At 41.8% G+C, this 132,990-nt stretch overlaps 6 protein-coding genes across 11 annotated transcripts; 4 read left to right on the top strand and 2 right to left on the bottom strand.

Moving 5' to 3' along the window:
- Positions 1–2,094: 2,094 nt before the first annotated feature.
- Positions 2,095–17,236, top strand: slc7a5 (solute carrier family 7 member 5). The gene is made up of 10 exons (XM_028408293.1): positions 2,095–3,019; positions 4,572–4,697; positions 11,796–11,901; positions 12,145–12,189; positions 12,283–12,406; positions 12,899–13,002; positions 13,096–13,192; positions 13,281–13,430; positions 14,647–14,824; positions 14,927–17,236. The coding sequence occupies exons 1-10, from the start codon at positions 2,428–2,430 to the stop codon at positions 14,980–14,982; spliced, it is 1,578 nt and encodes a 525-aa protein (XP_028264094.1). The 5' UTR covers positions 2,095–2,427; the 3' UTR covers positions 14,983–17,236.
- Positions 17,237–25,630: 8,394 nt separating this feature from the next.
- klhdc4 (kelch domain containing 4) lies at positions 25,631–30,996 on the top strand. 2 transcript variants are annotated; one of them, XM_028408291.1, is made up of 13 exons: positions 25,631–25,834; positions 26,055–26,146; positions 26,686–26,764; positions 26,854–26,952; positions 27,705–27,841; positions 27,941–28,033; positions 28,124–28,286; positions 28,370–28,448; positions 28,544–28,752; positions 29,113–29,341; positions 29,428–29,616; positions 29,815–29,934; positions 30,102–30,996. In XM_028408291.1, exons 1-13 carry the CDS (start codon positions 25,736–25,738, stop codon positions 30,272–30,274), a joined length of 1,761 nt encoding a protein of 586 aa, XP_028264092.1. In that variant the 5' UTR covers positions 25,631–25,735; the 3' UTR covers positions 30,275–30,996. The 2 variants fall into 2 exon arrangements, with proteins under 2 accessions (XP_028264092.1, XP_028264091.1); XM_028408290.1 differs by having other exon boundaries at positions 30,096–30,996.
- Positions 30,997–37,801: 6,805 nt separating this feature from the next.
- On the top strand, positions 37,802–70,322 carry jph3b (junctophilin 3b). Of its 2 annotated transcripts, XM_028408281.1 has the most exons (6): positions 37,802–38,183; positions 47,725–48,211; positions 49,987–50,352; positions 61,525–61,649; positions 62,751–63,733; positions 70,242–70,322. In XM_028408281.1, the coding sequence occupies exons 1-6, from the start codon at positions 37,802–37,804 to the stop codon at positions 70,320–70,322; spliced, it is 2,424 nt and encodes an 807-aa protein (XP_028264082.1). The 2 variants fall into 2 exon arrangements, with proteins under 2 accessions (XP_028264082.1, XP_028264083.1); XM_028408282.1 differs by lacking the exons at positions 61,525–61,649; positions 62,751–63,733; positions 70,242–70,322 and having other exon boundaries at positions 47,725–47,907; positions 47,962–48,211; positions 49,987–50,356.
- Positions 70,323–77,117: 6,795 nt separating this feature from the next.
- zcchc14 (zinc finger, CCHC domain containing 14) lies at positions 77,118–97,317 on the top strand. 4 transcript variants are annotated; one of them, XM_028408274.1, is made up of 15 exons: positions 77,118–77,225; positions 77,354–78,295; positions 79,688–79,864; positions 86,622–86,841; positions 89,565–89,632; positions 89,723–89,794; positions 90,418–90,485; positions 91,161–91,342; positions 92,163–92,199; positions 92,419–92,893; positions 92,979–93,076; positions 94,080–94,168; positions 94,271–94,423; positions 94,509–95,747; positions 95,867–97,317. In XM_028408274.1, exons 2-15 carry the CDS (start codon positions 77,801–77,803, stop codon positions 95,920–95,922), a joined length of 3,429 nt encoding a protein of 1,142 aa, XP_028264075.1. In that variant the 5' UTR covers positions 77,118–77,225; positions 77,354–77,800; the 3' UTR covers positions 95,923–97,317. The 4 variants fall into 4 exon arrangements, with proteins under 4 accessions (XP_028264075.1, XP_028264078.1, XP_028264077.1 ...); XM_028408276.1 differs by having other exon boundaries at positions 77,120–78,295; positions 86,622–86,832; XM_028408275.1 differs by having other exon boundaries at positions 77,120–78,295; positions 86,622–86,832; positions 89,562–89,632.
- Positions 97,318–97,700: 383 nt separating this feature from the next.
- map1lc3b (microtubule-associated protein 1 light chain 3 beta) lies at positions 97,701–103,652 on the bottom strand. Its single transcript, XM_028408321.1, has 4 exons — positions 103,393–103,652; positions 101,054–101,109; positions 99,425–99,531; positions 97,701–99,222 (listed from the first exon to the last, which is right to left on the bottom strand). The coding sequence occupies exons 1-4, from the start codon at positions 103,430–103,432 to the stop codon at positions 99,045–99,047; spliced, it is 381 nt and encodes a 126-aa protein (XP_028264122.1). The 5' UTR covers positions 103,433–103,652; the 3' UTR covers positions 97,701–99,044.
- A 6,926-nt stretch (positions 103,653–110,578) lies between these two features.
- Positions 110,579–120,117, bottom strand: det1 (DET1 partner of COP1 E3 ubiquitin ligase). The gene is made up of 9 exons (XM_028408292.1): positions 119,857–120,117; positions 119,169–119,510; positions 118,789–119,055; positions 118,501–118,713; positions 117,532–117,755; positions 113,633–113,762; positions 112,970–113,160; positions 112,000–112,191; positions 110,579–111,396 (listed from the first exon to the last, which is right to left on the bottom strand). The coding sequence occupies exons 2-9, from the start codon at positions 119,415–119,417 to the stop codon at positions 111,207–111,209; spliced, it is 1,656 nt and encodes a 551-aa protein (XP_028264093.1). The 5' UTR covers positions 119,418–119,510; positions 119,857–120,117; the 3' UTR covers positions 110,579–111,206.
- Positions 120,118–132,990: the final 12,873 nt, after the last annotated feature.

The following is a 132,990-nucleotide window of genomic DNA, read 5'->3' as shown; positions in this document are numbered from 1 at the left end:
TTCTCTGCTTGTTGGGAATGCTTGTAGATCAACAAGTCAGACAGTCCCTACAGCTCTCTGTATAGGCACAGATATAAACAGGAACATACAATGAGCGGCCCATTGAACTCTCAGCCAGCAGCTCTTTCTCCTCATCTTTCTCCCGCTTCACTCACCTCCTCAGCCTCTCTGATGTGTTTGTTTGGTGTTTTTAGAGACAAAGGGGCTTCCATCCATGTGATTCCTGTTTGGATTAGAATTCAGTCCAAACTGGATCATTGGGGACTGTTGTCTCACACAGGGTGGACTGATATCTACTAATTCCTGACAACATTTCTACATGTTCCTTAAAGGAAAGACACTAGTAGCATGTAGTGATAAAAGATGATTGGATAACAGCCTCCCACCGTGACCAGAAATGCCTCTACCCTTGTTCCCATGTCTCTTGGGGGCCTGTGGGAGACATAGATTAAGGTGAGCTGAGACAGAGGTCCTGCATTCTTCAGGTTTTTGTGTATACAGACGGAGATGGATATAAAAACACACCTTGAGGCCAGATTTGGCCAATAAGTCGTGTCCACCTTGTCCGAATACAGGAAATTGTCTGTCTGTGGCCTGCCTGCCTGATCTCTTTGCATGTATCTTATACACATGGTAAATTTTTGTCTCAAACGGTGATTTGTTTTAGACCGGTGTGGCTCCAGCCTATCTGACTGCTCTAATAACACCACAAAGCCAGTTGCAAGTATCAGATTTAAAAGTTGTCAGGCGAAGTGCAACACCTTCCCCTGAAGTTTATCACTTTACTCTCAGATGAAAACTCTGATGTCACAGTGCAGTCGGACTTGTTTGTGTTTGACAAGTAATGTTGCACATTCCACTCTTAGATCACATGTGTCAGTGTCTCACTGGAAATTTTAAACATCATGTCCTTTTAAACACACACCAGTATGAGGGAAGACTGAACTGTTCTCCATACTTCCAGTAAAATGGATAGCTACATTCAGGTTGCTTAGGTAATCCTTTACAACATTCCTTTTTTAATTGATATGAACATTAACTCACATTTAAGAATGAACCCAATGTGAATTTAGTAGATACAGGTCAAAAGTCAAATAGCTGTCTCAATTTAGGAGCTGCATCCAGCCCTGAGCTCTTTTTTGTTGCTGCTTCTGTTGCTTATACAGCTGCTGCTGATGTTTACATTTAAAACTTTTCACCAAGTCTGCAGCTGCAGTACTTTGTTGGAATAAAATCCCATCATCACCGGTATGTGATGAATCTCAGGATTTGCTGCAAAGAATCCTTCCGACTGGTTTTTAAAATTCTTTCTTTATTTACATGACACATTTGAGCGAACCTGCACAGCTTGATGGAATTTGGCACTGATTCTCCAATTGGACTCAAACATGAGCTGATCAGAGGCAGCCTTAGCTCACTTGGGTTGCACATAAACTGAGGCTCATTGCAGCAGCCTGGATCTGAATCCCCCTCTCACTACCCATAATGCTTCCTGTCATGAATAAAAGGCAAGATATCTTTTAAAAATCTACTGATTTGATTGACAGCCATACCTCAAAAATTACATTCTAATTATGACAAAATGTATATAATTATGATGCATTTTGTGTCTAAATAGATACATTTAAAGTGACTCATGTGATTTTGTACTAAAAGACCACCACAGACCTGGTCTGACAACTTTATTTTTATCATTATGTTAAAGTTAACATGTGCAAATTACTAATTTGGAGTACTTCAGTATGAAAATCAAATGATATTTTATTTTCAATATTTTGCATGTTCAATCTGCCATAGATATAGGGCAGCTGCAGGCTAAAACTTTGCATACTTTTTTTTAAGTGAGGCTGCACTGACTGACTGACTGAAAGTGTTCTTTACATTGCTTTGGAGAAGTGTAAATGCTTGAGTCACCTCCCCTCTTTAAGATTGCATCATCATAAAAACCAGTCCAGCTGGTTTGTCTACAATATCTGTTGGCACACTGTTCAATTCTTCCTACTATAGTCCAGTAGAGCTGATATTTCCATGTTGTTATACGCATGATTGTGTGTACATGTCTGTAGGGATATAATAGGCAGGGAGCTGTAGAATGTGGGGGTGTAGTGGAGCAGTACCGAACATCCGCCGCTAGAGGGTGCTGAGGTCAAATTGGATACGGGTATTAACAGGGGTTGGCCTTGACGGAGGAGGGCCATCATGTCAGTGTTAACACTTTCTTTCATGACTGAACTGCCAGAGTAGAGAAACACGCCACTCTTGACTCATACAACACACTCCGCGGACTCCGCGTGGCTGAACCCGGCCTGAGCATCACACCTCACCGGATAAGGAAAGGAGCGTCACACCGGCGACAGGCGGAGAGAGCCGGGAAGCTTTGTGTCCCCCGAGCTAGGAAGAAAAAAAGAGGAAACAACTCTGCTAACGATGTCGGGGGTAAAGAAGAGAAACTCCAACTCGTCGGCTGACAGGGAGGAGGACAAGCAGGTAACAGAGAGGATGCTGTCCCCGGGCAGCAGCGGGGAGAAAGGGGGAGCCCTCCCGGGTGGTGCAACTGGAGACACCAAGAGTCCCAACAACGCCGTCGCAGGAGAGGGAGAGGAAGACGGGGTCGTCCTGAAGAGGACCATCACCCTGATGAACGGCGTGGCCATCATCGTGGGCACCATTATCGGTTCGGGCATCTTCGTTACACCGACCGGCGTGGTGAGGGAAGCAGGCTCTGTAGGTCTGTCCTTGATAGTGTGGGCAGTGTGCGGGGTCTTCTCCACGGTGGGAGCCCTCTGCTACGCTGAGCTGGGGACCACCATCACCAAGTCCGGCGGTGACTATGCGTACATCCTGGAGGTGTACGGCTCCCTGCTGGCTTTCCTCAAACTCTGGATCGAGCTGCTCATCATCCGGCCGTCCTCTCAGTACATCGTCGCTTACGTCTTCGCCACATACCTCCTGAAGCCACTGTTCCCGGTGTGCCCGGTGCCGGAAACAGGGGCCAAGCTGGTGGCCTGCCTCTGCATCCGTGAGTATCAGAACCGCGCTGGCCGGAAGGGAAGGGATGATGCAATGTTATGGTGTGGTTCTCCAGGATGGATGTAGTGGATCTTAAAGTGAGAACACCTGTGCGACTGGAGGGACACGCGAGGCAGTAACACACACACTCACACCGGCACAATGTTACTTAGGGACCACGTGCGATGCTACCATTTTACACACGCGCGCAAATAAATGCGCGCTCCCTCACAGGTAGTGGTGAAAAATGCAGAGTTATTACATCAGCTCCGGTGATGGGAGGATGCTCAGGAGAATATTGTTTTACAAATTGTTTAACTCATTAAATTTTATTTGTAATCACGTTTTAAAACGATTGTAAATGTATATTTATTTATGTACAGCAACATTGACCTATTAATTCATTTTCACGTGCGTATATTGATATATTGGGCTGAGAAATTAGCATATTATAAGTTTGGAAGCCTGTTTAATTACTGCAGAAATTAACTGATATTTTTTAAGTTATTTATTTCAACAAACACATGCTCTCTTTAGTGCCTTGTTGGAGTCTTAACAAGATTAACTCTGGATTATTAGCTGCTTTAGCTTGTTAGCGCCAGTCTCTACTCCTACATGACCAACACATGCCCCTCACACACCCGACCTCTGCCTGAGTACATGCTTACACACATGACATGCATGTGCATAAGCCTGTGTGTGTGTCAGTTAGTAACTCCGGTGTCTAATCTTTAGAATGACTGAAGGCTAAATCCTGACTGAGACCACATAGAAGTATGGTGTGTATGTGTGTGTGTGTGTGTGTGTGTGTGTGTATTTCACTGCATGCCTGTGTGCTCTCTGTGGGGCTCCACTAACACATAAACATCCATAACTGATTTAAAATATCTTGGTGTGGGTTATTGTTCCATGTGACCTGTTTGTGGGAATGTGCATGTCTGCTCACTTATGTGTGTGCACACAACTAATAAAGTGTGTGTGTGTGAATGCATGAGAACATTTGGATACCAAAAGTGTGTTTAGTCCTCTACTGTACTCCGGCTCTCTCTCCTTTGTTATGGTCTCTAACACAGAGCCTCATTGTGCTGTCTCGTCTTTCTGTTGTACATCTGACCTGATTTAGGAGCTTTGAAGGCCTTTTTTTTACCCACTTTAATCACTATTAATGGGGTTCTGGGTGAGGCTTAATAACTTAATAACTCTGTGTGTGCATGAGGAGATGGGTTCCAGCACTGTGCACATGCTTTTTATACTTTTAAGAGACAGAATGCAATGCTGGAAAGGACTTAAGAATGTGTTTATTCTCCTTCAGTAGGCATGGTGTCATAAGAAACACACACACACACACACACAAACAGAGTGAACATCTTCACTTTGCAGTGGGTGTAATGTAACTTGCTGCAGTGAAAGCCAGTTTTGTCACTTCTGGTTCACTAAGCTGAATAGCCATGGCTCTCATGGGTTTGGTGGTAGTGAACATATCAAAGGATGCTGTCACTTGATGTCTCTCTCTCTCTCTCTCTCTCTTGTCTTAATTGTTGTCTCTCTCTCCCCCTGCACAGTCTTGTTGACCTTTGTGAACTGCTACAGCGTGAAGGCGGCCACCAGAGTGCAGGACTTCTTTGCTGCAGCCAAGCTTCTCGCACTTGGACTCATCATCATCATTGGCTTTGTCAAGATTGGTCAAGGTACCCCAGCACAATTACACCTACAGTACACACACTCTAATACACGGCAAACGGCACAGACACACTTCTCTTTTGTTTAAGTCACGTCCCATTCACAGTAAATGACCTGTAGGGTTTACACATCAAAGATTTCACAGAAAAAAAATATTTCAGTGTATGTTTCAATTAAAAATGCAAAAATAAACATTTTGCAATAAAAACATTCTTTAAAAATCAAATAATTTTGCTCTCCTCAATGCACCTGGTATACTGTGAATGACCCACTCGCAACCAGGAGTCACATCAAAGAAATTTCGGCGACTTTATGCCAACCTCCTGCAGTTTATATGCCAAGTTGCTGCTGCTTGGGGCTCCTACAATTTCATATTAAAACTCTTTAGTGTCTCTGGAGTTTGTTCATGCAGATGAAGTTTAAATACAAATTTAAAAAAAATAAAATTGCAGCTGCTCTCAAAATATTTGCAGCCACCACAGAATCGACTAGGAAAAAAGAGTTTTGATGGCACACTCTGTGACAGGAAGTGGTTTCTCTCACTCCTTCTCATCTCTTACTTAAACAGCCCCATTTTCTGATGTGGAATGAGAATATTTTGCAGATCTATACCCACTAACAATACCTTTTTGTGTTCATGGGTCTTTGAAAATTAAATAATGAGACATAATTGTGTAATTTATGCGGCTACAATAACAGGGACTCAATTCTATGTTATCTTACTCCCTGTCACCCCAAGTTAAATAGCTTCTGTCTGATCCAATCAACACTTCATAGTGCATATGAAGTTGTGATGCTTCTTGGAATCAGGCCTAAACCTCATTAGGCCCACAGGATGTTGTGGAGTGCAGCCAGGGATGGGAGGACAGTACAGAGAAACCACACAGTGGCACTTAAGTGTGCTATGCATTTTCCTCATTTGGAGGTCTGGTCATTAGCTGCAGGAGTCTGAGACACACAAAGACTCACACAGCCTGTTTGCACAAGCTACAACTCGTGCCTCATCATTAAAGGCCTGGCAGAGACACACAGGAAATAAGTTCACAGAGGGTTCACTGAGTTCATGTCACAGAAAGTAAACTACTGGAGGCTTCAGTCCTAAATATCAGTTGACCTAATACCTGCTTCCTTTTCAATGATGAAAAAGCCTTCCAATAGGTGATTGTAGGCTTTTCTCCCCGCTGCTGCCTGTGTGTGTCTGTTGCCAAGCCTGCTGTGGACTTATGGCTGCCTCACTTCCTGTCTGCAGTGAGGCAGTCACTGCTCACCTCCTCGGAGTGGCAGAAGCAAGATTAGATCAGAAGAAGCAAAGGATGGAATACCAAAAAGCCTGAGCCGGTGTGATGTTAGTGTTTCTATGGTTACCTGTCTGCTCTCTCCAGCTGTGTGTTTCATCTGTCTGAAGCCTAAATATGACCTATGACCCTTTGACCTCACAGCTAACATTAACTTTAGTAGTGCTGTAAGATGGATCTTTAAAATTTAGCAGTTTAACTAGAATTAAAGCTGCAAGCAGCATTGCGGGCCCTCACGCACCTTGTGATCCACGGGGCTATTGCTGTCTTCTCTTTTATGCTCTTGTCTCCCATACTCTCCTGTCCTATGCTCTCTTTTCCTCTCATTTGCAGAGATGTACAACAAACACATGTTTACAACCAAACTTTCCTGCTACCAGTAGGTGGCGCTATGACCGTATCATCCTATTAGCATATATGTCAGACTCGGGTCCATAGCAGTAGTGTAAGATTTTGTCCACATTGCATAAAGTATATGGGTAGTACTGCATAAAATACAGCGAGTTCCTTTGTAATGGCGAATGGTCAACTTTGAGGCCACGCCCCCACCACACGGTAATACTTTTGAAAGAGTTTTGGAATGCGTCTATTCCCTATGGTGTCCTGAGTGGACACAATGAATTTCAGCTCAATGGGATGAAGTATGCAAGCGTGAAAAGTTTTATAGCAGGGTCAGAAATCGCCAAAATGGTAGACTTCCTGTTGGGTTTGGAGGGGGGGTCCAAGAGACTTTTTTGTGCGTCTTGGGGTGATACACATGTGTGCTAATTTTCATGATCCTGCGTCAAACTGGCCAGCAGGGCTACGCGTTAGGGCAAAAAATACAGGGAGTTCCTTTGTAATGGCGAATGGTCAACTTTGTTTGGTCAACTCTGATCATACATGTGACATGTGACACAGAAGTTATAGCGACTTCCTGTTTTCTGTAAAATCGCCAAACTTTGAGGCCACGCCCCGGCCACACCGTCAGACTTTTGTAAGAGTTTTGGAATGCGTCTATTCCCTATGCAGTGAGTTTCAGCTCAATTGGATGAAGTATGCGAGGCATGAAAAGTTTTGTAGCAGGGTCACAAATCGCCAAAAATGGCCACAAACTTTAAAATGGCGGACTTCCTGTTGGGTTTGGAGGGGGGTCCAAGAGACTTGAGGTGCATCTTGAGGTGATACACGTGTGCCAATTTTCATAATCCTGTGTCAAACCGACCAGAGGGGCTATGCGTTGGGGCGCTATAGAGCCATTTTCCTATGTGCATTTCAAAAGTCAGCAAATTTCAACATTTTTCGGGCGAATGAATTTTTCTACCTAGTTTGGTGAGTTTTGGGGCATGTTAAGGCCTCCAAAAATGTGATCAAAGAAGGGGGGGGGGTAATAATCCTAAGGGTTTCAATAGGGCTCTTGCACCATTTGGTGCTCGGGCCCTAAATATAACACCAACCTGACACATTTACATTAAACTACATCAAAAATCTCCTAATTTAAAACAATGAAGGGATCAAAGTATTAAATTGCCTAATACAATTTAGAAGTCATTTCTCTTCAAAGAACTCTTCAAAGATTGAAAATCTGCCCCTTTTCTTCGCTTACATTGCTCTGACAGCTTCAATCTGACATTAAGCAGAGCATTGGAAAGGACAGATTGCCTGTTTGCATGCAGGTCGGAGGTCACAGGCTTCAGATCACAACTTGTGAGCATTCAGGACCCCAACAGTGGGTGGATTTATTCAGGCAGGAAAGTGGGAGGTAGGAGAAAGGAAGGGTGGGGGGGACTTTGAGATGTCTGGTGTTTTTCTGTGTGTTTGGCTTTTTGTCCAAAGCCAGATTTAGGTCACTGAGATTTTTACAACCTCTACAAACCACTCTTTTCCTCTCTATTCTGGACATAAATTATAGAAAGCTTACAGATCAGCCATAAACTCACACAGTTTGTATCTGACTGCATTGTTGATAGTAAGTCAGTTATGGCTGACACACAGTGTATAATATATATATATATATATATATATATATATATATATATATATATATATATATATATGTGTGTGTGTGTGTGTGTATATGTGTATATTTATATATATATACACATATATACATATACACACACATATATATATATACATGTATATATATATATGTGTGTGTGTGTATATATATATACATGTATATATATATCTTGTTAGTGCAAACGTTTTGTCAAAAGGTTAATAGAAACATACAGTAAAAGCATGTGTTAAAATGTTGTTTTAAGCTTATATTTGATTATATTTTCTAAAAGAATATTTGATGCATTCAAGGATCACTGAACACTTCATCATATATCTTCTTTTTTAATATGATGAACAGTCACTGTCCAACCACCCACCAACTGATGGGTGGCCTTGGCCTTAGCACAGCACTGTAGTAGACTGATAAATAGATCTAGATAATTAGATGAGACTCACATGCTAATATACTGGAGTGACAGGTTACAGGTGTGCGCAGATAAAAGCAGATAGTGCTTCTGTTGTTCATTCCTGACGTGCTCGTAATCCACATGAGCTGAATGCCAGCTTCAGATCTCTAATACCTGTTTTGGTTTGTAACTGGAGCACACAAAGTTTTTCTACTCATTTGTAATTCTAGTCCTTTCCTAAGTGTCTTTTTTGATTTACTATTTAGTCGGATACTGTTCCTAAATCTTTTAACACCAGCCTTTGTCACTGCACTGTCTATAATAACTTCGCATTATGTAGACAAACACAAGGTGCGTGGCTGAGGAAATCCCTCCTGCTGTCATAGCTCTGCCTGGCTTCTGATTCGTTGTTAGGGCACACCTTGACTGATCAGTGCCTTATGCAAGAAGCAGCTTGATTTAACCATTCTCTGACTGTAGATTTAGATAACTGGATTAGGTGGTTGAAATAAATATAAAAGAGCTTCAATTCAGTGTAAACTGAATCTAACTGCTTAGTTTTATGTGATAAAGTAGGGACACACGCTCTCAAACTTTTTTGACGTGTACACCATGACACGTCTGTGTGCATTTGTGTTATTCAAGCTCAGTGGCTCATAAGGTCAGAGTCTTGCCAGTGTCTCGCATTAGAGACCAGTGTAATCTGATTAGCTCCAATAAAGCTGCCCGCACTGTTTGGAAGTGAAACACTCAGGTCTTCTCTCGGTCTGTCGAGTTTTATCTTGTCTGTAAGAAGAACTCTCTACCAGCCTTCTTAGTCCTTCTCTGCAAAACAAAGCGCATCTTTAAGCAAAGCAGTTTTCCACATCTGAGATGTGTGTGTGTGTGTGTGTGAGAGAGAGATGGAAAGGTGTGTGTTTGTGTAGTGGGAGGGATCCAGCTCTGAATCACATCTAAGCAAATAGATTCTAAACACACAAAGAGTGTCATTCATCTCTGTCTAGTGCTAATCAGAATTGTCTTAAAGTAGACGTAAACTGAGTCACTGCCAAGCAGCCACCGTAATAGCCTGAGATTCACTGTCAGTCTGACCTTAATCCACAGCAAGTTATAGGCACTCTTTTGGACCACTTCTGGTTGTGTCATTCAGATTTTAATGAAACAAGCTTGTTTTCTTTAGATAAGCAGATTGTTGTCATGGTTATGTCTATATAATACATGGAAAACAATGGGGAAATTTGACTCGTCACAGATGGTGCCCCTCCCCTAATGAAAGTTAAACCAATTACAAGAAAACGCTGTGAATGATCTTTTGGATGCACAAGAGGAAAAAGGCATTTCAGGCTGTATTTTGGGCCAAAGTCACCAAACATGTAAGCGGTTTGTGTCAGATTTGTCTGGTGACCGCAGAAAGGGCGCCTCCATCCCTTCTAATTAGGACACAGGCCCTCTATGTTTAAGTCCAATTAATTGGCCAGAGTTGTTGCCAAAATGGCTGCTCAAAGCTTGAGCCAGGTGCTGGTAGGTTAAGGTGGAGACACAGACATTTACATCGTTCAAATCAGTATTTCCATCTAATAAAGAAGTACATTGATTTATTTTTTAAAGTTTGCAGGCCTTCCTGTCTTTAGCAACTTCTAGCAGCCGCACTCAATGCCTCTGCTAAGCTTGTCATGCCTGGTAGGCTTCTAAAGGGAGTCAACCAGGGGGGACATCCACATCAGAAGCCTAACCCACCTTAACTGATTCCATTTTTACATATTTTTTTAACCATCTTTGCAGAATAAGTCCAGTCGATGAGGATAGATTCCTATTTACTGCATTACCAAACAAGTAAAACATTTCCCAACATGTTGAATGTTTTTTAAGGTGAGATCCAAGTAAGTACTTTTACTTTTGAAAGCTAAAGCTTCAGTTTAGACCCTAAATCCCAATACCAAGGAATTCAGTTCATTCCGTCTTTGTTGCCTTGTGTGCACGTGCCTTTTGTGCCATTGTGCATGCATTTTTCATTCCTGGTGTGTTTGTGTCTCACTTTCTCTGCCTGGCACCGATATCATGTGAACAACTGAACACAGCTTTGAGGGTTTCCTGACCAGTGAGGTGGAAGAAAAGACAGAAGAAGAAAGACAGCTGAGGGAAAAGCAAGATTTGTGCAAAAATACGGTCATAAAAAGCATCTGTCCTTCCTGAACCCGTCAAACCTGCTGTTACTCACCTTCCAATAATGGGAAAGATTAAATGCATGCCACCTCAGCTAAACATTGTTGACATTGCATCTTAAGTGTGACTCTGAATGCTGCAGATTTTTTCCAATCAAAAACAGAAAGAACACTAAAAAAATACCAGGATGTAAAGCAGATTTGATGGCAGTCTCACATCTGTTTGCTAATATTGATAGACAGATGACACAGTAATCAGTGTTTCCCACGCTGCACAGTGGCTTATGGCTAACTCTCCCAGTATCAACAGTGCCTGCGGGTGTTGGTTTAGCAACCGTCGTGGTGTCTGAGAATGCGTATGCATGTTGAGGGGAGCAGGAATGTGGCACACATCTAACTAACCCTGGGGGTCAAAGAAAAGAGGCCATGGTCATTGGCAAAGTTAAATAGGAGTGCTCTCCTGAATGCACGGATGATACAGGCACAGTGCTCAAAACTTATTAGAAATTTACAGCCTACAAAATATGTATTTTTTTTATTTCACCTATAAGAATGTCTCAAAAAATCTGTTTTTACCTTCGGTTTATAGTCTAAAAATATTATATAGCCTACATAATTTCCTCACCCCACTAGCAGGTTTAGAATTTTAGTTTTTAATTGTAAAATTTCCCCCCTACTCCTGACCATCTGATGGCCCCTGAATGCATCATGTGTCATAAAATATAAAGAAATACATAAAAATTAGTGGTTGTGCTAACAAGATACTGTAAAAAAATGAAAAAGAATTCTGCATTTCTTGAAGAAACTAAGAAGCCATGACAGATTCAGTTACAGCAGCAGTTACATGACATGTGGAGGCTGTAAAAACGTAGTTAATTATAGAATCAATAAACAAAAATTCTTCTTATTTGAAATAGTATATATTTTTTTCTTTTCCCTTTAACTCTATAACTGAGGTAAAGAATGCAATGTTAGCATTAGCATTAGCCAGTGCCACAATACACACATTGTGGAAATTACACTAACAAGTGAAAATGCTTTATTTGAAGGTGTTAATTTTTATTTTCTTTTAGTTTGTGTTGCCTCACAATCTGGGTCACTTGTTGACGTCTAAGCCGGTCTCAGCACCAATAATTCTACAGTCCTCCACTGATCCACATACTGAGACAGATTTAAGCTGAATCTCATGCCTCTTGCCCGCTTGTGGTTTTTTTGCTGTTTTGTTCCACGTTGTTTCAGATTTATTGTTTCCTCTTCAGGTGATACCGATGGACTTCTTCCAGAAAATTCCTTCGATGGGTCCAGTTATGATTTTGGCAGCATTGGCCTGGCGCTCTACAGCGGCCTGTTTGCCTATGGTGGCTGGTGAGTAAAATGATCAACCTGCCTGTGGCATTAGGTTACGAGCCACAGCGCTCCCTGTTCAATTTCCAGTTTCCCCAAGTTAAAATGTTAATCCTGCAGTTTTAAGGAAGGAGTAAATTGTCCGTTTGTATCAAGAAAAAAGGACTAGCCTTCTCTTCTCTTAGTCTCTAAAAACTAGAATGATCTTTTTAATTAAGTTATTTTTGCACAAACACTTATGAATTTTTACTCCATCTCTTCCAGGAACTACTTGAATTTTGTTACAGAGGAGATGATCGACCCATACAAGTGAGTTGGCATACGGATTTAAAAAATTCTACATTAAAGTTCTTCAGTTGTAATGTGTGTCATGACTCTTTTTTGGTTGTGTATCTTCCTCAGAAACCTCCCGCGAGCTATCATCATCTCCCTGCCCATCGTGACAGTGGTGTATGTTCTCACCAACCTGGCTTATTTTACCACACTCTCCCCCGACCAGATGCTCAACTCAGAGGCTGTGGCCGTGGTGAGCGAGCGCACTCTGAGCTTCGACACATTTTCTGCATTTTCTTAACTCTGTTTAACACATCTGCCGAGCTCTACCAAATCCTTTAGAACAACCGAATACTCACTGATTTGTTTTGTCACATCACTACTCTCACATGTAAGGCTTTCTAGTTGTGCTGATGAATGAAGATTTTCTTTTGTTTTTGCAAAATCCTTTACACCATGTATATTTTGCAGATTATTCATTAAGATACTGACAAAATTGGGATTTTTTTTTAACGGTGCATTTTCATTGAAAAAATCCAGTTAAAATAGTTCTTCTTGTTTCTAAAATAAACAGTGCAAATTTAAACAAAAAAAAACATTTCATTTTAAAAGGAGTTTCAGCATGTTCAGTCAGGTAGCATTAAGATGAGGATAAGAGCAAACTTATGAATACCTATTGCAGATATTTGTATTGAGTATATATATGAGTATGACCTTCTTCATAATGTGTGTGTACTTCCTGCAGGATTTTGGTAACTACTACCTGGGTCCCATGGCATGGATCATCCCAGTGTTTGTAGGTCTGTCCTGCTTTGGATCAGTCAATGGCTCACTGTTCACATCATCCAGGTAACACACACACACAGTGCAAAGACCCTAAAGATAACAGAAGCTGCATGAGCACCCAGGGGTCATTTCAGTCATTAAAATATGTCTCTGCAGGTTATTCTTCGTGGGTGCCCGGGAAGGTCACCTACCAAGTTTGCTGGCAATGATCCACCCCAGTCTTCTGACCCCGCTTCCCTCACTTATATTCACCGTACGTATACTAAATACACACTGATACACACAGAAGTGTTTGGTGGGTTTTGGAGTTAAAATCTGCCTCTCTCGCTTTCTCTCTGCAGTGTTTGATGACGCTACTCTATGCCTTCTCCAATGACATCTTCTCCGTCATCAATTTCTTCAGCTTCTTTAACTGGCTCTGCATTGCCATGGCAATCGTTGGAATGATGTGGCTCCGTTATAAGAAACCTGAGTTGGAGCGACCAATTAAGGTGTGTTTATTCACATACATAACCCAGCAACCCAGCATACAACCCACACAGCAATGGTGTCGGAAAGGGTGCAACTAAGCTTCAAGATTCTACAGAGAACATAAAATGTTTGTATAGATACTTGGCAATTTATAAAAAATTAGCTTTTTGGTTTTTAAGTATGTCGCTATGATAATCACAAACAGACAAGTAATTTTCTTGTCAAGGAAACATGCCTTTCAAATCTGCTGGTGGGTTTTGTGGCCCAGATGGTTAAAATGTTTCATGCTTTTATGGTGTTTTAGAACCTCAAGAGGAGGAGAAGGAATTTCATCTGAACTACTGAATCTGGATTAAATTATTAGAGAGGAGGAGGAGAATATCAGAGAATATAAAAGACGATTAAAACACAACAAGCAAGCCATCCTTCTTTGTCTTTGTCAATGTTGACTCCCACTCGAGTTAGCTTTGGCAGCAGGAATTGTTTCTGCTTTCTCTCGTACAACAGACAGAGATCCATTCAGGGCAGCTCAGCTGAATGGATACTGATCGCAGATTAAAGAACAGAAGAGAAGCTGGATGCTTGTCAACTGCTGTTGAGGCCTGGTGTGTGTGTGTGTTGTGTTGGGGACTTAGTGTGGGAATTTAAGGTCTTTAGGAGAGTAGGAGGATGGTCAGAGGAAATGAATGTGATGTCTTCTGAATTGATGGAAGCACAAATGTGAGTGCGTGGCAAACATAGAGGACCATTGTTGCACCGTGTGAGCATGTGAGTGTGTTTTTTTCGTGTGTCCCTTATTAGAGCCTGATGGCTGCTGTGGTTCCCCTGCTGGTACAGTGGATAGATCTATTGGTCCAGCCTGTGTGTGTGTATGTGTGTGGTGAGACAGTAGTGACACTGTCTCTCTCTTTCACTCTCCCACCCTATTTCTTCCTCCTTTCTTTGTCTGTCACATTCCTGCTGTTCAACAGATTTGTAGCAGAGCTGCCAGAGTTAGATTTATGAGTTCATCTTAACCACCTCAGCATCTCGTCTTCCAGCACATTTCAGCTGCTGGAGCTTCACTGAGGTTGGCTAATGGGGTCTCGCTGGCTCATAGTGTGATGGGGCTGTGGTTCTGTGTGCAGGCCAGTTACTGCTCCAGGCCAAGAAATAATGCTTAGTACGCCTCATCGCAAAACATGTCCTTTAATACATGGGGTTTCTGTTTTAACCCTCTTCGTCTCCTACTTGCAGATAAACATCCTGTTACCGGTGAGTTTTGTGCTGGCCTGCCTCTTCCTCATCGTTGTGTCCTTCTGGAAGACTCCAAAGGAATGTGCCATAGGCTTTGGCATCATCGCCACCGGACTGCCTGTCTACTTTACCGGCGTGTGGTGGAAGAACAAACCCAAGTGGATGCTGAACGGAATCTGTGAGTACAGCATTTCTGATTTCATTTTCTTCAAATTGCTGGGAGCGCTTGTTTCATTGTTGATGACTGTCTGTGTGTGTGTGTTTTTTTTTTTTGTTGCAGTCTCGTCCACTGCCTTCTGTCAGAAGATGATGGAGGTTGTGCCTCAGCAGTCCTAGAAGGTCTCACTTTGAATTTTAGCCAGTGGCCAATCAGATTGACCAACAGTGATCCCTGGGCTATGACGTCACAACTGATGAAGCTTGATCTCTGTTGACCCCTTCTACCCCTCTCTCTCTCTCTCGCTCTCTCTCTCTGTCTCTATCACACACACACACCTGTGTGCAGGATGTGTGTGAGGACCTGACTGATGAGGGCATCTGAAACTACATGTCCTTTTTTTCGCTTGTCTATTATATTACTGATATTTTTGTTGTTATTTGACTATTATTAGTCACTAGTATTTATAGTTTTTTCCATTTTTTTACTTTATGTTACTTGTTTTGGTTTTATTTCACTGGTTTTGTAGCTATGTTCTTGTAACACCTCCTCTTTCATCAAAAACCTGTTTTTGTTTTACAAGTTGTGCCTTATGTGGCAAATGCAGTTGGAACTGAGCTGCAGCAGTTGTTGACAGTGCTGTAAAACCTTAGAAAACAAGAGTTTACTTTACTTTCCTGTATTCTGGATATTGGGGTTGTAGCATGCAGGATTCATGATGTCTGATATTCATGAAGATTGGGTCTTGCAGTCATTACAAGTCTTTTTGTGGCTATCTGTGTGATGGACGGTGGTCGCTGTAATGCCCATGAACTCCCAGTGTCTGTGTGTTGATCTTTGCCCTGCTCACTAGTGTTTTTTCACTGCAGGAACTGGGGACAGACACAAGGCGTAATGAAGCCAGACCTCTTTGTCATTCCATTTCTTTGTCATGCCTCTGCTGGGTTGTTTTATTTTTTTATACTTCTATTTAGGTCCAGTTCTCTCTAGGAAGGACTGAGACCCACCCCTCTATTTTTTAGAGAGCAGTTCTCCCTCAGTTGCAGTAGCGGCAGTCCCTAAATCGGCCTGCTAGTTCCTACTGTTGATGATGTTTAGTTAAAAAAATAGTTGTTGAGCCCTGTCCTGCAGTTTTTCAGAATTACTTTTCCTACAGTAGGCGCTTTCTTCCTCCCTGAAAGATGTAAAGGTGCCTGCTGCTCTAAAGTGTCTTGTTGGTTCCTGCAGTGGAAAAACACAAAGTGTTGTATTTGTGACTGGTGTGGTTTTGAAGTTGTCTGTGCTGCTGTGGGTAGTGTGTGAGTGAATGTTAAAAGTTAAATGCAAGCCTTGGTGTATCTTGAGCATTTTACTGACTTTTTGTATTCCACGTCCTGTAGACCTGCTGCTAATGCAGATATATGAAATGAAATGAATATGCTTAATGTTTTTTTTCTGTCCAAAGTTGTCAGAGCAACAAAGCAACTGTTCCTATAAGTGTGTGCAGTCTACTGTTCAGTGAATTCTGTGCTTTTCATTGATCAGGGTGTCACACTGACAGATACCAGGGTGAGGAAGTATATTTCGGTGACTGAAAAGTGGGTCAAAATGTACTACTTTTGTCCAGTTGAATTTCTTTGGGTCAGTGATCACATGATCAATATGTTAGCATACTGAGCCTGGCTCACAGAGCACCACTACCCTGTGAGCGGTGGTGTTTACATGGTGTTACTGTAACAAAAAAGCAGTTCAAAGCAGAGTGACAGAAGCTAATCATACACTCATGTTTTAGTGAAGTGGATGTCTGTGTGTGTGTGTGTGTGGGGGGGGGGGGGGTGCTGTAGGACACAGGCAGGTAACATCTTTGTAAACTTCTCACTGTTATCCTCTCGGCGTATTTGTGTGATGGGGTGGATGCAGGCGGGGTAAAATGTTCAGAGGCCAACATGCTTCAGTGAGTGGAGGAAATGTTAAAGAGGAAGTCTTTCTTTCATGTGGTGGGTGTTAAAGTGCAGACCGAGCATGTTGTCAGATCTCACTATAAACTGCTAGGTATTTACTTTTCCTGTTTTTGTTTGGACTTTACACACAGCCACAGTTACAACAGCAAAAAAAATTAAAATAAATAAATGTCGATATTAATGTCGATGGTCCTCCTCGCAAAGGACCAAAAGAACATGTTGCTGTGGCAACCGTGCTATCTCCATTGAGACGGCACGGCTGCTGTGTAGCAGGAGGGGGCTAACGTGTAATGTTTTAAAGGTAGGACATTTCTAACACTCCAGCCATCGGTCGCTCAGAGCTGATGGGAAAACTAACCCAACTAGAACTGTAGAAAGTTTATTTATTTATTTTTTAGAAAACTTCAATGTTTATTGTGTATTAGTCCCTCAAATTTGTTTACAGGGCATTTTGTGGAAAGTGCTTTACAAATAAATCGTGAGTTTTTTTCCACTCTTGTGCATCGCATTTGATTTACATCACCTTTATTTATCTATTTATTATTATTTTAATTATTATTACTTTTTTTTATTTTTTGTTTTGTTTGTCCAATTAATATTTCATTTGACAAACTGAATCTCCTGTCAGCTTTTCAGTGCTCTTTTACGTCTTTTAAGTCCGCTTTGAGTTGATCAATTTTCCAGGGAATGGCTAAGGAGACTAAAATACAATTAGGAACAAAGCGTTTTTAGTCATCGGTGAAACAGGTACTGGTGTTAGAATCTGTCTTAGATCTCCTGTGTGGCTTCTTACATTCCAAAGAAGTGAATGTTAATCAGGGAATGTAAATTGGCTGTAGGTGTGTTGCGATAAATGGTTTATCCCTGTGAAGAACATGGCAACCTGTCCAGAGTGTACACCACCTCTCACCCATTGACACCTGGCATAGGCTCCATTAAAACAATGGGTGAATGGATGATTTGCCATAATACTGTACAAGTGTTCCATTCATATTTTGCCCTCATGAGGTCAAAAGAAATAAAGGCAGGATTTAGGATGAAGAGGGTGAATACTGGTTTTTCATCATTTATTCCTACATTGAATATTAAACTTTCTTTAGTAAAAGACGGAAGTTGCGACAGAAAGTCCTGTAGTTTTATATGTTTTATTGGAATTTATTGTCTAATGATTTAAATGGTGGTACAACCACCTGCAGCCAGGGCAGGGGGTCGAACCACAAACCTTCCTGTTAGACAACCACTCTACCACCTGAGCCACAGCCACCCTTATTAAAATTTCAACTTAAGCAATGCCTGGAATTCTCTTAACAACAATGGCACTGACATCAGTCTGTAACGGCAGACTGTGGAGGAACTACCTGTCACTCTGTTTGACAGGTGTGAAATGACCACGCGTATAAAGAGGAGTGTGTCGGGTATTTTCAATGAAAATGATCTGTGCTGCTGTCCTTGTAATAACAAGATGAGAAGACAGCATCATAGCAGGAATAAGGCTTGGTTACAAAGTAACACACAGCCATTCTACTGACTCAGTCTGTGTTGGAGCTTTTTAAAGTAAGTCCGCTTCCTCTGTTGATGTTACAAATGCTTACGTGCTAAGCATTACGTACTACACAATGTTCACCCTCTGTGTTTACAGTGCAGGCAGAAAATCAGCTTAAACTCAAAGTGCAGATAAGAAAGGCTCAGATTCCTTCTAACTTGAACTTGCTGTTGATGCTATAAAAACCAGAGTCAGTATCCTCTGGTGATAATGAATGAACCAGATTACATAATCCATCTAGATTTTGAAATAATTCAGTTTTAAACATGGCCATTGCATGGCTGAATTATTTGTGTGAGGCATACTTACTGATCACTGTGACAGTCAGTCTGCTTGGTGTTTTTTTTTCCTCTTTATTTACAGTCTGTGGGGATTAGACGGTCACATTTGGTTGTGACTGCACCACATGCTGTATATCTGCAAAGTGCTTCTTTTGTGCCCATTCTCTCACACAAAGAGAGAGAAGCGCTGATGCTCAGGTACTCCGGTCAAAGGTTTTCAAGTAGTCGGAAATTCCTGCATCCCACTTGTGCTCCCAGTAGTAGGCTGTGCCTGAATGGATTGTGGGAAGCCAGAGCCTTCGTGTGCGACAGTAGTCATTGTGGCAGGGACATTTCTCTGCAGACCTGACAGTGCTGTGAGAACAATGGCTACCTCTGTTTAGTCAAGTTCATTTTTAGATTTGTTCAAACAATTGTTGAGTCATTAACTTTAGTTTTTAAAATCCAGTTGTTTTTCACTGTGCTGCTTCAGTACTTTCTCTATGTATTTCTATTAGGAAATTAGGGTAATAAAATATAAACATTCCACATTTTTTAAAAAAGGCTTTTTGCTTATAACATCTACATGTTCATTGTTCCATATTTACATACAGCTTAAAAACTAATAGGGGAAAAATGTTTTATTTAGGTGTCAAATGGCAGGCTCTGAATAATCACATGGTTCTACTTTAGCAGTAAACAGACATTCATTTTGGGATGACTCTCTAAAGGTTAACATGACACACAGCTGATGAATGTTCATTAGAGACAAACAAGCTTCATCTGAGCAAGTATTCTGAGCATTCAGTGCAGCCAGGGGTGGAGGTGGGTGGCTGCTCAAAGGTCAGTTTGCACTCGCATGATAAAAGGTGAGCTATGAGGATGAGCCTAAAACCTAAAAGAAGTTCCATAGATTTTAGGAAGTTTGAGCATCTCTACAAAAGTTCATTTAATGGCTCTCTTTTAGCTTTCAGATGATCTTTGCAGACAAAGGCTAAAATGTTGCTCTACACGTTGCTCTTTAACCAATAATTAACTATGGTTAAATTAAAGTAAAATGCATATGTAAAGGTGTTTTTGTGATTTTGAATCAGGTTATTAACCCGAGGGCTTGTAGTGCTATATAAATAAAGATTGACTGATAAACACCTGTTTAAACAGACCTTTACAGGAAGTATGTAAGTAAACCGTGTTGCCCTGCTGACCACAGCTCAGACCAAAGCCAACATTGCATGATCCTGATGAATGTTGAGGTCTGAACAAGTACACATTATTTGCTTTAAATGATTCATCACTTCAGTCATTGTAAGCTGAAGGGGCTTGTGACCTCTTCTCAACAGTGCTCTGCATCACAGTGTGATGGAACTGGATTCATTAGAACAATTAAACTACTAAGTATACTGAGCAGCTGTGCACAGGTGTAGCCTGGAGAATGTAGACATACCTCCTACTGTTTTATAGCCTGGGCTCTTTAATCAGTGAAAACAAGGCTGTAAATTGCCTTAACAATGGTTTTGATGGCTCTGTTTGTAACATGAGAGCCTACCCCTAACCCCCAAAGCAGGGCCATAAGTTTTGTTCACATTCAAACACAAAAATTAAATTAAGTTTGTTTGTTCAAATATTTTTCTTATTAATTTAGGGCACCAGGGCTGAGCAAAGCCTTGATTGTCATGCTGTCACTCAAACACACCACACATTTTACTGCTGGATCTTTGTCTAACTCTCATAGTGTAAAAGACTACTACAAGGTCCAAAAAGCTGATAACAGCTTAACATTTATAGCTCTTTGTAAAATGTTGCTAAATCAATGAGTGGTGATAATAAATGATCCAATGTAGACCAATGTAGTAATGTAATGTAGCCCATATATCAAACCATCTTAACAGAATTTTAGGGTTTAAAATAAGCCTCTCTGTGATGTCTAATGAATTTTCAATAAAAGTTTGAAATAAATATCTGTACGCTAACATGTGCTGTACCTTTTTGTGTTTTTTTCCCACACTCTGCAACAACTGCAGATGAAGGCTTAGTGAGAGGAAACCACACTGAGCAGTGACCATGGTACAACAAACAGTCTGCACACACACGACAGGGACCTCTTACAGGTGTGAGCTCTGATTTTCACCTCCCTCTATAAACAGACTGGGACATCCACACAAATAAAGCAGGATACAGGGTGGGATCAAAGTGTGTTTGTCTTTCTCCATTGTTTGTGGGGTTTAAAGGGGGGCAGGGGGAAAAGATGTGAAGTACACAATCAATACATCCAGGTTTAAAAAAATGTTAATGTTTCTGCAATGTTAATGTCTGGTTGAGAGTCTATAGCAATCGAATGATCACAAAAAGATACAAAGCAAATCGTATAAGCTACAAATACGACAAATAGTAAGAGATGCAAACCAAAGGCCACACACAGTATGTGTGTGTTTTCTTACGTTTGAGGGTGAGGATTGGTTGCTTTGCTTTCGACAGCAGGATAATGAGATCTTTTCCATGATGCTTTAGTAAATCGTGTTCCAGTAGCAGCCATTTGATAAACATCTGTCGTCACAGTGGGGGTTAATTTCCGATCTATTTAGGTATCATCACATCACCTCTGTTTCCCTCCCTGCAGTGTCCGTCACGGCCAGACGTTCAGGCTATCAGGCGGCAGCATGATGCTAGAAGCAGTATTGACGCAACAAAGCTGAGTCATAACAGCATCTGTGTGTGTTTGTGTGACTGCATTCAGAGTGACACAGGTGCATCCAAACCATCTGTTCTTATGTGTCCATTAGAGATAAACAGCATTTGCTCAGAGAGGATGGTCGTGATCCTGGCTGGCTCACTGACCAGAACTTGAGAATCAAATTGAATGATTCTAAACCAAACGTGTTGTAAGGTATTCATTTTTTAATGTGGTATTTAATTATATATACTCAGACCACGGCATATTGATTCAAGATTACACAAACCATGCCAAAGCATACGTCCATCCATTTTCTTAATTTGCTTAGTCCTGGGTTAGAGGATCACACTGCAGACAATGAGGTTGAAAGGGCCCCGCTGGATTAGTAGCAGGAACCTATTCCTGTGACGCTACTCATCAAGTCATATCTGTTAAAATCCAAGAAGGTCAAACCAGGTTACGTCACATTAAGTCCAGTCAAAAAAGGGAATTTAGTTTCAGTTTAGATTCATCAGAGTTGGTGCCAGACACAGCTATCTACAGGCAAGAGGTGGGATACATCCTAGACAAACCACTCATGTTCACATCTACAGCCAATATCAACAGGTAAAGAGAACAGGGGAGAACGGCTCCAGCCACATTTGAACCAGGAAGCTTTTCTCTGTGAGGCATCAGGGCTAACCACTGCACCACCATGCCAGCAAGTCAGTTCAAGTCAAATTTAAAGTCGGTCAGGTTAAGATGAGATGAGCTTAAGTCAGCAGAATCAAGTTAAATAGGTTAAAATTACAATCAAACTGTCACACACAACCAGCAAAAAGACAAGTAAAAGTCAAAAGAGTCAAATCAACACTTTATTATTGGATTAAACTTCTGTGCTGTTTAAAATGTTCAGAAACTTCCAGAAGTATGGGTCATGTTTTCCCAAATCAGTGTAATTTTCTCTTCATGAGCTGTGGCAGAAAGACGTTCAGTTCAAAGTGATGTGGGAGTCTTACAGTACGCTGTTATTAACTCTCATACAGAGGTATAACCTGCACCTGCGGCTCCTCCACACAGAGCAGCCGTCCTGAGATGTGGGGATATTCACGGTGTGTTCAGCCCGTGTGCTGATCATCTGATCCCATCAGCATGTCTCATACACATGTTAGGCCCTGGGGCCTGGCAATGCATCCTGGGAACCAATAATGTCTCGGGGCCACAGTCTTATGTTCCCCCACATGACTCCAGTGAATAGCTAAGTGTAGAGGATTATGTTATGAATTGTAACTTGAATTTGTCTTTCATTAAAAGTTCTGTATCGGCACAAGCAGAAGAACTTGTGATGAAATGTGTGACTCCCGTGCAGTGGCCTGAGGTGGAGATGATCCAGATGCAGCTTGTTAGGCTCTGTGCTAACCTTTCCCTCTGCAGAGACTGTGCTCTCTGTCTCTTTACTATGTAAAGTGAACACACACAAACACAGGGGAAACATTATATCACACGAATATGAATGAAAATAAAATGTTGCTCACATTTTATTTGTCACGCACCCCCCGGTGCCTCAGAAAGGTTGGCGGTCAGGAGTTAGTGGTGGGCAGAGAAGTCATGTGCTTGTGTGTATTTGTAGTCAGCTGATATTAGCCTGTGTGTCTGTGTGCGGGAGTGAGCCTTTGTGTGTAGGCGATGGGAAGGAAAATGAATATCACAATATGCTGACAGATGGCTGAAAAAGATGTTTGTCGCTGCCTCTGGAAATCATTATATCTTTTTTAATCTATGAGAACTGATAACAAAATAATTAGCAATGATGGCGATAAGGGATGCAACTCCCATTTAACCAGAAAAGGCTGATCCATTTAAAGGAGTGGATATGAGACATCTAGAGAGCGCAATTATATTTTATCATCTGAAAAAAACATTCTCCAATATTTTTCATGCTTTAATAACCATATGCTGTTATCATTCTGTAACTTTTAAAGATGAAGCACAAGTTGTCTGAAAAGAAAAACACTGCTGCCCTCTTCTGGTCATTACATATACTGCTTTTTGCTTTACTGGTTACAAGTTTTTTTAGCTGCACTAAAATTACACTTCTCAAAACAATAAAGGGAAGACTTAAAGAACACAATGTGACTCCAAGTCAGTCACACTTCTGTGAAATCAGCCTGTCCAGTTAGGAAGCAACACTGATTGTGAATCAATTTCAGCTGCCGTTGTGCAAATGGAACAGACAACAGGTGGAAATGAGAGGCAATTATCAAGACAACCCCTATAAAGGAGAGAGTCTGCAGGTGCTGAACACAGACCATTTCTCTGTTCTTATCCTTTCTGCCTGATGTTTGATCACTTTTGCATTTTGTCAGTGCTCTCAGCCCTAGAGGTAGCATGAGGTGGTGTCTACAACCCACACAAGCTGCTCAGGTAGTGCAGCTCATCCAGGATGGCACATCAATGTGGGTTTGGTGGTGGGTCAGAACCTGCTTGTTCCCCAGACCTGAATCCAATCGAGCACATCTGGGACATCATGTCTCGTTCTGGGAGACGTTCCTGGGAGGAGATCCCTTAGGAGAACATCCGCCGCCTCATCAGGAGCATGCCCAGGTGTTGTAAGGAGGTCATGGGCACATGGAGGCCACACACACTAGTGAGCCTCATTTGGACTTGTCTCGAGGAATTTCCACTTAAGTTGGATCAGCCTGTAATGTGATTTTCTACTTTTATTTTGAGTATCGTTATTTACATTGATCATTTTTATGTGATTTTGTTCTCAACAAATTCCACTATGTAATAACTGAAGATCTTTATCTGGAATATTTCATTAATTAATAGAAGGTGGTTATTTTAGTGTTCCCTTTATTTTTAAGCAGTGTATGTTGGTTTGAATTCTTCTTTATACTAAAGATATATGTTGTGGGGTTGAGAGTAACGCAGTTTCAATTCTCTGTATGTGCAGCACATGACTTTGACTTCTTTACTTTCTTTTTATATTAAGCTGTTCTATTTAACACTATAGTGTGCCTCAGTGCTGCTGCATTGGAGGTTTAAAAGTCAACCAGATGCCATATTAGGGTGTCAAGACACTGTCATTAGTATCTGCTCATTAGTACCTGTCACTTTCTCACTGCAACATTCCACACACCTACTGAAGATAAACAGACGTGCATTTAAATATGTTAACTACTTGTTACTGTAACACATCTTACAGTTCAGGGAGTTTTTAGTTTAACCCTCATGCACTGTTCGGAACATTTTTGTCCTCTGAGAGAAATTTTTCTGTTTATTTTGGCCATAACTTTGTCAATATGTGAACAAATTGAATCATTTTTGCTCAACAAGCTTAATTTTAACATACATTTTGTTAATATGATTTTAAAATTTTTCATAGGTCAACAGTACACTGTGGGCAAATTTTACCCCCTTAAGTGTTGTTCGGGACAAAAACGTCCCCTAACTTTAACGGTTTTAAAAATATATCAGATAAATATTTTTTTGAAATTTTTTTGCATAGACCTTTAATTAACTTCAGTTCTAATCAACAGTAGTGAAAAAAATCATTTTTTGCATAACTGCAGAACTGAAGTTAATTAATTTTGTGTGTTTTTTTTCCAATTTTCAGCACCAGGAAAAAGGTTAAAGGGTTAAAATCCTGGGGAAAAGTGATTTTTTCACTACTGTTGATTAGAACTGAAGTTAATTAAAAGGTCTATGCAAAAAAATTTCAAAAAAATATTTATCTGATATATTTTTAAAACCGTTAAAGTTAGGGGACGTTTTTGTCCCGAACAACACATTAGGGAGAAAAAATGAAAATCCAGTGCTGTGCAAAAACTAATAATGCAATTAAGTCAATTTTTTACTGATGTTTGACATGACCAAGACTGTAATAAAGGTTAAACAGAATTCAGTCCACATTCACCTTTTCTATTAAAAATGAGCCATTTTGTGTGTTTTTTTCCAATTTTCAGCACCACCCCTTATAAAATTGGTGATTAAATTCACTACTGTTGATTAGAACTGAAGTTAATTAAAAGGTCTATGCAAAAAAAATTCAAAAAAATATTTATCTGATATATTTTTAAAACCGTTAAAGTTAGGGGACGTTTTTGTCCTGAACAACACATAAGGGTAGTGTTTGCGAACAGTCCATGAGGGTTAAACCCACCACAAGTTGTTGTTTTTTTCTTACTTAAACCACCTAGAGGATGTGAAAGGTGAAACTAAAGCACTGTTCACTGATTTTTGTATTACATCTTGATGGGAAAACTCATTTTTATACTTCTATTTGAACATTTATGTGATTTGGATTTAGTGTTTATCCAGGGTTCACGAATTCAACAAGTCCCTCCGAAGCGATAGAGGGCGCTACAGCAACCCACAGACGTGCTTTACGTCACGTTTGTTGCAGGAAGTAAATATCGCTTTTGAGAGGAAATGATCGAGATTCGGCATGAGTGTGTTTGGATTTTCATGTGGCATTATAATTGTTCGAATGAACTGTGAATTGTGATAAAAACTTATCCTAAAACTATAGCCGCCATGGGTAAAAAAGGCAAAAAAGAGAAAAAAGTAACGGGAGCTGAAAAGACCGCTTCCAAGATGGAGAAAAAGGTTTCAAAGAGGTCTAAACGAGAAGAGGTAACGCTGAATGTTTCGAACTAGCTGTTAATGGTTACATTTGTAGGGAAATTCAAACAGTATAACACACACAGTATGAAACAGTTTTGTTATCTAGTCTGTTTACTACTATCTAGCAAAGTAGTTTTAAATGCCCTAAATGTTAGTATACAGAAGAAAAATAAACTACTTTTTTAAAGTCCTTCTCACCTTTCAACACCTTCCTTCCTTCTCTCTACAGGAGGATTTGGAGGCTCTCATTGCTGAGTTTCAAAATCTGGATGCAAAGAAAACTCAGGTTGTAGAGTCATCATGTCCACCTCCATCACCAAGGTGAAAAACAATGCAAACACATAACACACATGTATTATCAGCATCAAACCAAGTCTTTAATAATTTGGAATAAGGTCAGCATCATCCAAAAGATGGATTACTGAATGCGTAATGGCCCTGGAAGCAGAAGGAGAAGAAGAAGAGAAGATATTCTGGAAAAGCTACACAACTTGACAAAAAATAGACACACACTTGATAAAACAGAAACTTGACCAAATAATTTGACAGGAGAAATAATCAGCTGCTACAGTTATAATGATAAAAATCTGCTAATAATTTTCTGTACTGTAGTGTTTTATAGCCATTAATTGGAAATTCCTAAATAGTTAACGGCACACTTTTAAATGCAACCAGAAAGTCTTGACGTCACTCACATCTTGAGTGTTTAGTTTTTATTTCAGTGTGGTGGTTGTACAGAGGCTAAAATGCCAGAAAATTGTTCAAATCCTTGTTTAAATATTTATGAACCTGACTGTATTTCTGTCAGAACTGATAAATCACAATTAATCCTGTCTGTCTCCTGTCTCTTTGCTTTTTAGATTGAGTGCAACTCTGTCTGCTCATCCTGAGAAAGATGAACTCATCCTGTTTGGAGGAGAATTCTTCAATGGAAAGAAGGTACAAAAAGCACAGATGATTGTGTCCCTCTTTTCTGAGTGGGTTTAATGTATAGATGCCAAATTTACAACCTGTTGTTTTGTTGGCAGACGTATCTGTACAATGATCTGTTTTTCTACAACATCAAGAAAAACACATGGGTTAAATCTGAGATTCCCAACCCTCCCCCGCCTCGCTGCGCTCACCAGGTACACCTCATCCCAAGAGGACTCCTTAGCTTCTGTTTGTCTGCTCATGGTGCAATTTCCTATTGTTTTTTTGTTGTTTTTTCAATTGAGAGTTTAGAATATAGAATAACATTTCCTTATTAACCAATTAAAAGTGACCAGTCATTTCAGCCACAAGGGGGCAGACTGCTGTAGCACAGGTCAGTTCAATTCAATTCAGTTTTATTTATATAGCGCATTTTACAATCAGAAATCAGAAACTCAAAGCGTGAGACCCAGAACCCGAAACCCCCTAAGAGCACTGTGGCAAGGAAAAACTCCCTTTAAGAGGAAGAAACCTTGAGCAGGACCCGTCAACTTAAGGGAGAACCAGTCCTGCTGCTAGTTGGCCGGGTAGAGGAGGAGGAGGAGGAGGAGGAGGAGGAGAAGAAGAGGGAGACAGGACAGAGAGGATGAGAGAGAGAGAGAGAGAGAGAGAGAGAGAGAGAGACAGCAAGATGAAACAGTGATTATATTATAATGGATATCTATATATATCTTCAGTCCATAAGTAGTAATAGTAATTTGATAGTAATCAAAGCAAAGATGAGCAGCAGGGGCTGGGTCAGGGGAAACTATTCAAACTTATCAGCAATGTCATCACAGTGCTTGGCCAGCTACAAAATAACAATTAAATCAGAGGACATCAAACCTCCTTATCATGCTCTGTGTATGCAGTGCTCTTCCTCCTCTCTGCCTCACTCCTCCTTCCCTCCCCTTTGCCTTCCTATCAGGCGGTGGTAGTTCCCCAGGGTGGGGGCCAGCTCTGGGTGTTTGGGGGAGAGTTTGCCTCTCCAAACGGGGAGCAGTTCTACCACTACAAGGACCTTTGGGTGCTGCACCTGGCTACACACACCTGGGAAAACATCAAGTATGTGCAGAGGCTCATTATAATAGATACAATAACAAATGGAAATTATGACTTAAGAGATTCGATTTGGGAATACAAGGACAATAACTGTTTACACAGGGCTGCTGGAGGTCCGTCAGGCCGCAGTGGCCACCGGATGGTTCTCAGCAAGAGGCAGCTTGTGGTGTTTGGAGGTTTCCATGAGAGCACCAGGTAAACGGAGCATCATCAATATGTATTTTATAGTGGTGATTGGAGGCTTTCAGCTCTTGATTGTCTTGCTTATCTTTTCTTGGCCTGCAGGGATTTTATTTACTACAATGACATCTACTCTTTCTCCCTGGACACCTTCTCTTGGTCGCGCCTTTTTTCATCAGGCTCCGCACCCTCTCCACGCTCTGCCTGTCATATGACCTCCACACCAGATGGCACTGGTGTCATAATCTATGGGGGATATTCTAAAGTGGTATGTGTGTGTGTGCAATGCCTACGCTTTATGGACAATATTTGTTATACACTGGGGCTTGACTGAAATATTTGTGTGTCTAGAGAGTCAAGAAAGATGTCGAAAAGGGGACCATCCACTCTGACATGTTTCTTCTAAAGCGAGAGGGTAAAGAGGGCCAAGGTATAGTCTAATTATTTAACTTAGTACAAGAGAAGTCACCTAGCATCTATGTCTCCTGGTACATTTTGTGTCTTGACAGTTTCTCTTTCTCGCAGAGAAGTGGTCCTGGTCCAGATTGAACCCTTCTGGTAGTAAACCCCCTCCACGTTCTGGATTCTCCCTGGCAGTGGGCCCAGCTGGGCGGGCAGTGTTGTTTGGTGGAGTTTGTGATGAGGAAGAAGAAGAGACACTCGAGGGTGATTTCTACAATGACATCTACCTGTATGATACAGTGAAGAACCGCTGGTTCCCCAGCGTGCTCAGGGTAAGCTGATTACAGCTGGAAAAAGGAACCCATAAATTGCAGTTTCCCGAATGTCCAAGAAGGTCACACCAAAAGCTTAAAAAAGCTTAACTTAATTAAAGTTAATCGCCATTAGCAAAACACACCATGGCTGTTTAATATATAGTGTAAAAGTGCACCTATATGCATGTACTGTAAAGCTTGAATAGTAGACATAAATGGTAAATGGTCTTTACATATGTAGCGCTTTTCAACATCCTGTTTCCCAGAGTCAGTCACAACGCCAAGGCATTTACCCAAAAACTTGTCCAAAGGACCAAACATTACAATAGTGGCTCTAACTGCTGACTGAGATTGTTAATTGTCTGTGTGGTTTTGCAGGGAAATAAGACAGAGAAGAAGAAACGACGGAGAGGGAAGAAGGGTGGAGCTGAGGCCGAGGGTGCAGAGAAGGAAGAGGGTGAGGAGGAGGCTGCACCTCAAGGACCCACTGAGGTCATCAAAGAGATTGTCACTGAGGATGGCACAGTGATGACCATCAAGGAAGTGATACCTAGTCCTCAGGAGCAAGAGGATGAGGAAGAGGAGGAGGAAGAGGAGGAAGATGATGGCAAGAGTCTTTAATTTATTGTTGTATTAATCAGGTTAACATTATTTTGCCTATTTCAGATTTAGATGTATTTTTCCCCCTATCAGGTTCAGCCTCAGCCCCTCAGGTGGAGCCTTGCCCGAGGTCCAGTGCCATGGCAACAGTGCGTCAGGGCAAGCTCTACCTGTATGGAGGGATGTTCGAGGTGGGCGACCGGCAGTTCACCCTGAATGACTTCTACTGCCTGGACCTGCACAAGATGGACCAGTGGGAGGTTCTGATTGAAATGGACCCCAGTGAGTGAGCCAGGCAAAAAGACGTTTAAACACGCAGAGACAAAAGCGGAGCTGAGATGTAATCTCTGTCAGCCCCACAGCAGCCACTGTGTGCTGATTTGTCATGTTTGAATATCCTCTGACGCAGGAAAGGAGAGCAGAGGAGATGCAAGAGAAGAGTATGAGGGTTCATTTGGATTTATTATTCTCTCCCCACAGAGACACAGGAGTGGCTGGAAGAGTCTGAGTCGGAGGGAGATGATAACGAGGAGGAGGTGGAGGTGAAAGGAGCAGAGGGGGAGGAAGAGGAATCTGAAGAGGAAAGTGAGGATGAGGAAGGTAAAGGGTTTGACACTTGTCTTGTACAGCATGTTTCAGTGATAATGAGCACAGGATCAAACATTAAACAGATGTGGTACACACATACAAACATCCCCACTCTCAGCAGTTTATCAAAGGGTTACTTAATAGGTCACCGACCTCTCTTTGTGTGTTCTTAGTTCCAGATGAAGAAGAGCACCCTCCAGTGCAGGAGGGGGAGACTGTGACAGACTACCAGATCCGCACAGAGCAGTATTGGATAGGACTTGCACGTGCCCACATGGGCCCTGATGCCAAGGACAAAAAGGTGGCTAAAGTTGGCCTCGCCATGGCTAAAGTCTTTTATGAAGACCAGTAGAGGGAACCGCAGTACTGTCTGAGTGACTGTGAGTGAGCTGAATGTTTGTGTATAAAACAACTGCTGCTTATGAAGCATCGGGAAATGACGTCAGAACTGTAATGCCAATAATTCAATTAACCTTCAAAACAGAAAACACTTCAACACACTTTCAATTTTCACATTTTAAATATGGATACTGCTATGCTACCTTTAAGGTGGTGTAAGGTTTATGAAGCTCTACATGTTCATTTACTTTCAATAAAACAACTGTATTCATTGAATTTATCAAGACACATCTAGTTTTCATCGGATTTTGTTTAGTTTTTTACTCATTGTCAAGTTGTAAAGTTGTTCCTATATTGGTAAACAGTAGCTCCAATTAAATTATCTAGCACACACACAGGTACTGTGTGGACACACATATTATCATCCATTTGGAGTTGTGCTCTACCTTTCATGAGTATAAGTCACATACTCACTTTTCCTGCTATAAACTCTTTAACAACTAAAGAGATCCACTAGATTTACAGTCCAGCCATGAGTTTTTGTGTTATACCTTAACACCAGTGGTCTACATTTTTTGGGATTATTTATCCTGTTCTTTGAATGAACTATCCAAGACATGCTTTAAGCAGATATCTTGTGATGGTCAGAACATGTTTTTGTCTGTAACGATCATAGACTAACAAAAAACAGCCAAACCCAGTAAATGTGATAATGACAACATATGACAATACAAATGATTTTGTTTGTTTCTTTCTCTTTATGCTTTGACTTTTATCTATATTCTATCTATAGCTATATATATAATAATGATGTGAGCTATAATTTAAGATAGGCCTGGTTATTACCTGGTGACTCAACAATGTGGCAATGGTTTGCTACTTTTGCCTTGCTTTCATTGTAGTGACTGTATTTGCATTTGAAGTTACAAATGCAGTAAATGAGGTGTTAGCATTTCATCTATCATTAACATACTGTCACTGTCACTCAAACTGTGTTCCTTAAAGCTCAGGTGCCAGTTGTCTTAGGCTGATTGTGTTTTTGATATCTCTGTTGCATCGAGCAGTGTCCATGCTGGATCATGTGTTTATGTATTGATGAAGATAAGATAAAACTTTATTAATCCCGAAGGAAATTCTTGTGCCAGAGGTATCATGTTACATTACATGCAGTTAAGTACAGAGTATCAGAGTATAAGTGTCACTATAATCCAAAAAATAAGATTACAGTACGCAGTATGAGCACAATATATGATACATGGATACAATATGGAGATGTAAGGTGCTAAGTAAACATAAATATAGACAAGTGGATGGAATGACAGTGATGCCTGACATGATTATCTAGCGCTTCTCCCTACAGAAAGGGGAGGAGTTATACAGTCTGATGGCCACTGGCAGGAAGGACCTCCTGTGGCGTTCTGTGCTGCTCCTCGTAGTCTCAGTCTACCACTGAATGTGCTCCTGCAGTAGTGCAGCAGTGTGTCGTGCAGGGGGTGAGAGGTGTTGTTACGAATACTGAGGAGTTTCCTCAGTATCCTCCTCTCCGTCACCTCCACCACAGACTCCAGCTCCACTCCCAATACCGAGCCAGCCTTCCTGATGAGCTTGTTGAGTCTGTTGGTGTCGGCCGTCTTCATCCTGCTGCCCCAGCACACTACAGCGTAGAAGATGACGCTGGAGACCACCGAGTGGTAAAACATCTGCAGCATGGTCTGGCAGACGTTAAAGGATTTGAGTCTCCTCAGTAGATACAGGCGACTCTGTCCCTTCCTGTATATTGCCTCTGCGTTTGTGGACCAGTCCAGTTTGTGGTCAATGTGGACACCCAGGTATTTGTAGCTGTCCACAATGTCCACGTTGGTACCCTTGATGCTGACCGGGTTAGGGAGTGTCTGGTGCTTCCTGAAGTCCACCACCAGCTCTCTTGTCTTTGTGACATTCAGCTGCAGGTGGTTCTGTCCGCACCACTCCACAAAGCTGTCCACCACACTCATATACTCCGCCTCCCGACCTCTGCTGGTACAGCCCACAATGGCAGAGTCATCCGAGAACTTCTGCAGGTGGCAGGACTGTGAGCAGTGTCTGAAGTCCGATGTATAGAGTGTGAACAGGAATGGAGACAGTACCGTGCCCTGGGGTGCCCCCGTGCTGCTCACTATCGTGTCCGAGACGGTGTTCCTCAGCCTCACAAATTGTGGTCGACCTGTAAGATAGTTAGTGATCCAGGTGACCAGTGGGGTCTCTACCTGCATGTCCAGGAGCTTCCTATTCAAAAGGGCAGGCTGCACGGTGTTAAACGCACTGGAAAAATCAAAGAACATGATTCTAACAGTGTTACCTGCCTCCTCCAAGTAGGTGTGTGCTCTGTGCAGCAGGTAGATGATGGCGTCCTCCACTCCAATACGGGGCTGGTAAGCAAACTGCAGGGGGTCCAGCGATGGTTCCACAACAGCACGCAGGTGTTTCAGGACCAGCCTCTCCAGAGACTTCATCACATGTGAAGTCAGAGCAACTGGTCTGTAGTCGCTGTGTGTGCTTGGATGTTTGGTCTTGGGCACAGGAACAAGGCATGTTGTCTTCCACAGGGCAGGGACAGTCATCAGGCTCAGACTCAGGGAGAAGATGTGCTGGAAGACCCCACACAGCTGTGTGGCGCAGTCCCTGAGTACTCTGGGGCTGAGTCCGTCCGGTCCTGCAGCTTTTCCCGGTCGTGCTAGGAATTGTTCCCCCTGGTGGATATGTTAGTTAGTGCAGCTGGCCACACAGGTGGAGAGCAGTGTTAGAAGCTCCATGACTGCTTTTGCAACATTGAAATATGTAGGAGAGGATGAAGAATTACAAGTTGGAATATCAAGGTGAATTTTTTTTTGTGTGGTCTTTTTCACCATCGATTTCTGTCTGCTAAACCTTTCTTTAAAAATATGATGGCTTGGTGTGCCCCCTGCAGATAGCATGTAGCAACACATTTGCTTTGTCTGACTTTTATTCCTCAAGCAGGAGGAGGACTAGAAGAGGGGAAAGAGAGGGGAAGGTGAGCTGAGCTAAACAACAGCATTAAGGAAACATCAAAAAAGGAGGGATGTGAGGAGGAGGTAGTGACAGTGTTTGTGGAAGATGGGATGAGAAGACAGCAGCAACAGCAGGGAAGGGGAGAGGAAAAGGAGCCATGGATGGAGGGAAGGAGGAGGAGGAGACGAGTGCACAATGTGTCAGGGAAGACATCAGTCACTGTGCGAGCACCAGCCTATCCCTCGGTGACCTATTTTATCCTCCATCAGCATGCTGAACGAGGGATGAGAAAAAGCTGATGAATAATAGAAGAGATGGATGAGAATGAGGCTGCCTTCCTCTCCCCTTTTTTTCTTTCCTCACAACCCCCTTTTTATAATTTTATCTGCGGGACAAAAAAAGATTTTATAAATAACTTAAGAGATTTTTTTGGGTTTGCTGCTAATGCGGGGGCACGCAGCGTGTGACCGTCAGAGGTACGTCAGCTGTGCGTGAAAGAAGAAACTTAGTGCAAGGGAAATACTAGAATATGGGAAAAGAGTATTTCTAGATTTTTGAGAACATTAAATCATAAAAAAAACATTTGCGATCAGACAAAAGCTCAAAGTTTTCAGAAGTAATACTGATGAAGTAAGCATGTGTTTTTAAGTTGGCAGGATAATATCGTTTTGAGTCCAAGACACACTGATGTAATTATTGACCACTAAGAGGAGCGCTCTCATTGATTGATTGCTTAGGGATGTCACACACTGTGCAAATGGAACAGATAGTGAATAACACAGTGAGCTACTGCCTCACGCAGAAAAGAAGCTTTCTTTTTTCTACTTTCGTTGTTGCATCCATTTTGTCCTGGAGTGTATGAGAGATTATTGATAAAGCCATATTTCACAACTCTCTTATACCATTCTATATGTGGTGGAGTCAGTGTCCGCCTTACTGTTGTTGTGTTATGCTAACATGCAGGACCAAGTAAGACCAAATATCTATCTATCGATCTATCAGCATCCTCATAGAGATATCTATTTAAGGAGAGATAGGACATTATGGACTGTACACACTGGTCAGTATTTGTGTAACCTTACTTAACTTTAAGTATATGTAATCTTATTCTAGCTTTCTCTGGTTTTTACAACATGTGACATAATGATGCAGTAACATTATCCGCAATTGAGTCAGTGGCTTCTTAGCTCTAATTGATTCACCTCAGATGATGTAAAGGATTTGCGAGAGCAGACATTTGTGTTGCAAACTTCACTTAATCCTAATCCCATTGTTGTGGTCAGGAAATCGCTCTAACCCTGTCTCCCTCCTCCACCCTCTCATTCACCTGCTCACTTCCTCTCTGTTTACCTCTTCTTCTCCTCCCCCCTCTCTTTACTACCAATGAGTTTAGAGGCCTAAACCTTAATCCACAGCCTCACAGTGATTTTATTATTGTAATCTGGGCGGGAATTGGCTTAGCTTTCCCAGACTCTGGCAGCCAGAAGGACAGCAAGGACAACAACGGCAACAGGACAGCTGCAGGGGGGAACTGAATGGGAAAAGGAGGACATAGAAAGACCTGTTAAGGAGACAGTAATCACGTGCAGGCTTCAAGGAGAAATCGGCAAGATTCTGTGACATATGCATCTTCACCTCATGAGCTGCCTGTGTTCCATTTAAAGTGGTTTGCCACTGTGTTATGTAACAAGTGATACAACAGCACAGATAAATGGAGCAAAGCCCCAGCTGTTGTAGATTTACAATCTACAGCCAAGAACACCTGCAAACTCATTCGAAGCTGCAGCTGTGTGATCAAACATGTCATCAGAACAGCCTTATTCTATGAATATTTTGTCTTTCAGCTCTTGCCAGTAAGTGAAAGCTGGGCCGTTTTTGTTTGTGGTTTGAGCTCTTGCTTTATGGCTCTCCTTTTATCTTTTCTTGATCTCCTCAGACATCTCCTTTTACTTAATTTTGTTTATTTTGCTGCTTCAGCCATGACAAAGTTCAAAAACTTTGCTTCCAACTCTGAAAAATAGGGTAGGGGAGGCAGCCGGATGTGATGTATGTTGTAAAGATGGAGAATTTTATAGTCCTTAAGCTCCTACCTGAACAGGTGATGTCTGACTGCTGTCAGCTGTAATCAGACAGACACACAGAGATTTAGTATTACATCTCATGGATTGGTGTCTGGAATTGGGATTTTTGGAGTCGAACCTAAGCACCATATTTACTTGGGTCTCCATCAATAGTATATCGGATGAATGGTTCTATAGAAAACACAGACTTACAGACTGATAAATTTGTATAGAGAGATTAGTCAGAGATCAATCTCAGCCTTCTACTCGATGACTTTGGACAGGTTTGGATTTGTAAAATGTTTGGATTAGACTATGTTGCTATATTGTCTTGAAACTGAAGGATTTTTTTTCTTTCTAGGGGACTTTTATGTGCTAGTTGTACCATGTAGCTTTGATAGCACTGCAATCCTTGTATGCTTCCTACTTTTTTCCAGCAGAGTATCAGCCCCGCTACTTAAGCCCTGCCTAAATCAAGGTCAGCTGTATGTTGGTCCACATTTATATAGGACTTCTTATTATCTGAGGTACTCAGTGCATTTACTCTACTTTGCATTTAACCTTAACCACATGCACATTCGCACACAAGTTGTGCAACCACGAGTATGGGTTGGCCATGTGATCCGTATGCAAACAGCTAATGACCTGTGACAGCACTCAAAGGCAGCTATTTCTTACATTAAGCCCTTAATATAATTATACCAGGTCATTTGAAACATACTTCCTGCACTGTTTGAGGGGAAAATTGTATATAGAGGCTAAAACTGTTTTTTGTAACATGGTTGTAATTTATATGGTTGACTGTCTTTTTGGTGTCACCCTCAAGTGGCTGTTGGAGGAATTGCAGTTTCTGAGACTTTGATTTTACTGCATCCGTAAACACATCAGGATGAGAAGCTACAGGTGAAGTTGGGGAAAAAAGATTGTTGTCTTTGCGTGTGTCTCTTTAAGAGCTGGAGCATGCTATTGAGCAGTGGAGGAGCGGGGGGTTGGTTGGCTGCAGTGGAACAGTCCTCTCTAATGTGCAGCTTTTCTGAGTGAGAGAGAGAGAGAGAGATACAGAGATCCAACCGTGAGAGAAAAGATTGTAAGACCAAGACAGCAGGCATGCAGGCGGGCTGTGCGTCAGCCGGTGCTCCATAGGGAAACATGAAGATGAGCAGGTGATGCTGAAGAGGACACAGCACATCATAACAGGATCATATAGATGGATGTTATTTCATCAAGCAGGCAACCTGAAGGCAACCCACGCAGAGGATAAACCACTTATGGACGCAGTGGATTAAAGACCTACGGACAGACTGAGAGAGACAAAGAGAGAGAGAGTGGGGGGGGGGATAGAAAAGGAAAAATTAATCAATTCAGTTGTTTATTTCATTGTCTGTGTACGCGCACTTTTTGTCAGAAAGAGTGTGTGTTTGTGTGCCTGCATATAGTGTGCGTGCAAAAGGTAGGAGACTGCATTGCTGTTCTTCAGCACCACAGGACAGAAAGAGGCAGCCTAGCAGATTACCTTCAGTGTTTTTTCACATTTCTTTCTGTTTTTCCCTCTCTCGATGCATGTGTGTGTCTTCTTGCTGTGCAGCAGAGCACAGCATGAGTGTGTGTGAAGGCTGAGAACAAGAAGATGGTGAAGCCTGAAGTGAACCACAGTCTGACTTTTTTTTTGTCTGATCACAAGGAGTAGACTTCAATTAAAAACAGTTTCTGAGTAGGAGAGTTTTTTCCTTTTTGTTTTTTTTTGTTTTCGTCAGGCACCATGTTACCTCTCCACTTGGGGCCTTGGTGCTGATCAGGGTGGCGTCTATGCTGGTGGCTTGGAGGTTTGAAGGGCTGCCACCTGGGAAACTTCTCAGCTCTGTACCCCAGAGAGGTAAAGGCATCATCAGGTAGGAGGTGGCAGAACGAGTGGGCCCCCGAGTGAAAAGCGAGGAGAGAGTAGAGAGAGGAGAGAGCTCAGCGTTTGTGTCGTAGACTGTGTAGGCAGGCCGATGGAGCCACCTGATGGTTTAAACTGCTGCTGAGAAACAATAATGGCAAGTCCAGGCCCACTCTCTATCTATCTCGCCTGCACGGGCCTCAGAAAAGCTCTGAAGTGCTAGCTAAAGCTATAAGGAACCAACCAAGAGGATGGTGTGAGCAGCTACCTTTCCCACCTTGCCAGGAGACCCCTGACACAGCCGTGAGGGGCCACATCTATTGTTCACCTCCTTCCTGCCTCCTTTTTTTGGCCGGTTCAAAACAGGTGGTGGCATTTCTTAGTTTGGGTGGGAGTTCTCTCCCTCTCCCCCTTACTCTCTCCTCTTCCTCCTCCTCCTCTTCCTCACCCCAGGCCTCTCCATCCTCCAGGTTCCACGTTGTTGATTGGTTCTAGCAGCAACCTGTCCTTCTTTTTTCTCCCGTCGTTTTCTTTTTCTTTTCTTTTTCTTTTTGTCGAGGCTTCAGGGGAATTGCCAAGACCTGTTTCATGCATGTCCACTGGCGGCAGGTTCAACTTTGACGATGGGGGGTCATACTGCGGTGGGTGGGAGGAGGGTAAGGCGCATGGCCACGGGATATGCACAGGACCCAAAGGCCAGGGCGAGTACTGCGGGTCCTGGGCCCACGGCTTCGAACTGCTGGGCGTCTACACATGGCCCAGTGGGAACACCTACCAGGGCACCTGGGCTCAGGGGAAGAGACACGGTGTGGGCATTGAAAATAAAGGCCGCTGGGTGTACAAGGGCGAGTGGACGCATGGCTTTAAAGGACGATACGGTGTGCGGGAGAGCACTGGGACAAGCGGGAAGTACGAGGGCACGTGGAACAACGGGTTGCAGGACGGATATGGAACAGAAACGTACTCGGACGGAGGTAAGAGCCGCACGGGCAGATGCGTTGTGGGTGTTTTGGGGATTGGTTTGTGTGTGACAGAAGGCATGTGAGGATGTGTGAACCAATTGAGTGATATTTGACTGTGGAAAAAAAGGAGGGTTGATAGGCTGATGACAGATGTACAGTAGGAGGAGTTTTTCGAGAGGTCTTCTTAGGTCACCCTTTCTTCTGCTGATCCTTGTTAGCACACACACATTCATGCAGCGACAGGAGGTTTTATCAAGACAACCTTTGAAAATTATTCTCCTTTTCTCTCTCTCTGTCTTTCTCCTCCTCTGGTTCTTTGCCAACATTCAACCCTTTACTTCAGCAGCATAAGGACACGTTGTGTGTTAGGAGGCCTTCAATTTAGGCCATGCAGTCTTAAGGGATGAGTTAAAGGTCGGAGGGACAGAGGAGGACAGCAACTCCTAAGTAACAAGTCCTTAAAAGTGTTTTAGGGAGCAGCTTGGTGTTGGAGACATAAAAATGATTTCACATCTACTGTGACCCTCCTTACACCAGGGTGAACTTTCAGATACTTTTTAACTCTAAATGAGATCTAGTGAATCATGGTCTTTGGTACTCCATGTAAAGCTGGTGGTTTACCATTGATTGTGAATGGGAATGACTATTTTGTTATTGTGTGCAAGTCACTTTGGGTTAATACATTAGTTTATGTTGTGATATTATCATGCATCACTAAAACACAGTGGTCATACACATACTAGTCGTTGTGTCACTTGTTTAAGGTTGCTAGGCAACAGCAGCAGTGGAAGATGCAAACAGGAAATGCTCATGCTGCCATGCTAAAAGTCACCAACGTGGCTACAAACACAGTCAAAGTATCTAATTATCTCATATATATATATATATATATATATATATATATATATATATATATATATATATATATATATATATATATCTTATATCACAGTATCTTATTGTGGAAACTCTCACATTAATCAACTTGTAATAATAATAAATATCATCATCATCATCATCATCATAAATAACAATAGGATCTGACAAATATGTTGCCAGAGTTGCCAGAGTTTATATACATACATATGAGCATACACAGGCAAAAAACGCATGGTGTGTGCACAGAGCTGACAGTAGCATACATGCAGCTAAAGCCTGGTTACATAACTCTACAACTAATCAGGCCGTTTTACAACGCCTCCACCACACACACACACAGTCCAGAGCAGCCCAATAAAATCCGCCGACCAGACTCATTTAAGGGGTTGATTCAGGACAGAGGAGAAGAAGCCCGCTTGATAGATAACCAGACAGATGGGATGGACGGAGGGACGGATGGAGGGACAAATAGAGGGAGGGAGGCATAGATGGATCAACAGATGTACAGACTGATGGATGAACACTTCAGATAAACGACTAACAGATAATGGAAAGATGGCTCACTGGATGGATGATTTTAATGATTATTATGAGAAATACTTTCTAATCAGGAGATTGTTACAGAAAGCCAAAAATGGATCTCCCAGAGAGGGATGTGTTGGAGAGTCACTGTAGCTCTGAGATGTATTTGAACCCACATACAGTGTAAATGCAGCAGAGATTGCCCTAGTTATGAGTGTTTATCTAGCTCCAACAGTACACAGTGTCCTTATTATAACAGCATGCATCTGGCCTTTATATAGATCGAGGCGGTAATGTAAAGGTTTGTAGAACTAAACTCTGTTAATAGAGAGAGTAACCTACAGAGCTGGGACAGAGTATAAAATGAGAAAAGGATTGTGTGCATTTGGATAACTTTGTTCAGTCTGTTTTTAACACTGTTATCAGTCAGCTTGACTTTATACTTTCTCGAAGCTGTGGCTAATAATACTCAAGAGCAAAGTTGGGAGAAGAACTAAGAAGCAGCATTGATGAAAACATACAGCAGCTAACAGCCTACACTTTGAAGTGGGCACACTCTTTTGCACTGTGTGACAAATGTAATTTGTATCACATTGTTTTGATTATCAACAATCCTCTCATGAATATATTTTCCCAATTTAGCTGGCAAGCCCTTTGATATTTTCCAGTAGTTATTTGCTGTGCAGCTGCCATGATGTTTCATCACACATCTTAGCTCTGTTTTATAATCCATACATTTCATCTGGTTTTCTATCTGGTTCTTTAGTATGTGGATGTTTGAATTCCACTCTGGATGGCAGCAACTTTTGTCTACTGCTGACATAAAAGGGGCTAAACAAAGAGCTAAAGGTAATCTGAGGATCAATCGCTGTTATATTATTATATCATATTAGGGAATAAACATGGTATCGGATTGGTGGATAGAGTGGTGCACTTGCTGATACTGATACCTGCATCTTTGGCAGTATAAAATGTATTTTTTGATATAATACTCCAGGTTGGTGTAGGATCTATCATGGTAGCCAAAAAAGTGGCCTATCGGTATATATTTGCTGCAGATGAGAGAAATGTGCCTATGAACTTTCCCCAAATAGTTTCTATTGCTGATACCATAAACAGAATACCATAATACATACCATAAATGGAAACTAAAGTGAAGTGATGTGCTCACAAGGAAACCTCGTCCTCCTGAATGTCCACGATCTTTGTCTGTGGCCCTTACTACTACTACGATTTCAGACCATTATTACTTACTGAGGCAGTTTGGCTGTGATGTTAATATGTTGAAATAGCTTTGGCATAAACTTTGCTACAAAGAGGTCGTAGTTCTTTAAGAGGTTTTTCTGATATGGCTGAACACAGGTTTACTCTCAGTCTACCTTTGAATCCTCGGGGCTCTGTCATGTCCAAAACAATATTAGTCAGGAGGCAAAGCATCCAAAGATGCTCTGCTGCCTACATACTTTTGAAACACACTGTGCACTTAGAGTCAGCTACATTTCCCCTCCAACTACGCCTGATGCCACATTTTTAGGAAACACTCCTCCTCCGTCTTCACCACTGCTGTTTGGCTTTTCTACTCGTTCTTCTCCCACGTTAGCCAGCATCCCTCACTTCTCTCCTCTCCTCTCGTCCCACCTCTCTCCATCTTCCCTCGCTGCACTGCATTTCCACTGAGCCACTCTGTACAGTAGGGTCTCCATAGCAACGCTTGCCGACATGCAGCAGGTCACCGTGTCACAAGGGACTCAGTTCCTCGCTGCTATTGGCTGCTCAGCCGGCTGTACGGGGCTCTGATTGGCTGGCTTGGCCTTCCGGGCTAATGGTGTTTACTGAGATGAAGCTAAGCTGACTGATTACCAACCACACACAGAGAGGGAGAAAGGGAGGGGGAGCGAAGCAGGAAAATGAGAAAAGAGCAATAGAGAGTCAGTAATCACTTTAGTGAGAAATGAAGTGAGTCACAAAGAGATTACAACTGGTACAGATTACTGTTGTGCCTGACTCAAGATCCTCTGTTCCAACCTGTGTGACAAAGTTGTCAAGCCTGTGGCGGCACACAGCTGTGTGAAACATACCAATATTATTATCATCCTATAGTGAAGGCCACTATAAGTGCTGTAATTATTTCAGCTCTGACCACATTATGTAAGCTGACAAAACAGATTCACTGCTCATGTTTAACTGCACCCAAGTGTGTGAATTATCTTCTGTAGCATCAAATTATCTCCTGTGCATCAAATTAAGTGCCTACCTTGGTTTGGTCGCTTAGTAATACATATGCATGTAGGACACTTGTCACAGATACAACAATTAAACTATTAAAGACAGAAATGTGTATTAGATAACAATACTGTTAAGTGGAGCTCAGCTCACCTTGGTGGGAAGTAGCAGTATGTAGTTGCATTTGAATGTAAGTGCATGTAATGGGGTGGGAGTGTCCATCACTTTGAAATAACTTTGTCAGTCTTAATACAAACTCAGGAGTGGTGTGCAAATACCCTGTTCTGTTTTTTGAAAACAGGTCTGAATGCTGCAGTATTTTCTGATTCCAGCTCAGGCTGGTGAACGTGTCTCACAATGACAAAGAGCAGAAAGCTACCGGTATACTTGAGCTGTCAGTGGATCCTCACTGGATCTGTGTAGTATGCTTGCTGCTTCTGGAGCTGAATGCCTTTGTTCTGTTCATGGTGATCCTGTTAAGCACTTTACCTTGTATGGAGAGGATGGTATTCCCTGGGTTGTTTTCACAGTGACTGTTTACTAGCTCCACCTTAGTCTTAGAGCAGGAAAAACATGGCAGGTCCTTCATGTTGCACACTGTGGCTTTTGACAGTTAAGGGTGTTTTGAGTAGTTTTTAACAATGAACAAGAACAGCTTAGAGAGAGTACTTCAGTCATTAAGACTGGAGTTATTGTCAGCTGTTGTGATAGAGATGAGTAACAACAGGGAACACAGTTCAACAAAGAAATGCTAAATGAGGCTACTAGTGTTCCATAAAATGGCTGGGGCTATTTTCCCCCATGTTTTTATGTGTTTTCTGCCAAAACAGTTAAACAATATGCAGAAGTAGAGACAGAAGAGCAGGAAAAAGTCAAGAAAACGTTGTTTGGTATGCAGCATAAAAAGGATTTTGAAAGAATATTTAAAATAAAAATAATTTTAATACCACTTTTTTAAAAACTACTTTTGTGCCACTTATAGATCAGACATACAGTACAGTGCAATAAATGTATGGTATGTATACACTTCATGGTCATGTCATCAAAGTTTCTACAATATCTGCTTCTGAGACACGATGTTTAGCTTGTTGACGTCTAGAGCTGAAATATGAAACCACACTGATCATAAATCAATGGACTCTCCCACATCAGCTGTTGATAGCATAAGCTAGGTGCAAGTGTGTGGTCATGCATCAGTCTAATCCACCAAGAACAATCAGTGAAGCTTCTCAATGCTAGCTAGGAAATGTGAATGTAAACACTACAGGTTAGAAGATGCAATGCATGCAAAAATGTATGCACAACAAACAAACAACAAAAGTGTATCAATGAGGCAGGAGGAATGAGGTGCACTTAGCGTCTTCTAACCTGTAGTGTTTACATCAACATGGTGGACATATGTGGTCATTTTCAGATATTCAGGCCAGCTGTGGTGGCATTTTTTTGATACAATTTCTGAGCAGATAAATAATCCTCAAATGGAAATCTGAAAGTCTCAGACAGGAGGGAAAAAAGGGCCCAAGCAAAATCTCTTAAACGGATAATGGTCCCACACAGAGATTTACGCAGGCAGAGGTTTAGCTTCATACTGACTTCCCTTGCTTTCAGTTTTCAGTGATTTAACTCATAGTTCAACTTTAGCATATCTGCAACATGTCTGGTTTGCTGTTTACCTGCCTGCTTGTCATATTGTCTACCTGTCTCTGGTAACTATCTGTGTTTCCTTCTGCCTCTGCAGTAGTTGCTTCTCTCTCTCTCTCTCTCTGGGTTTTTTAACCTCTGGGCTGTCCTAACAAATGACTTTCTTTGAAATTGAAAGTTGCACTCTGCTTTGTGTGTGTGTGTGTGTTTTTTTATTCAAGGCCATTGCTAATACGCACCTTTTCTACTATCACAACAACCCCACTTCAGGCTCTAGCTTATGTAATGGGAATGGTTTGATGTTTGTGGTGAGGATTAGCAGTGCTGACTGACTGAAACATGAAAACTCTAAATATCTATCTTGGAAGTCTGCCCTGCACCCCTGCTGATGCAGTACAAATTGGACAGAATAATGATAAAGTTTGCCCTGGAAGGACTCCGGATGGTGTAGAGTCTCAGGGTACTGATTAATTGAATTAATAAAAACATTAATGGGAAGACAGGAGTTCTATATATATATATATATAATTTAATTTTACATTGCAGAATAATCCTCATTTTTAAGTACATAATCCAGTGATTTCATCTTAAATGTGGAAAGGTGATGGCGCCTTTTATGGAAAATCTTAAAGTTCCACCTCTTTCCACTAGATTTGTTTACATAAAATATGTACTGCAGTTGGGGCAACAATAACATCAGTTTTGCATCATAACATAATATAATTTAAAAAAAATAATTTTGTGAAACAAAAATAGATTTTAATGTTTTGTGTGAAGCCCAAGGCGTAATCATATGAGGTGTTTTTTATTCCACTAATATTATTATTGTACAGTTTGATTGACAGGTGGGTGTCATCTTAGAGCACAAGGTTGACTTTCTTGTAAATTGATCTTTAGTGTGTTTTTTATATAATTTATCATTTAATTATTTGTTTCTTCTTCTTGTTTGGACATGAAGTCCCATGTTGGTCATTCATGTCTAATGTCGATGAAGATTCTCAGTCATCTAGGTCATATTCATAGAGAAGATTGAAGCAAGGCGTCTAGACTTGTAGAGTTTTCTTGAAGACATTTCTCATCCAAGCAGCTTCATCAGTTCTTACTGTTTGGTGGGAAACATGGTTTATATGTGGTTGCAGACCTCAGTGAGTGGGTCTGGGTAAAACTTACAAACAGTAGCTCTAAATGTTTCCATAAATACCTGTGATGATCTGGCTGACTGTGTGTCTAACGACTGGCTAACGACTATGAAACTGCCGGAGGGGGACTGGTTGACAGCCCTTTGTTCTTACTGTGAGTATGTGCAAACTTCCTGGGAATGGATGGAAGCTGCATTGTATGTGGTGGAAAGATGATGTCTGAGACCACCACCTCTGTTAACGGAAGGTTTTTCCAGCTTAACATAGATGACTTCCTGGACTCCTCTTTCAAACCACCTTTCCTCTCTCTCTATGATTTGGACATTGTTGTCCTCAAAGGAGTGTCCCTTTTCTTTGAGGTGTCTTTCTTGTGTAATGTCTTCCCCATGTCTCCCTCATATATCAGAGCAGGTGCTAACACAGCAACACATTTATAATTTATAAAATAACCAATTTTAAATACTTCCCCCGGTCACCCTGGGGTGCAGTTGCTTGTGCTGTACAATATGATTTAAATGACTCCTAAGTGTCTGGACTCTCTTGTCATCAGAATAAAATTAAATGAATAATGTTGTAAATTTACAGTACAGGTGTATTTAAAGATGGTGACATATCTTTCAGTGTTGTACCCCCAAGAATGAAATGCTGTCCTTAAAAGACAGATGGGTTTTAACCTAGAATGAGGGGTGCACATTTGTTGAAGAGACAATTATGAATTCAGCCTCAGGGTTGGCACGTGATCAAATTGCTGTGCCTCTGTGATGTTTCCACAGCTTTGATCTTGCCGCGTTAACTCTTTCCGTGCGACTAGCCTTCGCCTGAGTACAGGCCCATATGATTTGAGAGCGCTTCCTGTTGGCCTCCAGGCAGAATCAGTGAAATCATTTTGGCGTGTGAGCTACGAAGCGGATTCTCCTCACAACTATAGGCCTGGGGTTGAGGTCCTGACATATCTGAAACTCTGTTTTATTATATTCAGTACAGCTGTGCTACACAGTGAATGTATAGAGAAGCATAACTAAATAACAATAATAACTGTAAATAAGTCTGCTTGTAATAAAATCTGCCTGCTCTTCACTCTGTATTCTTCAGCACCACGGAGAGCAACAGGCAGACTTTGGAAAACCAGCCCAGTGCCCTACTAAATATATTTACTCCAGCATTACTGATGGAGGACTGTATTTGCATCCAAGAAATCATAAAAAAAGCAAAATCCCACACACTGTTTCACATATATTTATTCATTTACACACTCATTTGCCAGTCTCTTTGGTACAAATAGCTGTAACTGATGCATCCCTCAATAAATGCTGCCTTCTTGAAGGCTGGAGTGTCACGGCCTAATGTTGAACTGTGTTTTACTGAGCACCTTTTCGTCCAATTAAGTAATTTACATGAAGCAGACACATTTATTAAAACGTAACGACATATTGTTGTGAAAAAAACACACTTTAGTTAACAATTGCCGCTCAACATTGCATTTACTTTAGTCCCCAGGAACACACCCAGTAAGTGTGAAGTAGATTGGATTAAAGGTTGTGAAGAACAGACACCACTTGCAAACATTGATAGTTTTATTACTGAGTAATATGGTAGTCTATGGCTATGTTTCAAATCCATCTCTGCCATCAACTATTTACTTTTCACTTGACTAAATAACTACACCACAAGCTTCTCCATCCTGGGCTTGATATTTAAAAAAATAATTCAATAATATTATACCACAATAAGCTTGAGTGTGGACACATACGTAAAGCCTGCTTAGAATTTGCCTGTAGTATGAGGAGGTGCAGCTATACGGCAGTTTATTAGGCTGAATTTCATTCAAAACACCAACTTTCTGCAGATCTTTTCTCCATCGTCAGCACAAACTCTCACACAGAGTGTCTTCTGCTCCTGCTGCCCTCTGTTTCACTGTCCAACCGCATTCAGGCGGCTATTTAATGAAACAATACTCTGGCTGATGCACAGGTGTGTGCATGTGTGTGTGTGTGTGTGTGTTCTTTGATCTGTCTGTCATATGGCCGTACAGCTGTGTACTGACATGATTACAAAGGCCTGGCCAGCTGTGCCAGCCAGCTGTTTATGACACAGACTCTATTTGTGTATTTATGTGTGTGTGTGTGTGTGTACAGGTATGAGGAATAAAAGGCAGGTTATTGTTCTGATGGCAGCAGCAGGTTTAGATTTTAAAACCATATCTCACTGTAACTTGTAAAAGAGTGTGTGTATGTGTTTCTCAGAATACAATTGGCTTCATTCAGCTCTTCCCATTTCACTGACACTGGAGCCCACAAGGGAAATGTTGTGTGTGCATGTTTGCGATGGAGACGCAGAACGTGGTTGCAGTCCTTATATGGTCGTGTAGTTCAGTTAGAGTGAATGCGTTTGCAACAGGATGAATCAGAGTGCTGTTACATCAGAGGTACGGGCAGGCGGGATGGATCACTTGCCCTCCTATTGGAACACACACTTCCGTTTGAGTGTAAGAGAGAGGAATGACGGAAACACACATACGCACACTCAGATGGCCTACTTTTTGAGCAACACAGGGATGTGAGGACTGTTATGCAGCAGGGAATGCGGGTAGTGCAGAGGCATGGTGTGAATGAATGGGAGTGACGAGAAGAAGCCGCTCCCAGATACTTTACAATACAGTACACAAGAATGTCACAGTCAGGAAATATTACAAAATTGTGACTTCCTGGATCATTCAGAATTTTTTTAATAACTACTTCTTCACATAACACTAACTGCATTCAATAACAACTCACCAGAATTGGCAAATCAATTGTTGATTAGCTCCTTAGCACCCGTAGTTAACTGGGATAGGCTCCAGCCCCTCGTGACCCTGCACTGCAGGACGAAGTGGGTTACTAGAGAATGGATGTAATTGAAGTGGTTGAAAAACAATTTACCCCCCTGAACAGTTAATGGTTAATAGGGGAAATTATCAATAGAAACCAAGTGATGAACAGAACACCACAACACTCTGAATGACTAGCATCAGCCGACAAAGTGAACAAGAAGGATAATGGTTTTTGTGGTGAATTTGGTGCTAATATTTGAGAGGTATTTATGTCTGTACAGGCCCATGTGCAATATCCTGTTTATTCATTAGGCCTAATACATATTTGTTTCCTCTTTAGGAACTTTTCAGGGCCAGTGGGTTGGCGGTATGCGGCATGGCTACGGAGTGCGCCAGAGTGTTCCATATGGCATGGCGGCCGTCATCCGCTCCCCTCTCCGTACCTCCATAAACTCTCTCCGCTCTGGTTCAGAGCACAGCAATGGTACAGCACTGCTGGACCGGACCGGAGCGGTGATTCCTGGTCCTCCTCCTGGTCCTGGCACTCTGACAACCAGCGTCTCCATGTGCAGCACAGGCAGCAGCGGCAGCAGCCCCGCAGTGTCTCGTGGTGGCTTTGTGCTGACGGCGCACAGTGAGGCTGAGCTCCTGAAGGGGAAGAGAAAAGGGGGGTTGTTCCGGAGGTCCATCCTGTCTGGCCTCAAGCTGAGGAAGTCAGAGTCCAGAAGCTCTCTGGCATCCCAGAGGTCAAAACAGAGCTCATTCAGGAGTGAGGCTGGGATGAGTACCGTGTCCTCTGCTGCGTCTGATATCAACTCTACCATCAGGTAATGACAGGAGATCATGATGGAGGGGTTAGGCTGCAGGTCAAGTAGCAATAGTGTCATTGCTCTAAAACAGAATATCTGCAGGAACAACATTTATACATTACATTTATTCAAAATTCAGTGCCAGTTCAGAAAGTATCCAGTTCCTATTCTTTCACAAATGTATGATTATTCTCTAGCCAAGGCTAATCTAAGCCATAGTTTACCATTGTTATTTATATGCCACTTTGTTGTTAAATGGAAAAGTCCAGGTGCCTCTCTTCAACCCAGTTGAATTGGAAGACTGTATTTTCGAAGAACTGTGGTTGTGTCTTTGGGACATATTCTGTGGTGACAGGTGTTGTGACTTAATGAGATGACGTGCTTTTAAAAGAAACTGTCCTTTATTCCGAGGACGCAGATTCAAGGAAACATCATACCCCTGTTGTACCTATGTATCCTTAAACTGGATTGGCATGTTGTCTGAAGGTCAAAGGTCATGGTCAGCTGCCTGATGGGAAGTTTCCATCCCTTTTTTTTTCTTTGTGTCAACATCAGCACCCCTGGCTGGAGTGTGCCAAGTTAACAGTGTGGTACCGGAAATGCCAGATTTAGGTGGCTTATTTTTAAAAGTACGACAGTCAGTAGCTCCTAAACCTAAAAGTTGGCAAAGTATCTGACAGCAGCTTATCAGGTCTGATTAATTATTGGCAAGGTTGGTAAGGGCAGAGACTTCTAGTTTTTTCACTGTTAACTGATACACTGTTAACTGAACACATCCGAAAGATCTCCTGTGAGGATACAGGAAAATTAGATTTATGCAATGTTTAGCACTTCATGGACTTCAGGATGTTTTTGTTGCCAGTGAATAACGGAATCTATCGTTTTGTGCAGATCGATTTGTGACAGCCAGCATGAAAAGCTACAAGCTACAACACTGTTTTTTAGTACCTAACCTTAACTGGTTGCATTTTAATGCCTAAGCCCCAACTGCAAGTTGAAAACAAGATGGAAGCGACAGTTGCAACAATCATGAAGCACAAAAATTCAGCGACAGTGTCACAGGGTGGATGCGAACCCAGGACTCATGAGTGAAGGTCCACTGTGAGTTGGAGCTGTTCACAGCCCATCCTGAATCCTTTTTCCAACTTAAATATAATGAAATGTCACAAACAAACACAACGTTAGACAATTTGTGTCTGTGTGCACAAAACAACAGATTACGTATGTGACTGTTTCATGTAATGGTATGAGGCTGCGTTGGAAATGTGCACTGGCTGACCATGAGCAGAAAAGGATAAAGAAATCATGAATACAAATGCTACACTGTTAACACAGTGTCATTATGAAGTATGTCTGAAGTTTTCTGCTGTTTGATGTATTGCCTTCTGTCTTAGACCATGAATTTATCTGTCACATCTCGTAATAGGTATTTGCTGTGGAAATAACCTGTAAGAGAACCTGTAAGAGAACTTTTAAGGTTACTTTGTTCTTTACCAAACCAAACACTACCTTTGAAGACTTCTGCTTCTCTCATTGTCACACCTAAGAACAACCTGTAGCTGCCTGTAGTTCCTCACAGGACTGTGACTGGGTCACAGCAGTGTTGACTGGAGACAAGCCAAGTCTCACAAAAATCCAGCTGCCTCTCAAGGTGCCTGTTGACCTTCTATAAAGAGCACCAATGAATAAAAATGACTTGACTTGGTCCTTCCTCAAAATACAGCCTAAACAGTAGATATTAAATATAGGTGTAAACTGCATAAAGTATAATAAACTAACCTTCTCCTTTCCAGCCTCGGAGATGCAGACGCAGAGTTGGCTGTTGCTGATGATGATGTGGATGCCACGGCGACGGAGACCTACTGCGGGGAGTGGAAGAACGATAAGAGGACCGGGTTCGGTGTGAGCCGGCGGTCCGACGGCCTGCAGTATGAAGGTGAATGGCTCAGCAACAAACGCCACGGTTACGGCTGCACCACGTTTCCTGATGGCACAAAAGAGGAAGGGAAGTACAAGCAGAACATCCTGGTGAGCGGCAAGAGGAAGAACCTGATCCCCCTCAGGGCCAGTAAGATCAGGGAGAAGGTGGACCGGGCGGTGGAGGGAGCACAGAAGGCTGCAGACATTGCCCGGCAGAAAGCGGAGATCGCTCTGTCCAGGTAGGCAGAGAATCTGTTTTTTTATTCTTTTTTTTTGCTTTACCTTGGTTAATATAAAACACATAGAAAGCTGTCAATTAGAAAAAAGTGATGTTTTATGTTATGTTTATGTTATGTTATGAAGGTTAAAGCGAATTGACTTTTAAAGTCTCCAGCTGCTTTATCCTCTCTAGTTATAAGCGCAGTTTGAAATCAGAATGAAATGTAGACAGTATTCCAGCTGGTCAACACACGCACACAGATATGGAGACAGCAGTAAGGTGCTCCTTAGTTGTTACAGGGATGCTTTAGAAATCACACATCGGCCATTTCTGTGGACTGTGCAGTGACATTTGTCACTGACAGAAAACACCTTTTAGTAGAAACATGGCGACCACACATTCTGCTTCACACTTTCTCATATCCTCCACAGTATACCTGCCAGCTGTGAAGCAGCTCACACAAACCGCTGTTGAGGGAAGTGAGAAACAGACAGACACATGCAGATTTGGTGTTTTTTTTTAATCTTAACACTCACAAGATGTATGCTAAACTAACTGCAGGACTCAATAGCTTCATCCTTCTACCTTCACTGCTGGCTCTATCTGTCTGAATCTTAGAGGTGGTGTGCTCTGCCTGTAAACACAGAAGGATGGATCCATTCCACTCTATAATTGAGATCAATGACAGATTAAGAACAGGATTAAGGTTAAGGTTAAATTAGGGTTAAGGAGGTTACAGTACAAGTGAAATAGCAAGCGAAGCGAGACCGCCTAGAGCTGTTCAGCTTTGAGGAAGCCGCTCTGCTGAATGAAAATGAGGACCTGCTCTCATTATAACCCTGTTCATTCATTTGAAACAATGAGCACGTTCAGGGTTGTGAGGTTAATGGGTGTGCCCGTCCTTCTTTACAGCAACTTGAAATGTAAAGCAACAAATGTTTTTTTTTTTTTTTTTTACTTCAGGCAGAAATTAATTAGCTGTCCTGGGACCTGAAGCCACAGATATATATTGATACTTAACAGAAGTAGGCCTATGACCCATTTTGGTCCCAGAACTTGTTGTTCTGGTTAAGGTTCCTTTGTGAATGTTGGAAGTTGTTTATTCATCATTTATTAGCTTAAAGTTGGAAATAGATTTTTTTTATATGTATACTGTGATGTTCTACTTAAAATAAACTTAATGTTTACTGCTGTTGTTGTCATGGCAACCCTGCTATGACAGCAGTCTCAGACAGTGAATGAAACAGATGTCTGAAAAGCAGTTAGCTTAACTATCTGATTAGCAGCTGACCTCGGAACAGATCAATAATGTAATAATGTACTGTGCTCATGGTCGATAATTAGAATATATGTACAGTATGTGTGTGTTAGCATGAGTTCTGGAACACCCATTTGGAGTGGTCTAATGTTTGGAATGGAGTTATAGAAAACAGAAAGGAAGATTTCAGCATTATGACGACAATTCAAGCAGGCAGTCTGAGAGAGGCTGACTCCCTCAGACACACACAAACATACGTGCAGAGTATGTGAATGCAGCTGTTGAAAATGTCTGGGTGCGCATGAAAGATGAGCTGAATAAGATCCAATCCTATTAGTCCTGATGACAATATTCTTCTTCTGAGGGTGGTATGACCACAGTGAGCTACAGCTGCTCACCTAACTCACCTCACATCGTTGACAAGTCACGCACACAGGGGAAAGATGACGTCAGTCATTCAGTATGTCCTTTATAATAATCCTCCCACAGCAAAACAGCTAAAAGTATTTATTATTTTTTTTCAATGACAACGAGGGAGCACATGTGAATCTGTAGGTAAAAAAACGAGACAGGTGTTAATACTCTAAAACTTGAGCTAATCTGTGCTAAGGAGAATTGTGCTTATATGAACTCCTGTGCATGTGTGTGTGTATGTGTGTGTGTGGGCGAATTATTTTTGGGGAGGGACAGAGTGTCCTTGTTTAAAGTAGGGTGCTACTTTTGCATGCTTAAAGCAGATAAACCCAGATCTCCACACCAAATGCACTTGAATAAACTTATTTAATGATGGGAGTCAGAACAGAGTAAAAACAGGAGTCTATTAACTGGGAGACAACTTACACACAACTGAGTGTGTGTGTGTGAATGTAGGGCCATCACATCATCTGACTGCCTTTGCAAATGAATTGATTTCTGTCATAGTGTTTATATTAATGTTAGAAAGTGGTTTTCTACGATCATGAAAATGAACTGTGCACACAGTTAGCTCACAGCTTTTCTGCACTCATACACACACATAGATGTCTAACCCAGATTCAGTTTAGCACAGCATAGGACAGCCTCTGTGTGTGTGTCCCAGAACAGAACAGCAGGGTATTTCCTTGTAGAACACCAGGAGAAGCCCTGAGAGGTGAAACAGTCACAGGATAATTGCTGTAATTCTCTTTCTTGGAGCACAATGAAAGCACGCTGGTGAACGGGTTCAGAGTTGATGTGGCTTTGTGTCTCACTTTAAGAAGGTTGTGTGCTTCTAAAAATGTTTATAGGCTTTGTCTAAGACGTGACAACAAGCAGAGAGGTCAAAGGTTACAATTGTCCCCACACAGCTGCTTACAGTAAATCTGTGTGTGTGTGATGTGCTCTGATTACTGCTGTCACATGTTCCTGAGGGAACTACCTGTGATTAGTTAGTACTGGATAAATACACCGGTGAGGCAGTGTGCTTTGTGGACCATGTCATTCACTGCAATCCTCTGACCTGGTTTCATCAGCTAGCCTAAAGCCCAGCACACACTCTCACAGGCTCACACACTTGCTCTGTTTCCCTCACTTCAGAGACGTGCATTCATTTTGTTGGACACCCACAAGAAAAACCTAAACCATTTTAATTTACCTTCAAGTTGACTGGCTTTTTTTCCCCAACAGGAAGTCAAGTCCCCACAAAGTGTAAACAGATTCATGTCCCCATAACATGAGTAACACGCACACACACACACACACACACACTATTAGCAGTGATGCAAACCGGAAAGCTCTGTGAGATATGAATCATCCTCATCATCATCAGCTGGTTCAGACTGATGAGAGGTGATGGAGCTCAGTGAGTCCTGGATTAGAATTTCTTCTCTTCTCACTTCACCTCATTGTGTTTGGTTGTCTTCCCCTATGAGAATCTCTTTCACCATGCCCTTGTCTTTGTTTTGATTCTCCTCCTGTCCCGTGTCCTTGCTTAACTCACTCGTCATTTTGGCCTTCATTCACTGCGTCCTCTTAAAGATGCTACATGTAGCATTTAAAAGTAACTGTTAGCTGCTGGCTCCATTTTCAGCTTGAGGGCCAGGTCCTTTTCAATATCTAGTCCCTGATCTGAACACAGATCAATTATCATGATTGATCAATCAACGTATTTAACCCTCTGGGCATCCTAGGGCCCAAACGTGTACATTTTGCTTTTTTTTGTATTTTGGTTCTCAATATATCCATCAGTTTAAAGGCTAAATGTACAAAACTTGGCCAGGAATATTTTTTTATGATTATTTACAAAAATCAATTGTCCCCACTTTCGCAAGGTGTACACAATGGGAGATAAACATTTTTGTTACGTTCGGCACCCTTAGGTACACGTTTGGCCAATTGACTCCCATTATATCAGCAAATCTTTGATATACTCTAATCCTGACATATTATTATGTTTTCCCCACATATCCCTTATAGTTTTGAACCTTTTCCTTTAAAAAAAAGAAAAAAAAAACACATTTTAGGTGTTATGACCCCTTAACCCACAATGGGGGGGGGGGGGGGGGGGGGGGGGGGGCACAGCTCCCTCACAGTTTTTATAAAGACCTAGTTCTATTACCTTGCAAAATGCAAGGAAATAAAATAACTGAACTTCATAAAAATGGTTTTGGTGTGTTCAGCTTGATATAAAAGAGAGAATAGAGAATCATATCGTGCATGTGAGTGTGTGTGTGTGTGTTAAATCAAAGTCTAAAAAATCAAGCTCTGTTGATAAACAAGTGGTGTTAGTGTTGTTGAGAATATATTGTGTGTATGTGCGTGTGTGCACATGTGTGTGCACAGTCATGCCACCACGAGCAACCATGAAGAGGAGATTAAATTTTGAAGAGGCACTTGCTGCCATTTTGAGGTCCCCCAAGGCCACTGATGAAAACACATCATCCTCTGACTGCCAGGAAGTATCCGCATAGGAATTTTGTCCAGAGGAGGACCTTGGCAGCACCATTGGGGAGGAAGAGGGAGAAGAAGAGCAAGAGGAGGAAGAGGAAGAGGAAGAAGAACAAGCGGAGGAAATGGATGACAGCAACTGGAGATTTCACTGGAGTTCCAAAAATGGTAAAGTGACAAGGGTGTAGATTTGCGTTTGACATTGGTGGGGGCCTAAGATTCCAATGAAATTTAACCCTTCCTGCACCCAATGAGAATCTGTTATTGTTTAGGAAGTGATCAAATTATTGGTGGGGACATGCCCCCTCCGTCCATGCTACTACATCCTTGCAAAGTGATGCTCCCTGCCTGTAGGTGTGAGTGTGAGTGTGAATGGTTGTTTGTCTGCGTTGCCCTGCGATGGACTGGTGCCCTGCGATGGACTGGTGACCTGTGCAGGGTCACCAGATGAAGTTAGCTGGGACATATAAACCATGTTTCCCCACCAAACAGTTAGAACTGATGAAGCTGCTTGGATGAGCAGCAAAACATCTTCAAGAAAACTCTACAAGTCCAGACGCCTTGCTTCAATCTTCTCTATGTATGATGACCTGGATGACTGAGAATCTTCATCAATGTACATAGGCTGCCTGCCAGGAGAACACACTATCAGAGTTGACAAGTGTGCCACCAGTCATACATCCATGCAGAAAAGTCCCATTTGCTCTGTGAACGCAACTTAAAGCAGAATTGGACAAAATGGAGAGTCTGAACGTGATTCAGAAGATAGATGAGCTGACTGAGTGGGTGAGTTCCCTTGTTGTAGGTGACCAAAAGAATGCAAAACTCAGGATATGCCTGGATCCAAGAGATCTAAACAAAGCTATTAAGAGAGAACAATTCAAGCTTCCTACCCGTGAAAACATTATGGCACAGTTTGCAAATGCAAAGTATTTTAGCAAGCTAGATGAGTCTTCAGGATTTTGGCAGATGAAGCTGGATACAAGTTCAAAACTGTGCACATACAACAGCCCTTTTGGCAGATACAGATTTCTAAGACTACCATTTGGCATAGCTTCAGCCCCAGAAGTGTATCACAAGACAATCACCATGATCTATGAGCATGTGGAAGGAGTTGATACCTCTATGGATGACATCATAATATGGGGTGCCACCAGAGCGGAGCATGATGAAAGACTAAAAGCTGTACTAGAAGCAACAAGGAAAGCAAACCTGAAGCTGAATAAGGAGAAATGTCAGCTAGGTGTAACAGAACTGACATTTGTGGGAGACATCCTGAGCAGTGAAGGTATCAGACCAGATCCACGAAAGGTGTCTGCTATTGAAAACATGCCAAGGCCACAATGCAAAAAGGATGTTCAAAGATTCAATGGGATGATTACATACATGGGAAAATTCATACCCAACCTGTCAGAGAAAATGTCCCCACTGAGACAACTAACTGAAAAGAACATAGACTGGCAGTGGAATCATGAACATGAAAAATCATGGACTGAACTAAATAAGATGCTCACAGAGTAACCAGTCCTAAAGTTCTATGACCCAGAGAAACCCATAAAAATGTCGTCTGATGCATCACAAAGTGGGCTCGGTGCAGTACTCTATGCACAAAAACATGATGACTGGCAACCTGTGGCAACCTACGCATCACAGGCAATGACTGACCTGGAAACGCGTTATGCACAGATTGAAAAAGAGCTGCTCAGCATCACGTACGCCTGTGAGAGATTCAATCAGTTTGTGTCAAGACAAAAAATCAGTGTGGAGACTGATCATAAGCATAAGCAAGCAACATCTAGGCGTTGAGAAGTGCAAGAAAAGAGCACGTCAAGTGATGTTCTGGTATGAGGGGCCGTCAGGGACATTATTCAGAATTACCTCTCACACACACTACTGAAATGTTATCCTCTCATACACACTACTGAAATGCTCTCACACACACACTACTGAGATTTCAGTGTAACCGGAAGGCATTTCAGTGAAACTGGAAGGCATTTCACTGTAGGTGGAAGTGGAGTGTCTTTGGAGCACACATGTCGTCTCAGGAGCTAACAGAAGCTGCCGCGCTACTAAATAACATTTTGGCGTCTGCGGAGACAATTCGAACATTGTCTAACGCAACAGCAACCGGGCAACCCTTTCAGTTTTCATGATATTCCCCCTGACTATTATCCACTATGACAGCATGTGCCTCCAGAGAATGCTCCAGAGCACTTCCTGTTTTGAGCCACCTTCCTGTTACACTGAAACACCTTCCTGTTACACTGAAATCTTAGTAGTGTGTGTGAGAGGATAACATTTCAGTAGTGTGTGAGAGTGTTTCAGTAGTGTGTGTGAGAGCGTTTCAGTAGTGTGTATGAGAGCGTTTCAGTAGTGTGTATGAGAGGATAACATTTCAGTAGTGTGTGTGAGAGCGTTTCAGTAGTGTGTGTGAGAGCATTTCAGTAGTGTGTGTGAGAGCATTTTAGTAGTATGTGTGAGAGCGTTTCAGTAGTGTGTATGAGAGTGTTTCAGTAGTGTGTATGAGAGGATAACATTTCAGTAGTGTGTGTGAGAGCGTTTCAGTAGTGTGTGTGAGAGGATAACATTTCAGTAGTGTGTGTGAGAGCGTTTCAGTAGTGTGTGTGAGAGGATAACATTTCAGTAGTGTGTGTGAGAGCGTTTCAGTAGTGTGTGTGAGAGGTAATTCTGAATAATGTCCCTGACGGCCCCTCATATTCTGGCCTGGGATAAATCAAGATGTCACAATTGAAGTGTCAAGCTGCACAACATGCCTCAAATATCAAGCAAGACACCCTGCAGAACTGCTACACCCACACCAACCACCAGACAGACCATACCAGAAGGTGCATGCTGACCTGTTTACATGTCAAGGTAAAGATTATCTTCTTGTTACAGACTATTACTCCCTGTATCAGAAGTCTGTAGACTAAACACCACCACCGCAGAAGCAGTGATAATGTGGCACGGTGTGGCTAGCCAGGTGTTTTCAGACAATGGACCACAGTTCATAAATGACAAATTCAGAACCTTTGCCAAAGAGTGGGACTTCAGGCACACGACCTCAAGCCCCCACTTTCCACAGTCCAATTGATTGGTGGAAAATTCAGTCAAAACAGTGAAAAAACTGCTGACCAAGGCAGCTGACAGTGGAACTGACTTCTACCAGAGCCTGCTGGTCTACTGCACAACGCCACTTGAGTGTGGTATGTCTCCAGCGCAACTCCTAATGGGACGCCTACTGAGATCAAACTTACCTGTCCCAGAGACCCTGCTGAAAACAAAGGACGGGGAAACAGTGAGGATGATTAAAGAACGACAGAAGGAAAAACAGAAGTTCTATTATGACAGAGGAACAAGGGAATTACCTGAACTATGCACCGGTGACCAAGTAAGATTCAAAGACAAAACAAACACATGGTCACAGAAAGGAACTGTTCTGAGCCAGGTTCAACCAAGATCGTACACTGTACAGACAGAAGAGGGCGCAGTACTTGAGATCTTCTCAAGGGACCAGCCACAGCAGGTCAAGGAACAGAGACTGTTGAAACCCCACAGCCAACGGCTGAAAACCCATCCTCTGACAAAACAGCTCAGAATCCTAGTACAACAGTCAGAAGGTCCTCAAGGACTGTGAAATCTCCAAAGAGACTGATTGTTGCCATTTAATTGTATGTTTGCAGAGAGGAAACACTTGGTTATTTGTGAAAGAGTAGTGTTTAAGTGATGTTTATTCAAAGTTCTTATGGAAGTTCATGTTGTTATTTTCCATGAAAGAGAAAGGAAAAACACTTTAATTTCATTGGAAGCTACACAGGTTCTGATTTATGAATGCCACTGTTAAAATGCAGTGCAGTAACTTCAGTTCATTTGATTTTTATTTTTAAAAATCTTTTATTTTAAGAAAAGGTAATGTAATGATATGAGCAAATCGTATTTGCCTGCTTGATTGCTATACCTGTCATGATCAGCAGATCGAGAGATTAGTAATGTCTAGCAGAGAGCGAGGAAAAGGTGTGTTAAGTCCGCGAGACAGGATTGTTGTTGTTGTGCCTTGCCCGAGACGAACCGAAACAGTAAAGTACGTCTACTCTTTCAACCAACGTGTTTTAATTAAGAACTCACACACATAAAACAGCACATGATGTACAAAAAAGACTTCATGTTAAATATGTAGAGCCTGTGTGTCGGGAGTATGTCTTATTGATGAGGTCAGTAACAGATGGGAAGATAGCTCTTGCAATGTAAGGCTTTGGTTCTGATGTGGCTGGCTCCTCTTGTCAGCGTGTTGCTGTAAAGTTGGACATGTTAATATGTAGGTCTGTGAGGACTGACTTGCAGCTGAGTAAAATGATAGCAACTGAAATGTAAGAAGTGACTCTGATTGTAATGTTTGAGGTTAGGCTGCAGTTCTTCAGAGCTATGTTCTTAAAGAAGACGCAGCTGCTCCTTTTGCTTCAGTGTAGACATTGTCAGTCTTGTGGACAATGCTGTAATTATGCTGTCTTACAATTAACCTGACAGTGATTCATTGATGTTAAACACCTTTCAACTCCATCTTCTTTTCCATCTCTCCTCCTCCTTCATTCTCACCCTCTTGTACCTCTCCTTTGTCACACTCTCTCCTCATCACCTCTCTCTTCCTGTCCTCCACCTGCAGCTCTTTTTTTTCTTTTGGACAGGATGTCGTGTTGTATAATCAAGTCCTCTTTGAACAGGCAGCTCCTTCCTTTTCAGGCAGAAACAGGTTGTTTTCTGGAAAGACAGGAGTGGGACAGGAAATGGTATAGGAGAAGACCAAACAGAAAGCGGTTTGTTCATTCATTCATTTTTAACCAAAATTTCCATAAAAAATATTCATGACAAATGTGCCCCCCCACACCTAATCTCCCCTGGCCATCACACACTCGGTGGTGTTGAGTATACTGTGGGCCTTGGAATGGTGGTGCTGGCTGTGAGTACTGAGAGGGGCAAAGAGAGGCAGAGAAGAACAAAATCAATAGCCATCGACATGCAACACTGCATCAAGACTGTTACTGCTGAGAGAGAGAGAGGGAGGGATGGAGAACTGTTGTACGTGTAAGTGGAGAGCCCTCTGAAAGACAGAAAGCTAGGCACATGGAAACACAAGAGGTGATGCTGAGAAGAGAGGTGTGATTAAGAGAAAAGATCTTTTTGATATAACCAGAGAGAAAGAAACAAGGGTGGGACAAGAGGTAGATGAAAAGAGGACTGTTACAAAGATGGAAGGGGCAATTAGAGAGAGAGACAGAAAGAGGAATAAAAAGAGAGAGGAGGCTGTGAGAGAAAACCCTGACAGGCAGCCAGATGAATTATTCTGTGTTAATAAACACATTACAAACAGATGAATACATACTGCCTCATCACGCTGTAATAATTGTTCTCCCATCTCCTCTGTTTAAGGTATTATGTGATATGCGTGTGTTTCTCACACACTCCCCTCACCCGCCTCAGGTGTGTTCTATAATGAGATTCGTCAGCCATGACAAGACACAACAGAATAACTTAAAGAGAATCTCAGAGAACAAAAAGCAATCTAATTGATGTAGATGTGTTACTTATGTTGCCATAATTGCACAAAAAATGTCCCAAATGTTAATAGAAACCACAACACAGTGAGGTTTACAGATGTTGTTTGTCTGTAATATGAAGACTCCAGGACCAGACTGTATGTGTTTTACTATATAGCAGGTCGCCTTAAAAAACAAATTCAGTGTCAGGCATTAGTTGTTTGTCAACCTGTGTTTTAATCCACACAGTTCTATGTTTTTGTGGATATAAACAAAATACATGCTATCAGGAAATTTGTTCACATGAAACATGGTGACAAGTTGCTGTGTGGTGCAGAAAGATTATACATGCATGTAGTTACATACAACTTCTATGCATAAATAATAAAAAAAATAATAAAAAATAAATAATTAATATTGTTTATTGTTATATTGTTTGAAGGGTTACCAGGAGAAAGACTCTCTGTTTAAAAAGCACATGGAAGCAGGACTGAGGTTCACTAAACTGCATCTGAACAAAGAACAACACTTGTGGAACAATGTCCTATGGACAGATGAGACCAAAGTGGAGTTGTTTGGTCTTAATGCTCACCACCATGTCTGCTGAAAACCAAACACAGAAACACCTCATACCCACTGTCTAGCACGGTGGTGGAGGACTGATGTGCACACCTTGCAGTCATTGAGTGGACCATGAACTCCTCTGTATACCAGAGTATTATAGGGACCTGGTGAAACTGAAACTGAGTGAATCATGTGTGTATCTATGTTACTGAACTTACTGCAGTAGATATTAAAAAGACATTGAGCTAACACACAAACAGGAAAATGTTAATATTTTTGTCTGTCAACAGGTAAATGTGACACTATGACAATTCTTAAGCTTCTATTAGCTTCAAATACAACATCATCTGCTATGTTCAACAGCTGGAAAAGTGAAGGAAGATATACCCTGCAACCAACTGTGTCCACACACTGTTTGAGCTAACCAGTCACAGCTGTGATGGTCCACATTGCAGCGGTGTTTACATTTCCAGGGAGGTGCACGGCTTGCAGGAGTTGTAAGGGGGATGCAAAAAAACTGGTTTTCTCTGACCTGACCCAATTAGATTGTATTCATTAAGCTATCTATGCCTGCCTTAAGAAATGCTCTTATTCCTCTATCTGCTCTGACCCCAGGGGAGTGGGAACAAGTGCTACTGCTGTTGATGATCTCCAGTGTCATATAGGCTATGTGATGCTGACCATGTGTCCCAGCAAAATCCCACTCAAAGTTAATGGAGAAGAATTTATTTTAAAGGTGTCAGTACATTATCAAATGCCTCTATGTGAGCACTGTGGTGCATGCTGGTACTTTGTTTGTTCTAAAGGTCAGTTTCTGTGTCTTGTTCCTTTGGAAAGTGTTGACATTACTTTTTCTTTCTGTACCTCACTGTGTTATTTTTAAAAATGTAGTTAAAGTTGGCTTAATTTTTTTCTATTGTCTTCTGTGCCTCAGGACGGCTCATGCGCAGGGTAAAGCAGAGGCGGCAGTAGGAGCAGCTCAGAAAGCCCAGGAGGAGAGTCGCATGGCGAGGGTCACTGCCAAACAGTTCTCCCCTTCCTTTCAGCACCCAGGAAATGGTGGGCACACACACACACAAAACAACATATAATGCAGCACATGTCCATATACATGTGTATAGTTATCCAAACACCTATTAAGCTGGCCTATATGTAACAACACGTGAGTGTACACATGCATGAACAAACACACGTGTGTGTCTGTGTGTGGGGGTTGTTGATAAAGGTCAATGTCGGCCTCCCTCCAGCTTTGCAGTTCTGCCTCTGTCACTCACACCTGTAGAGCTCCGCAGGTAGCCAGTACACAGGAACATGCAGCGCGACACACACACACACACTGTACACTCCAGCACACACATACCTGAGAGGACATCTATTCTGCTCTCAGCTGCTGCCTGTTACTTCACAGGTACTGTGGGAACATCTATGTCAGCAAGCATCAGCATTGATATTTTGCAGCATGTTTTGTTTTGATATCCAAGGTATCATCATCATCATCATCTACCCTACTGCTTCCTGCACATCCACTCATAGACAACAAATAAGAGACTGTAAGGAAATTACTGGGGGGAGCAATGGTCAGAGTATAGGCTGAGATCTATCCATGTTCTTGTTTTTGCTGACGCGGCAGATTCTGTAACTTCATCATAAAAGCTTCATTGTGGCCTCACTAAGCTTATTTAATTCATTAAATGACAATCTGAGACAGAGGGAAATCCTCCAATTACAGTAGCATTTTGAGATACTGAAGTCACATTTTCTTTACATGATAATATCGCAAAATAAAATAAACCTGGCTTCACTGATGCTTAGTGTGGTTTCATCAGTTCTAACTGTTTCTAGGTGGAGCTTAAACTCACAGGACTAAATGCCTGTTGAAGGTGATCTAATTGAAATCAATGGCAAAAATCTTTGAATGTTGTTCAGTATAAATTGTGTTGTAATTTGGTGATGATGTGTCTGTCTATACGCCTCATAACGAAAAACTGTAGTTGCACATGCAACATTTGAATTTTAACTTACCATTCAAGAAGAAATGCCACAAAAAAGGCATCAAACTTTTCTTTTTCAGAAGCTGTCTCCAGTGGGAGAAAGCAGCACCTGTATTTACTCTTCTTTTCAACCTTTAAATGTGTGTTATCTTTCTGATTTTACCTGCAGGTATGGAGGTTCAGCGTCCAAAACGTCAGGTCTCCAGTGAAGTGGAGGGTGAGGGTTTGTCGAGTAGTGCTGGAACGGCTGACAGTCCAGATCTCTATGTGAAGAGTGCGGGATCTGACGACCCCTCAAATGATGCTGCAACCCCTGACCTCAGCCCACCTTCTTCCTCCCCGCCCCACACCCCTCCTCCCCCTGCCCGCCCGTCTCAGCGCAGCAAGAGCGCACGATTCCACCGGCAGAGCGCCGTGGACCACGGGGACAGGGGGAAGGAGGGAGGAGAAAGAGGTGAGAAAGGTGGGGGAGGAGGGCAGACGGAGATTCAGGTTTTGATGGAAGGAGGAAGCGGAGGAGGTGAAGGGGGAGTGAAAGGGGAGTACCCACGGGCCAACAGCTGGAGCGAGGACAAGAGGAGAGGAATGTTGTCAAAAGGAGGAGGAGGAGGTGGCGGGCGAGGAACAAGCCGAACCAATGGACACAAACACAGCTCCTCCAATCATAAGTCGCGGGAGCATGGCTCATCCAATCACAGACAGGTTAGAGGGGACAGGTGGACAGAGTCGTCATCGTCTGCATCTTGGACGTCCGGGCACAGGGGTGTGCACGGTAGGGGAGGCCGGCTGCTGGAGCAGGATGAGGAGAAAATTAGCAACTATGAGATGGAGATGAAGCCTTTACAGCCCAGAGACTCCACTACCCACAAGCCCCATGGGCATGGGGAGGAGAGGCACGGGCACGCTCATGGAGAGGGGCGCTCACACACTGTGCAGCGGCAGAGGCATAAGAACCGAGAGGGAAGGGATGAAAGGGAAGGGAAAGAGGGGAGGGAGGCGGGGAAGGACTCAGCACACAAGCTGGACAGACAGGGGGAGAAGATGGATTCACGGCCTCTACGGCGGGACCTCACCCTCTCCCCCCCTCTGAAATCTTCCCCCATTACACCGGAGCAGCAGGACCACAGCCTCATGCAGAGCAAAGGCAACTCGGTAAGACTTACACTTAACTGCAAGGAAAGGCACATATTAAAGAATATTAAAGCACTAATGTTTTTGTAACAGGACCAGCAGCAAACACTAATAAAATAATATGCGGTCAGAGAGTTTGTTTTTCTGATATATGCTGCTTTTTGCAGCTTTGTCCGTCAAAACATAGTTCAAAAACTATTAGCTTTCTTGCTGTGCTCTTTTGGGCAGCAAAATAGAGTAAGTGAAGATTGAAGTAGATGTGTATGCTTTTGTATGTGTCCTTTGACCTGCCTTTGGAGGGGGGAAGTGATGTCTGATGAAGCACTTACCAAACTTTTGTCAAAGGTTACTCAACAAGTTGACAAAATTTCTTTAAATTTGGTACTGTTCACTGTTCCACTGTTCACTTAAAGGATGACCCGATTAGATGGCTAGTTATCGTGCTAGGTCACAGTGGTAACTCATGAATTCAGATGGTACAATTACACATAATTTTCTGTGTTTTGTGGCCTTGTGCTTGTACATGTACATGTGTAGTGACAATAAAGTTGAATCTAATCTAATCTGATCTAATCTGATCTAAACTGATTCAATAGAAGCAAATGATTTTACCGACATTTTGCCCCTTTTACATTAATTAGAGTAGGCTAAATATTCAATAGTGCACATTTATGTCCTCACATAAATTTAAATTAATTTAAATTCAGAATTCAGTCACAATTAAGCTTTGATATAAGTTACTTAGTATAGTTTCTTTTCGTTATTTTTGCCGTGACTGTTAACTGTGTGTCATCATGTGACAGATCTACAGAGGTAGCGGTGCCTGGTCAGTGAGATTTATCAGTCATTATCAAGCACTACACTGACAAATCTGCAGTGAAAGCATTTTAAACACTCAGGAGCACACAGCTGTAGAGTCAACTGGCAGAGTCAGCGTTATTTCTCTATTTGTTCATTTGGTATGGTTCAGTAATGGACCTAAATAACTGCCTTAAACAAGTACACTGATTTTTCTTAATTTCTGTTGGTCATGATAAAGATTTACACACATCACTGCTGCGAATGGAGTAAAAGAGTACAATGATGATCTCACTGTGTTATTACACAGGTAGCTTGGTAAAAACCCATCTGCACCCATCTCCACAAATCAGCGGTAAAGAACTGTGTAAAATATGTATACGAAACGCAGAATAAAAATAGTATAATTTCTGAATTTCATTGAAGAGCATTGACTGGGCAGCGTTGTGGAGGTGACGTATTGCTTTGCACATTATTTTTTACTTGTCTATTTGTAACACTTTCTGAGTGCACAACCCAAAGAAACACCGTCTGAATCCCCCTGGAGGGACTGTCTGAAAATGTGCGCTCCCTCAGCCCCTCAGTGACAACCAGCTTTTCCCTGTGGCAGATCCATTATAAACACAAAGAGGCTATAACTGGGCTCTTAGCTGGGTGGAGGGGGCAGCAGAATGTCACGGAAACACAAAGAGACAATAATTATCATTATTAATTCAGCTTACTAGGCTTCAATTTATGTGTTTGTGGTATTGCAGTATTTGCAGTTATGGATGTGTTTTAGATGGGATGTGTTCATCGTTTATTCATAGATCTCTTGTTTGTTCTTTGCCATTTGATTGGCTGAAGTTGGCTTGTGATAGACATTCAGATAGATATGTTCTTTTGCTGATGCACTGATAACTTTACCTGGGCTTTGCATATGGACACCTGGTAGTGGTCAGATGACATTTCCTTGGCAGACCTTTTTGTTGTCAAACTTGTTGGCATAGCAAGCATGAAATACTGCCATACAGATGACTATTCTTTGGCTTGATCCATTTGGTTGCTCAGTGTGTTTGTCGTAAATCAAGTCTAATGCATGACGTAGCAGGTGTTGCAAGCATACAATTGAAGCATTATGAGATCTAGCCAACCAATCTAGCCTCCCAGTTACCCAAGACACCCAATTTACTTAATATCATGGTCGACATTAAATATTTACATGGGATCAGTGCATACCTGGGTTCAAGTATATGGCACATTTTTATTTTGAATGTGCCTGTCATTTCCAAAGATATAGGTATAGGGCTAGAATAGAATAGAATGCAATAGAATAGAATATAATAGAATAGACAATACTTTATTCATCCCAAGCTGGGAAATTTTGCTATTGCAGCAGCAATATACAGGCACTCAAGCATACTAAAAAATATACCTCTAATGGTAAAAATTAAACAGTATAAACATTATTTACAGCATAATAAAAAAGTAAACATAGGTGCAAAAGCAAAAATGTGCAATTTGTAATGCTACCGACCAGATGCTTCTGTGTAACAAACCTTACATTACAATTATGTTTTGTTTTCTTTAGCCTGGCCTGTTCACAAATATGCCCCCTAAAGTTTGTGCAAATAACTTCATACACTGTATAAATGATAATACATTTAGAGTATTATAATATTTCTACATTTCTACAAATGTTATGAAAGTCAATGTTTTGTTATAAAAGCTACACTAATGTACAGGAAACATATATGGCTCTATCACTCAGAATATATGGGGATATAGGTCACATATTTATTTATTTTGTTTCCAATTATGTTCAACAGACAGAGTTAACCCTAACTTACTGGAAGTAAAGGTCAAAGATCAATGCAAATACACAAAACACATTTTATATCAAAAAGGTCAAAGGTCAGCATCTCAGTTTTGCATTTAAAGTCTTCACTACATAGCTGCATGCTAACCCATTTTTTGTTTTTACTTTGTCATCAGATCACTTTTTGCAGCTGAACTTCAGTAGTTTGGGCCTCTCCATGGCCTGTGCATCGCAGCGGACAGCAGCTGTGTGGTACATTTGTCATATCTGTTATGTTGTTGCACCACATTGATTTGACTAAAAGGATTTATTGCCCACTGTCATGAGGATCCCATTCCCAGTGACATAACACAATGTTATCCCACATATTAAGATAATCCTGGGGGAGAGGCATGAGGTTTAACCTTGTGAAATAAAGAAAGATTTTTTTTTTGTACTATGAGCAAGTGGGGGGGGGGGGATTACACCGCTGTAATACAATTTTTTGGCTACGTCTTGACTCCGGCTGGTGGATGGCCCCAAACATGCTAATCCTGAGTGATAATGTGGTCGTGGCATTAGCTAATGAAAGCAACAGGAAAAAAATCAGCAGTGAGTGAAAACCACACACACTGCAGACGTGCACTGGGAATACACACCCGTCCAACGCTCACACTTTTCACTAGCTGCTAAATACACTTCCTCACTTCTCACACAACTTGCTCACCTTAAAATGAACTGATTTGCAGCAGTGTGATGACGCCTGCTGCTGCTACCTGCCATACGAAAAGCCTTTAACACACACATGCACGCACAGATATATAGGCAGAGAGGAAGAGAGAGAGAACCTTAGCAGTCCTCTCTGCACCTTAGTAACAGCAGTCTGGCAAACTAGCCCCTTCCTCACTGAAGGCCCCCTATTGGTTAACCAGCGCTCTGTTGCTAGGGAACAGCGTATGCCTTGCTTCAACGCGGCCAATCGGTGGGCGTGTGTCAGTGACAAGGGGGGTGGAGGTGGGGTACTTGCGTGTGTTTGCAGCTGCAGAGAAGCAAGTGAGGTTTGTGTAAGACAGGTTAACAGCATACACAGAAACTATCATTCTTACAGATAGATACACACAGGGAGTGCCATGGGAATGAACACACACACACAGTTTCTCTAAATTAATCCATCAAACTTTGTTCTTGTCTTAGTCCTCTAGACAGCCTGGTTTACTGTACCCACTATTATCGGTATCTGTCAGCTAGATGCATTAGCTCATATCTACATAATGACATGTCCCCAGATGACCACATTTTTACCCCCCAAAAATAGTAAACTGACAACAACCACAGTAGTAGGATCATGCTTCTTTAATCATACAGGAAGAGCAGATTTGTCAGAGATGCTAAGGATACAGGTGTATGTATACACAATCTGTCCTCTCCTCCTGATCTCAGTCGGCATGCAGGCTGCTGCATTTTGGCTGCTCTGCAGTTTACCCAGACCTTTCCTGGGATGTCCACAAAAGAAAGCATTACACTATAGTGTGAATGATAAAAGCACAAACACAGCTCTTGGTATTTGCTCGGGAGGGATATGACTGTAGATTTGATGTATTTTTTTCTAAAATGATAAAAGGCGACGTTTAAGGTTTAAAAAGCAAATCAAGGTTAGCAGCTTGGGGCTCATGTTGTGAGTTTTCTATCTCAAGGATTCTAAGTCACTGTGATCCAATTATTAGAGCTTCTATCTTTGATTCAGGAGAGAAAATATTATTTATAGAGGACTACCCTCCCACAATCTAAAGATGTGCCTGTTAGGTCAACTGGGACATTAAATTGGCCATCAGTGTGAGTGTTTGTTGCTGGTTGTTTGTCTCAGAGTATGTATGCCACACCAATACATTACCATGTAGGGAACATATATGGCAAAATCACTTGGGATATATGTCACATTTTAAGTTTCTGTCTGGGATTTCTCAGCTGTGGAAATTTGTGTTTTCTGGTTGTCTGTTTCATGACCACTTTGACAGAGGTTTGACACATTGTTAAACTAATTAGGTCAAAGGTCAGTGTGAGTTAGATGGATTCACATCTGCCCAGTCTTAATAACAGGCATCCATCAAACTCACTGTATTTGGACACTCTGTGCTTGTCTGCAGGGCATGTGTATAGTGCAACAAGTCTATCACACATTTAGTCAAACCAGAGGACATGTTAAATCTCTGTATAAGCTGAGTTTGAATGGTGATTGTCTTTTATTGTGATTTTTATTGCACAATTTAAGACATATTGATCAGTCCAGTGTTATGTAAGAAAATGCAGTGGCAGCTCTCAGTCTTCTCAACTTAGATAATAAGCATTAGATTATGAATGATGTTTGCTGCTGGTGATTAAGATGTGTTTATGCACTCCCAAGTGGTTAATAGTAGTAACCAGCAAAGGGAATAATGACACCAAATGGGGGTTTGTGTTTGTCTTCTCAGAAGGCCTGGTGCTCTGTTCATATCCAGGATTAAGAATAAACACTCTCTGCTGATGATTAACAGTGAAATGCTAGTAAATTGTGACTGTAGCACTGTGTAGTCACTGACTGTAGTCATACGGATTTCTTGTTTGCAGTGACGTTAAATTTTACCACCAAAACATTATGCAGACACACTAACTAGCCTTTTTCCTCGTCTGATGCCATATTTCACTGGAACTTGTTTCAGCATTCTCACTCAAGGTCTGGTGTTCAATATTCCTAAAGCAATACTACACTCTACTTATTCGCTCATTAGCTCAGTGTGAAGAGTGGAAACAAGGATGGAAATGGCTCATTCCAAATATAAGAATTAGCACTTCTGAAGCTAACTAATCAACACATCACATCTTAGTGTACAAAAACCTAATCAAAATGTGACAGGTTGTAGCTTCATGTTCAATGTACAGGTGTGAGAGCTGCTACACTCTCACAGGCTGTTTAGTTCATTTCCATATGATTTAATCTTAAGTCTGAATAATTCTCCAACATAAACTAAACTGGAAAAATAAGCGGATTATTCTGCTTTTATTCAGTGGATGTCATGTGTTGTTGATACATAACAAAAAGCACAATTATCATAGTAAACAAAAGCAGGATATCAGATCTCCATCCACCTGTGGTGTAATCATCTATGACACAGATCTGTGGTAAGACTATCACCGTGGTGATCAGCAGAAACATCATCAGCAGCCACTCTGGACAGATTCATTTACAAAAATGTTTCGCTAACGCAGCTTAATAACAATGCGTAGTGTTGTACAGAGTCCCATTTTCCCTTTTCCCTCTGCAGTCAAGTTATTTCAGAGATAGACTTAATTAAAAGAGCAGACCTGTCATATCCTCTGCAGGACCTCGTCATTTTGATAATCCCAAATATACTCCATGATAATACCAGAAAAAGGTGCATGTATTTGATTGAGAAACACAGATTTACCTGGAGAGGACAGGTGGCTAGGAGGGAGCGCCCTTCACCTGCATGACCTGGGTTGTCGGGAAGCATCTGACAGCCATATGTTTGAGTTCATCTACTGTAGTTTTTTTTAAATGGTTCTTATAAACCCTAAGGATTTTCTGAACCAGTAAAGGAGGCTCCTTCAGATGAAGTGACAGTTACCAGAATTCACCTGACAACAGTGGGATGATGGATGTGATTGCAGCCATGCAATGAGGAGCACAGATCCAATGAAAAGTAATGTGATTATAGTTTGTGTAAAAGACTGTGATATGGCTTCCAAAAGAATAAAAAAAATTCTCTCATAGGTTGATAAAATAGTTTCACGCCATTTAATCCTTTTAAAAGTATAATTGCACTGTGCAGTTTGAATGTACATCATGTATGAAAACAGCCTCAAGTCTGTGAGCTTTCTGAGAGTGTGTGTGTCCTTACTGACACCTTACCTCTTTCTCTTTCTCTCTCTCTCTTTCTCTCTCTCTCTCCCACGCAGGCCTACAGCTCCATCCTGGTTGTCATGGTGATTTTGCTCAACATTGGAGTGGCTATTTTGTTTATCCACTTTTTTATTTAAGACAGCACTGCTTTCAGAGTCAACCTTCCTATGCTACAACAACTATAAATTCATACAAGTGTAACTGCTGCCCCACTCACCCCCCACCCACCACCCCAAGTGGACTGAGACCTGGATGGGGACTGACAAAGGCAGGCGGCTTAGCCTGGTCCAGCTGTCAAGAAGAAGTGTGTTCAAAGAAGTAAAGTGGTCCAGGTAACCGGGCTACTGAGGAGAATAAAATAGTCCGGGAACTGGACTGTGGTGGGCTCCAGTAGTTCCCATCCCGACTGGAGTGGTATAAACCAGTGTGCAAACAGGACTGACGAAACTTTTTCATCTTCAAAGTCATAGTTTTCAACAGATTTGTAACTTCTAACTTATTTATTAACATTTTCTCTCATGTACAATATGTTGATGGCTAATATTCTTTATTTTGTAACCCTCTGCCCTCTTTATAAAACTCCTGCCTTTTGGCTCCTCCGCCTGCCCAGGTGTTGTTACTGATGGTTGTGTGTTTTCGTTGGCAGGCGCTTCACCTGTCTATCTTCTCTCATCCTTAATCACCTCACCTGAAAATGTTGAAGTGAATAAGTGCTTACCTTTCTCTTCAATATGTGTGTTTTCTACCACTGTGTGTGTGTGTGTGGGTGTGAATAGTCTTCAAGTAGCTCTGTGGCCTTTCACGCTGTTCATCTCATGAGGACACAGTCACCACATCTAGCCTGCTAGCATCAGCTGACAACTGTGTTCTCTCTCTGTCTCCCACACTCTCTCCACCTCCACACATAGAGGATGGAGCTTCCTCTGGCAGAGCTCTGTGCTTACTGTTGGCAGTGCTGCCTCCAGCATAGCATCACCAGTTTGGTGTTAAAGTAAAAAGGCAGTGTCTCCGACGGCCTCTCTCAAAACCTAAGACAACATCTTTTATAATATACTTGCAAGATGTCTGAAAAAAATAATAATACTAGTCGCCACCTGCCTGCTTTTGTAGCGCCAATTGATAAAAGTACAACAACGCATGCACATGTACTGGAATATCTTAGTTTAAAAAAAATCTTCAGAAGCACATGTGACATGTTGGGTTTTGATAGAGGCGGCGTCAGGAGTCTGTTATTGATTTTTCTGGGATATATGACAGTTATAAGAAGCTATATAGTGATGCTAGTGGGGTCACAACTTCCCCTTGCAGACACCAGTCACCATTTGTCTGTTTTTTTAGTTTTTTTGTGGTGGACTGACAACACTGTGTGTGTGTGTGTTGAACCCATTTGGGAAACCAGGCTCTGTGTTTGTTTGCATGTGTGCACATGAATGCTCATCCAAGTGTGTGAACATGTGTGTGCATCCTTCTCTTTCCATGTGATGGGATGGCGGGATGACTGACTCCATTGCCATTGGTAACAACGTCTAGGGATGGAGGGGGACGGGGGGGGTGTTGCAGTTGAGGTTCTGGTGTTGCTTTTCTGTTCTGGAGTGGAACTCGGCTGTAGGCTCTTTACTGGTGTTTCCCACATTATTATTATTACAACAAGCTCAGTTCAATGTGCCTGCATCCTTAGAGGCACAACAACAGATTCTCTTTTCATGTTAGATCCCAGACTGAGGCAGGTTAAAGAAGCTCTGCTGTATGCCATCAGCCTGGTGATGATGCCCTGTGCCACCCTGTTAGTCTGCAGCATGCTACAGCATGCCAAGCTCTCTCTCTATAGTTTGACTCTCCTCTTTCTTTCTTTCTTTCTTTCTTTCTTTCTTTCCTTCTTTCTCTTACTTTATGTTTCTGGAAAATACTCTGCTTTGTTTTTCAGTTGTGTGGAGATAATGAAAGTGTTTGAAAGAAAAAAGACTTGGCTTGTGTGTGTTTTTACTCTTGCGTTGTGTTTTGATACTTTTGTGCATGTGGTTTTGCAGCATTCCTGATGCAGAGAGGGAGTGGTACAACCCTGGTTGAGAGGGAGGGGTGTGGTTACTATAGCAACATTAACTCAATTTTCCTGCGTCAGCAGATGGGCGGGGCATTTTTAAGTAGGCATGGCTTACATCTAGGGAACCGTGTTCTCAATGAGAGGGGAGAATGGAGGGAAAGCTGTACTGGCATTGAAGAAAGAAGAGCGGAACAACACAGGAGTGACAACATGTAAAAACAAAACACCTGTTGTATCATTTGCATGAGTTTCATCACTATTGTTGTCAAGTGTTATATGGTTTTGCAGTTTTTTCCCCACTTGAAAGGATGACTCTCTGACTGAAGATCAACTGGACTCCACTCCGTGATCGGTTTATTTCTGATTTTCTTTATTCATTCTTGTAGTGTCAGAATCACATCAGATCAGCTCAGGTGAAAAACCTAAAAAAAAAATCATACAAACAAATGTTCAGAATTAAATTTACAATTGCAAATGTAGTGACAGTGCATATTTTTAGCAGCTTGCTTAGCACACTATGCAGGTAAGTAAACTTTAAATTAAGAAATATATTTTAACAAACAAACTAACAAACAAACTAGTAGTTTTCAACCACTAATGACGATTTCTAACATGTTTGGATTTCCACAGCTTTAATTTTAATCAGTATTTTTAACTAATAATTTATGCTTTTACCACAACATGTTTAAAATAATTATTTAATGCAATCTTATCAAAATAACTAAACACAAAATACTATACACGCCTAAACGTGTAAAAGACCACATTTACGGAGCGTCATTGAACGCACCGCGACAACGCTACCAAGCATTAGCGCAGTAAAACACACAGTGATCGTAGCGTGCTCTTACCGGCTGTGCTTCAGGATTGTTTTCAGAAAGGGTCCACAACTGCGTGGTAGCGCTGGCAGTGTCTCTTAAAGTCTTTCTTTGTGTTTTGGCTTTGCTTTTGCTTCTCTGACTCTGTCAGTTGCTGTGCGTGTCTCCTCATGCAATGCTGCTGGTCCGTCTTTTTTAAAGTCCCGGGCAGGAGCAATTGAGTGATCACAGTTCCGCTGACGTCACAGGTTGAGAAAAAAAGGGCAATCGGGCAGTTTGCCTCAACACCTCCCACTCGATCTTCTCAGGAGATCCGCTGGCAAGATCGCATACACAGGTAGTAGTGACCCAACAGTCAGGATTTTCACCTCCCTGCTTGTTCCTCAACTGGCAGTAGAACCACTAGGACATCTCTGTGTAGGACTTTGGACTGGGCATCTCCTCTCAGGAGCTCAGTGGCAGGTTGGTCAGGTACTGTGGCTCTTGTCACAGGGGTCCAGAAACTGGGGACAACCCTAACGTTCACATCCTGTACAATGCCTCTGGAGTCAGGGTTGACACTCACAACTCGTCCAAGCTTGAAGTGTCCTCTCAAGCTGACTCCATGAACCCCAGAACTTGTTGACCTGGCACTGCATTTCTCTGAGCCTCCTGTAGGGGTAGCTTGTGAAATCAAATGTGCCAGTGTCACCCTTTGAGGAAGCACGTCCCAGGAGAAGTGTGTTGGGTGTTACATACTGTACACATTCTTCATAGCTTTGCACTCTGGCATCTATAGGACGCTCGTTGGCAAGGTTGGCGGCGAGCTGGAAGGCTGTTTGCAGTTCGCTGTAGCTGAGGCCCGTCTCTTTTTACAAACTATAGAATGCCTTCTTAATGATACGAACTGCAGCTTCTGCAGCCCCGTTGTGGTGCGGTGAGTCAGCTGGTTAAATTTTCCACTCCCAGTTGGTGCTATTTTTTGAAGATGCTTCTTTCACAGCAGAACTGTCAAGGCCATCTAGGAAGTAGTACAGTTCTTTTAGGATGGGTTTGGCACCGATAAAGTTGGTGCCTGGGTCAGACCAGATTTTCTTTGGGTGACCTCAGATTGCAGTGAACCTCTGATAGGCCATTAGGAAGCTTTCTGTAGACATTGTGTTGACCAGGCACACATGGATAGCTCTGCTGGCTATACAGCTGAATACAACTCCCCACACCTTCATTGTGACTCGCTTCTTGATGTCATCTTTGACCTGATACTAGTTCTCTCAGGAGGTAGGTCACCCATTATTTGTTGGCATCTTTTGGCTCTGGTTTTTCTTTTTGGGCAACTCTTCTCCCTTGAATGACCCAGGCCTTCCTCCTCATCTTCAGAAGGGTTGCAGCCACACCTTCATGGCCCTGCTTATGGGCCTCATGAGCCAGCAGTGTTGACACCCATGCATCATAAGGCAGGACAGGAACAGTCTCCATCTTCTTTGAAGGCTTGGATCCTTCCACCACAGACCAGCAGCCCAGATTCTGGCTCTTTGTACACTACTAGACGGTCTGTGGTGGTGTTGGGGAAGGTCACACCTTCCTGTGCAGCAAGGAAAATGTCTCTTAAGGCGTCCTGATGTTCTGTCACAGTAATGATATTGCTGATGGAACCGCCCCCCACTTTGGACACTTTAATGCTCTTTTTGTTGCTGCAAACTTCTTTGCTGCCCTCCAGACCCATGGAACAGTTTTCACCAGACGAGTTAAGTTGCTGAACCATCTCACAGCCAGCTGGTGGGCTCCTTTGATCTGAGGGTCCTTTTTTCACTTGGGCTCTGGTAAGCACGGCTACAAATGACTTCTTCTGTATTTTACAGATCCTCTCTCTAGCAGTAGCCATTACATCTTTTGCTGACATGATAGGCCATTCACTTACTGGGAGACTCAGGAACTTTGGCCCTTTCTGCCACTCTGAATCCTCATCCAAGTCTTTTGGTCCAGTTCCTTAGGTAATGATGTCAGCTATATTCAGAGGTCCAAGGATCCACCACCAGTCCTGCAGTCTTGTGCTGTTCTCCCCAATCCTGTTGGCAAAGAAGGTCTGGAAACCATAGCTTTCCCGCTAGATAGCACCAGGGACTGTTTGGCTGTCCATCAAATGGTACCACTGTTAGACTTTATTTGACCATGCTGTTCGAAGTATTTCTTCAGGCGAGTGGCGAAGACTGCACCACACAGCTCTGCTTTAACCACTTCTCCTTTGTGATCCAGCGGTGTCAGCTTGGCTTTAGACTCTACTAGTCTGATTGTTGCAGCCTCACCACAGCTCCATCGCAGATATAGGACAGCACCATAAGCATGTTCACTGCTGTCAGAGAAGGTGACAGGGCGACAGGGCCAGCTCCAGCATCTTGTGGTGTCAGGGCTCTGAGAAACTTGATTTTGCCAAGCTGAATATACTCTTCAAATAGGTTGATGGCATCTCTCCGTAGCTCATCTGACAAGGCGAGGTCCCATGTGTCCTTGACGATGCTGCTTCTGGGTTTTGTCTCTTGGAATGCTCTTCGAACCAATATGGCTCCTTTTTGCTTTGCAGGTGTCGTCAGGCCAATCGGGTCATATAGCCCAGCAACTTGACTGAGTAACTCACGTCGTGTTAGTGGGTTTGGTGTCTGATCCCGCACTTCCTCCAGCAGAAAATCTTGGCCGAGTCTCATTTTTTTCTTTCGTTTGGAGAAGTTGATTCTCACCATGACATGTAGTTTGTCTTCTTCCACAGTGTAGCCGAGGCCAAGAGCTTTGTTGTCCTCATCCCTGAGCTGGTTTAGCAGGACGAAGAACACCCACGGCTTCAGTGCAAACCTTCCTGCTTTTAGGATCTGCTCCATGTTCACTGTGATGGTCTTGAGCTGGTCCAACTTGTTGTGTGGTCAGGACGTCATCAATGTATCTGTCCTCCTGTAGCACACAACGCTCATCTGTCAGGTGGCTGAACTGAGGTAGGTTTGCTGTTTCTCTCATGGCGAGCTGAGCAATGCAGCCTGCTGGCTTGTCCTATATTAACTCTTGTGATCGCAAACTCACCCAGCTCTTCTTTTTCTGAGTCACGCCACAGAAACCTATGGAGGTGGACCTCCTGATCTTCGAGCCAGACAGAGTTGTACATCTTTTTTATGTCTCCCACTGCAGCAAAGGATCCTCTCCGGAACCTCAACAGGACTGCACAGATTGGGTTAAGGACATCTGGGCCTTTTAGAAGGAGATCATTCAGACTCAGGCCTTTGAACGTCTGACTGCTGTTCCAGAACAGTCTGACTGAGGTTGTGACAGAGTGAGGTGACTGATGTATCTCAAAGTGTGTGCCTATTGATGAGGCAAGTTATGATGGATGGACACATCCATCAGAAAGTTTGCCGCTGCTTCATCAGGTTTCAATGTTGATATCTGGCTCCATCTGGTGGACGTACTTGGGAACTACAAAAAAGCACAAGTGGTTTAATTTGTCAGGTTACCAAATTAATTCAATGAGGTCTGCACCTTTTCTCTAATTTTGAAATCCAGAAGTAGTAGTATTTATTTATAATTACGGTTTTGATGGCTCTAATCCTGCTGACACACCTCACTGTATAATCCCACATGCACATAAACTGTACATATTTGCGTTTACTGACTTATAATTAGATCGTTGCGGAAGCAGAGTAAAGAACAATTAAGTATGATGTAGTAAGTGTATATCCTTCAAAGTTATAATGTTGAGTTAAACCATATGGTTTGTTTTTAGCCGACAACCAGGTACAACACTAATTAAATAATTCATACATTATTGCCCCATACAGAGTTTGATAATGATCTGTGTCATTAAAGGATTAGTTAGACGTGTATCTGGCGCTTTAAAGAGCTAGTAATTGAGCGCAGACATGTATGAACGCATGAGAAAAAGATGTGGAATAACAGGACAGCGGATATTCCTCTAAGCCAATCACGACGCAGGCGTTGATGACAGACAGGCCAGACACCCTATCAAAGTGCAACATTCTATGTAGTGGGCCTGTCTTGTTGGCAGAGTTGGGATAATGATAATGTTATACACAGCTGTTTTTTTCTCAGTTTCCAGACTCATGGCAGCATGCAAAAAGACCTCAACTACATTTTGCACTAAATTCATTTATGGACAACAAAACCTTCAGGGTGACCGGTGAGACTCCTGTCCGTTTGATGAGGTAATGTGTCAGAATAATGTCAATAATAATAGTAATGTTATTTCCAGTGGCAGTAAGCAGCAGCTTCAGCCTACACTAGTTTTGTTAGTTAACTTTAACTCCGGCGGGACTGTCTTGGCTGCTGGCAGCTTCTGTAAGCTCTGGAAACCATGAGGACGGCAGAGCGGGCGGCTCCGGTCAGAAAGTCTCCGTGACTGAGCGCCTCCGTGAATAGGGCGGTGTGTTTTGATCCTCCTTGCCGTTCTACCACCGTTTCTGCTCCGTCAGGGGGTCTGCGGTCCGACCGGCGAGGGGGACGCGGCGGAGGGACTCCCCGTGCTGAACACTAACTTCGGCTGCACCACTTCGGAAAGATTATGGTACGGAAAGGCCTGTTGCTTAACAAAGGAAACGAGTGTTGCTTGTTTCCTTTCACTGGCAGAGACTCCAAACTTGAGTAAAAGTTTAAACATTAGCTTTGACTTTATGTGCAGCACCTGCGCAGTTGCACGCGCGCAGCTTTGTTGAAAGTGTGACGCTTCAGCTGCAATAGTTGTGTGAAGTTATTCAGGTACAGTGTGGGTGGATGTGTGAGGATGGTGGAGAGCCGAAGCTGTGTCCAGAGGGAGGGGGTGTACCGTTGGTTCTCCTCCCTCACCTCCGCTCAGAGAGTGGAGTTCCTGTGCGGCCTGCTGGACCTCTGCGTGCCCATCGAGCTCCGCTTCCTCGGTTCCTGCTTGGAGGACTTGGCCCGCAAGGACTACCACTCTCTGCGGGATGCGGAGATCAAAGCCAACAACCCCGCTGACCTGTCAGGTCTCACCAACATCACGGACGAGGTGGTGCGCAGCAAGCTGCTGGTGTCCCTCGCCCTGCTCGGCTCGGACAACCGGGAAGCTGCAGGGGTACTGTACCGGACCCTGACTCACATAGACACGGTGATCAATAACTACGGCCTGGCGCTGAACGACGGGAGGACGGAGGAGCAGTTTCTGTTGCTGTTCACCATTGCCTCCAACCACCCAGCCTTCAGCTTTCACCAGAAGCAAGTGTTGAGGCAGCAGCTCAGCCAGATTCAGGACATCCTGCAGGTGAGAGAGGGGGCGGATTACACCAGATATATCTTATTTCCAGTTAAAAGTGTCAACATATCAGATCAGTGTACTGTGAGGAACTGTTGGCTCTTACATGTTCCGAAGAAGAGGTTACAGATATCAACTCCACTTCCTTGATACTGTAGCCTACTAAAACCATTTTTGTTCACCGTGCTTATCAGATATTTGAACATTGAGTATAGGATCTGTGGGTAAAAATATAAATATTTATTTTTATGATTGTTTGAGTCTGAGTAATATATCAGTCCTTATCCCTATGACAAGCTTTCCAATATATTCAGAGTTACTAACGCATGTGCTTGTCTGACACCCTGAGCGTAGAGTGGTTGTCTACCAACTGTAAGGTCGGTGGTTCAATCCCCTGGCTGCAGGTGTCCTTGGGCCAGACACTTAACCCTAGTTAACCACTGGCGTGGGAATGTGTGTGTGCAAAAGGGGTAAATGTGAAGTCGCGTAAAGCGCTTTGAGGAACCTCAGTAGGTAGAGAAGCACTATATAAGTACAGACTATTTACCATTTACTTGTAGCCATCTGTGGTGGTTTCTGTTCTGGCCAGAGGAAAAGAAAGTGCAATTAAAACAGGTGAAACACAAGCTAATTACAAACAAGTGCAGCACACTCATAGGAAATTACAGGTGAGACTGTGTCAATGACAGGCTGCCAGTGAACACAACAGACCTCAGTCATGTGTTATTCAGTGCTGAACAAGGTAAATTACATGCTTGTAGGAGAAAGCTACAAGTAGCAGGAGTTTATGATGTTGAGGGGAGATTTAAAACATGCTCATCTGTGATTGATTTATGACTCCAACCATAATGTCTTAGCACAAAACACCCAAAATAATACTTCATATTCATTGGAGATTTGGCAAAAATGAATAAATAAAAAAACAGAAAGGATTGAATGTAATGGAGAGAAAATTAAGTCTGCAAAAGTTTTTTAATTGGTATTGACTAAGACACAAGGACCAATTAAAAAAAATAAAAATAATTCACAGACATCCGTTCAGAGGAACTGAAGCTGTTAGATCAGTCTCTTAAATGCACCAGATTCCATTCACAAAAACAGTGTTTTTACCTCACAGGAGACAAGAGTTGCTGCTCTGTTACACTGTGACTTTGGTCTTTTAACACTTTAATTCATATCCAGCATAAAAGTTAAAAGTACTCAATAAAACAAACAAACTATTGTGAGAGCAGTAGTCAACATCTCCTTTGTTAAGCAAGGTAAAATCAGATGTTTTTCTCAATGGAGTGTAGTGGCTTTGAAGAGAGCTTTGTCATCAGCTTTCACAGTGTCACATCAGTCCAGTACAGGTAGCCATATTTGTACTCTTCAGCCTCAGACTTAGCATGTTTGTTGTTCCAGGCAAGCAGTGGAGGAGGAGGAGTAGAGGTTCAGACAGTAGGGCCCGGCTCTGATCGAGCTGCCTTCTGTTACACTCAGCCACATCACCACTATCACCACCAGACCGTGTCCCCCACTGCCTGCCTGCCTCTGTCTGCCTGCCCACCCTGCCACACACACTGCACCTGTTGGCACAAGGTAGGGAGCAAATGCATTGTGGATTCCTTCAATCATTTCATACTCTTTGCTGGTTATGTCTTTCACTGAACATTCTGGCTTAATAGGAAAGCTTTCTGCAGCTTTTGACTTGTGGCAACATGTTCATGAGTTTTTCAAATCTTACTCCTGTCAGGTGATAGGTACACATTTCTCATACCTAGAGTTGTGGAGCTGTTATTGATTACAATTTTCAGTTTTTTCAAGGGGAAAATTTCGAAAACAGCCCAGAGCTTTTATTCATTGCAATCAGCTGCAGTAACTTTTGTTTCACAAATACAGAGATGACTGGGAAAAAATGTACTCACGGTTCATATTATTCAGTGGGATTTTTGTTTCTTTGAGGTCTCTTAAACTATAGGAAAAGTAACACGGTTCTCTCATCTTACATCACAGCGACATCTTGTTTCAACTCATCTCAGTGGTAGACTGATTCTACATGTTTATTTTTGCAGTGTTTTTGGATATTTTGACCTGGAAATCTTAGGATTGACTTACTGTAAGAGCCAGCCTCAAGTGGCTGTGAGGAAGTGCAGTATTTGGCGTTCATTTTGCTTTGCTTTGGCTTGCTGTGCTTCACTGTTGCAGCAATCAGCTCCTATTACTCAGATGCTGCCTTTTCATGTCCTCTTGTGTTTATTCTGTTTTTTTCCATGGAGGATCACATATGTAAATGCCTTCTTTTTGTAAATCATTGGGTTTTTTTATTGGGTGCCCAGATAGTTCACCTGGTTGAACTGAGGCTGTAGTTCTTAGCAACCCGGGTCAAGCAGCCCTTTGTCACATGTCGTGCCCCTCTCTATTGTTTCTTGTATCAATCCACTATCAACTATCCATTAGAGGCAAAAATTACAAAAACATGTACCCAAAACAAATATTATCTCACATAAAATATTCATGTGAATAATGATGAGGATAGACTGTTGTTTACTGCTTAATGGGATCTCTGTCTGGATGTGTTGTAATGAACACAGGAAGTCACAGAGGGAGAGAAGGGAGGGGATTTCCGAGTGATGCAGGGAGCTCATTAACCCTCTGTTATTATCACATCTGGGATTATTCTAGAGAGATTATTTAGCTACTAGTCAGACAAAGACACCAATACGGGATGGGAAGAGAAACTCAGGGCTAATTTCTTTCACACAGACATAAACACACTTGTACGCTCACAAAGGCTCAGGCAGGCACACTGCTTTTAACATGTGTGAGCAGTGGAGGGAAAGTACCCAGCTCAGAGAGGAGCGTTTGTATTTAGTGTTTTGTTGCCCTTGGCTCCTGCTTAGCGCAGGTCAGCACATTTCTCTATGCTGAAATCAACCCTCTGTGGTGTGTGTGTGTGTGTGTGTGTGTGTGTTTGTGTGTGTGTGTGCGCAGTGAATCCCCAGGAAGTTATAAATGCACTCCCTCTCTGGCTGTCTTTCCTTTTCAGCGCTCTGAAGGGGATGACAGGGTTTCATTATAAACCAAAGCCACCAGAATCACATACTTTATCTACAGTAGAGCTGCTTTTAGCCAAGCCTACTGTCACCCTCTGTGGGTATATATGGCATAATAGCTGAGGTCTGTAACAGTGAAGCAGTCTTTAAGATAGCCGTGAAGCTGGAATAAGTGTCTTTTCTAGCAATCGCTGTCACTAAGATTTCACCAGACGTGGAAAACCTAAAAAAGTACCGTAATGGAAAAAAGTGGTGAAAAATGGTAAAATATCATGGTCATACAGCAGACTTTGTTGTGTCTCCAGTCTGTTCTTCCTTTAGGATTTTAAGTCAACTTGCATGAGCATGTTTTAACACAAAGCAGCTGGATGCCAAGCAACTTCAGGGGAAAAACAGTTGAATTAGATTTTCTCCAGCAGGATCCAACAGCAATTCAGTGATATAAACAGCACATAGAATATATATAATACATATATAATACATAGAATACCCCGGCTACATCTGTTGCATAATCGCCTCATTATGTGAGTGCTGTATATATCTATAAAAACAAAGCCAATGTCACAATTAACAGCAGTTAAGCTGTTTTGTAAGTGAGAGAGGAGGAACTGCTGTTAGCTCACAGTCTGGGTTTTATAGTGTTTTTTGTTTTTATTGCAGTGTTGATACCAGCATCATTCAGCAAGGTCCATGTTATTTTTCAAATGTCTGGAATGTCTCTTAATTTAATTTCCACACTCAATGTTTTTCTGTCTCTTCTCTCTTAATCCTTTGTGCTGATTTATGTTGTTCTCACGAGTGTTGTTTCTGCTTCATGTAGCTACAGTCTAACACAGTCAGAGTCTCCCTCTAACTTTTGTCTGCAGACAGAGCAGAGAGTTGGCAGGCTGGCCGAGGAGCATGCGGATGTGGCAGTAGCACACTTAATTGTTTTCAGATCTACTGGCTGTATGATTTCAGGCTATTGCATGTATTGGGTTTTCCCTTTGAAGAGGAGAAGAGGAGAACTTTCAACTGTAATGTTTTTATTTTTAATGTTATTAAATTCAGTTCAATTCAGTTTTTGTTTATATAGCACATTGTCCCAAGGCGCTTTACTGAAACCCAGAGCCTGAAACCCCTTAAGAGAAACAGTGGCAAGAAAAACTCCCTTATAACAGGAAGAAACCTTGAGTGGACCTATTCTACCTGCCATATCAACAAGTGACTGTATCTATACCTGTCAACCCTACACACTTTGTTTGAGGCTAACTATACGCTTTACTAAACAGAACGGTTTTAGGTCTGGTCTTAAAGGTGGAGGCGGTGTCTGCCTCTCAGACCCAGATTTCTAACTGGTTCCATAGTAGAGGTGCCTGATAGCTAAAGGCTCGTCCTCCCATTCTACTTTTATGAATTTTAAGTACTACAAGTAAACCTGCACTCTGTGACCTGAGTGTTCTGTTAGGAACATATGGTACTATCAGGTCCTGCTTGTAAGTAAGGAGAAGAATTTTGAAGTTTATTCTTGACCCCACTGGGAGCCAGTGAAGAAAAGCCAGAACAGGAGAGATATGATCCCTTTTGCGGGTTTCTGTCAGAACTCTAGCTGCTGCGTTCTGGATCAGCTGCAGGCTGGTAATAGAGTAATGTGGACATCCTGACAATAGTGAGTTGCAGTAGTCCAGCCTAGAAGTAACCAAAGCATGGACGAGTTTTTTAGCATTATCTTAGCAATATTACGGAGGTGAAAAAAGGCGGTCTTAGAGACCTGTTTAATATGAGGGCTAAATGACAAAGTAATGGAATCCAGAGAGAGAGTTATCAGATAATCTAGTTCTGAGATGTTTGGGGTTAAAAACAATGACCTCAGTTTTATCAGAATTTACCACTAAAACATTGGAGGTCATCCAGTCCTTTATGTCCTTTAGACATGTCTGCAGTCTAACTAACGGCTCTGTTTCTTCAGGCTTAATGGATAAATACAGCAGGGCATCATCAGCATAACAATGAAGTTCTGAATGATGTTTCCTAGAGGGAGCATACAGCAGGATCGGTCCGAGTACTGAACCCTGTGGTACACTGTGATTAACCCTTGTGTATGAGGAAGAAACATCAACATGAACAAGTGAAATCTCTCTGATAATATGATGTAAACCAGCCTAGTGCTCTCCCTGAAATCATAATCTCATGTCCTAATCTGTGTAGTAAGATGCTGTTCCAGACTGGAACGCATCAAACAGACTGTTCCTATGCAGGTGGTCATTTAACTGACTTACATCCATTCTTTTAAGTATCTTAGAAATAAAGGTGAGGTTGGAGATCGGTCTTTAGTTTGCTTTTTCTCATCCACTACTGTAGACAAAACCTAAAGGAATTGCATCTAGCCTATCTTAATCAAATATCAATCAAAAGATCAAAGATCAAAAGATGTTATAAGAGTGGCATGTCTCTTTTAATAAACTGGGCAGTAAGTGTGTGTGTGCATACCTGGAAAGGGGTGAGCGTGCATGAGTGTGTGCGAGAGTGTGTGTGTGTTTACGAGACGAGAGAGAGGTCATGTGCCCGTTAGTGGCGAGTTGTTTGTTAGCGGCAGGACATGCAGTGAATATGGAAAGTATTCAGACCCCCTTAAATGTTTCCTTCTTTGTTATATTGCAGCCATTTGCTAAAATCATTTAAGTCCAGTTTTTCCTCATTTGAGTCCAGCTGTGTTTGATGATACTGATTGGACTTGATTAGGAAAGACACACACCTGTCTATATAAGACCTTACAGCTCACAGTGCATGTTAGAGCACATGAGGATCATGAGGTCAAAGGAACTGCCTGAAGAGGCAGTTATCTAAGCTCCATGTCCTTCCCATGACGATGACAGGTTGTTGTTTGCTATCCAGTTGCCGGATAATTAGTGTATTCCTGATAAAAAATAAAATAATTTATGGAGTAGCAGCATGTGATAGATGGCGAAGTAACATTGTTAACCCACAGATGCTGCAATGCGGCCTTATTTTACTCTTTATGTGTGGATGCAGCAGAATTTTTTTTTCCCGAGGGGATGTAGTCAAGGGTACTACATCTTACCCTCACATGACAGTTTATATTAAAGGAGTTGATTCATTTAAACTAGCATATTCTTCATTCTGTAACCTGTAACAAAATATATCAGACTAAAAATCTATGATTAAATCATAACAATAACTAGGAGGGATTTAAAGTGGAGGGATCATATATTTAACAATCCACACCTGATTGTTCTATTTTCTGTTTCTGAGTATGTGTTAGTATGTATTTTTATGGGGTTATTTTGATTAGCACTTTAATTAGGACTGTGGGAGGACGTGGGACTGACACTATTTCTATGAAATTATTATACTTAGTGTAACTGTGTGCATTTATATTTTTCTTTTTGTTTATTGGGTTTTTAATGGAGTACGGCAGTCCTCCAGATGCAGCAAAGAAGTGTGTCTCGACCCTGGGTTGTCAGACGATTGGTTGTCTAATAAACTTGGCTATGTTGCTAGTAATAGAGCTGCACCACTCCAGGTGGGATGAAGGCTGTCTCTCCTAATAAGACCAGGTTTTCCCCAGAAAGTTTCCTAGTTGTCTATACAGGCCATGTTGTTTTCTGGACACCACCGTGACAGCCAGCAACAGAGCGAGGACATGCGGCTAAACATGTCATCACTAGTCAGATTTCGGAGGGGACCAGAGAACGCTACAGAGTCCGACATGGTTTTAGCCAAATTACACACTGACTCCATGTTAACTTTACTAGCTTAGCCTGGCGTCATGACGTGAATTATAATCTTACTGTATTTAAGTCACCCTCTGTGTCACCCACTCACACCGGGATGCACTAAAAATATCAACAACAACAAAAAAAATAAAAAAAATGAGATAGTAGTACTGCTGTTCCAAAAAGCAGTAACATGATTGTGTCAATCCAGTACCTAGAAACTAGCACCAAGTGGATGCAAATACATCAACATGTTATGTTGTCACATTTTGTTGACAAATGTAGCTCTTCTATCCATCCATCATCTGAACCCACTTTGTCCTGCAGTGCAGGGTTCACAAACTGTTCTTACTGCTATTACACAACTTGTCATTTCAGTGACAGAAACAACCACAAGAATTAAGTGAGTGATTTTCCACGACCAACAGAAATATGTCACAGAGTCCAGAGGTTCCAAACTTCAGCTTTGTTTACATGCCAACAATAACATTAAACTGAACACATAAACAATGTTATCCTGACAGACTACAGTCCTGATTTGGAGTTGGGGTAACATTTTATAACCATGTGGGCCTGGGGGATTTACAAACTGTGTTGTTTGTGTTAGAGGCTGACTGTGGTGCAGGGTTGCCACATGTTAATGTTTTGCTTTCAGGAAAACATGCATTCACCTCAACTTATGAACACACTGAATGGAAAAATCTGTTGTAAAAGTTTCCCCCTATTATCCATCATTTTAACTGTTTTCATTTAGAGACAGTAACAGCAGCTGTAAACCCACCATCAGCATGTTACATCTAAAATCATGTAAGTGGTATAACTTATTGCTGATATGCAATAGAACTTCTTCATCCTTTGTGCCATTTGCCTATACATCTGGCATAGTTTCCTTTTGAGCAAAAACACCTTAGTACCCATTTCTCAACTTGTGTGTTTGGATGTCAACTCTTCCTCCCTACAACAGCTCTCTGCCGTCTCTATAAATAGTGCCCTCTTAGTCAACAGGCCTTGTTAAATGTTGGTTTGCTCTGTGCTGCCAGGAACCGTTCTCCTCACTTTGTTTTAGCACTCTGCCAGCATTAGAGAGAGAGTTTGTTCAACAGCCCTTTTAAGATCAAGATGGTTGTTGAATGTTGCCTTGTGTGTGTATATGTGGGCAGGCTGAGTGGAGGGGGAATCCATGTGGGACTGTTCACTGACTGTCCACTTGCTTTGGAGCTAACACAATGTTTGTCTTCTCTCAGTACTCATTTTCATTTGCCTTTACATTGTGTGAGTGTCTAAATGGCCCATTTAGATTTCCAGCCTCTTATGACATCAGAAATCTCTTGTGCTTGTTATGGTTTAAATAGTGGAGTATCTATAGCACTGGCGGGAGTGGCATAGCCCACTTCCAGATTCTGGCATGGCCACCTGCAGCCTCCCATTAGCATTTAAAGCTACTGATACAGGTTGTTATGTTGTTTAGACACATGCCTCAGATTTCAAATGAGCCCTGCTTGAGTTTTAAAGAGAGGTAAACATTTACTCCTACGGTATCTGGTTACCCCTCAACTTTGCTCCTGATCTTTCACCCCTGCTTTTCAGAGCCAGAGCAGAGAGGCCGGCACAGTGTCTGGACTGGGCCCAGGGGTCGCAGGACATGGAGACCAAGCCACCAGCCAGGAGCTCTCTTCTTCTCACCCAGATCTTCCTCCTCCACCTCCTCTACCACCTCCCCATCTTCCTTCTTCTCTACCTGCTGAACATAGCCAGGATCCAGCAGCAGCTAAAAGCCACCAGCAGAAGACAGCAAAAGGTGAGCAAGGTCATTACAGAGAAAATTATTTCAACATTTGTTTTCATTTTCAACATTTTCAACATCTACATTTGTAGATTTCATTTGCAGGCATGTACTCTATGTACAGTGTATGGCTTCTAGACCACCACCCACCAACACATATAAGCACGAAGTGTGTGGGTCACGCTGTACACTCAGTTAAGCCCAGCTTGTCAGGGTTTGTGGAGTAGAGTGGACACAATTGCAGGGAGCAGAGCAGTTTTAAAAAGCAAAAGTCTTTATTCTGTGCCAGGAGAGCAAAAACCAAAAAATATAACAAAGGGTCACACGTAGCATGGCAAAAAACTCAAAGGGTAAACAAGATTCTTAGCATAGATTCTAGAGCTAGAGTTCAAAAATACAGAGCATAGTGAGGCATATTCACCAGGAGATTCCCTTAGTCAAGGCTAGCAGGACACGAACACATTCCCAAGACGACGAGACAAACTAGCAGAGCGTGCGGGGAAGACAAAGACTAAATACACAAGGGCCAGGGAAGACAACGAGACACAGGTGACACACATGAGGGCAGGGCAGTTAATCAACAAGGAGGGAAAACACAGGAAGTAAAACACAAGACAATACACAGGGAGGACAGGACTACCACAAGTAAAACAGGAAACACAAGACAAGACTAGACAACTAAACACAAACCCAGGGAGACAAAACACCAGGACTACAGGAAAATACAATAACTAAACACAGATCAAACTAAAAACCCAAAACAAGGAAAACAAAACCATGAATAAACACCAGGTCGTGACACAGCTGAACAAGAATGCTGCCTGGAGGCGCAGGTGTGTGTGTAAGAGCTGCAATGAATGTACTCCCTTAAGTTTTAGATTACCAGTAGATCACCATGAAGCTGTTTTTATGAGTAGGTCCCTGACTTTTTTATCTTGTACATATACATTGGTAACAAAGGCATCACACTGTTCCAGCATGCTGATACTTGCAGCAGTACACCATAAAATTGATAATGATAACAATCAGGGCAGTAGTGAGGCATTTCAGTGATTTTGGCAATTTCAGTATTTAAAAATATAAGGTTTCTTCTTTGTTTTTGTGGCTGCCTCACTCATGTGTCTTCTGCACATGCAGCAGGGATTATGATTTAGTGTTGAAGCCATGCTGATGTGACACATATACATACATGCAGCTTGCTTGGATATTTAAAAAGGAACAGTGGGAAACATGTTTGCTAAGCTAAGTCTGTGTGCACCCTTACATATCTACAGAGTACTAATCAGTCATTAAAACAAATGCCTCTGTGAGTGTAGCACACAGATGTAAGGCCTTATAGATATCTTCCATTATCAGTCATTCAGAATCAATCACCCAGAGGACAGCTGCTGTTTTCAGAATGTGCTTTAAGGTGTTAGCAACCTCTCCAGTCTGCTCTGTTATTGTCCTGGCTTCTTGTCTCTGTCTGTAACACAATACCGAACTATCTCACTACCTCATGGTCACACTGCATAGCTGTCAGCAGCACACGTTGAGTATGTGTATGAACACACACCGAAGCACTACAAATCAGTTACTATGATTTCATTCTCTGCCACCTTTGTCCTCACTGAAAGAACCAAACTTCAAGAGATTCCTGTCTGTAGCTGTAAAGCAATAAAGAGGAGTGGAGTGATATTAATTTGATATCACTTCAGGACTTCACTTCAAGTGAAACTGATTTTTTGGGTACAGATATTGCTGGACTGTGTATCTGCTGTAGCCTAGTTTGGTCTCCTTGTCTTCTCCTTTGTTAACATCTCCTCCCTGTCCTTGCATGCCTCATGTGGTTTCAAATAAATTGCTTAAATTATCAGGGGCACTATAAAAAAATACACATAATGAAAATTGGTCATCACAAAGAAAGTCACACAATTCAATTAAATTCAATTCAATTCAGTTTTATTTATATTTTTACCAGAAATTGTCTCAAAGCGCTTCACAGAAACTCAGAGCGTGAGACCCAGAACCCGAACCCCCCTAAGAGCACTGTGGCAAGGAAAAACTCCCTTTAAGAGGAAGAAACCTTGAGCAGGACCCGTCTACTTAAGGGAGAACCAGTCCTGCTGCTAGTCAGCCGGGTAGAGGAGGAGAAGAAGAGGGAGACAGGATAGAGAGGATGAAGGAGAGAGAGAAAGGAGCAAACATGATAAAAACATGATACAGTACAGAGCAAACATGACAGCAAGATGAAACAGTGATTATATTATAATGGATATCTATATATCGTCAGTCCATAAGTATAATAGTAATTTGATAGTAATCAAAGCAAAGATGAGCAGCAGGGGCTAGTGAAGTCGATGAGCACAGGAGAGATCAGGGGCTGGACTGCAGGTCAGTATGCAGGTCTTGAGACCTGCAAAGAGAGAGAGCGAGAGCAAGGCACAAAACTACGAGGAAGACAGTAAACACAGAATATGAGATGATATTACCCAGTATGAGCCAGACTAAGGAGAGTAGAGGAGAGGTCAGAGGGTGAGAGGGAAACTGCTCAGTGGATCATGTTTGTGCCCCCCGACAACATAGGCCCAGTAGCTTGCATTTTATTATACAAGTGCATGACTGAGTATAGCCTCCAGCCTGACCCTGACCCTCATGATGAGGATCACGTCAGCCTACCTCACCTGTAGCTCCAGTTTGGCCCTTTAAATTCGTCAGTCCTCAATCAGTCCCACATTTGTGACCTGTCAAAATCTTTTTTTTAGCAGTTATTGAGAGGGTGTTCCTGAGAGGAGTAACGCACAAGTCCGAGGACATCACTGAATATGTGTTCGAGGTGGGTCCAATATAAACACCACAGATGCTTACTCTCCTGCTCTCCATTTTTTATTTTTCTGATGACCGTCTCTTTCTGCTGCTCGTGTAGGTCAGCTGGTCTGATGGTTTCATCTTATCTGTTGTCAGAAATCAGCAAGAGGTGGTGGAGCTGATGTCCCAGGTCAGTACCAAACCATCTTATCTGGTTAACCTAACTGGTCATTTTCAGTCAGTTCAATCATGAGAGACTCAGCGAACTGAATGAGAAAGATTTATTAAGTACAAAGTTTGAATGTGCATTGGCGTCCTAGACCCCATCGTGAAGACCACATCCGGAAAGGGGGAAAACGCAAGAGGAGAGGCTGCTGGATCATAAGATCCCCCCCGGGGTCTAGACCTGGTGGTGGTGGAGAGCTGGAGGGCAGGAAATAGGAGGCCTTACTGGCGTGGATCTGGTGGTGCTTGGGGTGGAGGAGGGTTGCCGGGTTCGATCAGAAGACAGCTGGAGAAGAGACGAAGACTTTTAAATTTCGTGCTAAGCTGTGATTGGTCAGGAGAGGGATGGAAAGCTACAGCTGATTGGTGAGGGAGGTGCTTTCTATTAAGCACCTGACTAAGAGAGCAGAAGAGAGGGGGAGCAGAGGAGTGAGGGATAGAGGGAGAAAGATTAGGAAGTGGATAGGGATAAATGGTGAATGATGGGAAAAAGAGTCTTCCTGATTGAACTTACGCTGAGAGCTACATTAGTGTATTATTGGGCTATACAAGTTTTGTGACAGAATGTATTTTGTAAATATTTCTCAGCTCTCACAGGCGTTTCCTGATGAAGGAGTGGAGAAGTTCTTCTCTCAGTCCGTGGAGCTGGATTCAAGGTCAGCCCCACAATGCTTCTCTCTATATGTTTTATCTGATCCCTAAAATGAAATATCACCCCTCGACCAAAGAGACAGAGATATCAGACACTGACTAACACAGTAGACACGCGTTATTATTATATTACAAAGTTGTCATTGGTGAACATATAAAAGGGTCAAGTATGTCTGCAATGTGGAGGCTTTGGAAGTGTTTGAATCTGCTACTGTAGTTGCTGCCTGCTCATGTTAACTCAACATTAATAATCTTTTAAGACTGTAGGTTCAACTACACAATAAGGCCTCCCTAATTTACACATTTATCTCACACTAATCTACTATATACAGCATTCAGGTGACTTTACATGTGTTAGGCCAGTTTCAAACCCAATGTTTACTTTTCTGCCTCTCATTTTTCATTCAAACCTCCAATCTGAAAACCTAGAAATGTGTAAGCACCTCTGCTAACACATTTTCTTTCTTAACTTTATTAATAATATTAATTACCCCAACTGTGTTAAACTGTGTTCCAACTCATTTGTTCACAGTATTAGATCATGGCATGTGACTGATAATAAAATAATTAACACATTTTACACACATTAGACAGTCAGTTTGACTTTCATTGTTGACAAATCCACTGGAGCGCTGGAGTATCTTAGATTGTTAAAATGTAGCTTCTCTGCCCTCTTCCAGTTGTCTGACAGCTCTGCCCTGCCATGTCCTCCAGCACCACAGCGTCCAGCTGTTCTTCACCTCCACCAGGCCTCTGTCACACAACTGTCCCTCGTCTCCCCCCTCCTCCATACAACCACTGCCATCCTCCCTTCCCACCGATCCTCCTGTAGCCCAGACTTGCCCGTTCACCTCCAGCTTCAGTAAGATTTTTATGGTATTACATGTTTTAGGTGATTAGAAGAGGGCATGTTTAACAGTGTAAGGCAGCAGAGCAGTTGGTCTTTATAGAGGGCAGCAGGCATATAAAACAAGAGTTATATATTCTTAGATCCAGAGAAGAGGGTGCTAAGGAGGAATATGGAAAGATGAAAGATTTCATGATAAGAGAGAACTGAGGTAACAAAAAGGACAAGGCTGTTGGTCTGAGTGCTGGTTGGTGGTGAAGAGGAGGTGAGGCTGCAGGCAGGATTTTCATTCTGTGTTCTGAGGTGTTAGACAGAGTGGATGCCGTCTATTTTAGTCCACTGTGGGAATTCAGCATGGCATGTTTGTGTTGGGAAGCCTAGAGTGCAGTGACCTCATATCAGCGTGTGTGTGTGTGTGTGCTTGAGCTATGAGTGTGACTTCATCCCAGAGTGTATTTATAGGCACCAGTGCCATGTGTTTCTATGTGCACTTGCCACTGTGAGTGTCAGTCTCACAGGCAGAGCTGTAATTTGCCTCCACAAACACCACAAAACGGAACGGCCGTCCGCACACAGGTGGGGTCAAAGGCACTATAAGGTCAAAGGTCAGTTAAAAGACAATATTCGGTTCCATAACTCAAAACGTTCACACAATGTCTAATATGATTATATGAGCCTGAATATGTAAACTGCAACTGACGGGTTCTTAAAGGAATACAACCACAGGACTGTAGTTCTACTTTGAAACAGTTGGTGATGATGATGATGATGATGATGATGATGATGATGATGATGATGATGATGATGATGATGCTTTGCTTTGACTCTGTCACAGATCTCAGCTGCATGGTGCAGCACAGAGGAGCCACCAGGTAAGGTCTCTCAATCTACAGTATGTGGAAAATTAAGATTCGACCCTTTTTTTTGAAAAAGAATGTGGAAAATGTTAATGATTTAGTTATGTCTTTACTGTAGTCCTGTAATAGTTCATGCAAATTATTTTTTAAAATTCTATAAAAGAAGACATTTTTTGCATCCCTACCCTGGTAGCTGGTCCTTTTAGTTCACCTGTGCCCCCTCTGCTCTCTCAGGGCAGTGTACCGAGTGGCCAGCGTCCAGCCTGTCGTCAGCACCCACAGCTCTGTCTTGACTCCCTCCACTCCTCACCTCTCCTCCCTCCCTTCTCCTCTGCCTTCTCCCCAACACTCCTCTCAGCTGTCCCCTCTCCCTCCCCCCATGCCATCCATGCCCACACGGGGCTCCACAACTAGTGGAGGTGACACATCCTCTCAGCTGCATCCCCATCACAATCAGCTGCACTCAAACCCCCAGACCCAGCAGTACTCCCAGCACCACCCTCATCCACATACTGGCGGTCCGCCCAATACACAGCCTCAGGCCCTCCATCTGTCCCACTCACATTCCCAGTCCCGTTCACAGTCCCACACACAGCCTCTAGCCCAGCCTCAGCCCAGCACTCCAGAACAGAACGGCATCCTGGACTGGCTCCGCAGGCTTCGCCTCCACAAATATTACCCCGTCTTTAAACAGCTCACCATGGAGGAGGTGGGTGCATAAATACACCACCAGTTTATTCCTTTAGACATTATTTTTCTGAAAGTTTCTGTTATTATATTGTTATTATATTCAGTTTTTAGCGCTGACAGAGGAGGACCTGAACAAGTATGACCTGACACAAGGAGCCAAGAAGAAACTTAAGACCCAACTGGAGCTGCAAAAGTCCACAGAGTAAGCTGTAGATCACGACTTCTCTGTCTCTGAGCCCCAAATAGTCCCTTAACAATAGACTGAAAAGCAGTTTTTGCCACTGCCAGAACATCTGGACAGCATCATGGGAGCAGATTCCAAACAGAAATCACTGTGCACTCTATTAAATCTTTACTAGCAGATAAATGACACACTGAAGGTGTCCCTAGACATTTATATGTATACAAATCTATGTATAAGTATCTGTTTTTTATCTGCAAAAAGTAACTCTGAACTTAGGTTACTGCTTTATCCTATTAACAATTGACAGACGTGCCGATCAGGTGCTGATTACCATGGTAAACATCCTGCAGTAACGGCCCACCATGTCAATGGTTAACCAGCTGAAGGTGGGCCAGAGAGATAAGATGTACTTTACTGGTGTTAAAAAAACACAAAACCATGGACTTGCAGGTAAACATGTGCATGCACACATACCAGGATGCATCAAAAGTGAACTTACCCTAATTGTCTCCTGATTGTGTTTCCGTTCACAGTATCAACGGGTTTCCATGAAACAGGCAACAGTGTGTGTGTTTTTAATGCCTAAATAAGACATATTATGGAACAGTTCTGCAGGGATTTTCCAAACAGGAGCAGCAGGGACTGTGTTGAATGGACATTGCCTCCCCCTGGTGGCTATTAATGGGCATTTTCAGGAAAACTATGAAAAATACATGCATTAAGCCTGGTACAAAGGATACATAAATATGCACAAGATACAATATTCTGTTGACCAGAACAAGTAAAAAAGGTGTCACATGTAGTTGTGGAAGAAATAACAACAGAGGCTCTATATGTGATATACATGTTTTGTTTATTTATTTTGTTATTTAAGTCTCTTATAAAGGGTTCTGAATCCAATTTTCAATGAGTTCTTTAAAAAAACATAGGCCATGAGATAAATTCAGTGTACATCAAATGTGTGTTAATTGACCCCTGGGGACAGACTATGTTTCTGACTCACCGCCTTTATGTCCCCTAGTAGGGAGATGAAGATGGAGAAGCGGTCCTGCAGGGTGACGCCATCCAGTCACCACATGGGACCCTCAGCTCACTCCATTGCCACAGCAGGTGAGACAGCTACTTCATCTCTGTAGTTCAGACCTAAAGAACATCAGGAAAATGTATCCAAAAATATCGTAAAGGTAAAACAGGGATTTCAATCATTTTTAGGAGAGCTGCGGGTGGAGGTGGATGCCGTGCCACACCATCACCCAGTCTCCACAGACAGCAGCTCATCTTCAGGTTATTCCAGCTCCTCCTGCTCTCCTCGGACACCACATTGCTGTGATCCCACCTTTGACAGGGCCAGAGACATCCACAGACGTAAGTACTGCAGATTTAATACTTACTGAATTAGTTTTTTTTTTCAGATACACATTAATATCAGCTTCTGATCCTACACCCTTAGTCTGTGTATCAGGTGCATCGGGTGCAGACACAGCAGGTGTTGGGCCAGAAAAGGACCGGCCCTGCCTCTTCAGCCTAAATTCCAGCTGCCACACAGGCTCCACCCGCCCCACAGCCCAGGTCCTACCCGTCCAAACCGACCCAGCTCCTCCTCACCCTCCCTCCTGCTCCTCCCACCTTCCCTTCAGCCTCCCGCACTCTCCGTACCACCCACAGGTTAGCTACCCCCAGACACTACTCTCCTCAGCCTCAAACCCAGCACGCATCCTGACTTCGCCCCGTAAGCCCAGGCCCCCTCCTCTGTGCACAGAGGATCGAACTAAACCACTGGGCTCAGGGCCTCCTGCAGGTGGTGCTAGCCTTAGTTCGGGGTTGGGTGTTGGGGCGAGGCTGGAGAGCCTGTTTCCCAGACTCAACATGGATGGCTCCGCTGGGCTCCAGGACTCTGTGGTTTGTCGGGGATTGGCGGGTGGTGCTGTGGGTCTGATGGTAGAAACCAGTTCTGCTTTGACCTCCACCTCCAACAGCCTCCACCATGTTTCCCAGCCTCCTCTTCACTTCCACCTCTCCTCCTCTCCATCTGGATATTATTCCCACCCTCCCACCCCCTCCTCAACATCCTCCTTTTCTTCTTTCTCCTCCTCCACCTGCACCTCGCCAAAGTCTAGTTCTCAGCCTGGTAATTCCAGTGGTCGCTACGTTTCCATGGCAACAGAAAGCTCAGTTCCTGTGGCTGCGGTCCCTGGCAACACTTATTACTCTCTCCAGCCTACCTCTAGCCCCTCCCCTACACCTCCCTCTGCCTCTTCATTGGATCCAAGTTCAGGTCACAGTGCCTCCGTGTGTGTTTGCAGCTCTTGTGGTTGTCGGGGGAACTGCGGCGCCTACGGGGCATTGCCTGGGTATGCAGCAGCAGGCTACCTGCAGCCGTTCTCGGCTGGGCCCTCCCTTTTCACCCTTGGCCCTCTGCTACACCTCAGCCCTCTTATAGCCTCATCCAGTTCAGCTGGCACTGGGGGTGCACCTTTCTCCTACCCGATGATGGTTCCGCCACCCCTCTACCGCCACAGCCCTGTATCACATGACCAGCAGCAGGGTTTTGGCTTCTATCAGCCGCATGGCATCATGGGAAATGGGGGCCAGAAACGGGCAGTGGGGAACCTGTCATGTTATAACTGTGGCACCAATGGACACAGAGCGGAGGACTGTAAAAACCCACCCATGAATTCAACACAGCAAGGTGAGTAAAGGAAAAATTAGGAATTACATTTCAAAGATAAAACTATTTTCATATTTTATCTTAATGCGTTGGGGCTCCATAAGGCAGCTTCACCTGTGTTTCTCTGCTGTGTTTCTTAGGGACATTTCGGCTGAAGTACACTCCCCACTCTGACAGCAAGGACTCAGGGGACTAAGAGACAGAAACATCAGTGAGTCTGAACTGTCACACCGCTGACAAAGCTGTACCTCATGTTCTTATTGAAGTCGGCAAGCAGGGAGACAGACGGACACACTTGTTTTACCACAGCTTACAGAGGGAAGAGATTCTAACCCTGGGGAGGGCTCGACTCTCCTAAACACTGCCTCATCTTTAGAAGAAAATACCACACACACTCATGTTGAGTCTATAAAACAGCCAAATGATGGGCGTTTACAGTCTTTTGGATGGTTCAAGAACTAAAGGTGCAGTCCATGTAGTTTCCCAGCTACTCAGTTAAGTCAGATGTACTTTTGATCATCTCATCCATTTTTGTTTGTGTGTGGTACGATCAGGTTACAGTCACTTTTTTTTATGGCCGGCTTCTTCACATTTATCTAACTGTTGCATATTAAGGCCCAGACACATCAAACTGACATTAAAGAACAAGAGTGGCTGTGAGATGACCTTATATTGGGGCTGTTAGGTTGCACTTGAATGCAAAATTATGTTCTGCATTTGTCACTGGTAGCATCAGCCTGTAATCATCATTCAAAAGGGGAAACAGGAAGAGATCACACTCAGCCAATAACAAATCCAGCTTTACATGCAGGGCTGAAGCCGTCACCTCTTTAATGATCTGATGCCTTACTACCTCAGCAAAAGGTCTTCTGTGCCAAACAGTGTTCCTCAAGGACAGGACCATCAGCACCTGGTCGGCAGTTTACAATTCTGTCCAAAACCAGTTCTCACTCCAGCACACGTAGAGCTTCCTGTTTTTGTAACCCATGTGTACAGTCTTTGTGCAAACACAAGTTGACATGTCAGTGTTTGAAATAGTAAGATAAAGTGTGAGTGTGTTTGAGTTTCTACATCGGGTGAGTTGCTAGGCAGGACCCGCAGCTTTACAGACACGAGGACAGCTGGTCCTTCAAGTGAAACTCTTATCTGTGCCCCTGGAGGGCACAGCACAGGGTCGTGGGTTATTTAAAATGATAAATACTGAACATTTAATATGTCTGTTCTTTGGAATAAGTCAGAAATGTGCCTTTGTTTTATAATATAGGTGTCTGTGGGGCTCAACGTCCAGCAGCTGAATGTTTCGACTACAGAGACACTTTTTAATCACATATGCCGTTTTTTATCAAACATACCAAAGAGCTGTGGACACACTGTTCCACCAATTGTAGGGTTTCTGCTCATACAGACCTGCCCTGATAAGCTGAGGCTCCAGTATGCATGTTGCTTCAGCTTTGGTTAATTGTGCTTTAGAAATATTTGTGTGCAAATGTTTATAATTACCCAGTTTCTTTGTAGGTGGGATTTTATATTGCTTATTGTGTTTTAAATTAGAATAAGTAATAAAAATATTTTCTATTTCTGCCTTTCATCACTCTGTCCATGCACTTATTTAAGTTAAAGTATCCATCCAGTAGTACATTTTTATTTTAAAAAAGGCCTTAATTGTTCTTAAATGTCTTGTGTTAATATTTTGTGGCCATGCCATAATAGTTATCACTAAGATGTTGGGCAAGTACAGCTAAGAGTTAGCAAGCTGGTGTCTGAGGCTTCTATGCAAACATAGTTGGAAGGGATGGCTTGATTGTAAACATAGGAAAAAAAGATTTCCCAAGATTTTCAGGATAGCAGCAGTGATAGCAGACAGCCAGGTGACACCATGCTAATGTATGTCCCTAAACATGCACACCGGTCCAATACTGCATATTAAAATACTTAACTGTCCATGATTGAGGGAATACTGATTAGAAGGCAAGGCAACCTTACGTTTTCTTTTTATTGTTTACAAAATACCAACATAAATACATAAAAGAGGTTGTGTGATATTGCTGTGTGTGGATGTGTGTGTTAAACAGAGGAGCAGGCAGAAAAGACCGCACTGCAACAAATGCGCCAACACTATGTAACACACACAGTGGCTTTTGCTAGTCAGGAAAATAAAAGTCACCTTTACATACTGCAGAGTGTCAAGACATGTCGTACAATGGAATAAAAATCACATTAAATAAAAAGAACCAAAATGATAAAATACTGCGATATAAAGCAGATAAACCACGATCTGTTAGGAAGATGGTGAGGAGGAGGAGGATCAGGACAACAGCACACAAAGTGTGAAGAGCCATCTATAGACAGACATGATATTGAAGAGTGTAGCCCTTTAAAAACCCACAGGGCAGGTAGAAATTCCCCACAGTGAACATCAGTGACAGTTCTGGGAAATCAGCCCTGTAGGTCAAAGGGAAAACACAGATGGACAGTCAGACAGGACACTCGTCAACCTGCCCATGATTCTTTGATTCTTTGCTGATTATGAACCTCCTCCTCACCTCATCAGCATTTACACAGACGCCATCATCCTCCAGTCACATATGCAGCTCCTTATAGTGTGTCCAAAATCAACTTGGTAACACTCTCACTGGAACTCCTATATAGTCACATAATATCTGTACACCAAGGCTTTTTTTGCAAACTACAATCATCTGTTTCAAGAGCAAAGCAGTTTCCTTACATCTTTTTTTTTTACAGTGACAATGCTTTTGGATATGAGGTGGGGAGGGATAAAACACCAAAGAAGGACCATTTACGGAATGTGACAGGAGCAGAGCGACGTTCTCTATTTTTTTTTAAACTTGTCTGGCTAAATATGTCCTCTACTAAACCAGTGAAACTCTCTAGTGTCCCTGTCTCCACAGACCCTATCGCCAAGGCTGGCTTTGATGATGGTGGAGCCTCACCACCTATATATGTAGATATACACATGAACATAAGTATGGCCAAGGAGACGTGTAACCACAACACTGTAAATAACCTGTCAATGCGGACAGGGTCTAACCAGAGAGAACAACAACGAAACACACACTGAGTGACTATCAGCCTGAGTCATCATCAGATTTTGGGGGGGGGGGGGGGGGGTTCTCTACATAAACTCTGCTAATGGCTGAGTGGTTAAAACATCAGAGACCTGCTGAAGCAGTTTGAGCTGGCCTAATGCTGTGTTTAGTTCTTACAGTCTAGTGTGGCAAGTAAAATGAACAGGGAGGCTAAAAACTACAATTGTCCAATCGCCGAGCCAGTTGGAAGAAGTAGAAGGAAGAGGTCTGCTCACTGGGCAGTTATGGTAGTGCCGAAGGTCTCCTGGGAGGCATACACCATGTAGAGGAAGCCATCTTGGTCCCGCTCCCGCTCATACACCTCAGAGATGGCCGCAGACACAGACACCATGCTGTGCCCGTTGACAAGCAGGAAGAAAGCCTGGTTGGCGTTTAGCTGGAGGCGCCTCCTGTTGGGGAAAGAAAGACATGGCACGAGTGAGGAGATGGAAAATGGAAAGCAGAAAAAAATAAGAAGAGAAGGCAGGAAAAAGAAGAAAGATATAAAGAAATGAGGAAAGCAAAATGATGAAGATGACAAGAGGCCGAAAATGAACAGGAGAGGAGAAAAAAAGAAGAAAAAAAAAGAGGGACAGAATGGTGGATGTGTACCTGATAATCTTGATGAGTTCACTCATGTTGACGTGGTCTGGCACCAGGAACTTGGTCTTGTCAAGGATGGGGAGCTGTTTCTCTCCTTTATATCTTTCAATGATCACCTAAAGGAGACCAACAGACTATCAGTATATGTATATGCCTGTCTTATTTCAGCCTGTCAAGCCCAGTAAGTGTTGCATTTCCTGTGCTGTGTTTTGGACCTGATGCCCTCACAGCTGAAGCTCTTCAACATCAATAAGGAAACTTCAGTTGCACATATCAGATGGTGAGGATAAAAAAAGAACACAGCCCTCTGCGCTTATGGGCTTATCCTTGTAGATCCATGAGGCTTGCAGCAACATTAGCTTGGATATTGAATCATTCATTCACTAGGACATTTAATTAAAATTAGGATCATGTCTTTAAATGAGCACTGTTAGAGAATCAGACACTATAATAACTGAACTCTCTGATTGTAACCAATCCAAACTCAACACACTGCCGATTATTTATCATTTCAGTAGTGATTATAAGTGATTAAGGAACAAGACACCATTCAGAAAAGTACAACTACCGTATTTAAATAATAAGATGACAGTAATCATTATAGTAGTCAGAATAATTTGCTGTTTTTCTGTTTTATTTTATTGGAACTAACCTTTAAGTAACCTTGCTGCTGTCACTCAAACATTTGATTGTAGCAAAAACAAACTAATTAGAGACTATATGAGCAACTAATTATAAGAATCTAGTTTACATGTGAAATGATTGTTCACATGTGTAAATACTGACTGAAAATAACAGGGATAGAAACTAATCAGGAGAGTGACGGATCCTTGGACAAGAAGAGATTGATGAGTCCGTGCCTGGGTGTCTGTCACACAGTGTTAGCCCTGTGATAGAACAGCAACATGACTTGGCACTGTATTACTTTAAGTTCAAATTCACCTGTAATATGGCAGTGGATTCTGCAGTTTCAAAAATTTTGTAAGTCCACTGTTGATCTAAAAGTTGAACAAGTATGTAGAAATGCATTGACCTCTGTTCAGCAGGAAAGCAGGTGTTCTGCTCAGTGAGGCAAGAGCCTGGTCTGAGAGCTATAATCAGTCTGTCATACAGTCTTCTGCTCCTCCACCCCCTGCAGGCTCCACTGTGGCTGTCTAAATGGAGTTACATTACAGTGACACAGCGCATCTGCCTCTGATCTCAACGCTTGCTATGACAAGGCGGTTTATAACCCCAGGAGAGTACACAGGAAACACACACACACACACAGGGACACTTTTAACATGAGAAGAAGCCTTACATGGGGCAGCAGATGGAAAGCTGCACTGATACTCTATCTTAGAATGATGAAATGAGCAGGTGAAACACAAGGTGTACATCTGTTTACTGAGGGTTGCTAGGATACACTGGGCAGCTAACTTCCTGCAGCTGTTAAACCAGATTGCTTAATGCTAAAACAAAAAGTAACCAGTAAAGACAACAATAATCTCCAAACAGAATCAAAGAGCCCTCTCTGAAATGATGCATAAAAATACCATCATCAACCAGGAAGTGTGGGACATCGGTTTTTTGCAACAGGAAGTCTGTCTGGTTTTCCTGTGCGTTGATATGCACATTATAATGTGTACTTTGACTCACAGGTATCTTGTTGGGGTGCTGCTCTCGGATCAGTCTGACATCTTCTACTCGCTGTTCTGTGGGGCAGAAAAACAAACACAGTTGAAGGATGTGAACTAGAAATCAGCAGAATGAGGTACAAAACATGGATACACATGATTACCAGTCGCTGACTAATTTAATAGTGTAAGCCTCCCTCTCTGCATTTTAATATATTTCCTTCTCATGTGAGGAGACTTGTTATTATAACCTGTGGTTCAACAGGTTTGGTGGGTGTGATGTGTTATCTAAATAATCTGAACCAACGAAACATGAAACGTGATAGGATACACTGAAATCCACTCATGGTGTAACAGCATTGTTCCACACATACTTATTTTTAGTTGTCATGAATGGCAAAAGATTGGCCAAAACTTGTTCGGTCGATAACTAGTATTAAAATAGACTAGTGTCAGAACATCTGTAGATGGACTGTTTAATGACTGGGGTTTCCCTGCACAGGGATAACTCAAGGATCAGGTGAGTAACACATCTCCTGACAGATCACTTAGTCATCCATGACCTATAAAACAGTACATGCTGAGAGATAACGCCTTGGTCTGGCTGCACTTTGAACTGACAATATTAATACCATCTGATGAACAAAATTTGAACATGGACAGAAAACACTTGGTAAAAACAGTAAGTAAAGTAGCTAAGCAATCACTTAGCTGTGATGAAGCTTTGAATGACTGGTATTTGGTCTTGTGACTTGCCACTAAAAAAATGTTTGATCAGTAGACAAACTCTAATAAACCTAATTCAATCAACTTATTGCATGCTGCTCTCAAAGGACAAATGTTTATTTTCCCAAAGGTTCAATCTGAAACATAGGAGCTGTGTATTTGTGTTTTTGTGTCAGTGTCAGTCTCTCATGACCACCACACCGAGTGGCAAACAGTCTCTGAGTCATCTGTTTTTAGTCATTTTGGTTTGGCAGCTTGGTTTGTTCTGCACTCATCATAAACATTTAAATGTTCAGACAGGCCCAGTTGGGTATGTGATAACCATGGCGAATCAAGTATCATGTACACAAGGCAGTGGTACAGTTGACATCATCACCTGTTTGTTGCTGCTGTTGTTTATTAACTTTCTATATTATGTATCTGAACCTTAACCAGCAGTGCTAAAATCAACAAACGTGGGAATAAGGATCATTCTGGATTATAAAACACTGACAGCCTCACAGACAATACGTTTCCCTCTGCAGGCCCTCACATGCTTTGATTGTATAAATGTGGACCAATACTAGGATGTTAAACCACGAGACAGTTAGACGGTGGGATTATTCGTAAATTTTTTTGCTTTAAAGGTGGTTTCTATTCTGCAATAAAGATAACTTGGTTACTAAATTACAGACCAATTTGGAAAAAAAGAACAGACACACTTAACACACACGTCATGTCCAAAATGGCAGATGACAGTTTGTAAAACATATTTATCAGTGTAGTTGCTCTTTGGTGCACAGCTTCTCTTAAGAAAATATGTTTTATTTATAAATACAGACCCACTGTTCTGACAGGAAAAAGTACTCATTTACTTGAAGTGGAGTAATATATGCCAATAAATTGAATCATCCAATATCATGATATGATTGTATTGTCAAAATCTTGCCAATCCACAGACTTTTATGATCAAAAATATACATTTCAATCACTGTACAATACCTGGTTTATTATTTTATAGAGGACAGCAACAGTTGTGTGTTAATAAGGAATGCAGGCTGGGTCTTTAGCTATGAAATCACAACTGAAACTATAATCCACACCAGGCTGAGGCCTACCCGTCAACCAAAGAGAAACAAAGGTAAACTCTACATTTGAAATCAGCCCATGCTTCCTACATTTGAACTCTTCTCTTCTTCACCACAAACTGCCCCATCCCCCAATCCTGCAGCTCTGCCTGCATTTCGACATCACTTTGTTTTTCTCCTACTGCTCTGATACAAGTAAACACAGAAGAGAGGCAGGCCTGCAGCCAGCAGCTCTATTTCACCCTCTACTTTATCCCACATCTAGAGCTGAGTCAGGAACGATTACAGCTTTCTTTTAGATGAGTTTAAACGACGCCAGGCCTCGGAGTAAGGTTTAGTTTTCTAATTAAAAGATAAATCGGTTACAGAATTTAGCTTGGGGGAAAAAATGAACGCTTTAACACTCGCCACTGGGACAACCTAACTCATCCACAATAAAGCTCTATTTCACTTTTCCCCACAGTGAACAAAGAGATTCTGGTTACAACTAAAATCCTGCAGCAGATTACAAAAGCCAGAAAGCGAAAAAAGAGCGTGGCGTGTTAAAAACAAGCAGCGGTGAACCTACCGAATGTCCTTCTTTGTTTGAAGGTTTTTTCTGAAGGCATACTGCGTCAAAGTCAAACACTTGGCAGTAGATGTAAACGAGAGGTAATGGCGTTGGCAATTTGTTTTTTTAAAAAAAATATATCCTAAAAACGGTTCATAAAAGTGTTCTTGGCTGTGCTGCTGCTAGCTTATCGGTAAAATAGGGAGCAGACAGGCAGAAGTTTAGAGGTGGTTTGATGTCGTCGCCTCCTTCCTCTGTGTTTTTATCAGGACGAGCTCGACAAGCAAAACAAACCTGTCAGCTGACCCGTGACGTCACGCGTCTTCCTCTCCAGCGCTCTCATGAAAACACTAGTGTGCTAAGATTGATGGCAGCAAACAACGCACTTTTATGAATAAAAAAATAAAACAAATATTATAATATAATGTTAGATATTATTTGATTTAAAAGTTTGTTTATTTTTTAGTGTCAATGCACATGTAGCTCTGCCTAATTTTAAATGTTTTGGCCTTCTAGTTATCCATTTAAACAACAATGAAGTGTCTGAGAGTAAACCATAAAAATAATTCATCATAATCACAATCATAATTATTAAATAACTTAGTTATGGATTTGGCCAACAGAGGGGGCTGGCTACACAGTATACAGCAGATTACTTCCTCTCCTAGTGACATCCACCTCAGATCCTGCCACTTTTAACAAGATGTGCTTTAGAAAGCGGAAGTTAGCCCTGTGTCAAGAAAATCCACATGACATTTCTTCATAAAACACTGGTGGAGTGGAAAAAGGTGAGGATGATGATGACTGCAAAGGGTAAAGTGGAGGGTGCAAGGCTATATGTATGATGTCATGATGGTGGTGAAAAAAATCCCCTGGGAAAGTCTGCTGAAAGGCCAGTAACATAGGACTTAGTCAAAGAGCATTATTCTGACATCAGTAAAACAATGCTTGTAATGAAATCATGGTTTTTACATACAATATTTAGTCATCCCAGCAGGAAGGATTATTTTATAGATGAGACAGGGACAGCATTAGCATATATATAATGTTATATAGCATATCTTTGTTCAATGTTTATCTTTCAATGGAGCAGCTGTATTTGTTTTAAAATTAGGATTAACAAATTTACCATGAATTCTAATTAGCTATGTAGCTCTATGGGGTTTATCATTCCAACTGACTGTGTCTTATCTGTATTATCTAAACTGATTCCTAAATGTGATGTATTATACACCACACTGCCAGGAAGGTAGAGACAGAGAGAGAGGAAGAATGTTCTTCAAAAACCTGCTGGCCACTAAGCACACTGACTGAATACATTTCAAGATATGTGACATATTACATATTGTTTTTTAATTAAGAGCTTCCTTTTTTCTCTTTTGATAAACGCAACACACTTGCATTTTATATTTATGTTTAACCATGAGATGTTTTGGTAGTACCTATCTGACTCACAAATATAAAAAAAACAATATTACAAATATGAAACAATAATTGGATATAGTACTCTGAATATCAATATATTTCAACAACAAACTGCATTAACCAGAAAATGTGATGGGAATTCATAATTATAGAAAGTGTTTATAATGTATAGAGCTGGCTTCAAATAGAAATGCAGTACACAAGTCAAAGTACCCCACAGTAATACACTGTAAGAGATAGATTGCTAGAGATACAACAGATTGCAGTAATAATTTCAAGATAAAATCACAATGACCAAATTGGGGCGTAATGGTGGTGCAATGGTTAGCGCACGCACGCACACACACACATATATATGTATATATTCTGTCTCTTCAGACAGTTCCTTTGACCTCATGATCCTCATGTGCTCTAACATGCACTGTGAGCTGTAAGGTCTTATATAGACAGGTGTGTGTCTTTCTTAATCAAGTCCAATCAGTATCATCAAACACAGCTGGACTCAAATGAAGGTGTAGAACCATCTGAAGGATGATCAGAAGAAATGGACGCACCTTAGTTCAAAATATGAATGTCACAGCAAAGGCTCTGAATACTTAGGAACATGTCATATTTCACTTTTTTTTAATACATCTACAAATATGTCAAGAATTCTGTGTTTTTCTGTCAATATGGGGTGCTGTGTGTACATTATTTAAAACATTGATATATATAAGGATGTATCTGACTTCACAGAACATAGATTTCCAACACCCTTTTGTTCTTTACACTTCACCTCCCAGCATACACTGTACTTCATATTACACATTGTTGCACCACCTTGTGGTGAACATAAAACTAGGAGGTTGTGCGAAAGATGCAGAATGAATAAAAGAGATGCAAAGCCACTAAGATCCACAAAAAAATCCTAGAAATATGCTTACTCAGCAAATGCACACCCAGAATAGCTGCTGAGCTCATTTAAAAAGCTGCAATTGAAGCACAGATGTTTCAATATACGTATGTGCTGCTGTAGCTCCTCAGGACCATCTGTGCATATGCAGATAACCTTAAGTTGTAGTCAAATAAAAGTCTCATTAGCTCCACCAGTTGGGTTTATAGTTTATTACTTTCTGTCTCTCAGTGTTAGCAGGGTTGGTGGTGTTTTTTAAAAGAAGCAGGTAAAGAGGAAGCTGCAGGTTTTATTTTTGTCCAACAGGGGGAGAACTTTGATCACCTGTTGCTGTCGAAGGGAATCACATCTGCACTCCCGCTTCCTGCAGAAACTGATGAGAAGCATCCCTTAAAAAGCATAAGAGACCTGTGCTGTTTTGGAAACAGAGTCATCACACGTATTTGTGTCTTCACTTTGTTCTTGATGTAAAGACAGGTTTTCCATGCTTGTTTACACAAACAGAACCTCCTAGTGTTTTGTATTTTAAGGTCCTACTGTGAATCCTTCCCTGTGGAATTCCACCTGAAGCCACACAGCCAGTCAGGGGTATGTGCATGTGTGTGTGTTATAGAAATGCAGAGAAATTAGTGTATGTGAGTGAGTGCACATGTTGGCGCCCTGCTGTGTGTCTGGGCCAGAAATGAAGTCAGTTAGAAAGGAGCCCCCATGGTGTAGCAGTGTATTGGTCTCAGCGTGGAGCAAGCCCTGAGGACTGTGTGTGTGTGTAGGTGTGTATATGAAGCAGCCACCCTTCTCTTTCCATGTCATAACACATGAAGGTGTGAGCTGGGGTTAGGCAGTATATGTGTGTGTGTGTGTGTGTGTGTGTGTGTGTGTGTGTGTGTATGTGTCTGTCACGGGACACTCCTACCCTTCAATCAAATATTAGCTGTCAATATTTGGAGCTCCCCCTGCTCATTAAGTGCTGCTGCTGTTGTGATTCTCAAGGCTCAACAGGCAACATGGGCCAGCTTCAGTGTTCTGTATAGACGAATGAAGTGCTAATTTGTGTGATATGAAATGTTGACACTGTTACAGTGTTATATGTTTCAGGAGAGGGAGACAATACCAGTGTGGTCGATAACAATAACAGGTGAAGGATATGAAGGGTGCAAAGGTGGAGGATGTGTCATGTGCACTAAGCTTCTCTGAGCTTCTGTATTAAATCAAGACAGTGATAGACATAGATAAATAGAAGGGCGACGGTTCAATGAAGAAGGGTCAGATTACAATAATAATGTTTGTTTTTTGACCTTACAATAAAAAGTTCAAGGATTATCCAGAAAAAGTTGCAGAATCACTGTATGATATACTGTTTCATTATTTCATTCATTTTTTTCAATACATTATGGAAAAACGAAAACGTCCTGCACGGCATGTCACAAATCCTTCACAACAAGACTTTTGCTTAATACATAATGTGGTTTATAAATGTATTTATTTTCCTTTGGATTGCTCAAAGTGATGTTGTACTCTATATTTTTTGGATTATTTGGAATGTGCTTACATTATGTTGCATGTAACATTGAATGAATTGATGCAAAAAGGATAAACATGAATTACTTCCTTGACCCACAGCATCAAGTTAGGATAAGCAAATGAGATAAAAATAAAACATAATCAGAATTGCTGGTTTCTCACTTTTAACTTGAAATCCTACAATAAAAAGGGCAGCAGAAAAATATTTTTTTCTTTGTCTAAGAACAAGGAGCTGCAGTGCTTTACAGAGCATATGATTTAGGTATATATGTGCAAAATATGCACCAAATCAATCATCCATTTGGTCTTCATTTGCTGGTGTCTTTAAAATGACCAGTGAGTGAATATTACAGACTTAAAAATAATTTCTTTATATAATTGAATGGTTTAAAGAGGAATATTATGCATTGTTATATGTATTTTACTATGTTACTCTCCCAACATTGACTAACAGTGAAATGTGTAAATAATCAGACAGTGAGATTCCCTATACTAAAACAGAATGACAGCCATCTCCAGACTAATAAAAGTGTGGCCCTGCAGTCATCAGTGGACATTCTGTCTGCATCTTATATGTCACAAGATAATGAAATCCCCTCCTGGTAAATCTTTTCTGACCTTTTTTTCTTCCTCTCCTCACCTTTTATCCATATGATTATCTGTTATTCCTTCAGCAGCCTGCATATATTTTTCATCAGTCGAGTAGTAAACCTGAACCACATAGCCCCATCTGCTCTACTCTATAAATCTATCAGTGCCTTGAAGGTGGTGCTGCTGACTTCTTGGAAGCCTTTTTTTCCTTAAACATGAACAGCTAGATGCATGTTGTTGTTAAAGATGGTAATTACTTTTTTTGTCATTTACATTTTGTTGAACACCCACCACAAGACATGGTGTGAGGAACAATCACTGGAAAAAGAATGGCAATGAGATGGATCCTTTATTATAAGTATATACTCATCAGTGTAATCCTCACAGTTATGTTTACTTAGTCTTATAAATATTGAGCTTTAACTAATGATTAGGCTTTGTATTTGTCATTTAAACCTAAAATAATTAAAGGAGTATCGAATCTGTGACCAAAAGTGTCCATGTTTGATGCAAGTGCATCAATATAATGCAGATTATTAAAGCTACAATTAGATTATTCTGTGGAAAACAAGGGGATTGAGTTTTGACTGAGTGTGCTGACAGATGAATTTGTAACATTTTCCAGTGCTAATAAATTTCTTAGAGTGAGGTCACTCAGGAAAGCCAGGTCATATATTTATTTTATTTTATTAGTAATTTATTCTACATTTGATAGGCTGTGTGCAGCACTTTGGCTGACCTTGTTGTTTTTAAAAGTGCTCTATAAATAAAGATGGATTGGATTGGATAAGGCCAAGTACAAAGACCACTGAAACAGGAAGATTTTCACACATATCGAACATATTAGTCTTTGGCCAACTATCTTAGAATCTCTAATTTAATATATACACTGTTATCAGTTGGTTTCTACGCTACATTAATTGTCCAGAAAAAATCTCATTAGTGTGTAATGTCCAGCTCATTTACATGTCTGTGTTTGTGCTGACACATTCAAGTTCAAAACAGGACATTTCTGTGGGGACATCTTGGCTGGTCCTCACACCACGTTTGACTTTAGAGTTACATTAAAGTTAGGGCACATTTGTACAAAATTAATGTAAGTCACTGTGATGCCCTCTGGTCTAATGGACTGACAGCTCTGTGTGTGTGTGTGTGTGTTTAGAAAATATTCTTTTGACCTCCAAAAGTGAAGACAGCTTGAATTATTGTACTCTGGCCATGAACTCACATCACCTGAAAACAGAAAATCAAGAATCTGATGTTGCCACTTTAGGACTAAAAAATGAAATGTTGTAGAGATCCTGCCATCAATGCTGTTGTAATTGCACCACCCCGGCCTCACACAGTTTGTGGATTTTAAGAGCTCCTGTTGTCTAAATGATGAACTGCTGTCTGTGTGCGGTTGGAGACGGATCAGTGGAGGTGAGTGGTGCAACAGGAAACACTTTGGATTGTGGCCTTTTCTGGATTACATTGGTTGCGCTGTTGCCAAGACAACAGCAATTAGAAAAGACTAGGTTACCAAGCAGAGAGTGGTTATGTTTCCATAGCAACCAAGGTCAGGGAAAAGGCTGAGTTTACCTGGCTCTTAGGAATGAGACAGATACTTTTTATTTTTTTTATTTTAGATACTGTATTAATCCCAGAGGGAAATTCTTTACGGCTGCTGCCAAGCAGTGTCATACAATGACTAGCAAGGCGTGCCACAGGCTAGGGTGAAGTGTCTTGCCCAAGAACACACAACAGTGACTAGGAACCACCAACCTTCTGGTTACTGGACAACCCTGCTATACCACTGCGCCACTGCTGTCCCCTACAATACAACATATTTGTTATTGTACCAAGTACTGGGAGGCACCAGCCTCATGTTGTAATGTATTTTCTGTGTTCACCGAGGGCAGCAGCTGTAAATCGCACAGCATCCATATTGGCTTTTAAACATCTGTGGGGAGAGCAGGAGCTTCCAGCGGCTTGCTTTAGGTAATAAAGCAGCAGACAAACGAGAAAGCACTAAACTAAAACACTCACTGAAACCTGCGTGTTTTCTACCAGCAACCTGTTTGCAGAGAGGAGGACCACAGACATGGTGTCCCCCTATATGTAGGCCTGTCTGCGCCTGCTGTGTGCGCTTCCTGTAATTAGTTGATTATCACAGCTTGTTGTCACACACCAGCTTACACAAACACACTATAATGACAATGACATAACATGTCCTCCTTAAGCCTTGATCTACAAGATAGTATTTACTCCAGCTAAATAAAAGTGCACTCACACTGGTCCCCCCTCTCCTCTCAGCAAATCTCCCATCATCTTCCTAAATACCTTTTTCTTTTTGATTTAAACCTGTTGGTCTGCCACACACCCAAACCTCCCATGTCCACCGCAGCGTGTAACCAGAGGCCAGGAGAACACTTAATCCCTCAGCACCTGCTTTCCCATACCACTGTGACCTCTCTGCAGCTGCCTAGGCCTTTTGCCTTTGCGTTCATTATGCATGTTCACATGCAGAAGGATGTGTCAGTGCATTTGCATATTTGTAGATGTGTGTGTATCTATAGGTGTTTTTATAACACAGTTTGGCTTAAGCAGATGTCTGGTGCGTTTGTGTGGAGAACAGATGGACGTTATGATTCTATACACTGTAGAAATCAGTGCTCAAATTAAATATGAGAAAATGAAGTGACAGAATTCTGCCTTGTGTTCCAATTTTTCTCTTCTGTATGAATAAAGTTTAAGAATAAAGTTTCACTTCATCAAATAATCACAGTGAGAAAAAAAATTAGACACTTTTATTGTCATAAAATATATACAAACAGTAACATATAAAAAAGTGTAAAAATGATATAAAATAAAACCTCTTTCCATGAGCGATTAAGAAAGTTTAGCGAACTGCAGGTCACGGACCAACTGGATAAGCAATCTGGATATGAATGTGCACGGTAGGAAAAAGAAAACACCTATAGTTCCTTCTAAGAGGTCCGGCTACCTACGGATCCCACCTCTGTTGCATATCGATCACTCTCTCCACATCTCCATTTACACTTATTCCAGCCTCTCCTCCCTACAGGTCCCTCTTTGTTCTGCAGAGGAAGGGGGAAAGTGGAGGCAGAAGGAAAAGGCAGAATTGCTGCCTTCTTGCTGAGGGGGAGGAGGGGCAGAGGTGGAGTGACCACTGTGTGATGGCGGGGAAAAGAGGAGAGGAACAGTGGTTTCCATCAGGAGAAGAATGCAGAGGAAAAGACTGCTGATTTCTCTGGAGGTGGAGAGAGCGACTAACAGAACAAATTGTTTTGTGCCTCCTGATGGTGGACATGTTTGTTGTATTGTCACCAGTAGCTGTTAACGGACGCCCAACAGGCCTGCATTTTGTCTCCAACTGTGCTTCCACTTATGCACAAGCTCCTCATGCACAGACATGTCTCATGTGGAAGTTGACTACGTACTCTGCGTTGGTGCGCTGGACAGAGATGGCGAATGGTTCGAAGGGGTGGAAAGTGAAGGCAACGAGACGGCGCACGGCATGATTAACGGGCCGCCCGAGCAGGCCTGCCTGGATCTTAAACTTTAGCAGGCCAGAGTCACGTGCGTAAAACCTAAAAGGTAAGAGAAATGGAGTGGTTGCGTCAAACTCTGCGTCTGGCCTTGTCTGCTGGTTTCTGGTGCTACATTATGCCACGCTGCCTGCCCTTTATTCCTTCAAAGGAGCTAGAAGCTGGCGTTCCTACAAGACTGTGGATGACCTTATTCATGCAGTAATCTTCTCAAAACTGCAAAATCTGCTTCACAAAATGCAGAACTTCTCATTAACAGTGACAAAACATATTGTATTAGTTGGTCTGCAGGAAGCAAAACCAAAACTAAACTAAACCTGGTCATTGTTGTATAATAACTCTCAAATTTATATATATCTTAAATCTCACTTATAAAAGTAGATTCTAGTCTTTATTCAGTTTTTACTTCTGTAAAGCTGGACATTTTAAGATGGGAGTCTGTGGGGGGCTGACTCCTCTAGTGGAAAGTTCATCTAGTTAAGGGTTAAATGTGACATTACAGAGGTAAACTATATCCTCAAAAATTAAATGTAGCGATGTGGTGCTTGGTCATACTGTAATGCCTGAAGGGCTGAAGTGATACATGCAATAATTTGGTAATGTGTCCTGATTAGTATGCTCATTCATCCTGACGGGAGCCCTTACCTGATGGGGTGATCTCCACAAGTCTTGGGTCTTTCCATCACGGACACCCACTTGTCATCGTAGCTGAAGAGGGAGAGGTCGAGGTAAGGGCTGCTGCTGTACGACTGGGCGCTGATAGGCAGTTGACCCAACAACCGACGTACTGCTTCAGTATGGCCGCCGTATTTGGCATTCACTATGGTGTCCTTAAATCTGAAGCACAGACAAACTTCAGAGAATAATTCTCCACCAACAGCTTTAAAGCCTCCATTTCTACACAAAAATAAAGTGTTTAGCAATCTATGTGAGACATTTGTGGATAAATTGTAGGCTCAAACTTTCACTCCACATTTCCAGCACTCAGCAGTAGTGGTCTCACTTCCCCTTTTCTGTTCACCCCACGTTCCCTTCACTATTTTAAGGTCAACATCGATATTTCTCAGATGGGCTCTCACACTGTTTTGTCCTACAATATCTGTAGTCTTACTGGTTTCCCTCCACTTGGCTTGTGGCAGACTGAAACCTCTGAACTAGGCTTTGCTGCTAGCCAATTGAATTGGTTTGCTGAATGTGCTTGCCAGCTTTCAATTTCTCTTCTCTCTCTTCCTGACATCAATTTTCACCACTCTAAAATCCAATTCTAAGCTCTTTCCCTTGGTCAAACTGTCCTTTATCTTCTCCTCCTTTCTCCTCTCCCTGCCTCACCCTACATAGAGAATGTTGTCACCTATACTGGGAAGTCCAACCACCAAATTCAATCAAAGCTCCTCCAGCCACACTGGCCCTCTTAATGTCTCTCTTCATGTCTCTCTTCTATACCCAGATTAAGTCCTAAAACTCCTTCATCTTCCTTATCTTCCTTCTCCTCCTAGGCGATTGCAGCTGCTACGTATCATTTTCTGACCAAGTGCAGTTTGATCTTTGATTCAGAAATAACCACACTAATGTAACAGGCAGATATTCTGTGCTATTTAAATTTGACTGTCAGTACCTCCTCTGGACCTGCCGGGCGTAGTTGTTGGATGAGGCAGAGCAGGGGAACTGGACAGCCTGGCTGTGAAGGGTTGCGTTTCTGAACAGATCACAGAAATTCTCAAAAAGCTCCAGCAGCTGGTCCGATGTGTTCTCAAAAACAGCCAGCACCTCCGTGGACACCATGTTGTAAACGACAAAGAAGGATGGCTGTTGCAGAAGCAAAGGAGGCATGGAGAAAGTGTATTTTTTTTCTGTATTCACATAAACAAACACGTCCAGTAATGAATACAGAGGCATTTATTTGTGTGTAACTATGGCCTTTATGCTTGTTTACAATATACAATACAATATACATAAGAAAAATGTTTATATATTAAGTTATATTACATATTTTCTTTAGTGGTGTGATGAAAATGGCTAACCTTTCATGTTTACAGCATCTACAGAAGCCGCAGATATGAAGTTTCAAACTTAACATTAATTAGATCTATTGGTTGTCAACCATGAATGAGAGCCGAAGAGAATCTGCTGGACAAAGGTGTCCTTGGATACGTGAAAAAGGAATTCCTGTTATACAGCATTTACAAAAGACAGGAGGTGAGTAGCAGGGGAGAGTGACAAAAGAGCAGAGGAAGGAATTCACACAAGGTCCTGAGTGTGTGTGTGTGTGTGTTTCTACCTGTGAGGGGTCTGTGACTCTGAGTGTGACCACATCTTCACTGGTGTATTTAATGAAGAGATGATGCTCATCCAACAGCTGCATCTTCCACATCCTCAACCGTCTTAGCTGATCAAAAAACTGGAAAAATCTGATAAGTGAAAGAAAAAAAATGAGCTAAATATGCAATTGCGATCCACTGAGCAGTTTCCCTCTCACCCTCTGACCTCTCCTTTACTCCTTGTCCTTAGTCTGGCTCACACTGGTCTCAAGACCTGCATGCTGACCTGCAGTCCGGCCCGTGAAGGCTCTCTTGCCCTGCGTTGTCGGGGGCACAAACACGATCCTCTGAGCAGTTTCCCCCTCACCCTCTGACCTCTCCTCTACTCTCCTTAGTCTGGCTCATACTGGGTAATATCGTCTCATAATCTGTGTTTACTGTCTTCCTTGTAGTTCTGTGCCTCGCTCTCGCTCTCTCTCTTTGCAGGTCTCAAGACCTGCATGCTGACCTGCAGTCCGGCCCCTGATCTCTCCTGTGCTCATCGACTTCACTAGCCCCTGCTGCTCATCTTTGCTTTGATTACTATCAAATTACTATTCCTACTTATGGACTGACGATATATATAGATATCCATTATAATATAATCACTGTTTCATCTTGCTGTCATGTTTGCTCTGTACTGTATCATGTTTGTATCATGTTTGCGCCTCTCTCTCTCCTTCATCCTCTCTGTCCTGTCTCCCTCTTCTTCTCCTCTCTCTCTCCTTCATCCTCTCTGTCCTGTCTCCCTCTTCTTCTCCTCCTCTACCCGGCCGACTGGCAGCAGGACTGGTTCCCTCTTGAGTTGACGGGTCCTGCTCAAGGTTTCTTCCTCTTAAAGGGAGTTTTTCCTTGCCACAGTGCTCTTAGGGGGGTTCGGGTTCTGGGTCTCACGCTCTGAGTTTCTGTGAAGCGCTTTGAGACAATTTCTGATTGTAAAATGCGCTATATAAATAAAACTGAATTGAATTGAATTGAATTGACAGTAAGTATATATGTAATACAATTTTGTGCAAAAGAAGATATTTTTATTAAATGTTCTTTCTTGTTCTATCTGATGCCTACATTATATTGCTACAGTAGCAGCAACAAAGAGGATCACAAGCCTCAACAAACACACAGGAATGAGAGGGCTACAAAGAAGGCTACAAAGCATTTGGTCGTCACTATGAAATGCTAAAAATGCCTACTGTAAACTTGATTTAACTCATTAGCTGATGTAGCACACATGCACATTTATATGTATATAGCTTCATTTACTTGCATAGTTTATATTTTGTGTACTTATTTGCATCTTTTTGCTATTCAAATTGCTCTTTTGCAAATTATTCTATTTTGTCTTTCTTAAACCTTTATGGCATTCAGTGTGAGCAGCAAAGTAAGAATTTCATTCTAAAGGGAAACCAGTTTCCTTACTTTGCATATGACAATAAACGCTTTGAATCTTTAATCTTTGTCCTTAATAGACCATAATATTGATCTGATGATGATACTAAGGATGATGATGTTTAAGAAAAAGCAGAAAAGTTCTCATCAGCATTGTTGGGATCTGCAATGTGACAGGTAGTCACATTACTGAATCCCTGGTCCCGAATTTCCTTGAGGGACCTTCCCAAAGGGATTAATAAATTCTATTCTATTCAATTCTACTGGGGGCACCCTGGTTTTACATATAGGGATAGGGACACACTATATTACACTGTATTAGAACTGCAGGCAATAATTATATCCAATAATGTGACATATAATGCTAATCCAGAACGCAGCAGCTAGAGTTCTGACAGGAATCAGGAAAAGGGATCATATATCCCCCCATCTAAGCTTCTCTTCACTGGCTCTCTTTACTGGCTGGGGTCAAGAATAAACTTTAAAATCTTTCTCCTTATCTACAAGGTTCTACATGGACTAGCTCCATTATATCTGCAGGACCTGATAGTACCATATGTTCCTAATAGAACACTCAGGTACATCCACTAGTGCCTTTTTATACACCCATGCAAAATGCTAATTACAGCTGGAGACACAATGATTAGCCACCTTTGAAAATGTTGTTCTTTTTCAAATATTTCCCAATCCCGGTTTAAAACAGCATGGGAATTTAAGCACATTTTTACCATAGCATCTCCCCTGAGAAAGCCTTAATTACTTTAATTTGCACAGAGTAAGTTTTTCCAGAGCTAATATTATCAGCCCCTAGAGACTGTCCTCTTTGTTTAGCCATAGCTCAAATCAGTGTTGTGCAATGATACTATGCAGTCTATGCTTTATCTGAGTGACCCTGTACGTGTTTGATTTGCACTGTGTGGATTGGTATCTTGCAGTACACACACAGTGTGTAACAAGTAATGTTTTATCTTAACATTTGTAAAGCAATAAGTTGAGAAATGGGGGTTAAGGGATTGTTAACTTTTTCAAAGGAGAAAAACATACAAGTTTATCAAAGTGCTTCCCAGTTTCAACAACTAATGAGAGAAGTTTTATTAAGAAGTTTTCCAGGAAGACTGGCTGAGGTGGGAAGAGAAACATTTGGAAGGTGATGGAAGGACAAGGAGCAAGAGATGTGTCTAAAGAGCCTAAAACTGCTAGGTCACTAGGGAATGATTCATTCTGGAACTGAAGTGAAGAGAGTCAGTAAAGTCCTGCACAGGAAAAGACTTAGAAGCCAAGCAACAAGCAGCACAGCCAAACATGGTGGTGGCAGTATAATGCTGTGCGGATGCTTCAGTGTCTGAAATTTGGCATCTTGTCAAGGTGCAAGAAATCATGAAAAAGGAAACCATCTGAATATATCAAAGAAAAACTGAAGCAGTCAGCAGTAAACTGGGTCTTGGCTGTGGTTTTCCCTTCCAACATGACAATGACCTGAAGCATAGAGAGCAGAACTACCTCCAGGAGAGCAAAGTGAACATTATCGACTGACCTGCACTTAAATCTGATTGAAAATCTGTAGGGTACTAAACACCAGAGTCCATGTCAGGAGACCATGAAATCTGGAGAAGCTTCAGATATTCACCAAAATAAAGAATGGGAAAGGATTAATCAGGATACAAAAACACTACACTAATAAGAAATTTATCTTAATGGGTCATTGACAAATCAAGCTTCTAAAATTTTTAAAAAGTTTTTTTTTAAATAACGTAATGCATATTTTTGAGACCAGAATAATGTGTTTAAACAAATCTCATTTATTAAATAACATTTCTAACTGTTTTAACTCATATTTTAACAGTTTTTTTCAACGTCACAAGCAAGAAATGTCAGGTGGCGCAACCAAATATTTATAAATATATATATATATATTCCTAATATTTATTTCAAGATAAATCTTTGGCAAGTATCCATTAGGGTGTGTACACTAGGTAACACATTATTATTTGGTAGTTTTGTTTTGTTTATGCAATAATTTAAGATTTTTCCCTTTTGTAGGTCAGGTTTTAACTATCGTTAGCATCCAATTTTGTATTTAAAGACAGAAAAAATATTTAAAAAAATACACAAATTCATATATTCAGTAAAATAAGTACACAGATTACATTTAGAAAAGTAGGTGCCCCCTCCTCCTTTTCATCTGCACCTGTGCAGCAGAAAGAGGATAAATGGGCCTTTAGATAGCATTTATGAGAACACAATAATGTGTCCAATAATCACTCTTGTCCAAGCTCTTGCTCTGTCAGTTTGCCCTCTATTCTTTGTTTTCTCAGACAAGAGGCACATAGTGCTAGTGGAGGTGCTGCTGACCCATTTAGACAATGGAGTAAGGACCATTTACATTGTTGTGAGTTGCCATCACCTTGCATTTTTAAGAGAAATAACTACAAAGTATCACTTTAACAAGCATGCCATTCCACAATAGTGGAAATGTGTAGACAAAAATTCTTGCCTTCTTTTGGCAGTGGCGCTGCCGTCCTGCTCAGCCCTCCTCCACAGGTAGACTAGCAGCCTATGCTTGAGAGAGTTGATGGTTTTGTCCGTGTACAGGCGAGGGAAGCCAGGCTGGCTCTCAGCCTGAGCTTCTGTATAAACAGCCGAGAGAGTGAGGAGATCGTCCTCATAGCAAAACCGACCGATTGTTCTCACATCCAGAAATGTTCCATCTGGAGTTACCTGGAAAAGACATCAGGGAAAATAAACAGAAAGATGATACATTTTTCTCAGCTTTGTTGTAGCTGTACAGTTTATTCATGTAACAATTAGGGGTGGGACGGTTCAGGAAAAAAAATCAGAACCGTTTGGTACATGTGTTTCGGTTCGGGCGCGTGTTCTGTTCAGTTCTGGACATGCACATCAAGTAATACAGGGAGGCATTTTTACCACAGCATATAGACGAGTGTTGGCAACTTGGCGTCTCTCTCGCTACATTTGGCGACTTTTCAAAACTTTTTTTTTTTTTTTTTTTTTAAATCAAAAGCAGCTAGTGACTCTCTCTGGTGACTTTTGGAGAGTGACGTGAAATCATTCTGCAGTCAGGCTACTGTCCTCAACAAGCAGCAGCCTTGGCCTCCTCCCCCGCCTCAACTCGCCCACAGCCGGTCAGTCTCTGTAGCTTCACGCAGCAGGAGACCCACACCACTCTGGGTCCAATCGTGCGCAAAGCAGCCGAAGGTCCCGTCATGTCTTACAGAGCGGGAAGTAAATAGCATTTTTCAATGGCAAAAATAAAATAAAAACAAGGACATCAGTTACGTTAGCTTAGCCTGAACTCTAAGACTACGCTAGGTTATCCAACTAGCATGTAATGAGCAACGGTGGACAAAGCAACACAAGTTCTCTGTCCGACGGTGGGAGTCTGTGTGCGTACTAGCACCCACAGTGCAATGTGGTATTAAAATCTAAAGTGATTGTGATTTACCTGAAACACATGGATAGTCTGCTGCTGGACTGACAGCACAGCCAATATGTTCCTGTAGAGGTAAAGACCCTGGTTGTGCGACAGGATGATCTTGTCACACTTAAAGGACCGGGTGTCACACAGCCTGCCTGTGTGAAGGTCGATGATGTGAAGGGAATAGTCTTCTAGAGGTGACCGAGGGTTGGGAGTCACAGATTCATTGTTGCGATAAACCTGACAGGAGATAAAAGGTGAATAAAAAAAGCAATACAAAATAAATGTATGGAGGTAAATTTAGCAGGTCATTACCTCAAAGAAGTACGGAGGTGGCTCCTCAGGGACATAAACAGCTGACCCGACAATGACATAGCGGCAGTCATCTGTGAAGAGGCTGCACTCCCGGTTGAGGTGTTCTCCGTTTGAAGCCACATTAGTAACATGGAGCAAAGAAAAGAATCGCTCAAACAGACGGCCTCTAATGTTGAGGGAGTGCTGGTCGTTGGCTGTAAGAAGAGTCTCTCCTTCTTGGCCCCTCAGCAAGTCCTGAGCCGCCTGACAGCCCTGATATTCATATATCTGTCAGTAGAACACAGAGATAAAAAAAAATGTATATAGCTTCGTTATCTTATACATTTAGTAGTTATTTCGCTGTTGAAAAACAGGGAGATTAAAAAAAGACACCCTCTTACCTCTAGGGAGGTCTGGTCAGAAGAAAAGGCTATAAAGCAGCGTCCATCTGGTGAGAATTTCCTGAGGAAGCAGGGTGGCTTCTCCACATTGACCACAGTGAAGTTAGGGAACAAGTTCTGGTGGAAGCAGCGCACTCGGTACCAGTGGGCTCCAGGCCTACCCGAGCAGATACGACGCCTCTCAAGGCGATGGACCACATTCTGGTTCTGGATGCGTCTCGGCTTTAAGGTTGGGAAGTCCCCGTCCATCGCTACAGTGGAAAAGGTCTCAAACACCCTCCTTAGTTTGCAGCTTCAAAGTACAGTACGAGTACAGACACAAGGCCACATCAGTCCTGTTACCTGGTTTATAAAGGAAAATGGGAAAGGTGAGCAAAAACTAAACGACTTATAAGTAACTAAAGAAACGTTTTGGGGTTTTTTTGCAGTTCATGTGAATTTAGGTTTTGTCAGTTTTTTCACGTGTGGTTTTGTACACAAGTTTTGTATTACTCGTGATAAGCGATAGGTTAGACAGAGGTAGATACAATTTGTAACAGAACAACAGTAACAGCAGTGTGGCTCCCTGGGAGCTGTCTGTGGAAACGGAGAAACCACATAAGGGTACTTAGTCTAAAAATAGCACTTACTATCAAAGCTAGTCTTTTATTACAGCGTTGGACACTTCACATGTTAAGCTGGCACTTACTTGTTGTCCTTGACAAAAACTGTCTGGCTCCTCCAAGTTGCCTGTGTTAGCAAAAGCCGTTGGCAAGTTTGCCCGACGAACTCCACAATAAAAAGACGAATTTAATTAGATGAAAGAGTAAGTTGACTACGCCACTTAAGCACCTTCCGCTCCTCAGATTTCAATATGGAGCTTCGTTTATTCTTGAAAGTCCAAAAGTAAATGTAACCTGTCACGTTTGTCCAGAGATTCGTCTGCCAGGAACCGCTGTGTTTGTTGTGAGTGTGGAGGAAACGCAGAAGAAGAAGGCAGCACCGCTCAGAGGCTGCTTTATAAAACAGCGTCCCCACTTTTGCCTCAGGTGGAAAGTAGTATTGCAACCTGGATCAATGGTGTCTAATAATCAAACTGAGGTTCTGACAGCATGTACAGTGTATAGGCAGCTGAGAAAGCCTAAAGCACATGCAGCAATGTTAGTAGATTGACCCAAGATAAAAATACATTTCTGAGCATCCCAGTGTGCCATTTTACTGAATACAATTTTAAGTGGGTAATTGCAGTGGACTGCATTTTGAGGAAAGCCTTATAGCAGCACACCTGCTGATTTCACTGAAGTACCAATTTGCTGATCAGTAGGTGGGTTTGCAGGTGAGCAGCACAAGTGCTCCAGAAAACTTTGAACATGATTATAATTGCCTCGACTAAATTGGCAGGGGAAAAACAACAGAACCTTCGGTCACACTGTATCTACAGTAGCATGTATGTCTTGTTTGTTTAGCCTATTTCATTTAATTGATTTGTTTATAAGAGCATGTAATGTACGTGGACCAAAGGTGACCTGCGATTTGCTCCCCATAATGATAGATAATTAAATCATGATTATCCTCTTTCTATGAAGCATGTTCTCACAGATTGAGAATTACATTATGAAAAGAAAAGGAAAAATGCCCGGAGTACGTTTGGTCTTGGAAGACTGCTAATGGTTCTTTGTGCAATTATCTCTGACCAAGAGTCTCGATTAAATGTTGTAATTTTCCATAAAAGCACATGTAGTGGGCATAAAAGGCCAATTTGAAAAGAAAAAATGAAGAAATGAATGGAGAAGAATGTGAAATTATCCACTTTTAAATCTAATGGCATTTTCCTTTTCAGCCATGTCTGATTAAACCTTTGCTTCAAGATGTGAGGCTGAGTGTGATGTTTGCATTCAGGATGTTGAGCGGTACTTGTGTTTGTGTGCTCAGCCGTATAAAATTATATGTGTGAGTGTGTGTGTGTGTGTGTGTGTGTGTGTGTGTGTGAGCGTGTGTGTGTGTGTATACAGGTTGTTTGTGTGATGCCAGCAATAACCCGCACAGGAGTAATTCAAAATAGAAACTCTGTACTATCCACTGGTTGTTCTTGTGCTATTTTCCCTCTAATAAACCGCTCACCACACAGGACACTCGCCTCAGCTTTTAGCATCAGCCTATGAAGTAGGAGAGAGATGGAGAGTCAGCATCTGAGTGTTTTTATACACTTTTTAAGCCTATCTGCCAGAAGACACAGTGCTTATTTAAGATCTTTTTTTTTTCATCTTCTTGGGCTTTTTACAGCTCAGAGATACATGGCGTCTTTTCTCCCTGCTCCTGTTTACATCTCTTTCTCCACCAGGTGAAACAGACATTTGCTCTTAACTGTGTGCTCTCCTCTTATTCCTGCCCCAAAATGAAGAAACTTTAAATTGCTCCTTTTTTCAGTCATTAAGAGAAATCACGGATAGTAAAGAAAAGCAGGCCTTATAGCTCACCTTGTATATTTTTAAAAAAAAATGTAAAAGGAATCCTGTTTTGGAACAGTAAATTATGGCGTTGAAGAAAAAAGTCTGCGATTGTAGTTATTATTATTATTATCATCAGAACAAATGGAAAGAATTCTCAAAGAGCATTTACATTAGAGATAAAAAAAAAAGTGTAGAGCAAATTCATTGACTTGATAAAGCTCCCAAGAAAAGGTTACTCAACGCTGGAAGAGAAAATAGAAATACATTGTTTTACCTGTTCTTCCATCTTTTTTATGCAGACAGTTGTGTTTGGCATTTAACAAAAGCTTTTAACTTTTCGATCCAGCGTAATTTCAGAGCACAATAGGACATTTTAACAATGCAACTTTCCAATCCTTATGCACCTGAACTTTTCATGTCTTTTGTGGCAGTGGTTGATTTCTGCTTTTTTTCCTCCTTTGAGAAATTACAGTGATCACAATGCATTATGACGGGCCAGTTTGATGCAGCCTCCTCAGCACTCTGGAGTGTCTGAGCTCTGGGCTGTGTGAGAGAGAGGTGTAAAGTGAAGAGACAGGGAGAGGAGAAGGAGAAGGTGAATTTTATTGCGTGTCCTGCAATGAATGAACAGAAACCCAGCATGGGGTGGAGGAGTGAGGGACACCTAACCCTGTGATGCTGGTATTTCTCACTTATCAAATGAAGTGAACGTGGTAGTATTTCAGCATCACAGAGGAGAGAGCAATGGGCAGAGTGAGGCATTCCAGATGACTGCTTTCAGCCACAGTTGGTTCTTTGTAACTTATAAGTTTAAAATAAAATGGTTTGGGGTAAACACTTTTGTGTTCTCTGTTATGACAGCAACAACCATTTTCTGTTTTTACTCTAACAAACTACAAATTTTAGTTGCCCTGCATTAAGTTCTTGACCCAGATGACTGAGAATCTTCATAAATATTTTATTTCTTATCATGGTAACATGTCTACCCAGACCAGTGAGACTTTACAAAGCTCCTTTTTGCTGCATAAACATTATAATAATAACTATTATTATTAAAATTCCATAAATATGTTATGTTTTTTAGGAGGATAGGCAGTTTTTTTATGTATTTGTTTATTATTTTTTTTAACCTCTTATTTTGTTCAAATATACATTAATTTTTAAAACACTAATTTCTCCATATCTATACGAGTGCAAAAAAATATATACAATTAATGTTTATGTTAACCGGGTAACAATGCATATTAATAGCAACTTGTAGAGTAACTACAACGAAAACATTTTTGTCTTTTCCCACAATAAGAGTAAAACAGAAACACTGCTGACATGAGTGTGTGATGTTTGCAGGTGATTCTGCCTCTGATAGGTCACAGAATATGGTGTGAGAATACAAATGTTTGTGCATCAGTTATTACTTTTAACAAGAAAGTGTGACATTAAGCTAAAGTTAAATTCTTCTCTGTATATTTACTATGCAATTTCCACGGCAGTTAAAAATCATGACGCATCCTTTGCACCAATAAAAAAACAGGCAAAAGGCCAGGCTGCCCTGGACACCATCAAATTCAATCTGAACTGATGCAACCTGAAAGAATCACACCTATGTTCATATCATACGGTACTTTGCAAATAGGAGTGAGTCATAGCATGGACAGAAAAAAAAAAATAATAAAAGAAAAATCATTGTAATGCCACAAAACATGCACCATGGGCACATGGGACAGCATTCATTACACACACACAAAACATGCACACTAAAGGTTGAAACACCACCACTGTTTCACTATCAAATAAATGACAGTTGACACTCATATATAATACGTCTTATAATCTGACCCTGCTCTCTCAGCTAATGGTGTGGGTGTCTTTTTAAAGGACGTCCTGGCTCAGCTGTAAGTCAGTCTTAGCCAGCTGACCTTTGACACCACTCCTCTTGTGTGAAGAGGAAGGAAGAGGCCATGTGTGACAAGACACGCCTCCTGTTGCCTCGGACCTGTTGCTTTTCCATGAATCCTCACACAAACACACATACAGTCATTTGAACCTGAATATTCTGAATAGGCGATCACGCTTTGCATCGTGTGAAGTTGCAACATTCATTCAACTCCATTGTTTTTTTGTGGGGTGAAGTGGAATTAATTTTCACATCATTCTCAATTAATAGTATACATTTTCTCCAGCCTCCTGTTATTTTTTTAGCTGAAAATATTCCCTCAGCCTTGGGAAGCCGTACTCTGGTCCTTGTATATAATTGGTTATAAGGGAACCCTCCTGCTAAATGTTCCACATTTTCAATTTCAATTTACTTCAAGTGAGGCATAATTTTAGATGTGAGTTACCAAGGGGGAAAAAGGAAGGATGGTGAAAATGCAGGGCCTTTGTTTAGCACATGTGTGTGTATTATGTGTGCATCTGTACTTATGTGAAAAATTTCAATTATCCATTCATTTTCTTAGTCATAGCAAACAAATAGAAAATTGCCATTTCACAATTACTATTTCATCCTGACAGACTCACGTCCCAGTTTTTTTTTTTGTCTGACTTCCTGTTGCATTTCCCCACTACTTAAGTGCATAACATAGTCATGATGTGCATGCACAACAAACATCAGTCATTAAGAGAGGACTGATCATGAACAGGACACGGTCAACTCTTTCCATGGGGGTCAAACTTTCTCCTCACTCAGGTTAGCAGCACAAGATGAAAAGTCAGGAACACAATTATTTTGCCATTTTTGCCCCCACCTCAAAAAAAAGAGAGCATGCTCAAAGGAGGAGCTTTAAAAGAGGTCACCTGAACTTGCCTCACTACCCTCTCACTTTCCCAATTCAGTCAGGGGCGAATGGCCTTGGTGGGGGGACTGAGCGGCTGTACACATTAGAGCCCAGTCTCAACAGCTAGAGCTGAAGCAGGCCTGTAATTTCTGCCATTTGAGAGTGTGAGCTGAAAAGCAGAGCGATGGCCACTTTTCTGTTATTATTCCTTTGGCAGAGTGCTAGCTGAAGGAAACAACCATGTGCTTTAAGAACATGTCCATCAGCCAACTGGCAGTATTTGGAAATGGTATTTGTAAAAAAAATAAAAAGTAACTCTAACATGTTGTATCATTAACTTTGAAAAGCCAGTCCAGTTGCACATGTTACAGTACATAATATCCCACCCAGCATCTGTGCTTTTTTTGCCGCCCTGCATTACGTGTCAGTAGCTATGATTTAAATGCACCACACAATGTTGTGAATTATGATTGACAAACAGCGGGGCAGCCAAAAGTTTTCTTGTTGGGAGGAAAACTGTGATAAAGGCCAGAATACAGTGCATGATGGTACATGCTGACAGCAGTATGAAAACTGCTGGGAAAAAACATATCTTGGTTATTCTTCTTAGAATTTTCATATATTTTAGTCAGATAAAAACTACAAATTATTGCCTGATTGAGTTATATTTATTTATTCAACATTTAATGCAGTAGAAGAGGTACTCCATTAATGCTTTGAATTGAAAGTGTTTTTCTGTCAATATGGGGTGCTGTGTGTACATTAATGAGGAAATGATTTTAGCAAATGTATATGACACAGTGACAGGTAAACAGGAAGTGACACCGAACTTAGATTACAGACACAACTAATCCTGATCAACTGCATAACAAAACTACAACTTGCATTGTGTTCTGCAGACAGAATATATAAGTTTATATGTAAAGTTTGTCTTTCAGTGCCTAATGTGCAGTATGTAAATCACTTGATATTGTTCTCATTACAAGCGCTCCTCTTGTTATAATTAATATTTTTATAAAAGCGGTTTACTTGACAGTTTGTTTGCCTTGCATTATGTCATCAGTCCATTCATATTAATGTTATCATTCATGTTTTCTATTTCTAAAGAAACCCTCACATGGAAGTCTTTGGCCTTCAATTAAAAGCAATTCAGGAAATTATGGTCCCATCACCAGAGCGTCCCTTTGAAATGACTCTCCGCGTTTGCAGGTATTATCAGCCATGCTTGTGAATAAAGAAATGCAATACAAGTCGATGTTTGTGTGAAAAAGCATAGCCTTTGCATGTCATTATTATAATAGCGCCGGCTGTTGAGGCGTAAAATTGTTTACAGGCTGAGAGACAATATAAAAGGGAGGTGTGATTGTACAAGAGTTTATTCAATAAAGAGACAGACAACATAAACTGCCTGAACCATTAGTGTAAAAAATATATATATAAATGCAGTGTTTGGAGTTTTTTTTGGTGGTGGATCAGCTGTTGAGCTGCAGCTGTTGAGGTCATCATCTCTGTTTCCCTCTTTTTCTCTCATGTGTTCAGACCTGCCTCCATAGCAGCTAATTGAGTTCTTAGTGAGTATTAACTAAGATCAGCAGTTATCTAATCAGAGCATGTCACATGGAACCTTTCTCTCAGGCCACCTGCACTGACCACTACAAATGAGATGTGTGTGTGTGTGTGTGGTATACCTGCATTTGTACATGTGACCAAATGTTCATGTCTTATCTATGCATCTATACATAAGTGTGTATGTGTGTGTGTATGTGTGTGTGCATCTCCAGGGCCGAGAGGTCGACAGATGCTCCTTCTCAGTGAACACAATGAATTACTTATAGGCCGTTAAGCCAAACACGGCCACGCTGGTCTCTGGTTTACCCAACACTGATAGGACCATCTGCTGAGGTGACTCTGCCCTCCCCGCTGCTCTTTACGGAGCACATAACCAGACGCCTATCTGCAGGGGTGGGGCCCCCGTTGCTTATTAAAAACCATCAGGTCTTATATGATTGTCTGTGTGGATTTGTACATGTGTGGTCACGTGTGTGTGTGTGTGTGTGTGTGTGTATGCAGGTGTTTAATCTAGATGATAGTGAGAAGAGAGAGAGAATAAGAAGAGGGTGTGTGTGAGGTCAGGCTGGAGTTTGGAGTTCAGGTCTGAGGGTACGTTAAATGATGGGAGAGTTCATCTGTGAAAAAACATGAGTCATGTTAGAACATCAAACTACCTCCTGTTTGGTATTTCATTTTATGGTTTATAACTATTTCATAGCAAGAAGTTCTATTTTTAGCTCCTGCCACACAGCTGCCAACAGGTACGGCATCAGTACATTGGCTTTAATACAATCCATGCATAGGGTCCTTATTGTAAATGCTCATTGAGTTAGATTTTTTTGACAAGGGTGTGTGTGTATGTGTATTTGTGTGTCTCTGTGCGTAGGTGTACATTATGTATTATGTATGTGTTTCTGTGTGTGTGTGTGCATTTTGTGTGATACTTGGAGTGGTTGTCATGCAGACAGGACTCTCTTCATAAACAGACAGAATTATATATTTGGGAGATCTCTGAAATTATGTTTAGCAGTACTTCAGGCAAACTGCACTTCAAGCGCTATATCTCAATTATAGTAGCTTTAGGAATACATGTATTGCTGTTATTGTTTGGTGCTCAGCTCAGCATCTTCAATTTTTGTTATTTAGAAATATTCACATGTGTGTTGTTGTTTTCTGTTTTATTTGTAGTTTGGATCAGTGTGTCCTGAACTGTACATGTACTGTAACACACGCATACAAAGAATAGATAGAAATTACACAAGGAAAAGGACATCTGATGTTAAACTGGGTCCAGTATCAAAATTTATTGAGAAAAAAAGTCACAAAATAATACTTTATTTTTATTTTATAAGTGAAACTTAAGCTTCCTGCAGGAATGTACAGGTTTTAATAAACTCTTAGTTAAAATGTGAGCAGATTTTTGTTCTAATAGACACCAGCTGTTTATCACAGCTGGTCACAGCCTGATTTTTAATCAATTTTTCTTAATTCTCGGAATTGGTAGCTAACTAATGTTGCAAAAACGTCACAGGGCTACCTAGCTTACACTTTGAAAATGATTTCATATAAAGACAATGGAGTTTAATGGGAAAGTTGCTATCTCTACATTAGGCACAATCCCACCATCACTGTACTTATATACCTGTAGTAAAGCCTCCAACCATAACCATGAGAATTTACAACACTGTCCAGAGATTCTCTCCATACATTGAATAACTTGAGACAAACACACAAATCTGTGTTGCTCATTCATTTGCCTCAGACAAAGAAACAGTGCTATGCAGGCGGCTGATTTCATGCATATACATTCATATCAAATGCTCCTTCACAGGTTCATCAATGCATTCATACCCATGCTCACTCATACAGCACACACACATCCTTCAATTGCATATGCACATTCTCAAGACAGTGCAGTGTAAACCAAATTGTCCACATCTGTTTGAGTATAGAGTGCTAAGGGTGCTAAGGATGTTACCTCCTTGGCCTCAGATTCACAGCAAACAATGTACAGCTTTTTAAGATGTAAAAGAGCAGACACTTACTAATCCAACTTAAACAAGGCATCACCATAAATATCAATATCAATATCCATTCTCCTCTTTCAGCTCTCACCAACATAAGACAGTCTGATATATCGTTACCAATTGAGTTGGTTGCTTTCTTTTCTTTGTTTTCTCACATAAATCCTCCTCACTGGTTTGCCCTAGCTTCTACAGACAATTGCCAACTACAATGTTTTATATTATAGTTAGCTGTATGGTAGGTCCACCTTCGAGCAGCTATAGTTATGTATGCCTGACATACTCCATAAAACAGCTGGTGTGTAGGTCCCTGTGTGTTCCTACCCAAAATCACACACACAACCTTACTGCCTCAATATATGAGGATCATTTAAAGATGCCACATTGCCACCAGATATATAAATAGTGCTGTATGCATCACAGTACATATTGCTTATGTAGTGACCATTGCTTGTGCACCACTTTTTATGATGCATTGTGGGATACATATATTCCACTATAGATATAATGATTTTCATTACACATTTGGACAGCACTATAGGTGTAGGGTACTGTATAGTGAACAGGGAGTTACATAGTGCTAGTGCAGGAGCTGTGGAGCCGCTCAGGCTGTGGAGGAAGGACCATTTATGAGTTGTTATGATTTTGTGAGGACAGCACAGTGGTGCAGAGTGATATGTCACAGCAGCAGTGCTAACCAGGTACTATTCTGGTTCGAATCAGGCTGGGTTTTCTCCTGGTACTCCGGCTTTCTTCCTTCTACATACCAAAGATGTGCATGTTAAGGTATCTAGGGACTCTAAAGTGGCTGTAGGTGTGTGAGTGTAAATGGCGTCTGTCTATGTTAGTCTTGTGCTAGACTGGCTACCTACCTGGATAAAGAATGTACCAGCTTCTCACCTAATGGGATAGACCCATAGAACAAAGTAGGTTAAGAAAATGGATGGTATGTAAATGTGTTTCTTTATGAAGCATATCACTGAATAACAGTCCTGATATTTCATTTTTCCTGAGCACTGCATTGTTTGTCAAAATTAAATAAAAACAGCAGGTCATGAAAAACATCGGGAAAAAAAAGTCGCACTTAACAAAAACATTATCCACATGTTCCCTTGGGAGACCATTATTAATCTGTTATTCCATTCCATCCAAATGTCACATCATTTTCAGATTCCTTAGCTGTGTGTTTGTCACTGATGTGTGTGTGTGCTGATGCGTGATAATATTTTGTCAAATTAGTTAGTATTTGTACAATTAGCACATGACGAACGACACTACATTAGTTTCAGTAAAACACATATAAGAGTAATCGTCAGTTAGATGTTCATTGATGTCTGTGGAGTAATTGTGGCTTTTATGATATGTAAAATGATTTTAGTAGGATAAAAACAGGACTTATCACCAGTGTCAGTATGGTGCATTTCCGTTTACCAGATGAAATGTCAAAAGAGCCATCTTGTCTCACATCAACCATGTCAGAGGCAGCTGTAAACAGTACAGTGTGCTGTGTTCGTAGTGCGCAGTCAGAGTGGCCCCTTGTTATCCCCGCTGTTCACTGTCCTTTGTCAAACTACTACAGTCTCACATGAAAGGACTCAGACTTGGCCTAGATATATGTGAAAGGGAACACAGACCAACACAGGTTACATTCAAGTTCCCCAAAAGACCCGGCACAAACATCTGCACGAGCGTGTGTGTCAATGCAGTGTGTGTATATGGAGACCCATTTCAAAAGCACACACACACACACACACACACACAGAAAATAACAAAAAAAACAAGCACTCCACAACACAATAGTGTTTTCCACAATGGTTTTTGAGTCTGGGAAATTAGAAAGTACAATGATGCACACAGCACACAATGGCCTTACAAATTGCTCATTTGTGCCTGAAAATACTCCTCTTTTCCAGCGTTCTACCATCACTCCGTCGGGGAGACACACAGTGACAGATTATGTGTAGCTGTCATCTGCTAAGCGAGAAGAGTTCACATGAAATGTAACATCATTTTTCAATTTATTTGCTTCAGATGGAGCTGCAGCTTACAGCTGGAGAGCAGAGATGATCTGGGTCACTGTATCATACATACTGTACTGCACCTCTGTATTTATAAGGCTGCTTTGCTTTGTCAACACACCACAGCGTTACACCTTAGTAAAAAAATATAAATAAATATATTTTCTAATACTATATATATATATATCTACGAGCAGCATCATTGCATCTGTTTCTGCATAATGATGTTAAAATGAGCTCCTATAAGAATAGAAGATGTAATTTTAAGCGGAGGGTTCATTAATCAATAACGCTATGAGAGATAATAATGCAGATACTCATGGTTATCTCACATGCAGGTTGATGACTGCATTCATAAATTCATAATTGCCGCTCCAGGCTGTGACTCTCACACTATGATGCAGCCCTGAATGTTCATCATGGTAAATGCTTTGGATTTTTGATTAAAGTGTATTTTTGGAAAAGCTAAAGATAACACCCAAATGCTGCAGATCTTTTATTTCTCTCTCTCTCTCGCTCTCTCTCGCTCTCACTCTGTGGTAACATGCTAATATTTGACATTTGTCAACATTCCTGTAAAATGTGTGTGATCTGTGATGTCCACCGATTGATAATGCTTAACTCCTTTATGAATTAATAAATGATCCATCATAAATTAATATTGATCACTATTACTGATAAAATGGTTTTATGTTTTGCACATGTTAGCTAAGGAACATTATTTCATAGTCACCTCCCACATTAATTAATATGCCACCATTTTGCTTTGGTTGAGCAGTATTGGTGATTTATTAATGAATGAACTGTTACTATGTGATGAACTGAGTGTGAAGCTCCACATTTTACCCAACTGATCATTCATCTCATGCACTTTGTCCTGTACTGCTGTCAACACAAACACAAGACAGGTCGCTAGTCTATCACAACATCTACAACCAATTTAGAATTCCCAATTAACCTAACACGCATGTCTTTGGAAAGTGGGAGGAAGCTCAGGCACCTGGAAGAAGAACATGCAAACGCCACACAGAAAGGCCCCAGCCGGACTCGAACAAAGAAACTCACCCACTCACCATTCAGTGATGATGAACTCATCATTAGCAAAGGTTACCTGAGTTTAACTAACAAAATAATCATCAGTACACCCAAACTCCTGTTAGTCTTAAATGAGTTCCATGACATCACTTAAGTTGAAGAGACACAAGTTTAGGTAAAGGTGTATTGATGGTTCAATAGTGATGATGACTCATAATCACATAAAACCACTTTGACTTGATCATAAGTTTAGAGTGATCAATAGGAATATATCATTCATTAATCCATAATAAATGACTCAATCCGGCCCGCTGACAAGTCCAGTGTCTACTGCCAACAGCTGCCTGTGCTCTTTTCTATGTAGTGCTGAATAATTAACTAGAACATATCAGATAAACAACAAATACTACACATCACATTGTTTTTCAGCATTACAATTATAACAACCTGTCAGATTTGTCCTCTGTAATGTATGATGTTATGTCTCTCGCTCTCTCTTTCCTCTCTGTCCTGTCTACCTCTTCCTCTCCTTTACCCGGCTGACTATCAGCAGGAAGGTTCTCCCTTATGAGCCGGGTCCTGATCAAGGTTTCTTCCTGTTTGCTTGGGTTCAGGCTCTGTAAAGCACATATAGAGACAATCTTGATTGTAAAAGGTGCTATATAAATAAAATTGAATTGAATTGAAATTAGCATTACCTAAGTGTATAAATACATAAATGAATGACTGCAGATCAGCCTGTTAGCGTTGTGAGCACATAACATACTAAGCAGGTCTTGGTAATGATCAAACCACGCTGTAAACTACATTAATTACAATGTCTAATTCCTCTTATTCAGTAACATACATTAAATATACCCTTTCACTGTATGTACTGAATGTAGATATAGGCTACCTTATGTCCATTTCTGGGTGCATTATAAGCAACACTTGAGAAACAATTTTAGCTGGCTTTTATTCTTACTGGATGCTGTGAAAAATAACAGGTCAAGAAAGAAATTGGGTCTTATTGGGAAGACATGAAGGTGCTCCTGTGTGTTTGGTGTAATTTCAGTGCTCCTTCTCACACACACCATGTTTATGTGTTTTATTAGAAGGGAAATAGAAAATTCACGCAAAATTTTGCACGGAGACTTGAACATCTTTCTTTTCCAGCTCTCCTTCTATGTGGAGGAAATGCTGATATAATTTCTCCTATAGCTCACATCAAGTTGGGGGGTAAGGGGGGAGGGAGTTTGATGGGTGGGTGGGGGTGAGGTGTGGGGTGTGGTGACGTCAGGGCCCATCAGGCTGGCAGACCTCCTATTGGACCAATGGAGGCTTTTTAAAGGTGCAGGCAAGCAGCGCAACGGAGGCTCGGGCTCCTCTCTCCAGACGCTCAGCAGCAGCAACAACTACTCCAGCTCTCCATTCCGCACGGCAGCAGCGGAGCCGGACTGACAGCCAAGCAGGTGAGCGCGGGGAAACCCGACATGTTCGCTTTATGAGGGAACGAAATAGAAGGGAAGAGGGCTACAGTGAGGATACAGTGAGGAGGATTCAGGGGATTGTTGGGATCAAATGTGATCAAAAGGTTATTATAATTCCCGCGGCTGATTGTCTGATTTTTCTCCCGTGGTTTAGACATGATGGTGACGAGGCCGCATGCAGCACGACTTATACCTGCCACATATCAACAGGTAGGTGAACCTGTCATGTGTACAGTCTTATAAGTGTTACATTAGACCTCACAACTCTCTCTAAAAAAAAAAGTTAAGTCCGCCTCAGCCCTTATGTCTGATACCAGTGCAGCTTCAAGTGTTTGTATCGATCTCAAACCGACGGCACTCCACTTAACAATAATGGCAGCAGTAATTAGATTGAAAAAAAGAAGAAGTTGTGTATCTTGGGTCCCCTGCAGACAGAGCAGCGTGCTCCCCTGCGTCGTTACCTCCCGATGGATTATCAGCCCTACCTGCCTGCCTGGCAGGCGTAGCCTGTTTGGGCTTCCT

The sequence above is a fragment of the Parambassis ranga genome, chromosome 6, assembly GCF_900634625.1.
Source record: "Parambassis ranga chromosome 6, fParRan2.1, whole genome shotgun sequence".
Lineage (NCBI taxonomy): Eukaryota > Metazoa > Chordata > Actinopteri > Ambassidae > Parambassis > Parambassis ranga.
The sequence above is the reverse complement of the archived record's forward strand: the minus strand, read 5'-3'. Positions and strand labels throughout refer to the sequence as shown.

Excerpts from the sequence above, each read along its gene's own strand:
- klhdc4 (XM_028408290.1), top strand. The coding sequence starts at position 25,736 with ATGGGTAAAAAAGGCAAAAAAGAGAAAAAAGTAACGGGAGCTGAAAAG. Across the intron at positions 26,765-26,853 it reads AATTCTTCAATGGAAAGAAG|ACGTATCTGTACAATGATCT; the intron begins GTACAAAAAGCA and ends TTTTGTTGGCAG. Across the intron at positions 28,287-28,369 it reads ATGGGGGATATTCTAAAGTG|AGAGTCAAGAAAGATGTCGA; the intron begins GTATGTGTGTGT and ends TTGTGTGTCTAG.
- det1 (XM_028408292.1), bottom strand. The coding sequence starts at position 119,417 with ATGGACGGGGACTTCCCAACCTTAAAGCCGAGACGCATCCAGAACCAG. Across the intron at positions 118,714-118,788 it reads CACCTCCGTACTTCTTTGAG|GTTTATCGCAACAATGAATC; the intron begins GTAATGACCTGC and ends ATCTCCTGTCAG. Across the intron at positions 117,756-118,500 it reads AGACTATCCATGTGTTTCAG|GTAACTCCAGATGGAACATT; the intron begins GTAAATCACAAT and ends TGTCTTTTCCAG.
- zcchc14 (XM_028408274.1), top strand. The coding sequence starts at position 77,801 with ATGGTGGAGAGCCGAAGCTGTGTCCAGAGGGAGGGGGTGTACCGTTGG. Across the intron at positions 78,296-79,687 it reads AGATTCAGGACATCCTGCAG|GCAAGCAGTGGAGGAGGAGG; the intron begins GTGAGAGAGGGG and ends TTGTTGTTCCAG. Across the intron at positions 79,865-86,621 it reads ACTGCACCTGTTGGCACAAG|AGCCAGAGCAGAGAGGCCGG; the intron begins GTAGGGAGCAAA and ends CCTGCTTTTCAG.
- jph3b (XM_028408281.1), top strand. The coding sequence starts at position 37,802 with ATGTCCACTGGCGGCAGGTTCAACTTTGACGATGGGGGGTCATACTGC. Across the intron at positions 38,184-47,724 it reads AGAAACGTACTCGGACGGAG|GAACTTTTCAGGGCCAGTGG; the intron begins GTAAGAGCCGCA and ends TTTCCTCTTTAG. Across the intron at positions 61,650-62,750 it reads CTTTCAGCACCCAGGAAATG|GTATGGAGGTTCAGCGTCCA; the intron begins GTGGGCACACAC and ends TTTTACCTGCAG.
- map1lc3b (XM_028408321.1), bottom strand. The coding sequence starts at position 103,432 with ATGCCTTCAGAAAAAACCTTCAAACAAAGAAGGACATTCG. Across the intron at positions 101,110-103,392 it reads CAAACAAAGAAGGACATTCG|AACAGCGAGTAGAAGATGTC; the intron begins GTAGGTTCACCG and ends TCTGCCCCACAG. Across the intron at positions 99,223-99,424 it reads GAACTCATCAAGATTATCAG|GAGGCGCCTCCAGCTAAACG; the intron begins GTACACATCCAC and ends TTTCCCCAACAG.
- slc7a5 (XM_028408293.1), top strand. The coding sequence starts at position 2,428 with ATGTCGGGGGTAAAGAAGAGAAACTCCAACTCGTCGGCTGACAGGGAG. Across the intron at positions 3,020-4,571 it reads GGTGGCCTGCCTCTGCATCC|TCTTGTTGACCTTTGTGAAC; the intron begins GTGAGTATCAGA and ends CCCCCTGCACAG. Across the intron at positions 14,825-14,926 it reads GTGGATGCTGAACGGAATCT|TCTCGTCCACTGCCTTCTGT; the intron begins GTGAGTACAGCA and ends TTTTTGTTGCAG.